At 37.5% G+C, this 110426-nt stretch overlaps 2 protein-coding genes and 1 pseudogene across 3 annotated transcripts; 2 read left to right on the forward strand and 1 right to left on the reverse strand.

Annotated features, from left to right (window-relative positions):
• Positions 1 to 9917: 9917 nt before the first annotated feature.
• LOC129260512 (DENN domain-containing protein 3-like) lies at positions 9918 to 62617 on the reverse strand. 2 transcript variants are annotated; one of them, XM_064099713.1, is made up of 25 exons: positions 61839 to 62617; positions 61013 to 61316; positions 52353 to 52477; positions 51478 to 51638; positions 48083 to 48191; positions 43629 to 43826; positions 39985 to 40125; positions 39389 to 39495; positions 38703 to 38861; positions 35350 to 35577; positions 34084 to 34235; positions 31980 to 32029; positions 26825 to 26961; positions 26247 to 26422; positions 24156 to 24254; positions 23620 to 23800; positions 22608 to 22738; positions 21651 to 21871; positions 21171 to 21315; positions 20376 to 20506; positions 18834 to 18985; positions 17528 to 17664; positions 16258 to 16376; positions 15011 to 15133; positions 9918 to 13845 (listed from the first exon to the last, which is right to left on the reverse strand). In XM_064099713.1, the coding sequence occupies exons 1-25, from the start codon at positions 62391 to 62393 to the stop codon at positions 13654 to 13656; spliced, it is 4233 nt and encodes a 1410-aa protein (XP_063955783.1). In that variant the 5' UTR covers positions 62394 to 62617; the 3' UTR covers positions 9918 to 13653. The 2 variants fall into 2 exon arrangements, with proteins under 2 accessions (XP_063955783.1, XP_054754471.2); XM_054898496.2 differs by having other exon boundaries at positions 9919 to 13845; positions 20376 to 20521.
• LOC135154706 (uncharacterized) lies at positions 28329 to 30520 on the forward strand (annotated as a pseudogene).
• An 18390-nt stretch (positions 62618 to 81007) lies between the features above and the next one.
• On the forward strand, positions 81008 to 104730 carry LOC129260536 (ATP-dependent RNA helicase DDX54-like). Its single transcript, XM_064099735.1, has 17 exons — positions 81008 to 81169; positions 87198 to 87321; positions 87614 to 87684; positions 88666 to 88854; positions 91338 to 91525; positions 93009 to 93192; positions 93690 to 93821; positions 94884 to 95094; positions 95393 to 95533; positions 96743 to 96964; positions 97411 to 97484; positions 98060 to 98236; positions 98679 to 98830; positions 99517 to 99621; positions 100095 to 100202; positions 102180 to 102283; positions 102679 to 104730. The coding sequence occupies exons 1-17, from the start codon at positions 81050 to 81052 to the stop codon at positions 103014 to 103016; spliced, it is 2640 nt and encodes an 879-aa protein (XP_063955805.1). The 5' UTR covers positions 81008 to 81049; the 3' UTR covers positions 103017 to 104730.
• The last annotated feature ends 5696 nt before the right edge of the window (positions 104731 to 110426 follow it).

A 110426-nucleotide genomic window follows, 5' to 3' on the forward strand; every position in this document is an offset into this window, starting at 1 on the left:
TAAAATGGGGGGGGGAAAAGTTAAAGAAATTCCTAAATGTTATTCTTAAAAACACATTGAGGTATCTCACAAGGCCTAAATAAATAATGATAACGCGAAGCGCGATATATTTGACATAATATTTGGAAAATAACATTATATTTCACCATAATCCCTTTCCTTTTCTCTCTTTTTTTTCTTAATCGTGATTTTTTTTTTTTTTTTTTTTTTGGGGGGGGGGCAAAACACCCATGTCCTAACAGTCATTTCCTATCTTTACTTTATAAACAACATTAATGTGCAATAATCTCATAAGCCCTATGCGAGATTAAAAAATAATTAAATTTCATGTATTTTGACCTGAAAATTGAACACACTGGGCAATGTTTGTAAACCTGAACAAGATGCGTATGTAACTAGATAATTACTACGAGCGCGAAGCGCGAGCAGAAATTTTTAATGTGCGTTCTGGCCTGGTCGAAAAGGGACCTGTTAAGGAAGTTTTGAATTAGCCATTAAGACGATTCATATTTCAACGATTAAATAATGCGAGCGCGAAGCGCGAGCTGAACATTTTTGATTTTCCAACCTAAAAAATTAGATTTCAAACCCCCAACGGGACACTCGATTCATGTTTTGTCACTCATGAAAAATGATGGGTAGTTTTTTGTATCTTCCTACATTAATAATGCGAGCGCAAAGCGCGAGCTGGAAAATTTTTGATATTCTGATCTGAAACTGAATAATTTTAGCACGTTTTTAATAAGATCAAGATGCGTATCTCAATAAACATGCGTGCACGTGTTTTAGAGTTAGACAGAATCTGGGCATTCTGAATACATTTAATTTTTCATCATGAAAATCAATAATGCGAGCGCGGATCGCGAGCTGGAAATAATATATGAAATTCCGATATGAAATGGGTTAATTTAAGCAATATTTAAAGCACTGTGTATATAGGGGAATTGTGAAGTGGATGTGGAAAGCACTTAATAAATGATGCGGGCGAAGCGCGAGCTGATATTTTATTATTATTTTAAACTAGGATCGAGACATTTTAGGCCTAAGGACATTTTGTCATTATATAAAAATGATGCCTATCTTCTATTCCTCTTCCTAAAACTTGTCGATATATTTTTCTGAAAAAGGGACAATTTAGTTATGAATTCATAAAAAATTATATTTCATATTTATTAATCTAATAAGCCTAATGAGTGCGTGAAATTTGTTGACAGTGCATGAGGCCTGAAAAACTGGATATTTTATATTTTTTGTACTCATGAACAGCATTCATGGGTTGATACATTTATAGCAAATAATGCGAGCGCAAATCGCGATCCGAAATTTTTTAATGGGGGGAATTCAGTAGTTTGTTATAGAATATATAGGTACAGTGGCGTACCGTGGGTCACGGCATGGGGGGGGGGCACCACCACAAATTTGGTGTCACTTAGGGAGCGCGCTCAGTTGCCAGGTATGCTGACCTAATAGAGAAATTTTAAGGACATGCAATGCCATTATACGGATAAGTATCTCACTGATTAAATAATACGAGCGCGAAGCGCGAGCTGAAAATTGTTGATATTCAGACCTAAAAGGGACATTATAAGCACATTTTTGTAATCGTGATACGTACCTGTCTCGCTAAACAAACAATGCGAGCGCGAAGCGCAAGCTGAAATTTTTGTATATATTGACCCCAAACAGGGACATTTTAAGGACTATATTTTAGGTATCCATTATTAGAGTATAAATATATCAGCATAGTCATCTAAGGATAGTGGCATCCTTTGCTGATTTTGTTAGAATTACATCTAAACATATGAAGCACTTTTTGTAGTCATTGTAATCATGATTATCATACGCATCTCACTAATCAAATACTGCGAGCGCGAAGCGCGAGCTGAAAATTTATGAAATTCAGACCTGAAGAGGGGCATTCTAAGGCTTGTTTGTAAAAATTCACTAAGTCCTTACGTATTTCACTAACCAAATGATGCGAGCGCGAAGCGCGAGCTAAAAAATTTTGATATTCAGATCAGAAAAATTGACATTTTAAGGACTGATTTTAGGAATTCATGAAGAGCAGAAATCTCACCAATCAACTAATGCGAACGTTAGCACGGACAGGAAATGTTTTATATTAAGACTTTAAAATTGGGAAATTACTTTAAATGGGAATGAAACCTTTGAAATAAATAGGCTTGTGTCGAAACAGAAAAATCAAAGAATAAGAACAAAGAAAGTTTGAGAAAAATCGGATAAATAATAAGAAAGTTATGAGCATTTGAATATTGCAATCACTAGTGCTATGGAGATCCTCCAATTGGCAATGCGACAAGGATGTGTGATGTCACATGTGAACAACTTTCCTTTTGATGGACTATAGAATACCCTCAAAATGTCTCTTTCTGCTTTTTCTTGTGGTGATACAAACTTTTAACCATGATGTATTCTTTAAAAATCTGTATTACATGTCCTCCTATAGAAAGAACACATGATCTACTGATGTGATAAAAGCGGCAATTTAAGTGAAACATATACTAAAGAAATGGGGAGAGTTCACAAGTGACATCACACATCTTTGTCGCATTGCTAATTTGAGGATCTCCATAGCATTAGTGATCACAATATTCAAATGCTCATAACTTTCTCATTATTTGTCTGATTTTTCTCAAACTTTCGTTAATCTGTTTCTTTGATTTTTCTGTTTTCACACAAGCTTTCTTGTTCCAAAGTTTTCATTCTCCTTTAAGTAGTCATGAAAAAGAAGCAAATGTCACTACATAAAACAATAATAACTCGAATTGCGAGGAAATATATTTGGTGTATATTGATTTGAAAACGGGAGGTTTTAGTACAACAGGATTATACATCTCGTTAAACAGTCTATGCGAGCTACCAGGAACAATGAAGACATAGGCCCTGAGCAAACTGTTTCATAAAGTCATGAAAAAAAAATGCTTCTTATGTAACATAATTATGAGAAAATATAACATTATAATAAACAATATATATATATTTTTTTTTGGGGGGGCACGTGCCCACCATGCCCCCTGGTAGTTACGCCACTGTATAGGTATACAGAACTCACCAATCAAAATGCGAGCGCACATCACTAGCTTATAGGCCTTCCTTTTTGACAATCGAGACACCTGAAAAGGAATATTTTGAGAATCTTATACGAAATACACAAAGATAATAGGTAGGCCTACAACATTTTAAAGTTTCGCTTAATTTCACAAACCAGTTATATTCACATCCTTGTCGGTATGCAAATTAGGAGACTGATGACATCACTCACTCACTACTTCATTTTGTATTTTAGTATATGAAATATGAAATATTCCATTTTTCTCCGTTGTCGTGTGAAACAACGATTAACTCCTCCCTGAACATGAGCAATTAGCATTGTTTAATACTAAATGGTTCAATTAAGTTGGTCCATATTGTAAAATCTGTAAAAAATGAAATATTGTATAATTCTAACAATAAAAAACAAAGGAATTAGTGAGTGAGGGACATCATCGACTGTCTCATTTGCATGTCACTGAGTTGTGCATATCACTGTTTTTTGAAAAATAAGCCAAATTTTTTTTTTTAGAAATGTCATAATTTTTTATTTTACATCTGGTTTTGATGAAACTTTCAGCATAATGCTTGTTTGATTTTTCTCTATTTATTCAAATCAACATTTGTTGGGGTGGATGGACTTGTCCTTTAAGAAATGAATGCGAACGCGAAGCGCTAGCTGAAAACTTTTAATGATGAAATGAAAAGGACATTTTCAGTTGTTGGATTAAAATATAAAATATTTTCAGCTTGTGCTTCTCGTTCGCATAAAAAAAACTGTGAGGTCGGGATGCGTATATAACTAAACAGTGATGCGAGCGCGAAGCGCGAGCTAAATTTTTTTATATACTGACTTAAGAAGGACTCTTTTAAGGTATAATTCCTATTAATTCCTATTCATTTTAACATTTTAAGGACTTATGTACGTGTGATCGATGGAGAGGATACACACTTCACTAATCAAATATTGCGAGCGCGTAGCGCCAGCTGAATTTGATATTAACCCCTTTTCTGACCCTGAACAGGATACCTATATCGCCAAACAAACTTCAAACTCGAGCACATTGATTTTTGTCTATTATCGTAAAAACGGGATATTTTAAATCAGCCGCATTAATGTAACCTTTTTGGGCAGGAAATAAATTTCACTATAAACAGGCAATACGAGCAATGTTGCGCCCCCGGTCGAACATAAATTTGCATGGAGCCCCCTAAATTCAAGGTCAATTTGGCGCCCTCGGTTGAACATGAATTTGGCGCCATGTGAAATATCACTTTGCCCTCCACCTTCTGAAACATGTATATGTCGCCTTATGGTCAAACATCAAATTAGCGCTCCCCTAGTTCGAACATCAATTTGGCGCCCCGCTAGTTTGAACATCAATTCGGCGCTCCCCTAGTTCGAACATCAATATGGCGTCCCTCCCAGTTCAAACATCAATTTAGCGCCCCCATCTAGTTCGAAAATTAATTCGCCCCCTCCCCCTTGTTCAAACATCAATTCGGCGCCCCATAGTTCGAACGTCATTTTGGCGCAGCCTAGTTCTAACATCAATTTGGCGCCCCCCTCGTTCGAACATCAATTTGGCGCCCCAAGTTCGAATATCAATTCGGCGCCCCCTAGTTCAAACACCAATGTGGTGCCCCTAGTTCAAACATCAATTCGGCGCCCCCCCCCTAGTTCGAGTATCAATTCGGCGCCCCTACATGTAGGTCGATCATCAATTCGCCCCCCCCCCCCCGTTCGAACATCAATTCGACCCCCAGTTCTAACATCGTTTTGGCATCCCTTCGAACTCAATTTGGCTTCCCTAGTTCGAATATCATTTCGCCCCCCTAGCTCGAGTATCAATTTGGCGCCCCCTAGTTCGAACATCGATTCGGCGCCCCCCTAGTTTGAGTATCAGTTTGGCGCCCCCTAGCTCGAACATCGATTCGCCCCCCCCCCCTAGTTCGAGTATCAATTTGGGGCCCCCAGTTCGAACATCATTTTAACATCCCTTCGAACATCATTTTGGCGCCCTCCTAGATCGAATATCAATTCGGCGCCCCTACATGTAGGTCCAACATCAATTTGGCGCCCCTAGTTCGAATATCATTTCGGCCCCCCTAGCTCAAGTATCAATTTAGCGCCCCCTAGTTCCAACATCAATTTGGCGCCTCTACGTCGAACATCAATTCGGCCCCCAGTTCGAACATCATTTTGACATTCATTCGAACATCATTTCGGCGCCCTTTTGGTTCGAACATCATTTTCTTTCCTCCTCTTCCTCTTTTTTTCTTCTCGTCCTTCCCCTCTTCCTCTCCCCTCTTCTTCTTTTCTTTCCCCCCGTTCTGTCTCTTTTTTCTTCTCTTCTTTCTTCCCACTTCCTCTTTCTCCTTTTCCTTTTCCCCTCTTCCTCTCTCTTTTCCCCCTCTTCTTTCCCCTCTTCCTCTTTTTTCTCCCCCTCCCCCTCCCTTTTCTTCTCTTCTTTCTTCCCTCTTCCTCTTTCTCCTTTTCCTTTTGCCCTCTTCCTCTCTCTTCCCCCCTCTTCTTTCCCCTCTTCCTCTTTTTTCTCCCCCTCCCCCTCCCTTTCCTTCTCTTCCTTCCCCCTCTTCCTCTTTTTTCTCTTTCTTTCCCCTCTTCTCCTTTTTTTTCTTTTATTTCCCCCTCTTTCTTTTTCTTCTTTTCTTTCCCCTCTCTTTTTTTCTCTTCTTTCCTCTCTTTCCTTTTCTTTTCCCCTCTTCCTCTTTTTTCTTCCCCCTCTCCCTCCCCCTCCCTTTTCTTCTCTTCCTCTTTTTTTCTCCTTTTCTTTCCTCTTTTTCCTCTCTCTCTTTTTCTTCTCTTCCTTTCCCCCTTCCCCTCTCTCTCTTTTTTTCTCCTTTTCCTTTCCCTCTCTTTTTCCTTCTCTTTCTTTCCCCTTTTCCTCTCCCTTTTCCTTTCCCCTCTTCCCTTTTTCTTCTTTTCTTTCCCCCTTTCCTCTCTCTTTTTTCTCCTCTTCCTCCTTCCCCCTCTTCCTCTCTCTTTTCCCCTCTTCTTTTCCCCTTTCTCTCTCTTGTCTTCTTTCCTCCTTCTTCCTCTCTCTTTTTTTCTCCTATTCCTTTCCCCCTCTCCCTCTCTCCTTTCCTCTTTTCTTTCCCCCTTTTCCTCTCTCTTTTTTCTTCCCTTCTTCCCCCTCTTCCTTTCTTCTTTTCTTTCCCCTCTTCCCCTCTTTTTTCTCTTTCTTTCCCTCTTTTCTTTTTTTTTAGCCGAAGGGGGGGAGGGGGCCAAGGCCCCCTCGGCCCCCCCCCCCATGGATCCGCGCCTGGGCCTATGTAGCGAAGTGTCTGGCGTATCTAACGTCTTTTGGAAATAGATCACCCAGAGTGGAACAAGATTTATGATCAGCATAGGGAATGTCAATGGTAATTGTACACAGTCTTGACAGTTGGCTGAAGACTTTCTCGCTGGAACACTGAGTTGCATGGGCTTACACGTACTCACCCAATACGTCTTTAATCAATCCAGGCATTCCCATTGATGCTTTTTATAAAGTAGTCTGGACTCTGGGGTGAGCAATTATAATCATTCCCCATGGAAGCTTACATCCATTTGACTTTAACTGATTTCTCTCATTTCATCTTTAAACCCTTCTGAATACAATCTCATTAAAATTCTCTGAGCTACTCTACTACTCTCATATATACAAAATTCCCATTAAAATTACTTCTTTTATTCTACTCCCGAACCATCTTTACAAATTAATTTCCCAAACTGAACATCATCCACAGCTAGAGGCTACATTTTCAATCACATACAAAACAAACAGTATTAAGTACCCTACAAAGATCTGAAGTTCATTAACTTGGTTACCAGCGAAACCGAATTCTTTTCTTGAATGCTAGCATTAACTCTCCCATCCAATCTTAACTAAGCCAGTCAACTTAACCCTATATACACTATAAAAATATTGTGTAAAATTGCTCCATGGTGGTAATTATGTGTCCAACCAACATTGGGCATTTTTATTTATTCAGTGTGATGACTGAAAATTGTGCCCATTCTAAATAACCATACTGGCTTCCCGCATTGAGTAAAATACTGCCCCACATTGATTGGGCACATATTATTTGTGATGCCCGGGCACCAAGTCCCTGGGAAGCGGGGGGGGGGGGGGGGGGGGGGGCGGTCGGGGAGTGCTGAAGCACCCCAAAAATATAGTTGGGGATTCTGCGTGTACTATTTTTCATAGGCAGCAACCCCAGGTATTCTGAAAGATATGTAAAATTGGGGAAAAAGGTAACCAAAAAGACCTTCATTTTTGTAGTGAAACCCCCTTATTTTTGCTTTTCAACTTTACATCAGCACCCCCAGTCAAAAATCGTTCCCAGGGCCCTGCCGCCTGCCGGGCACACGGTTACGAAACTACGCAACAATATGTAAGTACATGTCAGACCAAAAATAAAAACGTGATATGTACAAAGTCAATACAAAATCTCTTTCATCTAAAATTCACAAATGAGTGAACATTCTCACTTGATTGTCAATAATCATTTAATATTATAATATTTATGACTGAAATAATGTCACCGATGATATTTGTCGAAAAAAAATAAAAGATTGAAAAAACAAAGAACTAAATAAGAAAAATCATTTAATTAGCGCAATTTTTGGCTTGTAGTTGTTAGGAAGGCCACAAAAGAATATTTTTACTAAAAAATAGCTTTCTAGGAGTGAATTACAGCAATAAGTATGATGAATAAATAATTCATATAAAAAGAAATATATGATAACAGAATGGGTTACTAATTGTTCGAAAAATTGACTTTAGGCAAACAGCTTTTCATGAAACGACCCGGCCTGGCTGGTTTTGACAGTGGATGTGGTTTGCTCTTCATGAGCTATTTTTGGTCTTGGTGTACATATTCTCCTGATTGAATTTACTTGAAGAAAAGTAATGTACTGAATTTAATTTCTTGACATTTTCAGCCCATTCCATGTTTACGAAGTGGTTTATACGGTATTTTAAAAAAGATGAATTAAACTATAAAGACACTGAAAAGTAATTTTTTAATGTAAATCACCAAATTTACCTGTTTTTTTTTGGGGGGGAGGATTAATTTGAGTTTCCATTTAAAAGTTGTGTATGGTTGGTGGAAAGGAAAGTAGGTGCAATTGACTGTCCATGTACTTATGACCGATGTAATGAGAGACAAATATCTAGGGGTCTAATTTCGATACATTTCACTTACTAAGAATTGTAATGGCACCCTAAATTGATGTTTTGTCAATAGTTTATTTTAAATTTGGAATGTGAATGAGTACATATATATGTATTATTCAAATTAATTCAATTCAATTGAAAAATGATTCATTAAAACATGGCTGAATAAAAACATGTGTAGAATTTACAATAACAGAATGATAATTTAAAGTACAAACATGAAATGATATAGATGTAAATTGACATTTAGTTTATTCATACTTGTACAAATGTAAATGAATTATAAATCAAGAATGATATATTATGTATGTATTTTGTAATTTATTTTGTACATAATTACACGGTAACCAATTATCAGCTGTAGAAGGTTGCAATGTAATGCAAAGTAAAATAAATATGAAAGGAGAAGATTTGCTTATGTTCTTTTCATTTGTGTATTGAACAGGAGTAAATAAATAACCTAAAAATTGTTTGAAGGTTTGCATGGTGGTGTAAACAGTCATGGAAATGGTTTACGGTACACCATCTGTAAAGTCCTGGCAAGGACAAAGAGAAGTGGATAGAGGTAGAAGTGAATTAGAGAGGAAAGAAAGTGAAGATTGGAAAGTAGAGATCTTTCAGAAGGTAAACCAGAAAAAATAATAATATAGGATATGTATAGCGCAAGCATCCACCTTGCTAGGTGCTAAATGCGCTTCTATATTACCCCGGCTAAGCTAGCCTACCGATTCCAGTGCGCACAGCTTTTTGAGGAATTACTTCCTGCCGGTGCCCATTTACATCACCTGGGTTAAGTGCAGCACAATGTTGGTAAATTTCTTGCTGAATGAAGGAAAACATGGCTTGGAATCGAACCCACGTCCTTCAGATTGAAAGACGAGTCTAGACCACGACGCCCCCACAAAAGGTTGATGATACGTAGGAGGCAAGATGAGAGGCTTTCAGAGTAGAAGGCTGGCTTGGATTGGAGAGGTGAGGGAGGCTTACCTTGGAGAGATGAGAAGACTAGATTGATTTGGCGAGTGGAGCTGAAGAAGATGAGAACACTTAAGTTTCGGGCAGGTTGACTGTCTTCAGGAAATTGAGGTTACAGTGAGTTTTTATTCAGCCAAAGCCAAAGGGCCAACACAAGTGGGCGCGCTTTCACTTTGCACATCCATATAGTTTAGTATACAACATCAAAGAATCATCAATTTTAACAACACACTGGTGCTAGCCAAGCATGCAGGGCTGTAGCTAATGGGGGTGTCGGGGTGTAACACCTCCCCCCCCCCCCACTCCACAGGTATCACCTATAAATCTGTGCTCCTGTTATGAAAATGAAGAAAAGGGACGAGGGGAAAAATGAATGAAGGGGGAAACGGGAAAGAAAATTGGAAAGAAGAAAAAGAAGGAAAAAGAGAAGAAATGGGCAAAGAGGAAAAAGCAAAATAAAACAAAAATGAAGGCAAGGACTAACAAAAAAAAAAAGAGAAGTAGACATGCCAGGCTTTTGAATGGATGCATGGTCATTGCATGAAGGGCATAATAATATTGTATTAATTTCACAAAAAACTGTAGTACAAATGAAAACCTCCAATCAGTTATGTCAGAAGATTCAGTGATTATAAATCATCCAATCATTGTAAAATCTCAAATGAACCCAATGAAACATACAGTATAATGACAAGATGAATGCAATTTTGAGCTTATAATGCATTGTTTAATTTATTGCAAAATATGTGAATGATTTTCTTTTCATTGTTTTATCTTCAATAGATAAATAAATGAAAATAATAATATATTCAATACATCATAATAAACATTGAGGTAAATCAATGTACAAATAAATATTTAAAAAGACTTTAATTATAAAAAAAACAAAATTTGTTCTTCATACAATTTATTTTGGAAAATAAGTTGCTTACATTACACATTTATATTCAATCAACGAAATACATAGACATAGACATGTGAACTGTTATCAACTACCACCTATTGTGAGAGACGACTGAAAGGTTAACTTTTCAACATTAAAGCCTGACTTTAGCTTTAAAAGGGTCAACAATGTGATAGTTTCATCCAACATGCCAGTTTTAAAGAAGTGTAGCAGCTGTTTAATCTTTCAAATGATTCTCTGTTTGGGGTACCCCAAGTCGAAGCTGAAGACGGTCTTTAAACATTAAACAAGGGAGAGAATCACTTTGGGGAAACAGGTGGGAGAAAGGGGGGATATAATATTAAAAAAAAAACATATTGCACATTTCACCTTCTTTTTCTTTGGTCTAAACATGGAATCAATGCTTTGATCCATGGTTAAAAAAAAAGTATATATATATGATCAGTTGGTCATCGGAAAGAACTGGATAGATTGGAATGGATAAGTACAGTACATTAACAAAATACTTGCGATGTATGGATTCTGACATTGTACAATGTTCACAGTTAGCTTTCACTGCAATAAAGACTTTCCACATTCCTGTATATACTAGATTCTTGCATCATGCTGAGACATTCAGTAAACCATATACTGTAAATCGACAAAAAAAACTTAATATAGAATTTTCAGTTTTTTTCACTGTAGTCTTCAATTCTAACATAATACTACATAAATACTTGCTTGAATAGGACTTGACACTTACTTGACCTAATCTCCCTAGCATATTGTGGATAAATTTGATGAGATTTGGATGAGATTTGAACCCACAATCCTCTGTTTTAAAGTCTGGAGACTAATCCAATGGGCCACAATGGGGAAGAGGGGAGAGGGAGGAGGGCTTTCAAAGAACAAAAAAGCGCCTTCAATGGATTATGCAATGTTGGTGTGTTGCTACATCAGTGCGGAAATTACCTTTTATTAGGTATACTTGAAGCACCCAATTAGAAATTACCATTAAAAAACAGCACCCACACTGAATTGTACTATATTTATAATGCTAAAACTTCAATGTCACTGTATAAAGCCCCACCTAGTTATACCACTCTACTGTCATTACACGCTCAGACACCCATATAAACATGAAACAATTTATTGGCCCTTATTTCGTAAAGCTAAATTTTGTTATATAATAACACTCCTATCATTACCACTCGAGACAAAAATCCATTGTAGAGCAGCTACTTGTATACAGATTTCTTTTACTGTTGTTTTACTGTTAATATATTCTTCTTGTGTCCGCACACTCTACAAACTGAACCAGTCTAAAACACACAATTATTTCAGTATATTACATATGCTCGCCAAAGTCCTCAGCCCAAGTTTCCTCGGGCATAGGGCTCTATGATTGAAATTGCAGTCTTGTCTTAACCCATTTGTGAAGAAAATGTCTATTTCTCTTGAATAAACTGTAAATACTGTTCTCCTCCTCTGACTTATCTTCAATCTATCCCCAGTTTTCTGTTATAAATAAACAGGACAAATTTGATGGAATTCGGGAAGAACACTGAATTCAAAGAATTTTCAGGCCAAAAAATTTGAACAGCGAAAAATACAGTGAGAGTCGTGAAAATCAAACGCAAAATCCAATTAAACAAAATTGTGCATCGGTGGGTTTGTCAATCAAACCTGTTTTGCAGAGTGCAAAGAATTTTCTGCATACTACAGTGCAAGTATGTCACTCTGCAGAGAACACACAATTTCAAACTGAAAAACACATAATTTGCAATTAAAAAAATATATATATAGTCTGCATGTCCAAAAACAAAAATAAAAGCACTGACTTGAATATCACAAGCCTCTGAATTGGGCAATGTCATTGGTGCAGCACTTGCTTCAAAATTAGATAAACATATTCTTCTATTCTGAAAGTCAACACTGAAATATATATACATGTAAATTATAAGCAATATTGTTTAGTATTCTGGCACATTTTAAAGAAAGACAAATTCTTGTGGAAGCAAATAAAATGGAAGAACAGGATTGCAGAGTAAGTTTGGTTTATATTATGTAAATTTACATGAATTCTTGTCTTCTCTTCCTAAAATGGTGAATGATGTACGTATTTTACACACGACTTGACGAAAGCCGAATAAGGTACTCATTTGATGCTCATTAAACAACTTGAGGTTACTTAATCGCCTACTTAAAACTCAAAGCATTTTCAGACCACAAAATGCAAAACATGTGTTAGCATCTTCTAAGTCAAATTTCACGTACACCAACTTTTAAAGAAAATAGACGAGTACATACCTTTACATCAAACATAAACAATCACAAAATTTGTGCTGAAATGCCTATATACATCATAAGTACATGAGTATAATACAGCTGAATTTATAAACTAATAAAGACAAATTCAAACAAACAAAAATTCATATATTTCTCTTTATTTCAAGAGGATGTTCATGACTATTGCACATTTACATATAAAGCAAGAATATATTATTGTCAATGAATTATTAAACATAATTTTTTTTCTTTCAAGGCGGGTTAGATACAAGAATATGTAAAGCCATCTTTCATTCAAATATTGCTAATAAATCACAAAAGCATCAAATTTAAGTATTTTGACCATCAAATCTACCGGTTTTAGATTATAAACAGTACTATGAATACATTGCATCAGGATTATCTATGAGGTTAGCCTGACATCAACAATATTAAAGCCATTTCATAGTTAGCCCTAGAGCAACTTTTGCAGATGACCTTTCCCTTTTTTTCAAATGGAAAGGTATTCAATAATTGTTAATTCTTAAAAGAAGATATTACGTACTTTCCCGGTATGCCAATCGGCAATATTCAACTTTAATAAAGGAACCACTGTACAGGCCAGGTGGGAGTTTAATAGAGCGGTTCATAAGTTACGAGCAACTTTACGAACGACTGGTGATCCTTTCCTGTGGAAATGATATACACCAGATTTTCATTGGTAGTCACGTAATTCCAAAGAAAGGATCACCAGTTGTTTGTAAAGTCTCTCTGAACTTACGAACAGGTTTATGAAACACATACACGGTGACACAACTTGGGGGTTGTTAATTTACAATTGGGAAAGGTTCTATTACATCATCCACTTTAAACTAATTTGATATCATTTGACCCTTTGCGTAGTACCAATCAAGACGTAACACTTTGTTATTCTTAAAATGGAAGAAGCATATTTTGAAATAACAAACATGTATGAATAATCATAATCATTATCAACATACCTCCTCCGTTAAGATATACACTAACAAGATTTCAACACTAAAATTTCCTAAATAACTACGCATTCTCTGGGCCTTTAACGTTCCTATTGGTCATCAACATCAATATATATCCATTTGACATCATAACCAGGAACAGAAGAGTTTAGAATTCAGAAGTTGGGATAGATCTAAGCTTACTGTCGCAACTAAATTACGGGTTAATTTTCATGATTAGGATTCTCTTCAATCCATGGATAAAAACGTAGTAAAAATAGACCAAAGGATACAAGTAGTTCCGCCTATTAAACAAAGATCAGTTTGCCACAAAGTTTGCCCTCCAGAGGGCGACTTTTCCATCCTTGCTCCCCGATCCGGTGATGACATAGCGCATTTCCGCCTGGCACATGGACCTAATGGCGTCTTCGTGGGCCTCCAGCTCCTTCTCGTACTCACAGGTGTTGGCATCAAAAAGGTGGATCTTGCCTTGTTTGCTACCAGCCCATATCTAAGCCAATACAAGAAATTTAAAAATAAAGGATGATGAATGACCAAGAGACCATTTCACAAAGAGTTGAGTCATTTAATTTTACTGACTGACATGCACTTCACCAATCAAACATGGGTAATTGCAATGGCTTGTAGCAGTTGTTTATGAAAATCACTTCAATCTCTTCAAGAAATGCTGTCCATGTGGACTGACCAAAAAGAAAAAGGGAGAATTCCTGTATTCAATTAATGGCTAGTATTCAAAACTTCATAATTTAATGGACATAGAAAAAAAAAGAGTTCTCCTATCAAAGAAACTATAAAATTGACTATACAATATGAATGTATAGTCAATTTAGTTTCATTTTTCATTTTTAAGAATGAAGTCCATGAAACATTGCAAGTAAATCAAGAAAGAAATTAGGATTTTTTGTGTATGCCCAATGAGGATTTCAGTCGGCTTTTCATGCATTTTGGGCATTTTGGGGTGGGTTTCCAGGATTTAAATTACACTCGGATGAGCTCCATGTCATTTTGGTCAAGAGATGGACTTGGTATGTTCTCATATTCAGATACTCAATTTCCTTTATAATGAAAATTTGGGTTTGTCACATAGATCTTTGCCAGATACTCATTTTCGTTTTGGAGCTGTGTGGTCATAAATGGTATGTGATTGTGCACATTGATGTAGTTTAGAAAATATGTCATTGGAGTGACATCATCATTATTTTTTTTAGGTGTCACCTGTGCCTGGGAGGCAAAGAGCAAACTGAATCACTGTGATTAGGGGGTCTCTCTTATTGTTAAAACTGTTTTGGGTCTGCAGGTGGACCATGTACACCCTAATTTCCCCCCTGGACTCTCCTCTTCATTAACATCCTATCCGAGGGATGAAGTATTTACTAAGGTAACAAATCCTTCATCTATGAAACAGAAGGTGCACATTAACACAATGCGCAAGCTTCAATTATCCACCCAGGGTAGACTCACACTCTCGATCTTTAAAATTGACAGGCTGCCGCTTTACTGACTAAGCCCACTTGCCAGACCATTGCTCTGCCATCTCTAATAATGGATCGATACTTGTCTGGTCTGTTTTTAAATTTCCGAACAAGTTACAAGATTATTTGTGTCCTAATAGGCACATGAGGAAAGGAAAAATAATAACAGGAAGGCATACTGACCCTGGTTCCCACGGCAACAAGCTTGCTGATACCCCTACAGGAGACAGTGAGAAGCTTCTCCTGTTTGAAAGAATCCACATTCCAGCATGCCACCTCTCCTCTCCTACCACAACCAGTCCAGATCTGCAACGGGAAGATAAAAAGGTAATCATAATTCATTTCAGTCAGCATTTCCCCATTATGAAGGGTAACTGACTCCTGCACCATAAGGACACTCCCTCCTTCCACTTCTTTCAGTCTCAAGCATCCTATTCAATCAGCCCAACCTTACTGCTTTCCTTCTTCACCATATCGTTCCATGTAATCTTTGGTCTTCCCTTTCCTCTTCTGCCATCAACTTTCAGGCCCCATGCTCTTATCACAGGTTCATCATCTTCCCTCTTCAACACACGGCCCATCCATCTTAAACCACTTCTCTTTTAATGCTTCCACAACAGTTTCTTTCAAGCCCAACCTTTCATGAGCTCACAAATGTTCATTGTAACACCATACATCAAAGTAATTTACTGAATTGAATTTTATTTGTTCTACTTTTACAACAAATAACAAATATGTATACCAAAAAAAATTCATAAACACAGTGTTTCAAGATGAAATGAAGTATTTCATGATTACAGTACAGAATAAATAGCAGACAAAGATCATGCACATTTTCATCATCCATCGGCACAGTGGTCCTCATTATAATTATAGCACCATCACCATCAGATTTTTTTTTTAATTGTTTTCCTTCTCATAAAGAGTTTTGATTCTGACTTTTACAAATTAACCTGCCATATCAGATTTTCTTTAAAAAAAAAATATATATATTAACCTGCCATATCAGATTTTATTCAGCAAGGACGTATAAATTACTCCAAATTCAAAATGATACCTTATAATTATGGTACACAGTATCAGAAAGTTACATTTATTCATGAAGGTATTATCCCCTACTCATCATAAATATCACATGTTTAGAATTGCTACAACATGATCATATAATAATCCTCAATATCATCCAGAACATCAGTAATACCCTACTTTCCTAAAACTTCTTGTTATTATCCACTTTTATCAAATTCTTTCTCCTCCTCTCATCATCACCACCACCATCATCAGCAACATTATCATCATAATCATAACCGTTGTTGTCGTCGTCATCATCATCATCAATCAGAAGCCCTCTTGCAATCTCTTTCCTTCCTATCAATTTGTCCATCATCCTCTCCTCAACTCTCGGTTTTCTCTCATCTACATTAACCTACCCTATTTCCAAGGAGAAGGAATGATTCAATCAGGGAAGGCACCCCATCTTTGTCAAGGTGTTGAAGGCTGTTTAGCTCACTACCATCAAGGCCCAGAACTCTGATATCAGTTTTTGTACCTGCAGAAGATGATAATATACAAATATCATCATCAAACTTGAGCATTACTAAAATTTCATGGACAAGGTACCTTTGGAACAGTTCTAACATGACTGATGGGGTGTTGCAAGAAACTTGCGATCAATTGCAAGTCTATTTTTGGTCCCTAAATCAATCATATGTCTTGCGGTTAATTGCAAATTAGTGATTGATTGCTAATCTTCTCCTTGAAACAAGAAGTTTAATCTGATTTGCTATGACTAACTTTGATCTATCAGTTGTAAAATTGCAACCGAATATTTGCAATTGATCGCAAATATTTTCTTGCAACACCCCCTTAAGGCATACATGAAGCCATGTAGTCTGCAGGCACAGACCCTTGATTTTCGCAATTCTTGTAGTGCATAATGCAGAGTCTGAAGTAGTGAGACTAGATTCATTATGTACTGTGGACGGCTCTACAGATACATGTAGATAGTTTGGAGTATAGTCTGGATATGGTTTTGGTTATAGTATCAAACTTGAGTCTGTGATTGCAGACCAACAGCCATGGGCTTTAAGAATGTTGCAAAGGTAAAAAAAGTCTTTGTATTCATGCTAATGCCTCAGCAAAATGATGTGTATTATATGTTTTACATGACAGTGATGTGGATCCTTGTTATTTGATAGACAATCCTCATCTCAAGATCATGTCAGGTCAATAGAACTAGCCATTAGTACCAGTCATTAGCAAAATGACTGGTCACACGGTAGATTTCAGCCAATCATCTGATTAGAATCCATATCACCATTTCATTATACATCATGTAATGTTCAAGATTGAGCAAGGTATTGTGTTTATGGAGAGAACGATATCCAATGGCATAATTCAATAATGGTTAAGACCATGTTAAGAGTGGTTATTGAATTTTGATTCCTTTATCCTTACATAACCTTTTACTCCAGAGTGAGAGCTATTAATTGAAAATCACCGAGACCAATATCAATGACCAAAATTAACTTTCTCGGTACATGCAAGCTGTTATGAAAAATTGAAACCCCCCCCCAAAAAAAAAATCTATTATTAATCACAAAAAAAAATGGGTATAATTTCTGAAAAAAAAACTATCACAAACTAGGATGCAGTCTATGATTTCTTTAACCATGGTATTAACAATGCAATAGTACTCACAGCACCATAGCTTGTCATTGTAGAATTTCATAGAAACCAAGGTCTTGGTATTCTTCAGCTGTATCTGATGTTTCTGTGACAAGCTCTGCGTATCCCAACCAAAGATTTGCCCATTCAAGCTACAGGTGAAAGCAGTCCTAAAAACAGAAAATGCAAAACATGTATCAATAAATGTTTATTCATTATAATATAAGCAGAATGGAAATTAGGAGTATTACAGTAATTGGCAAATGGTCAACAGTTCACTTGTATAAGCATGTTCACGGTTGTAAACTGCGCACGAGCAGAAAAAGGTCATTTGAGATAAACCATGAAGGTGGCTTTCAAATACACTGACATAGGCATTTGTGATTTGATGATTATTCATGTATTCCTTTCAAAATATTCATTTTATCACATCCAAGCTGAAGAGTAATAGAGCCTTCATAATCACTGGTATTTGACAGTAGCCTAAACAATAGTCAAATGTGCCAAAGGCAGACAATAAAACAGATTTCCAAACTTTATCCCTGATGTACTATTCTAGTCACCTGGTCTATACAATGCCTTTTGTTCTTAGAATTTGAATACACTACCGGTAAAGCTTACGCAACATCTGCATTTGAAAATGATAGTGCTTATCCTAATGAAAAATCACAAAGGTCATTTGAGAAAAGTTGATCATGAGCTAACCGTGAACTGGCTTATTGTAGCATTCTTTATATGAATCGACCTATGTCAACATGGATAAAACCTGAATATGCCCTGTAATCCTCAGGTTGGTAAGTATCTTTAGGATATAGAAAACACATACAGTGAAGTGGAAGTATAATGCCTTATGAGTACAAGGTTCTGCTGTCAATTACTCACAGTCAAGTGGTAAATAGAGTTGGTAATCAAAGTTTAATCCTAATCCACATTTCACTGATGTAATGACACAAGGTCTAATCCTGCTCTTCCCAGTTAATTATTTTTTCAGTTATATAAAAGTGGCATCATTCCATTGAAATGTGGGCTGAATAATACAGAACTTTGACCCCCCCCAAAAAAAAGAGAGAAAAAGAATGGACTAAATATGCACTTGGTGCGGCAGATTTAATAGCTGCTGGACATGACCCCTTTGGCATGGGGCAAGAGTACCTCAGTCCCTTAATAATTAAAACTAATTGAACATGGAATGTTTCCTCATTTCAGCTGGATCCTAACTTTCTATCAAGAAAATTGTTAAAATACAAACAAATCATGTTCATTACCTTAACCTGCATTTGAAAGTACATTTTTTGTATCTCGCATTTTTGAAAATGAATGTTTGAAAGACATTACTTACTTGCCATCTTCTGAGACCGTCATGTCCGAGACGATGTCGTTGTGTTCTACAAGCTGTTTGTTTGATAGGCAGGTAGGTATGTCAATGATGTAGATGGTCGTGTCAAAAGAACCTGCCCAAACTTGCTCTCCTCTCACGCATAAAAGGCAGCACTGCAACAAATTGAAAGATTAAGATATTTAATATTTATTACGAATCATGATTCGTTGGCGATGATCAATAATACAATAACAAACTTTGATTAAAAATAATAATATATAGCATATATGAGGCACCGATTATCTTGTTGACTATTCAGTGGCACACTTAATATTACCCTAGCTCTGGCTCCAGCTGCTTCAAGGCACTTGGAACATTCAAGGAATTATTCCTGCTGGGTACCCATTCACCCCAACTGGGTTGAGTGCAGCACAATGTGGATCAATTTCTTGCTGAAGGAAATTACACCATAGCTGGGATTTAAACCCATGACCCTCTATTTCAAAAGCAAGAATAAGAACCATCTGACCACAATGTTCCACATGTAATGTTTCCATGGTGGAAAATGAATCAATGTAGCGGATTCATGGTGGGCTGCATCATGATTCCTTCTTAGGGGTATGCTTGGTTCGGACTCAGCAAGTATGTTCTTGCCATCTTCAGGAGAATGCTATATTACTATTTTTCCCCCGATACACACAATGTGATAAAATGTTTTCTGTAATTGCTCCCATCCTCTGAAACAAACTCCCAATCCAAATTAAAAATGCTTTCTCTGTTGAAAAATTTCAATTGTTAGTTAAACCCGGGGGGGGGGGGGGGGGGGGGGGGGTACTCGACCAAAAAAGTAGTACATGTAGGTATGTGCCGCTGGCGAGACAAAAAACGGGGGCCTTGGAGCGGGCTTATTGTAAAAAGGAGGGTCCTCGGAACGGGCTTCGGAACTACAAATGTTTGTGAAAACGGGGGTCCTTGGAACGGGTCGCCTGCATGTGAGTGCGAATGCATCCCTATGGAACGTGCAGAGGCGATGGTCGGACAGCGCTCTGCGGCCGCTTTTCACCAAGATTGCGGCTCATTGTAGCAGATCAATGCGACCGGAACGGCGTAACGGAAAATATGCGAAGCTTTGGAGCGGATTTCTTTCTTCTTTTTTCTCGATAAGAAGAAAATGCTATGCTTTGGAGCGGCTTTCTTTGTTCTTTTTCTCAATAAGACAAAAATGCTATGCCTTGGAACGGAGATTTGAGTGTAAAAATGGGGGTCCCCTCCGCGGCACATACCCACTATGCATTATATACTGAGTGCCCCCCCGGGTAGTTAAATCATTACTTGCCTCTTTTTATCATCAACATGGTTTTTGTTGCTGTTAATAGATTCATTGTTAATGAACCCACCCGCTATTTTAAAACATCCGGAAAAAGCGTCCTACAACTGTTATTATTTTTCACAATTTATAAAATGATGATAATACTATAATCAAAATTATGTACATTCAGCACATGAATTTTTGTTGTTGAAAGGCTCCCCCCCCCCCTCAATAAAAAAAAAATCCTTATTTACCACTCTATCCTTTGCATCAGCGAACTCCGCCTCCAGCACAAAGTTACTCCCGTCAAAGACCTTGACCTTACCTGACCCCATAGCGCACCAGAGCTTGGGCGTGGCCTCCTCCAGCTCACTCATACTACGGTCTGAAAATACAGAGGCTGAACCATATTCACAGGTGTAGTGACGATTAAATTCTGATATGTGTATTGTTAGTGGGGGCAGCGTGCACATGGGAAAAATCACCATCACATGCTGGGTCCCTCAATGTTAGTAATTGAATAGTGTATTTTAACTTCAACTCTTTAATAGAAGACTGGGGAAGGGGCTTCAACAGTTTTCCTGACAAATCTGTAATATGAAAGACTTTTTTCTTTCAAGTCTCATCCAAATTTCATCAAAATTTTGAGCCTAAATTTGCGACCCCCAGTAATGCAATTCCCAAATTAAGCATGACAGGCCTAAATTTGCTTAAAAATGTGATTTCATGTACAAAACTTCCAAATTGTGTTTTTAGCCAAAATTCTTAAGTGTATGATTATTTTCAATTTCACTGATTAAACTCAAATAATGTCATCTTGTTTATGACCAGAATAGCGTTGCTGACAATTTTCCTCCAAAAGAAAAACAAAGTTCAAAACGAAGGGAATACATAAAAATACATTAACAATGAAAATTTTGTTAAAGTACAAAACAAAACAATCTTTTGAACATTTTTTTTCAGATCCGGTACTTTATTTTTATATTGATAGAGATATATATAAAGATATTATCAAAAAGTCATGCAGACTTAAGGATCATTGGACTTACTGCCCGGTGTATATATCATAGCCTCTACTGTAGTCCTTTGTGCTTCGTTACTTGATGGGTTGAACTTATGAACCAACGCTGAGCTAGTCTCTGGTGGTACACGACCCATTCCTTCGTCTTTTAGCCGTGAGAAGTGGCATAAATGCTGAAATAAGAGAAAACAGAGAAATTTAGTAATTGAATACTGCAAATTTTGCTTCCACAGAAAAACTGTAGGGTGAAATTTTCAGATAGGTTTCATTTTTGCTAATTTTTTGTGCCCATCATGGACTTATACAATACATAATATGGTAGATCAAAGTCTGGGTGATAACCTGAATATAGATTTAAGATTGCATGGACAGGTAAACCTTTAATAGCAAAACTTTATCACACTGATATCCTCAAAGTTAATAAGCAGACAGAGCAAACAGTGCATCTTCATTAATTGATATTCCTGTGTATAAAAAAATTAAATCCTTAGTTTTGTTTGATACTAACCCAAACAGCGCTATCAAGGTGCTTCGCATGTGTTGCGTCCTCATTCTCAGCACTGCGTATAACGGAGTCTATCAACTTGACGTTCCTTGCCGCTTGTTGGACCACCTGAGGGTCTTTCTGTGCATCGGATATGACACGTCCAGCCCACAGCTCGGTGATGAGTGTGAACCAGCTATTGCGCTCTGCCTTCAAATTGGCAACATACGGATTTGTATTGGGCTCTGTAGAGAGATGAAGATGATGATAATAATGATAAATAGGTTCATTTCAATTATATTCAATACATATAGGTGCTAAAGCATTCAAGGTATAAATCGTACCAGGTACCCATTCTCCACACCTGGGCCGAATGCTGATAGTGTGGATAAATTTGAAGTTTTGTATAAAAGATTTGTTTACAAAAACTTGTCAAATCAATCATTCATACATTGTACACATTTTAATGGGAAATATAACATGAGAAAATAGTCCGGTGCAAATAAATGGCTCTAGTAAATTTATTTACTTGCCGACCCAAATTCGCAGAGGTGGTATTTCATTCCTCTTCTGAAACATTAGGTTATGCGGATTTCATGTATTAATGTATTAATAATGCTTGATTTAGCATTTATATTTATGGAGAGTTCAATAATACGATGCATGCCTTTGTCACAGGGCACTAAATCTACGCTCATTACGAACGTTTACATCACTGTTGAGCCTAGCACTAATAACGACTTACATAAATAGCAGACACATTATTCAATCATTAGTCAAAAGTTCTAAATTTGGTTTTGTCCCTGTCGAAAAAGGGGGTGGCCGGATTCACGTCACATTCACAGCAATAGGCCTTACCCCCCTCCCTCTACTTTGCCTGATTCAGGGCATCCTACATCCTCAACCCAACCCTCCTACTCTCCTCCTCCACTCGCTTCTTCCAAAGGCAGATATTATTTTGATGCAATCATAGATACTCACTAGTGCTGTATATTCGTAGGGCTTGGCAGCTGAGCAGAATGTTGAAGTATTCAAACTTCTCTAGCTTCTCGATATCTCTCGTTCTCACAATCTCTCGGTAGATGTTGCTCCCTTCACCCATGTAGAAGAGCCTAGAGAGTAAAAGAAGATTGAAAAAAAGAAATCTGTAGAAATAAATCCTGTCAGTAAATGTTAAAGCCCCAATTAAAATTTGGTAAATGGTCAATAATTATATACTATTAACTGGCTTTGAGGGAGACAACATATATATTTCCCGAAGTAGTCTCATATTGCCCGAGTCGTGATGAGGGTAATATGAGCCTACTGAGATCTCCCAAAATTAAAGCCAGTCAATACTATTATTATTACCTATAGGCCTGCAGCTGTGTAATTCAAGCTTTTATTTGTAGCAATTTGTGTCTGTGTAACTGCCTGTTGGTACTTCTAAATTCAGGATATTCGTGAACTTGAAGTAATCCTGGCTAAGTAATTGTGACATAAAGTGTAAACAGCGCAGCCGCGCATCAAGCATGGTGTCAGATACACTTCATGCATACAAAAGTCTTGCGCTTGGGTTTGATGAAATGGGAATACGGATATTATAAACCGACAATTTACTACATAGGCACAATAAAAAAATGATGTATGAATATTATGGTCCCTAGTCATTCAGCTAAACCCCTGGCTGGACCATTGTGTTGAGTTAATCAGTCAGACAGACAAAATTCGTGTTTATATCTTGTCTCCAAACTGCCTCATTCTGGTAAAAGTGTGAATAATACCGAGTACTACCTGTAACATACCAATCTTACACAAGTGTAGTTATTGCACCCTCTCTTGACGATGTTTTCATTTTCTTTGAAAAGGGACGGTTATCTTGCAAATTTAGTGACTGGATATCAGGAAGCTACAGATAAAGGTTATTATCCTGATATTTTCAGGCAAGGGTCTATTGAAAATGTGTGCTATAGCACATACAGCTGGCCAGTCTCTAATGGGTTGAGTATCCTACCTCTTCTCAGTGAGGACCAGTCTTCCCATTCCATGATCTGTTCTGATCAAGGAAGACATCTTTAGAACACTCTCCGTACTGTCCAAGTATTCCTTGTATATACTCAGAGGTATGGACTTGATTTCTTCTAATCCTTCCTTCCATGCCTCGTAGAAATACATGAAAGTCTCCGCATCAAGGTCTGCAGATCATGTAAGAATTGATACTATGCATGTCAATGAACCAATGCACATCACAAAAGAAAGCAAACAGCTGATTTCACAAGGGGAATATAAATCATTTGGCCTAAAAATATGCTAAACAAGTAATCAACATTAGAGGAAAAGGCTGGTGGGACATTTTCTAAGGGCAGAGTGATCACAATTCCCAACTGTCTTGTTTTTTCATGGAATTTTGTCATTCTTTCCCCAATATTTTGTTCTATTCATCATGCTATTATCATAAATCATTTTTTCATCAGAGTACACTTTACCTTCAGATTTCACTCTAATTTTTATCTCTTATAAAGCAAATAATGCATTTGGAGAGATACTCACAGCTAGATCCTGCTGATAAAGCATTGAAAAGCCTGTCGATGACATCAACGTCAATGGCTATTTCTAGGTACTGCATCCAGTGAATAAATTCCCTCAAACCTAGTTCAAGGAAGAAAAAACAGAAAATCATTGAAGGAAACAAAATTTGTATTACAAATATTAATGCACTTACTAGACTCAAGCATAATTTGGTAAGGAACAAACTATGAGGGCCCATGACGTGACTGTATGAATACCTACATGTAGTTAGTGCAATAGAATTCAGGGTAAATTGGCCTGTTTCCATACAGTAATATACACCATGATAATTTACAATACAGTCCGACCTCTCTTATCCGGACACGTTGGGACCAGCACCAATCCAGATAATGAATTTATCCGGATCTGGGAGACCCAATATTAATTACACGCAGCTGCACCTCCCCAATGGTAGCAAAACGTAATATATTGTAGTGGGCATACACAGACGGGATTCACTGCAGTGTAGGTGCAAATTATAGGCGTTTTTTTACAGAAATGAAATCGATTGGTTGCCAAAACTCTTGGATAATTTACCTGCTGAAATGATTGAGGAATACATGGAGCATACATCAAAAGAATGAGAATGACTCGATGAATTTAAGTTCGAAAATTGGATCATCACAGCAGGCATCACAGCATTCAAAGTCAGCCATTGTTAGACTGTAGGCTCAAACATGATAGATGGATCATGGCGCTGTCCGTATCGAGGCCGTGCATGAGCTAGTGAGACATGTGTTGTTTTTTTCCCACAAAAAAAAGAATGTGTTAACATGGTTGCGCTGTGCCCTGATTTACTGGAAAATTATTCTATCTAAGTTCTTTTGGTGATTTGGGTAAGATAGTTTCATAAAAAATAATGTGGCTGTAGGGAGACTATATTGGAAAATGTATGTAATCAAAGTGAGTGTGCGTAGGAATTTTGATTTCAGATTGAAATCTTGTTTACCCTCGTAATAGATAGAAAAAAAAATTGGCAAGTGTGCGTCCGGATAATAGAGAGATCCGGATAAGGGGAGGCCGGATAAGAGACGTCGGACTGTAATTTCAAAAGGGCATTTAAGGCATTCATCATCATCGTCATCACCACCATTACCAACATCCTTATCACCATCATCATTATTATAATTATATAATTATTATGACTGTATTCCCCTAGTTCCCCTTTATCAGGGAGATCATCTGGCTGAATACTAGGCATCGCAATGATCTGTCAAGCAGACTGATCATTATCATCATCATCATCATCACCATCACCATCACCATCACCATCATCATCACCATCACCATCATCATCATCACCATCATCATCATCATCATCATCACCATCACCATCACCATCATCACCATCATCATCATCATCATCACCATCACCATCATCATCATCATCACCATCACCATCACCATCATCATCATCATCACCATCATCACCATCATCATCATCATCATCATCATCATCATCATCACCATCACCATCACCATCATCATCATCATCACCATCATCATCATCATCATCACCATCATCATCATCATCATCATCATCATCATCATCATCATCATCATTATCATCATCATCACCATCACCATCATCATCACCATCACCATCATCACCATCATCATCATCATCATCATCATCATCATCATCACCATCACCATCACCATCATCATCATCATCACCATCATCATCATCATCATCATCATCATCATTATCATCATCATCACCATCACCATCATCATCACCATCACCATCATCATCATCACCATCACCATCATCATCATCACCATCATCATCATCATCATCATCATCATCATCACCATCATCACCATCATCATCATCATCACCACCATCACCATCACCATCATCACCATCATCATCATCATCATCATCACCATCACCATCACCATCATCATCATCATCACCATCATCATCATCATCACCATCATCATCATCATCATCATCATCATCATCATCATCATCATCATCACCATCACCATCATCATCATCATCATCATCATCACCATCATCATCATCATCATCATAATCATCATCACTTTTATTATGATTATATTCACCTAGTTCCCCTTTATCAGGGAGATCAACTGGCTGTATACTGGGCATAGCAGTGATCTGTGGAGCAGACCGGCGCTCACTAATCTTACGCAGGATCTCTCCTCTCTTATAGAATTCTCTCCGGTGGAGAAGTTCCTTGTCTTCCGCACTCAAGTTGTTCATCAGCTCTGTGATTAAACTGCACAGAAACAATTGAAAACATGTTAATATTCATTTGTCACTCTCCACCCAGGGGTAAATTTGATACACTGCATTAAAAGACAATTCAGTTTGCTTGGTAACAAGGCAAGCATTCATATCATTGCTATATGCTTAATAAGAATATGATACAATACATTCAATTTCATTCAATTTAAATATAGAGTAAAAAATAGAGTAAGGGTAAGAGTTGGGACCAATTTTCAAAAGCCTCCCAATCGACTTGAGAATGTTGGCATCTCTGAAAGACCCAAAAATCTAATCATATCATCATCTCTCCATTATTCATATTGTGAGAAAAAGATCTGTCAAACAGGTCTGTAATTATCTCAAGAACAAAAATGACAACGGGATGGCAAAACAAGAATTAAACTGAACTTACTCAGTAGGAAGAATAGAAAGGTCAGCTGTGTGTAGATTATGGAAATCATCCAATGCATCCAGTGGGCTGTTACATGCAATATGGAACATTCCTCGGAGATACAAGTATGACGCCTTTAGGGCTGGCTGTCTACAACTCTGAAATGAAAAAAAAGATAGCAAACAATTTGTTTACCCATAGCTAAAGGTACCATGTGTGTGAGTAATTCATACCCCAAGGAAAATTCTTAAACCTTAATTACTTCCGTTCCTATAAAAAAAATGATAAGTACATGTACTGTCCGAGAGGTAATATTGACAAGTTTGTCTTTGCCAAACGATCTGTCCCTGAATGGAATGAACTCCCTCATCGAGTAGTTAATGCAGTTTCCCTTGACAGCTTTCCAAATCTACTGCGAAACCACTTTTTAGGATATACCCTTCACTCTCTCCTCATAACATGCATACAAATTTAATTTCATCTTCTCGAGGATGCAGAGCCCTTTGAAGATTACTACAGAATTCTTACTAATGTCTTCACAAATGTATTATTGTATACCCATTTGTATGTTTCTCTGCAAATGGTTTTCACTTCCACTGCATTATGTACAAAACAACCAATTTCTCTCTGTTGCCCCCCACCCCTAAAAAAAAACCAACAAACAGCCAACCAACCAACCAAGCAAACAAACAACACCATGCACTTAAAAAACACAAAAAATTGTAAGGGATGATTCTCCAAGAAGGAATTATTTAAAATGGCTATTTCATTTAGACCTAATTTGTAGTGTGGATGGTCTGTCATATTTAACAGCAGTTTCAATCAATCTTGCCACTTGTTTGGATATGCCATTATAAATCTCAGTCTGAAATCTCTTAGTATACAGACACTTGCACGTCCCATATATATTTACTAATACATTGTACCTAGCTCTGAAAAGCATAAAATAGATTTTTGTCAAAAATTGTGCAAAAAAATTATTACCATCATATTTTACTTTAAACATTTTAAGAAACTGATTGGCCTACAGTGATTTTAGACCGCGGGCAGAGGTGATTTTTCTTTCGTTTCGTGCCTCAAAACTCTGTATCTACCTATAATTTTGTCAATATGTGTAAATAATTATTTTAAAATCATGAGTCGAACTAACAAAACTTGCACATTTTCTGAAAAAGTCATACCAAAACTGCCGAGATTTTCTCATTTCATCTGTGAAATTGACCAATCACAATACTGTACCCATAGCATGATTTGTGGACCTATAGCTTGTAACCAATCACGTTCTTTGTTTCATACGCACGAACCACCAGGGCCCGGCGCGCCGCTAGCTAGCGATAGCTACGTGTACAGCCGGACCGCTGGGCCGGTCGCAGGCTAAAATCATGGCGACCTCGTCTGACTCTGATCCCAGTGCTTCGGAGGATTTCGAGTCCACGAAATCAATTTTTTGTTCAATTCATGTACCTGTACATGTAACAGACACTAGGGGTAAATTGATATCATTTAGGGAGAAAAGTCATCAAAAATGCAGAGTGTGCGGCCAAGTGGGTCAGTGTGGAAGGGACTGAAGAGAGCAAAAGTTTCTAAACCAGTCAACTCGAGATCTACACAGAAGTGAAGGCGTGGGACAAGTCCGGACGCGGAACGGCGATGATGAAGCTGCAGACGACTTTGCATTGCCATTGTGAAATGGCAGGTGAGTTTCATGAATCCTGATGATACAACTGATTCTTTTTTTATCAATAGGAATGTGCATATTGCCCGAGTACTGCAATAGTGACAAAATCAAAATGCCAGTAACAGACTGAGCCCTTGATATGAGCCTGATGATTGATACTGGCCTAGCGCCAGCGGGCCTGAACTGAAATTAAGTTAATCTAACGTTAGATCTACTATTTGTACTAAAAACTAATCTCGCCATGGTAAAAACAAAGTAATTTCTGTTTCTGATTGTCATGGGGACGTCTTATCAACATTTTGGGAGCAAAAACGCGGGCTGTGTTTTCCATGCCAGTGCAGTCGTTAGTGGACAGATGATTCTAGTAGTAAAGAAAAATAAACCACCTCTGGAATCGAAAGGCTACTTTGCTTTTATTAAATTTCAGGCAGGAAGAATCCATGTCTTTTGGGGAATATTCACTTGTACATGTATGCTCTACTGGTCTGGCACCAAATATACCAGTCAGTGAAAACAACAGAAAACACTTTGGAAGCCGTGCCTCAGCATACAGTGAGTTCATGCGAAATACATGTATTGTGAGACACTGTAGCACATATTCTATGACTTGTATACTAACTACTGTTGTATTTTTGCATGAATTTCAAATATATTCATACATGATGTACATTTTCTTTCACCAGGAAGCACCAGACTGCTCGAGGATATCTTGCAGATTGCTTCTGCAACATAATGGCCATCAGCAGGGCATTGACAAGATTTCAGAAGAAGAAAGGCAATCAAACAAAATAAGCCCCCTATTACCATATTGAACAAGGCCGGCCAAGTTTCCACTCAAACCTCAAAGTAGACAAAATTAAGGGTCGCCTTTGCACCAGCTCAGGAGGTATAGTCTTGGGATGACCAGAGGCCTGCATATTTTCAATGTAAACGCAAACTTGACAAAATGTTCTACCAAATGTACCTTGGCATGCCCCTCTAATTTATTTGCTTACATGTAGAGTGCCACTCAAAGTTACATTTATGTTTCAATATTGAAATGATATCAACTTGACCGGCCACTGACCAACAATTTACACAACAAATTTGTTTAAAATAATGGGCCCGAGACTGGCCCATCACTGTAACATGGGTGTAATATAAACAGTACACATTACATGTGAATATATTAATTTGTGGTCATGCAGATGAAAACAGTACCAGGTGTAGAATTTCTGTCATCTACAGATGCATTTTCCATCTGTCTCAGAGGAGAGTGACCCATAATATATATCTGCAAATTTGTAATTGGAGTTACCGGTACCATGAATGTGTATAAAAATTACTAGTACATTACATGTACCTCCCTTGATATATCCTGTACAAATTTGCCATGCAGACTGAGTTTTCCTTGTATAAATAGAATAATGGTTACAAGAAATTACTTCTGGGAAAAAAAAATTCTCTATCCTTTATTTTTACTATTTTAGAATCTTCTTCTTCTCATCTTTACTTTTCCTTTTTTATTATCCCTCAGATGTTGAGAAGGACCAGTCATTGGCACAGCAACCCCAGGAAGAGTCGACTAGCCATGATACCCCTGCCCTTTCACCCATGAGACTCCTACGGCCAGGCTCTAGCAAGCATGTGCATCGACCTACTAGCCAAGACAGGAGACACATATTACCTGTAGAATGCATTATATGTCATGGAAATAAATATGTAAGAGAAAAGTCTACTGCTAAACGAAAAGTAGAAAAATTATTTCTTTCTGAAAGAGCAGACGGGGGTGGTTGTTGCATGCTGCATTGTTAAAGCAAGACGAGAAGATGCTCTTACACATAAGGGGTAAAGATCTTGTGGCTATAGAGGTAAGATATCATAAGTCATGTTACTACTGCTATACGAAAGTTGTGCGTGTAGCCCATAAGCCTGAATCTCAGCCAGCAGCTGTTTAAGACAAGTCCTACAGAAGCTTCTGCAAGAAGGTCATCGAGGGCAGGATTATGAGGAATTGGGAGATCCTCAGTCTGACCAAAATGAACCAACTATTCATTTAAGTCTGGGAAGTTGAAGGATTGGATGCCTCGTCATTCATAACATAAAGATTGAAAGCAAGACTGAAATCATCGCACCCTGCTGTTTGCTTTGTTAGCCCATCCAGAATGGTTGAAAGTGACATTGTTTTCACTGAGAATCTGTCTGTGGAGGAAGTCATAGAGGATGTTGTCAAAGATGTCACAAGTGAAGAGAGTGACAGCAGTGAACTTGAGGGCCATCATCAACATCAAGAGTCATCCCAAGCTCATCACCTGCAAGATATCTTTCATGCTGCCCAGGTTTTGAAAGAGAGCATCGTCAAGGCATCTAACCCAATTGAGAGGCCTCCCACTGCTGACGACTCTACTTTAGTCAAAGCAGACAAAATTGTGGCTGCAGAACTTTACTTTACCACCCCCTTCTCCAAACATCAAGAAGTATTTTGGAAGCAAGAGGATCGGGCCAGCGACTTGTGGAGAAAGTGTACATCTTCAGGAAAACCGTTATCAAGCAGTCCAAACCCTGCCCAGGAAGCTTGATCTCGCTCTCGTGTGATGAAATTGGGGGATACATCAGAAAAAAATTTCCCTGGCTGGACAGGCTGCAACACTTCACTTCAGACCCAAGTTCCAGAAGTAAGCAAAGTCACGTATCTTCCCATCATTGACGCAAGTCCGACTGAATTTGATACAGTTTATATGATTCTTGAGATCTTTGCAATATGCAGATAACCTGAAGCAGGAATTATGCAAAAGCCCAGCAAATTAGGTGAAATAATGAGAGATTCTCTAGTCATTCGCCTTGGTGCATTTCACACCTCCATGGCCATGTTATCCTGCATTGGCAAACGCTTCAGGGATGCAGGACTTGAGACTTTGGTTGTAGAATCAGGAATTGTTGCCTTATGATATTTGAATGGAGCCATGAACGGTCACCATCACAACAGAAGCTTCCATGTTCACAAATGTGTAGCAGTTACAATGGAGCGTCTGAGGTGGCAGAGTTTTCTTGACTCACTGTCAGATGTCGACAGACTGCAGGCTCATGAGGTAGTGAATAAACTGAGTTCAGCTTTTCCTGAAGAGGCATATATGAAACTTACAACATTGTGTGAGTTTGACAAAATTTTTTCATTGTATGATGATTTTGTGACTCATCAGGGGGAGAAGTATCCTACTTTCCGTGTATGGTCATGAACTGTTCACAAATCGAAATAAGCGAAATATGATAAAAAAGATAAAGTGAAAATTAGGCCAGTTGGGCATCAGACTAAATAGGGAGTTGGTATTACACTAAGTGTAGTATAAACCACACATTTAGACCATATTGATAGTAGACCAAATGGGTTAAGCCCACATGGTATTAGACTATCTGACAAGTAGACCAACTGCTGGTATAGACAGGCCTACCAAGTGAATATGAACCATGTGAACAAGCATGCATTCTTTCCATCTCATGTATATACTGTACACTACTTACCTCAATAGAATGGTCAAGCTGTTCAATGCACTTGGTGAAGAAATGTTGGGCTACATTAGGATAGAGATTAAAAAATACAACAGCATAAGATCTCAATCAATCAATACAGGAAAATTACCAACTTGATATTCAAAAGAATGTGGATCATCCCACAAACTACCATATCATTTCAAGCTTTAGTTCCTCTTGATATAATTGGTTGTTATAAAATTGATCAATTACAAAAACAAATCACCTTAACTTACAAGACTTTTTGGAACCTACAATTACTTTTTCTTTGGGGGGAAGACAATTGCCATTGATGCCATCTTATGTTGTACACTACATTATATAAATGGATTTTATTGTAAATTTTATTTTTTTGGTTTTTAATATCTGCCATGATTTAAGTTTTTACCTGATTAAACCATTTTGAATTGAATGGAATTGTATTTAAATTTTTAAAAAATGAGGAAAGGAGAAATAAGGAGAAAATTGTACTTTTTAAAATTTCATAATAATTCTTGATTTTCTTAACCTAAAAGAAAAGCTCTCAACGCTGTGAGCCATCTCTATCTACAATTACCATAAATACTGTTCTTCTTTTCAATACCCAAAAACTTTTGATCAAAGGCAAGACAAAGTGATCACTGCAAGAAATCTTATTTGCGATTGATTACAAATATCATTAACATAATTGGAATTTGCTGATGAAAATGAATATGAGGGCTCAGAAGGTAGAAGGGCAAATGATTTACCATGGTCATCCCTGTGTAAGTTTAAAGACAATGTTTAGCATCACAAAAGGTCTTATTCTAGAAAATCCTGAATTTCAATAAGTGTTGTATTTTCATATAGTTCTTATGGATAAATAAAATCACCCAGGGAGATAACAACAAACAAATTTGTGAAGACACTTTCAAGATATTTGTGATTGAAATATTATCATTTGATTCTTCTCCATATTTTAGTATATGGAATGAAATTGGCACGGTGTTTCCAAACACTTTATATATCACTTTTCTGAAGCACTTGATAATGATTTTCGGGAGCAATATTTTCAGGACTTCATTTTTACAACACATCACAGAAACTCACATTGCTTTGAAACCAAATATATGTGAACCAATACCTTCAAATATAATTCAGTAGAGTTGAAAAATGCAAAGGCATGTGAAACATATCAAATGTACGCGAGAGATAAAGTCAAGGAGATGAAACTGCAATATGGAATGGAAACTATAAATTCAACATAGAGATAATGTAAAAGACTGCTTGCACACACTGTCTAATAATGAAAGTTATACCATATCTCTAATGAATTATGTCACAGAGGATATTCGAAGAAAGAAAGGATGTCAAATAGTGTCTACTTTCAGAAAAGTCTGCAGAAATAAAAGATGCGCTCTCTTCTATACAGATGCGCATTAACCACGTGAATATATACCGCGCTAACATGAATAGCTGCATGTATGTGAGCGAAGGCACTTCAAGAGTGCCATGTTTTTTATGGACTATTTCGGTCAAGAAAAGAAGCCTTGAGTATATTGCGAAGGGAAATACATTGCCACTCTTTCGATTTCAGATAACAGACCTGATTTTTGAGATGGAAATTCAATCATTTTGATGTCTTCTCCCCTTTCTTTATCTGTCAAAGAAATATCAGTAAACACACATGCACTACAACAACACTATAAAAATAACAATTTTTATGGAAATAGACTTAAACCTGTAATCGACTTTTCTATTATTTTGCCCATAATCAGGGCTTACCGTACAGTGTACAGATCAATGGCCACCTTTATAAAAATGCCTTCTGCAAAGAAAAAAAATCTTCATAAGCCATGCATGTCAAATGAAATTATGAATAAAGCTCTAACAGATATTATTGCTAGAAACAAATATTATTAATGTAATCGGACATACTTTTTCATTATTTCATTGAGCACATCACAATGAGGTTATCATGTGTTTGAATACAAATACTGGAGTAAGAGATCATTTTCATTTTCAAATTTTAATTTCATAATTCCTTTTTTTATAGGCAAATGAACAATACAAAGCAAAACAATGAAGAGATGAATAAAACAAAAACAGACTTGCCAGATTCAACATTTATGATTACCTGAAGTGTATGGGATGTGGAAGAGGGGAAGCATAAACTGTGCAGTCTGATCGGATGAACTTTGACCTGTCTCGCTTACACTCCTTGCACCAGACACTCTGCGTCGTCTTAAGTCGGGAACAGACTGTCCAGTACTCTGCTGTTTACGGATTCTGCAAGAAAAAAAATGTTGTTATTTTATAGTTACACAAAACTGCTGGAAAAGAGTCACAACTTCTATGAAACCAGGCTGATATTTCTCAGTGGTGGCATTGGGGTTTAATATTTGAATGTACATGAAATCTTTAAAAAATACTTGAGGGGGGAGAGAACAAATAAAGAAAAGATCCTTTCTGATTAATTCAGTGAAGAAAGCTTAATCAATCAAAATCTACTGGTAGATTATCAATTTGCAAGTGTTAAAGGATACCTTTTGCTATCAAATAGCTTCAAATACTATGATATAACTGACACAAATCACAGAATTGATTTCGACTTGTTTGTGAGCAAAGTACTTTATAGGAAAAATAAAAAATAGTCACTATTTTGTTTGATCGTTAATTCATTGATCTTATTTTATTCGTTTATTTATGCAGGTTCATCATGTCATCAAATGAATACAAAACAGATATGTAAAAGTACAAATAAGTACATACACTGATACAGAACATACAAAGGTGTTACAAGATACTAGTATTAAAGCTTAATGCTTTTTGATTAGTTCAATGTCAAATAAAACTGTTGCAATTCCCATTTGGTGTATTCAGGTTGGGTTCAAATAAAAAGTGTTACTACATGACTATATAAACACAGAGCCTTTTGCATATCCTCCCTCCCCCCCTCCCCCATTACTATACATACAAACCTTGTTTCCACCAGACTGGAAAAAATTCAGACTCAGTGCACATATCCTCATTTTCTCCTGGTGAGTACTCATGTACCGGAGGATCCATACAAGTGTTATGAATGTTCATTTACTTATACATGTACATCAAAAGAATTTTCCGCTTACATGTACATCAAACAAATTTCCGCTCAGCCCACTCTTCAATGTAAACAGAAATATATACTCTAGAAAACACTGTCACCATTTCAGGCATGTAGAAATCGACTATGCACATTTTGGGCATGTTTGGAACCCGAAAGCAAGGTTTATATGAATAGGCTATTAAAGCAGAAAATAGTTTTGATGAAGACAAACATAGTCCTTGGCCTCATGGACCCTTGGCCTCATGGGAAGACTCCCTCTTCTTTTCCCACTCTCCCAAACACTATACATGTACATACCGGCCTTGGTCCACCACGCTGGACACATTCAGACTCGGTGGACGGATCTTCTTCTCCATCTGGGCGTAGTAATCCTTCTTCTGGTCAAGCCTGTCTTCTCTGAACGGTTTGAATATATGGGAGTGCACCATCTCATTGTAGAAATCCCTCTCCTCCTCCGCTCTGGATGAAACAAACTCCTCCAGCTTGAACCATCGTTGGTCCATGCTCATGAACTCAGGAAGCTCCCTGGATATCAAATCCAAAATTAAAATAATTAACATCTTCAATATTGTACTTATCTCATTATGAATATGCATGCACATGCATTCTGTTTTTAATCAATATTGGTATCATACTTTATTTTATTGACATTACATGATCCCTGTAAATTTTATGGGTCAATGAATGAACAAAATTATACTGATTCTGTTGATTTGTAAATACTGAAAAGATTATTTCATGGAAAGATAAAACCATGAATGCCTTTTTTCAAATGTACCCATAGATATAAAATGAACATTAAAAAGAAAGTAAATAAGTATTAGAATTGCAAAATTTACAATCTCATCATAAATCATACATCGTACAATAAAATATTATTTCAGGTAAACAATGAAACCAAAAATTATTTGAAGTGGTTTATAGTAACTGCAGTTTCACGAACATACATACATGTAGTACTTTAAATTCAGCCACCGAACATTGGACTATTTGACTGAAAAAAAAATTGTAACTACCTTGTGAAACTGCCATTGTTTACTCTCTAGTTATATATAGATTGCATTTGCCTATGTGAAGGGTTCACTGCAGAGTCTATTTGATGCATAAATACATGTACATGTATCTTTAAATTTAAACAAATCTTTAAACATTTTTAATATTTACATTGTTTATCATTTTTTTCACTAGTTTTGACATAGCAGATCTTCAAAAAGAAAGAAAAAATTGTAAAGTAATATTTCAATGAATTTGAATTGAAATGACTTTTATTTATAGAAGTAATAAGGTTGTGAATTTGAATAATGGCGGAAGCTGTCTACAAATATTTATGGAAGGCTTTTTACGTAATACTCCTGAGAACTGGTTTTATCCAAGAATTTCCATAGTAACACTAACAGTCGGATACCAGTGCTTTTCATTCAATCGAAATCAGGGAACGTTTACTTATCAAGCAACAAATGTATGGATGGTAGAATATGAGCTTTTAGACTTTGTTTATGAACTTTTTAATACGTGCATGATTTATCTTACTGAAAGGGGAGTAAAACAAAAATAAATAGCTTGTGTGAAAACAGAAAAATTAAAGAAACATATCAATAAAAGTTAGAGAAAAATCTAAGATATAACAAAAAACTTAATGCATATTTGAATGTTGAGATCACTAATGATATGGACATCCTCCAGTTGGCAAGCGACCATATGTACACTCGTTACAATGTCACATTCGTACAACTCCCCCAATGATTGCTATATATCTCAATTACTTAAATTGGGTACTTTTATCAAGTCTATTCATAGATAGATTGGGGATTTTTTAAGGGATAAACATGTAAAAGAGTTTTCATAAAATATGCCACGGACAAAGGGTTTGTACTATAATAATGAACAAAATGAAGATGTTTTAGGATAATTTTTCTGAGTACAAATGGGAGAGTTATACTTCTGAGACATCACAAATCTTGGTCACACTGCCAATGGGAGGATCTCCATAGCATTAGTGGTTTTGACATTCAAATGCTCATAACTTTTCTATTGTTTGTCCAACTGCCCTCAAAATTTTGTAGATCTATCTTATATGTTTATTTTTCTGTTTTCATAAAAGCTAACTTGTTCCAAGGGTTTTATTTTTTTAATTTCATCTCCTGAAGGGCGTTTCATCAACAAATGTCATTTGATAAATTATCAAATCTGAAAATATCCCTTGATTTTGATTAGCCGAGAAGCACAGGAGTCTAACTGTTACTATTATTATTTGTATGGAGTCACCTGTGCCTGGGAGGCGAAAAGCGAACTGAATCACTATGACCCAGAAGTCTCTCCTCGCGATATAACTCATTGGGGGGAGTGCAGGTGGACCACTACACCGGGGTTTCCCCCTACTCTTATATGGATGGTGCAGAGGGTTCTTAACGTGCAAAGGTGGTGACTCTCCTCTACACGGGGCCTCCATTTAACGTCCTATCCAAGGGACAGAGTGTTTACTATGATAACTATTAGATAAAACATCCAACAAGTCCTCCATGAAACACTCTCCAAGTGGCTGAAATGTTCCATGGCATTTTCTCTGGTGACATGTGCTCCACTATAAATTCCACACACTAATTAAATGATTACTTTCAACCCTGGATTTAACACTACACCCTACCCTAAACCAAACAATACACCCTAACCCATACCTAACCCTAAACCTAACATAAAACCCTATAGCAACCCTAATCCTAACCCTACATCTCATACGAAATAATGGCAAGAGCAATTGTCGCAATAGCAAATGTCGTGTCACCTATTATCATGCATAAACATGATTACCTTATTTGACATCATAAAAAGAAGATATCTCCACGAATTGAAATTAGATCATGCACTTTACACTCATAACACTCCAGTTTATATATTCATAAACAAAGCCTTAAAGGTCATATTCTATAATCCACATGACTTTCCTAGAAATCTCAGATGTACACAGCTATAATGAGGTATTTTGTTTCATTCCAAAGCTCAATCTATATCTAACTGTATGTTCAGATTATATGACTTTTGAATATTTGTTCTGAAAAATGATTTTACTGTGTTTGATTTCTTCAAGGCCAAACTTCATCAAGTTTATTCTGCTAGACATCTATGCGAATGACAGACACCTCCTTAACATGATATGTTTTGTTGTTTTCAATCTCAAAAGTTGATCGGAATATATTGTTTTGTTTTATTATCAGTAAGGAATGTAAAAAGGGAGAAGCCTAGATAGGCCAATGGCTTTTTGTTACTCCCTCACATCCCATTCATTACTCCATGTTTTTTCTTGTTATTCTCTGTCTAAATTGTTGTTTTTACTATAACTCACTATGTATTGTACCCTGTTTTTTAAGAAATGTGAAATAAATTTGAATTTTTAATACTGGTTTCTTCTGTGACCTGCCACACTAAAACCAACAATAAATACCAGCGAGGATTCTCTGCACATAGCCTAAAGAGTAATTCGGTCTTCAAAAAGTGAAAAATTAGAAAATCTGGTATTTGAAGGAGTAATTTTTCTTATTTATAATGTTAAAATTGAAGATGGAAAGTTACACTAAAGACAAGATACAAGGATTTTTTTAACTCTATTTTTCAGACTGCAGTGGCAGGACAGCGTTGGATATTTCTTTTATTACCTGAATATGTGGACAAACATCTCTAGAAAGCTATCAAGTATCTCCTGCTGAAACTGTCTGTCCATCTTCTGTCTTCTTGCATTCTCCATCTCCAAAGTAGCAGGGACAGAACGACCCAGAGTGGCAAGCTCATAGTACTTCACTCGTGCATGGTAAAACCTTTAGAAAAGAGAGATATATATGTAATGAGAGAATATGAAGCAAAGTGGCAGGGAGAAAAAGAAGTTTAATGAAGAAAGAAAGTAAAAATCAAGATGACGATTTTATGGGAAAAGGCTTTGAGCTTTCAACCAGTTGCCTATCAACTACTCTTCTGATTGCATTAACATCCATTTCAGAGAGCCCAATTATTATGGTAATCCCACTATTATTCAAGGAAACTGTTTCATATTAGGTTACTCGCTAGTTACACATGACATTACATAAATGACCTACCTGGCTTACAAGAACATGCTCAAATTTTTGCATAAAGTTGTGCGTAACTTTTCAAACAATCACAACTTCCCCGGTCAGACAGAAGAGAGGTGATTGTAAAATTTGCATTTTGGAGAAAGAGCACAATCCTGTGGCACCTTTGACTGTCACACATGGTGTGCTGAATTGGACATGATCATAAACACATATATTTTAAGGATCAATTCTTGAACAACCTTTCCAACGAGAAAACTAGAGATGCTATGACTTACTGCTTCTTGAAGCCTTCTGTGGGTCCTTTAGGAAGACTAGGAACAGACAATGTAGGGCACTCATGGAGAGTTCCTTTCTCTATGTCAGCTATGACAAGTCCTTCAATCTAATAGCAAGAGAAGAAGTAAGAAAGAGAGAGAAAAAAAAAAGAAAAGAGGATAGAAGCTTATTAAAGCTAGTATACAGTGAAACAAAAAAATTCCAAGATAGTAAATGGAGCACTACATTTTCATTTCATGAATAAACATGATATTGAGAACACTCGTTGTGCATGATTAAACAAATCTTGTGATTGTTGGGGAGAACTAGATTCACAACATGAATTCGTTTCAACCGACCTGTACAGCAAAATTATGTGGTGGAATGGAATATTTGTCTCAGTTCTATTCCCCTTATGTGTGAGCCAGTGACAGATCGAGGACAGAGGGGGTGACAATAGCAAATTTGGAAATAGATGGGGGCACAGATGACAATTTTCTTAAAAATAAGCTATAGTGACATATAATGGGCTTTTCTTAAAATATTGAGGGGAGGTGCGCGATTTGCACATCCATCTGGATCTGCCACTATGTGAGTAACTGTCTGTCTATCATACCTGCTGTATCCTGCTTCGATGTATTGCATTGCAGCCCATGATGAAGCACCCTGGGGCCTCCAGGAGATCAAGAAGCTGTGTACTGACCACTGGAACATACACAAACGGCCATTTGAAGGGCAGAATGTAGGAGAAGAAACACTAAAGGGGAAAACAAAGTGAGAGGAATAAAATGGTTTTATTTAAGATTACCATTGAAAAAATAAGATCAAGAAGCTGTGTCATAACTACAGGAAGATAAACAAGACAAATGGCCACTTGAAAGAAAGGATGTACATGTAGGAGAAGAAACACTACATAGACAGAAAAACATATACAAGGTTACTTTGAATATATTTGAAAGCACAGTAATATTTTCATAACAAAAAAGGGCTTGTTAAACAAACAAAATATCTGTCATCAGCATACAGTATTTCATAGCTGCACTTAAAAAAGAAATGACCCACAGAATTTTGTCAGATCCCCCCTTCATCCCCCAAAATCAAATGACTATCTCCAATTGTGCATCCTATGAATGACTGGGAAATACCCAACGGGTGGTATCTTGGCTTAACTCAAGACTAAAAGCCTACACTATGTGGAATGCTAAGACAATTCACCTTACTTCTCCCATCTTCATGACAAAGATAATAATAATAATAATAATATATGTGATTTGTAATGCACCTAATCCACTCGGCAGAATGCCCAAGGCGCAATGAAAGAAAGAAAGAAAGAACGAAAGAGAAAAAGTACAAATATAATAGTAATAGATTCAGGAACTATGAAGAGTAGGAAGCATTGAATAGACGAGTCTTAACCCTAAAAAGACTGGGGGGGCTGATTCAGCCCCCCCCCCTCCACATTTTTCGCGATAAATCTGTAACGCAAAAAGCTGGCGCCGTGCCATTCCATGAATTTTTTTTTTCAAGTCTTGCGCAACTTTTGAGACCAAATTTGCGACGCCCGCGTGCGTGGTTCCGAAATTACGCAACATTTTGTAAGTGCATGTCGACCCGAAATTGCTCAAAAACGTGAATTTGTGTACAAATCCAATGCAAATTGTGTTTTTAGCCAAAATTCATAAATGTATCATTATTTTCAATTTTACTAATCAAACTCAATTAATTTCATCTTGTTTATGGTCAGAATAAAGTAGCGGACGATTTCCATGGAAAAAACAATGAAAAACAAAAAGTAGAAAAAACATAGAAATACATAAGAAATTTTAAAAACAATAAAATACATAAGAAAAGAATTGTGATATTGAATTTTTTAAAAAGTACATTTGATCAGAATCCTACAAAGAGTCTGAATAAAAAATTAGCAGTTTAGAGGCCTTATTTAGTTAATTAGAGCAAATCTTTGATTTTATGCATAAATTAGCATAATTAATGAATTATGAGATTTTTCGGAAAATTTGATCCTACAGTCTTGGAGATTATGCCATGGGTAACGCACGTGCCAATTTTTGTCACAATCCCGCGGTCGACGGCCGAGATCATAGGGGGGGGGCTGAATCAGCCCCCCCCCCCTCCCAGTCTTCTTAGGCATCAAAATAGCCCAGTCTATTTAGGGTTAAGGTAACATGTAAATGTGTCAATGGAAGTGCATTCACGGATTGCCTGGGGAAGATCATTCCAGAGAACAGGGCCAGCGTGAGCCAAAGCCTGAACCCCCCATGACTTAACGGATTTAGGAATAACTAGGGAACCAGAGTTAGATGAACGTAGGGACCTGACAGGAGTGTATTTGTTGATTAGATTAATATTGTACTGTGGAGCAGAGCCGTTAATTGCATGGAATAAAAGGAGAAGGATAATATACAAAATAATTCATTAAAATCAGTCTTATACTTTGAGGGATTCTCCGGGCTGAAGATTCTTCTATCTCAATAAATAGAGTAAAATGCTGAAAATTTCATCAAAATCGGACAACAACAACAAGTTATTGAATTTTAAAGATTTGCATTATTCCGGGGAAACAGTTTCATGAATATTCATAAGGTGGGCTGATGATGTCATTTCCCCACTTGTTCTTTTGTATTTTATTATATGAAATTAGGTTTATTAAAAAAATTTCTACCAAGAACTAAAGCAATTTGATTGACAACTGATAAGTGCATTAATTAGTTATTTCATGCTGCAACTTATTTCATCATAATGGAGACACATCATTCACACGTTTATGAAAAAAATGAAACAATTATGATTTCATGTGATAACATAAGAAAAAGGAAAGTGAGGATGTGACATCATCAACCCACCTAATGAATATTCATGACGATGTGCATATAACTGTTTTTTATAAAATATTGATAAACTTTAAAATTCAATAACTTTGTTATTTGTTGTCCGATTTTAATGAAATCTTCAGCCTTTTGCTCTATGAATTTCACTCTATTTATTTAGATACAAATATATTCAGCCCGAAATTATCCCTTAAATAAATTCAACCTATTCTGCCTATTTCAATAATACAATTATATTTCAGATGACTTAAATAATTTGTACTTGGTGAATGGGATGGCATCTAACACTCCATAACATTGTTGACAAAATTTATCTCTGGTTAAGTAAATTACTCCTACATGTATTACATGTACATGGTTGCTATCCACTAAATTCAGTAATTAAGGGGTTCAGAGTCTGACCCATCAACACACTACAAGACTACATGTATGACACCATTTTTTAACAAATCCAATTTCACATTATCATGAAGGATCCTAGAAGGTTCAAAGGAGTGAAATTCAGCATTAATGCTATGAGTACTATAATAAGCATTAAAGTTGCAGCTGATAGTGACATTATTTGGAATTGAATTTTCTTTCATTCTTACAAGAAGGCTCAAAATTGGCTGGAATTCTGATTTCAATACTCATACCCTATCAGAAATTTGATCCTATAAGATTTCATAGGGAAGAGTATTTATATCAAATGCTATTGAAATTTCTTTGAAAATTGGATTGCAATGGATCATGTAGTGTGATCCGGGTTATAAGGGGAAGTTCACCCTGACAGACAGATTATGGTTAAAAAAGCATAAAAAACTATTTTAAACATATTTCAGGTTTGAGGATTAAGATTAAGATTAAGAAAGTGATTAGAATTCAACATTTTTGATTGGCGACACCATATGTGAGTAGCTGCCCCATATGTTATGTCAAATAAAATGCCTAAAGGTAAATTTTATAATGGTTCATGATGACTAATCTCTTTTTCTTTCAGGAGCAGGTGGGTGTTTCATAAAGCTGTTCGTAAAGTTATGCACGACTGGAACATGTTCTTAGGTCCTAATCAATTACATAATTAGGGATATCACACAGCACAAGAAAGGATCACCAGTCGTGTGTAAAGTCATTCGTATCTTACAAACAGCTTTATGAAACACCCACCAGGTGTGAAATGATTAGTCTGTAGATATACTGAAGGTACAATAAAAACTTTTTTTTTTTTTTTTACTGCACAATATATGGGGATGCTGCTCGCATATGATGACACAAATCAAAAACTTAAAATTCTAATAACTTTCTCGATCTTTGATGGATTTTCCTCAAACCTTCACCAATATTTTTAAATATTTTTTTCTGGTATTTTTACAACAAACTTTTCGTCAGGGTATACTTCCACTTTAAACACACTAAAAACAAACAATACACAAACCTCTATGATTGGGACCAAGAGAGAGTAATCATGAGAGAGGAAGATGATCCTCTGTTGGGTCAGGATGGCTGAGATGATCTTAAGGATATCATCCAGGGTGAAGATGAGGAACGGGAGATGGAGAGAGATGTTGACTACCGGCTTCTCAGGGTCATCTGGAGGAGGGATGCTGATGGTGAACTCATTCAACATGAGGGTCTGAAAAGGAAATATTTAAAAATGGTATAAACGTTGTACAGTAAACCTGTAAAGAAAGACCACCCAAGATAGACAGGAGATGTGGTCTTTATGGACGAGTTTTTATAATACCTGTTTTAATCAGGGCCCTGTCTTACAAAGATACTAGATCCAATCAGCAACAACTATGGAAAGCCAGCAATGTCAATATCTAAAATACATGTTTGTTAAAAATCTTTCCTAAATATGATGTATATTTATACATTCACTGTTTTCTTAAAATTTCAGTATGCTTCTCTTTGATTTCAAAGGACATTAAGCAAATTTCCTTAAAAAAATGATGACATGGATGGATTTCCATATACACATACTTGAGTTTGATCCAATCAATCTCAACTGCATGGAAATCCATCCATACCATCATTTTTTTGACAGGAAATTTGCACAATCTCCTTAGTAAACAGAGAGAACCACACTGAATCTTTAAGAGAATGATGAATGTATGATATACATCATATCTAGAAAATATTTTGAACAAATTTGCATTTTAGATGTTGACGTTGCTGGCCTTCCATAGTTGTGTTTGATTGGATCAATCGCAACTCTTTGTAAGACGGGGCCATCTACAATCGGTGAACTACTCCCTCATTTCGAATGGCATGCATACAGTGTAGTTCGAATTGCAAACACAACAGCAATTTTTCAAAAAGGAGATGATAGAGTGAACCTCTACAAAAACATCACTCAAAGAAAACAAGAAAAGTGGTCTTCATGAACAGGGGGACACTATGGACAAGTTCCTAAAATACAGTGAAACCTGTCTAAGGTGACAATCCCAAGGGAAAAACAAAATGTGGCCTTTGTAGGGAGGTGACTGCTATAGACAGGTTCTATAGTCTATAACCATGAATCTTAATGTACAATACTGTGTACATATATCAGCGTAGGAAATCCATACATAACGACTGGCAATTTCACCCTCGCAAAGACTATTTAACTCAAATTGAATCTTGGACTCAATCTCACTTTGAAATTAACGGCATCAAAATATGGGCCCTATCTTGTACAATCTTTTATCAATTCTAAATTGAAATTATAGTAATGTTAGGCTAGAGAAATAATGTCACTTTAATTTGGAATCACAAATTAATGCTTCATATGAAACAGGGCATTTATTTAAAGCCATAGAGTAGGCTACTAATCCCTTACTTAAGTTTACATATTAAAAGCTCAACTGATTACAGATCTTGTGGTTTATAATCACACCTACATATAAACATACATAAAATCTGACAAAACTAAACAAGTTGGTATGATCACATATAAATTCCTATGAATATACATGGAGCATTTTAATTGATCAAATACATACAAACGAACTAAAACCAGATTAATGAATTCTGAATTAAGATATTAAAGATGGACTTCACATATGTATTGATGAATGTTTCCAGTTGGGATACTAACAAGCTATAATATTCTTTCAATTAATACTATAAAATAGGGACTAAATTATCTGGTTTATATTCATATGGTGCATATAACACACTTTGTACGTCTCTATGGGCTCACAGATTTATTACTACCCCAGTCATCGGATTCGATCAGTCATTCCCGCACATGACATACACATCTTCCACTCCTTGGGGAATATTGCAGCCAGTCACAATCGAGACACAAATTTGTAAACTATCAGGTACCCATTTAGCACCTGGGTGGAGAGAGGACTAGGCATTTGAACACACGACCTTCTGATTACGAAGCGTGAGTCAGAACCTTTTACACCACTGCCCTCCCCACCTCTGCATAAAAGTCTCCTCCTCTTTTTTTCTCAATACAGTATATGCTACAGAGACTGCATCTCAATTTACACTATAAAAAAACAGAGTACCATCATTTATTACATTGTATGTGGTTGTGGATATCAATAAAACATTCCTGAATAAACTATCAATGAGAAAAGTTGATTTTTTTATCTTTATTATATTTGAAAAAATCTTAGAGACTGTATGCAAAGTCTAATTCCTGAGAACATAATTTCTGCACACTGAAATCAATACATTATGCATTAGATCTTGCATACATGAAAAAGCCTGTTGTTCAAGTCCAAAGTGTACCAGACCTTGATAAAAGCATCTGTTCACAGCCAAGCATGATAAAAACCTCATTAAAACTAACATAACTTGTGATACAAACGGGCATGTTCTCTCTCTATATAGGATAGTATGATAAAACAATATTTCTGGACAAAAATAAAAAACCCAACATACATGTATGCAGATATAACACCAAGCCACAACCAAGCTACATCCATGGCACATACAATGTATTGTATATCATTAAATATTACATAAGAATCTGCAGAACTTAAATATTTAGGTTTAAATGTTTAGCGAGAATGTACATGTAGTCACAGCAAAAATGCCAAAATGAAATATCAACTGCCTTTTAAATCCAATACCGTTTTGAACTTCCTTGATACTAACGGAGTAGGCACTGTCCTTTTAATATTATGATTCATTACTCAGGAATTAATTCTATGAATTAATTTCTACTTAAAGAAAATCCACATCCCTTCAATTACTTAAAACTAAATGTAAAATTATTTCCACTGAAGCTGTAGTTCAGGTTCTGGTTTTGTGTGTGTGTTTTTTTTCTGATGGGGGGGGGGGGGTTCCTGTAGTTTAGTTTTATACTCATCTGTTTAATACTATTTTCATTGAATGTTTGTATCCATTATTTGTAAATTCTTTGTAAATTGTCACTTTTTTTGAGGGACAGCCCCTTTCTAAATCAGTTTTACACATGAAAGGGCTACCCTGCTTCAATAAAACTTACATTTAAATTCATACATAAATACACACACAACGTTAGGGACAGATCTCATCCTGAGGAAAGGGCACAAGGGGCCTTGCCCCCCACCCAAAATGACCTGTTCAAGGGAGGGAAACTGGTTCTATGGTGCTGAACTTTGACCTTGGCACCAAATTTTTGCACCTCCCCTCCCCCCACTTGTCATCCTAGATATAGATTCTATTGTGACCATATATGTAATATAAATTTTTCTGTATTTGTTTTTTTTTTCTGCTAAGTAAGCTTTTGTCAAAACATGGCTTTGCAACTGAGAAAAAAACCCACATTGATAAAGGAAAAAGAATCATACAATTTGAAAATAATAAAAGCAATACAAATCCTTCATAACAGGAAATAGAAGAGAAAGAGAAAGAATTTACAAAACTTGGATTGTTATTTTGTATACATGTATTTGGTAACTCGTGAAGCCCAGGGAATTTGGCATGGTTCCATCTTAACAAGCATGTCAATGTAATTTATACAATTACAAAGGCTCTTAATTCATTAATAAGCAAAGAGAAGTGTTTGTTTTGAGAGACTGAAATGTGTTTCTGGAGTGTATTTCTGATGTACTGTAAGAAAAACCAATCATGTACTCAAGTTAAAACAAGAAGCCTGTGGAAAGTGAAACTGTAATGCTGTCCTTTTGTCATGTGTTATATGATGAAGGTGCTGCATCTTATTACTGCAGAAAGGGTTGGAGTACTTGTCATCTATCAATTTTCTCTCTGTGCGTTTCAGTATTTCAAAGAGCATTATCCAGGTGGCACATTGATGAAAAATCTCCACACCCCAAATTTGACAATCAAGCTCATGGTGGGATTGGTGGGATTGGTGATCCAAGGTATAGTCAAATGAATAGTCAAAAACAAAGACCAGTTTACACTGACTTAACACAGGAGGTATTCATATTGGCCACATCTTTTCTGATTCTCACCAAACTTCAGTTGTGGCTGTTTTTCATCATGCTATGCCGAGATATGGTGCAAAAAACAATTTAACCTGCAAGAGGGAAATGACTCAAAAATTAAATATCTCTCACACAAATTTCAAGCTAGTGGCTAGCTAGTAACTATCAAGCACCTAGTTAGTAACTGGTGACTAGACAGCTTTCAAATAAGTTTGTAATAGGCATGCATAAAAACAATTCAGGGGGATCTTTTAGCAAGCATGTAGTGTTTGCTAGCTTTCAATCGCGTATTAAGTTAGCCACCAGCTATATGTAGTTACTAGCTTGCAGCATGTTGAAATATCTGCAGGTGATAGTTCATTTATTTTTTCTAATCAATAGAGAAGAGAATCTTACATAACAAAATCATAAATATACCTAAAACCTGCACGAGGGAGATAAATTTAACATTATTCATTTATTTGATTATTTCTTATAAATCGTTCAGTAATAGAATAATTTGAAGATCACTCACAATATACAGGTTTCCAGCTGGCGGAGTGGGTATGATAAGCAGCTGCAAGGTGAACTCTTTGAGTAATTCATTCATCTTCTGAGGCTTGGCATACAGGTCTGGAGCAAGACTGCAATAACAAGGGTAAATTGCCACTTAGTCTATATCCGCTTTGTCTACTTTCCATTTGGTCTCATCCCGCATGGTCTAATTCTATTTTGTCTATCAACTATTTGGTCTAATGGCCATTTGGTAAATTCCCACCTGGTCTACATCCGCTTCATCTACTTTCCATTTGGTCTCATCCCACATGGTTTAATTCTATGTCTAATAACTATTTGGTCTAATGGCCATTTGGTAAATTCCCACCTGGTCTACATCCGCTTCATCTACTTTCCATTTGGTCTCATCCCACATGGCCTAATTCTATGTCTAATAACTATTTGGTCTAATGGCCATTTGGTAAATTCCCACCTGGTCTACATCCGCTTCGCCTTCTTTCCATTTGGTCTCATCCCACATGGCCTAATTCTATGTCTAATAACTATTTGGTCTAATGGCCATTTGGTAAATTCCCACCTGGTCTACATCCGCTTCATCTACTTTCCATTTGGTCTCATCCCACATGGCCTAATTCTATGTCTAATAACTATTTGGTCTAATGGCCATTTGGTAAATTCCCACCTGGTCTACATCCGCTTCGCCTTCTTTCCATTTGGTCTCATCTCACATGGCCTAATTCTATGTCTAATAACTATTTGGTCTAATGGCCATTTGGTAAATTCCCACCTGGTCTACATCCGCTTCGCCTTCTTTCCATTTGGTCTCATCTCACATGGCCTAATTCTATGTATAATAACTATTTGGTCTAATGGCCATTTGGTAAATTCCCACCTGGTCTACATCCGATTCGCCTTCTTTCCATTTGGTCTCATCCCACATGGCCTAATTCTATGTCTAATAACTATTTGGTCTAATGGCCATTTGGTAAATTCCCACCTGGTCTACATCCGCTTCGCCTTCTTTCCATTTGGTCTCATCTCACATGGCCTAATTCTATGTCTAATAACTATTTGGTCTAATGGCCATTTGGTAAATTCCCACCTGGTCTACATCCGCTTCGCCTTCTTTCCATTTGGTCTCATCTCACATGGCCTAATTCTATGTCTAATAACTATTTGGTCTAATGGCCATTTGGTAAATTCCCACCTGGTCTACATCCGCTTCGCCTTCTTTCCATTTGGTCTCATCTCACATGGCCTAATTCTATGTCTAATAACTATTTGGTCTAATGGCCATTTGGTAAATTCCCACCTGGTCTACATCCGCTTCGCCTTCTTTCCATTTGGTCTCATCTCACATGGCCTAATTCTATGTCTAATAACTATTTGGTCTAATGGCCATTTGGTAAATTCCCACCTGGTCTACATCCGCTTCGCCTTCTTTCCATTTGGTCTCATCCCACATGGCCTAATTCTATGTCTAATAACTATTTGGTCTAATGGCCATTTGGTAAATTCCCACCTGGTCTACATCCGCTTCGCCTTCTTTCCATTTGGTCTCATCCCACATGGCCTAATTCTATGTCTAATAACTATTTGGTCTAATGGCCATTTGGTAAATTCCCACCTGGTCTACATCCGCTTCGCCTTCTTTCCATTTGGTCTCATCTCACATGGCCTAATTCTATGTCTAATAACTATTTGGTCTAATGGCCATTTGGTAAATTCCCACCTGGTCTACATCCGCTTCGCCTTCTTTCCATTTGGTCTCATCCCACATGGCCTAATTCTATGTCTAATAACTATTTGGTCTAATGGCCATTTGGTAAATTCCCACCTGGTCTACATCCGCTTCGCCTTCTTTCCATTTGGTCTCATCTCACATGGCCTAATTCTATGTATAATAACTATTTGGTCTAATGGCCATTTGGTAAATTCCCAACTGGTCTACATCCGCTTCGCCTTCTTTCCATTTGGTCTCATCCCACATGGTTTACATTATGTAATTCAAACTTTGTCAAGAAACTACAAAATATACACGTAATTGTTGAATATATCTGAAATTAATTAGTTGATAAAATAAAATAGAATCACTCCAAACTTTGACCATTCCTGAAAAGGATGAAATTGTCTTTGACCTTTAGATATACATAGTATGAAACACAATTTTTCTCAGGAAACCAAAATAAACATTTTGTGATATCATGATCTTAATGTAAACAGGAACTAGAGATTGTGTGAAATTCAAGATGATAAGCAAATGTAAATATAAGGTCAAAGGTCTAAATGGCACTGGTTACCAGTACATCAAAGATATTCAACTTGTGTCAATAATTACAAATTAGTTAAAGTACATTTACAATCCACCAAATACTTTAACTAAAAATAAAATAAATTGTATTTTATGATTCAGGTGAAAACTGGTTCAGTAATGAGTGAAATTAATTAACCTGCAAAATGGAAGAAAAACTGAAATATGAAATAAACATGTATGGAATTCTGTCGGAAGCTGAGTCTGTCACTCTGTCGCTTCAAATAAAGCAATAATCCCATATATGCGCTTTATCTATGTTGGGGATTTCAGTGTACTTGGATTTCAAATGAATTTCATTATGTTTTCCTTGTTTAAAGTTAATCATGTTAGAATTTATTGATTTGATATGTGCCCTGTAATAGAAAAGATACAATAAATTGTTTAATTAAGCAAATATATGGCAAAGAGCGCACAAAAAATTACATTCAATCATGAATATTGAGCGTACGCTGTATCTCTTGATGTCACATTACTGGATCTACATTTACAATGATATTGTGACAAACCAAATTGATTATAAAAGATTTTAAGATCAAGTCTACCCTAAAATAAATTTGAATTGATTAATGAAAAATTTGAAAAAAACATGACATCTAAAGTTTGATCATGATCAGATGTAAAACAAATTGTGATATGATATACACATCCTTAAGGACATGCAAATGAAGGAGTCTACATGTAGGCCTATAATGTCACATAATCACTATATTCTTTATAATGTAATATATGAAATTTAAAAAAAATCAATTTTCCTATGGTTTTTTATGTTTTTTATGGTTTTTTAAGTTTTCTATGTGTAAAGTCATCATTATTCATTTTATGTGAATCAATGAAAACCTCACCTCAAGCTATACAAATTAAATATTTGATATTACCTATAAAGATAAAATACAAAGCAAATAATGTGTGATGCCGTAGGCTCTCTCCTTGGTATACAGGCTAGGATGTGCAAATAAAAGTTTAATGAAAACAGTGGACTGCACAATCGTTGCATCTTTCTTATATAACATCCAAAATACAATTTCAGTGTTATGCCTGTTTGATTTTTATTTCAATCATATTAAATCAACATTTAACTGGGGTTGATTTAATGACCTTACCTCGACAAACATTCCCTCATGACTGTAAAATAAGGATTCGGTGAGATGAGAACAATGCATGCTGGGACGTAACACATGACCTGCTCATGGCCTTCTTTCTGATTGTTCTGCACGGTGGTTGACGTCTTCGGTTCCAAACTGTAAAAATCCTCATCGGGATACTGAAAAGAAATAAGGATTTCTATCAGAATATTCTTCAAATAGCATTCTAAAAACATATTTCTCAGTTGATTATTGGTATTTACAAATAGCATCATTCAAGAAAATAAAAATCTTTGTAGTTGCAGTTTCTGTCCATATTTTTCAAACAAATATTACATCTACCGGTATGATTACCAAATGATAAGGATAATTGCTGAATTTTTTAAATAAATAATAATAGTTACATTTGTATAGCGCTTATTACACTTTGTTTTTATTGAATGCTTTACATTGCAATTATTATTACCCCGGTCATCGGATCCTGACATGCCCGCACACAATGTATGCACTTTCTCCACTCCCTGGGGAGCATTCCAACAAGAGTTCCAAGACTCAATTGCTAGGCATACTACCTACGTAGGCTTTCGCATCCTACCGGGTACCCATTTAACACCTAGGTGGAGAGTGGCAAAGTGTGGATTAACCTCTTGCAAAAGGACGCTAGGCCGTGGTGGGATTCGAACACACGACCCTCTGATTGCAAGGAGAGACCACGACGCTTTAAAGCGCTTTTTCCAGAGGATACAAAACATAATTACTATTACCCCAACTGTACTGTACATGTAGCGAAAGCTGCCACCTCTTCGGCAGCATTTTCCATTTTTTTTAATACCCTTACACAGAAAATCACTGCCCCTAGATTGGAGATTGTTTTGTTTTCATATGGAACTTACCTTGTGCACAATAAATTGTCTATAGAAAGTGAGACATGTTGCATACGATCTGGTTCCACTGAGACTGGTCAGAACTAGATAATGGAATGATTCCTCTCGCTGACTTTTGCTGACCCTTGCATCACCTAAACCAATGAAACATACAAACATCAGATAGAAATTTATCTGTTAAAGAGGCAATCAATGACCTCATTAAACAAACACTTATCATCATCCTCTTTCAGAAACTAAGAATCATAATAACAGAGAGAAAGTTATCTTCTGGAAGCAAAAATGCAATCAACAACCTCATCAAACCAACATTTATCGGTTCTGAAGAAAGATAAAAATATTAGACAAAAAGTTATCTTCTGTAAGTAAAAATGCAATTAACAACCTCATTAAACCAACACTTATCAAACATCCTTCTTCAGAAACTAAACAAACATAAACAATAGAGAGAACGTTATCTTCTGTAAGTAAAAATGCAATCAACAACCTCATCAAACCAACATTTATCATACATCCATTTTTTAAACCAAGAAACATATGAACAATGCACTGAGAGTTATCTGGTAGATGTAAAAATGCAATCAACAACATCATTAAACCACCAAATAGAAATTACACATACATGTATTTGCATAGTCTGAAAATGATTGGACTTTAACAAGTGATTATTTGACTCATTATCAGAGAAAAAATTGAACATGGCTGTCATAATAGATCATTAGTATTGGTCTTTCTAATCTGAAATGTTGAAATGTATCATTTTTAAAATCTAACAAGAAAATCAAAACAGCTGGTACAAGTGGAACACCTAGCTGGCAGTCTGCACATACTCTCCTTCTCCTCCTCTTTCTTCTTCTTTTTCTTTTTCTTCTTCTTCTTCTCCTCATCCTCCTTCTTTTTCTTCTTCTTCTTCTTCTTCTTCTCCTCCTCCTCCTCCTCCTTTTCCTCCTCCTCCTCCTCCTCCTCCTACTTCTATTTCATTTTCTTCTTCATTGTCTTCTTTTCCTTCTCCTTTGCCTTTGTCTTCTTTTTCATTGTCTTCTACTTCTTTTCCTTCTTTGTCATCTTACTTCTAGCTCCTTCTTCTTCTCATCATCAATCTCATCAGTATCTTCTAATAAAAGTTATAGAAGAATCAAAATTAGGGAGGATCCTGGGGGAACAGGTTTACTCCATAAATAATAGGGCAGGTGATGTGTCAGGGAATTAGGAAAATTGGAGGAGACAAAAAAATTTCCCACAAACATTTGATGTAAAGAGATTATTTTAACAAGATGATTATCATTAAAATTGATATCATAATTATTACAATTATTATTTATACAATTAGTTTAATGTCAACATATTTCATTTTAATTATCATTATCATAATTATCATCATCATCATCATTAGCAGTAGTATTACCACTATATCATTGTTTTGTTTTCTTCGACAGTCAGTGCCAAAAAGGTTTAGTATAATTACAGAAAGAACTGAAGCAGAAACATTAAACTATTCAACTTCCTCCCCATAAAATCCCAAAGAAAAACAGGTTTTACTTTCCAAACAGCTAATTAAAAAAAAACTCTTGAAACAGGAAGTATTTGATAATTATCTTTTACAGGAAATATTTGAGAACTGTCTTGAAAAAAAAAACAATTCTCCTGGGGAGGAAGAAAAAGGTGAAATGAGTGGCATCCTGAGGGGACAACAACCGGGGACACCACGGCATACATGTACAGTGAAGTATTTAATATTCCATATCCACTTCGTATGACAAAATGCATGGTAGGAAATCAGTGAAGGAAATAATCTTGATTTTTTTAGGGACTATCATTTTTTCTCATCACATCGGAACGATTGCTACAATTTTTTTTTTTTTTCTTTCATCTCAAGGGCTGATTTTTTTGCTCAATGAGCAACTATGCTATACAGTGCATATAAAACAACAAGTGGAATGCCTCTGGCCGTCTCACCTGCATCACGCGATTCAATATAGCAGCAGTGCTGATTTTGAAAACTACTATAACTCGCACAAGATGTTCAGTGATACTTGGTTACTCTTATTTCCATGTTTTATGAACTAGACCAATACACTTATAGAGATATGATGGCAATTCAACAAATACCCCCATTATGGCCAAAGTTCATTGACCTTACATGACCTTTGACCTTGATCATGTGACCTGAAACTCGCACAGGATGTTCAGTGATACTTGATTAGTCTTATGTCCAAGTTTCAAGAGTCAGATCCATCAACTTTCAAAGTTATGATGGTAAATCAACAGATACCCCCATTATGGCCAAAGTTCATTGACCTTTGACCTTGGTCATGTGACCTAAAATGTGCACAGGATGTTCAGTGATACTTGATTACTCTTATGTCCAAGTTTTATGAACTAGACCAACACACTTTCAAAGTTATGGCTGTAATTCAACAAATACCCCAATTTGGCCAAAGTTCATTGACCCTAAATGACCTTTGACCTTGATCATGTGACCTGAAACTTGCACAGGATGTTCAGTAATACTTGATTACTATTATGTCCAAGTTTCATGAATAAGATTCATAAACTTTCAAAGTTATGATGGTAATTCAACAGATACCCCCAATTCGGCCAAAGTTCATTGACCCTAAATGACCTTTGGCTTTGGTCATGTGACGTGAAACTCATGCAGGATGTTCAGTGATACTTGATTAACCTTATGTATAAGTTTCATGAACTAGGTCCATATATTTTCTAAGTTATGATGACATTTCAAAAACTTAACCTTAGGTTAAGATTTTGATGTTGATTCCCCCAACATGGTCTAAGTTCATTGACCCTAAATGACCTTTGACCTTGGTCATGTGACATGAAACTCAGGCAGGATGTTCAGTAATACTTGATTAACCTTATGGCCAAGTTTCATGAACTAGGTCCATATACTTTCTAAGTTATGCTGTCATTTCAAAAACTTAACCTCAGGTTAAGATTTGGTGTTGACGCCGCCGCCGCCGCCGCCGTCGCCGCCGTCGGAAAAGCGGCGCCTATAGTCTCACTCTGCTATGCAGGTGAGACAAAAACAGGACAGATTTGAAAAGTCTATAATTTTTTTGTTTCAAATTATGATGTCTATATTTTGGTGTTCATAGGTGCTCTGAGGTCTTATCTTTCAAATGCCATTAAAAAAAAATAGTTTCGTTCATGCTTGAGCAAACACGGCATGTTTTGTCTGGGGTTAAAAAGGAGGCTTGCGCCAAAATGGCATGAAATTATAAATATGATGATCGGACTTCTTGCTAATCAGCAGACTTCCTCTTAATCTTTTCATTATCTTTGCCAGAATTTTCAAATTATGCAGTCAAAATTCATTTAAAATCTATTTATTTGCTTGAATTGTTCTGGTGTTGTTTCTTTTTAATATGTTATCTTTTAGCTTTGAATATTCCTTCTTCAAGCAAAAACAATTTTTGGGAGAGCGTGTATTTTTTTTCAAATCCTTTCATTGTGTGCTACAAAGGTTATGGTGCCTTTTGAACTGTGCCATGCAGATAGGCGGGGGCTCGGGGATGCTCCCCCCCCCCCCCTCAATTAAAAAAAATCATGACCAAGAAAAAAAGTGGAAAGGAAATCAAAGGAAAGATAAAAAGTAAAATATATTTTTTTATGATTATGTCAAAATCTATCACAAAATCTGGTATTGTAATAAAAAAGTGGGAATATTTGCGTGCTCGCCTCGCTCACAACTTTTTAATACATTTTACCCGATCTGCCATATATATACATGTAGCTCCTTCAAAATTGACTCAGTAAACAATTGCCATTGAAAGATATGAATCCCTTCCTGTTTGTCCTGTCAAGCATATGATTAAACTTGGTCAAGGAATCAATAACCCCTTGAAAAATTGATTCATGTCTTTTAAAGGTACCATAACATAATTTGTTTCACAAAATAAAAGGATTTGAATAATTTCAAGTTTTCCCAATTAATAATGCAAATCTTCTTGCTTGGGTTGACAAAAAGTCTTCATTTCTTACTTATGAAGGATAATGAAAGGTAAAAGAAGTTTTAATGAAAAAACAAAATAATTCAAGTAAATAAATAAATTTGTTAATAAAATTTGACAGCATAATTTGAAAATTATGGCACAGATAATGAAAAGGTTAAGAGGAAGTCTGCTGATTAGCGAGAAGTCTGATCATCATATTACTCATATTCTGCCATTCTGGCGCAAGCCTCTTTTTGAACCCCCGAAAAAAAACGTCCTGTGTTCGCTCAAGCATGAACAAAATTTATTTTTTAAATTGCATTTCAAAGATAAGATTTCAGAGCATATATTAACATCAAAATATAGATATCATAATTTGAAACAAATTTTTTTATAGACTTCAAAACTGTCCCGTTTTTTTTATACGCACTGTAGTATGAAGGAATATCCCATAATTCTGCTGAATGCTTAAAGGAGAATGAAACTCTAGAGGAGCAAGTTAGCTTTTGTGAAAGCAGAAAAATCAAAGAATAAGATCAACAAAAGTTTGAGTAAAATATGACTAGCAATAGAAGAGTTATGAGCATTTGAATGTCGAGATCACTAATGCTATGGAGATCCTCCCATTGGCGATGTGACCAAGATCTATGATGTCACAGATGAACAACTCTCCCCTTTTGGACACTGAAAATATACCCCAAAACATCTCTTTTTGCTCATTCTAATCATATGACAAAAGATTCATCAATGATATAATGTTGTGAAACCTCTGTACTTGTCCTCTCATAAAGAGAACACCTCACCTTGTGATAGACTCTATAAAAGTGAGAATATAAGTGAAATAAGTACTGAAGTAATGAGGAAGTTGTACATGTGTGACATCACAGATCTTGGTCGCATTGCCAATGGGAGGATCTACATGGCATTAGTGATCTCAATATTCAAATGCTCATAACTTTCTTATTATTCATTCAATCTTCCTCAAACTTTCAACAATATGTTTCTTTGATTTTTCTCTTTGATATGGATTCAGCTGGTTTCAAGGGTTTCATTCTCCTTTAATGATTTTCTAAATTTCTTATATATACTGTTGTGGCAGATCTTGTTGCAACTTAAAGTTGAATTAAGAAGACGATTCCAAATATTGAGATATTTACATTAATAGCAACCTTACAACCCCCCAAACACTAAGAGGTGATTCGACCCCCCATTTTCTTTTTTCAAAATAGTGAATTTGAACGATTTATCCCTACCCATTTTCCCTGAGTTCGCTCCTGCAATGCCTACCGAGACGGGTGTTCTTTGAGTGTGACGTCACCGGGGGGTATTCGGTCTCGGTGTAGTAAACAAGGCAGTGCCGCTTTGTGTACTATGCACGTACGCCTTCATATGGAATAACTGCAGTTGAAGTTGTATCTGCGAGCCATAGAACTTGCAAAGAGGAAATGATTAAAATATTTGTGGCCGTACTATTATTCCAAATATGTAAATTCCCTCAGAATGATACCATAGACCCTAAAGGAATAATTTCAAGGTGAATAATATGAAATTTGATCGAGATCTTCTCACCAGTCGATAACGTAGCAGACGTGTTATTATGACATATTTATCCGCGTGTGACGCGGCTCTTGCAAAAAAACACAGTTGGTTGCGGAATTGCTTTGTGCCGACCGGCCCCCCGCTCCGGCGCAGCTAGCTGTCGAGCTACCGTACCGCATACCTTTCTTGTTTTCTTCAACCATAGATATGTATACTAATTACTATAATATCCCTCTGTCTTCAACTCACTTGCGAATTGCGTTTGTATGTGTGACGGTGACCCCTAGCGTAATTAAATATAGAAAACAACTCAGAAGGCCGAGAAAGAATAATACGTTTGGTTCAAGATTGTTCTGTGGAATGAGCTATGAGTGGAAATGATCCAGAGGATATAAAAGTGGAGTCAAAGACAAAAGAAAAGAAGAAAAAACGCCAGGGGATCGCTGCACGGCCATGAACTAAGTCGACGTACCAGACCATAACAGTTAACAGTACACTCAATGCCTGGGTGTTGTGTCTACTAGTATTATGCGTTCAGCGCGCGCTGAGCTAGCCGCCGGAATTACTTTCCAGCTATTCACTTGATTGAACATCGTGATAAAATAAATGAGAAATAGTGAAAATATCATTCAATAACTCACTGTTTGCTATCTTACATCATGATTGAAGAGTTCATGATGGTTATTCATACTGTTTTTTATACAGGGAAAGTAAAGATTTGTACATATCAGTCCTATTTGTTTGATTTGAGTTGCTTTGAAAAAAAATTGTAAAATATCTTTCTCTCTCTGCATAGCATTTCTGTATGACATTCAGGCACCTCTTATACTAAATTCCCCCCGGTGACGTCACACTCCGAGTGGCTTTTCTGTACACTCGTCTCTCGGGCTCTGACAGGTGGCTAATTTCATAGACTTTCAAAGCAAAATATCGAGAAGGCAGAGGATTTTTGTGACATGCTATCTGTTTGAACAACTTATATATACTATATATTGTGTGTAGAATCTATATTTATGGAAACTCACCCCCTTCTTAATTCAACTTTAAGAAAAGATGGCCACCCCAAAGCATTCCAATTTTGCAAAATTTAGAGGTGATTTGGGCTTCTTGGGGGGCAGCTTGGCTATTTTAGGGGCAGAATCACCATTCACCCTATTTCCTATACACTGGAAGTATATTTTCGAAACTGTCAACCAATAATGAAAATTGAATGTGGCGCAAACTTCGCAAAGACACAAACACTTGTAAAGATCTTTTTACACATCAAAATACAGGATGAGAGAAGTTTAGTACAATCTTATACAGTACTTCAGTACATGCATTACTTTGGATCGAATTCAATTCTTAAAACAGCAGGTACACCATGGATGTGTCGAGAGACTTGTACTCTCTGTAGCCTACAAGATAACCCCAAATATGAGTAATTGGAGATGATTAGAATTTGGAGACGATATACACCACTGATCTGAAGATAATCAGGTATTAATGGATAATCCTTTCATCTGTGAAGGTCAACCATACATGTATGCATGGTTGCCCCACTAATGAAAATCTCATGATTCAATCATGGATGTCTGTAGTGATGAGTTTTTCCCATGGGCTTCTTGTGTTGCTATGCCTTTATTCCATCTTATTAATAACCCCCCCCCCAAAAAAAAAAAAATGAAGACTTGAAAAGATGTTTGGACATCTTGCCTTTTTGTTCTTACCACTTTTGACAACATTTAACACATCACAACACGCAAACATAGAATCTTAACCTACTTGTGGTAAATAATAAATGTTGTGATAAAGCAAAGAGCTCACACAATTCAAAATAGAGTTTAGAAAATATATCAACCAACAAGGCCCCCTGAAAAAATGAAAATAAAGGAGAAATGAAAAATTAAGGTGATACTATTTGGTACCACATTATGACGTATTTAAGACTTCACAAGCAATTTAGCAACTATGACAGAGGAATATTAGAGAGATAAATAATTACTTTACAAAATCTGAGCAACCACAGAACAAGATGAGATCAAAGATTTTTGAAGACTATGGCAGCAATGGGAATAGCAAGAATTAGGAAGGAATATGACAGAGAAAAAGACGGAAGGGGAGGAGGTTCAGTGTTTCAGAGGGAGAGAGAGGGGGGATTGGCAGCAGCCAATATCAATAAAATGTTGAAAATATTTCAAATAGGAGGCCTGTAGTAGTATCACAGACTGAACAAAGTAATGAGCAAGAAAATACTTGGAAACTACTTCAAATATATGGGTTCTTTGCATTGACAACTTTTGGGGGAACCCTCTTGATTCTTCCTATCAGATGGATCAAACTGTGAAAACAGAATAATCAAAGAAACAAAGTAATGAAAATTCAAGGAAAATTGAACATATCATAAGATAATAAAGAGCATTTGATTGTTGAGATCACTGATGATGTGGGCATAGGAATTCCTCCCATTGGCAATGTAACCAATGTGATGTCAGTCACACTTGTACAACTCCCCAATTACCTTTCTAAATTTTCACTTTAATTGTGACTTTAATCAAGTCTATCCATGGCCCATCTAAAAATGTAGGTGTTTTGTTTTCTTTTGTTTTTATCAGACGGCATGTTCCACAAAGACTTTGTATTATCCCTCAGAATAAGCAACAAAAAAGAGAGAGATTGGGGGGGGGGGGTATATTATAAGTGTACAAAGGGGACAGTTGTACTTGTGTGACATCACGAATCTAGGTCTCATTGCAAATGAGAGCATTTAGATTTCAACATTCAAATGTTCATAACTCCTTATTTTTGGTCCGATTGTTTTCATACTTTATTTGATTTTGCTGTTTTCACAGTACAAGCTAAAGGTTCCAAAGGTTCCATTCTCCTTCAGAGGTTCAGCAGGATCTTGATCACTTTATTTTATAAACTCCCCAATGAAATGCATTTCACTAAAAAGATGACATTTGCAAGTACTGTAACAAAGAATCTACACTATACAGTATACATACAAATATGCTAAATAATAAATATATGCTAATAATTTCCATATACTTTATGGCAAACTGCCAAGGACAAGGCTGTGCCTCAAGCTTGTCATCTCTACATAGTTCATCTTAAGATGCTGAATTAAGATTGTTCATAAAATATTCTTAACGGGAGATGGGTGGAGACGGGCAAACAATAATAGATGATTCTTACCAGGGAAGCACAGTGGAGGAAGTGAATTGATCATCTCCTGATTGTAAGAGAGAGGAAGCGCACGGGGCTTGATGGACAGCCTCCTCGCCATGCGTCTCTGACGTACGTAGGGGAATCCTCCCGGGCTGAAGTCCCTTCCAGGGGGCGTGACCACAGGGGTCCGGGGGTACTCGCTGTACCCATCATTAAGGAGAGATTTATTCTGGGGGAAGACGGCCATCTGACGCGTCAGCACGGCCAGAACTTGTGGCTCAAAGATGCTGGAAAATATTGGCATTCCGTCTCCACCGCCTCGGAAATTGAACTATCAAGAAATAAAAGACAAGGACATTTATCAAAACCACACTTGGTACCGTATTGTAATATTTTGTTGAAAGATTTCTGTTTCAGTATTAAAAATGCATTAGATTTTCAATAAACTTTTCCGAGTCCTTCTTGAAATAAACACCCCAAACAGGTGTTTATAAAAAAAATGTTGTTATCACTGGTTTGAGTCATTAAAAGTTTCTATAGGCCTACAATTTCCCTTTCCAATAAAAACAATATTACTATTTGACCCAAAGTATAATTCAAAATTGAAATGTAGAAATCAACTGTCATATAATGAGTCCACCTCATTTTATTAACTAGTAAAAAAGAAGCTAATTTAATAATAATATTCAATGAAGGAGGCAAACTCTTCTTTAATCATTTTAATTAACATTAATATTAATAACATGTCTGTATTTTTTAGCTTTGCAAAACAAATTCAGAAGATAAGAATAAAGTTTTGCTTCTTTAATTTTTATTAAAGCTTAATTTTAAGCTTAATAAATTAAATTAATACCTGAGAAGCAGACATCGACTTCTTGGCAACTTTCAATCCAGTGTCATCATCCATCCCCACAACAACACACATCTCGATGAGAGCATTTGGTAGTTTGGGAGTAGCCACTGGGTTTGCTGGACTCAGTAGAGAGGCAGGAATCACCGGAAGCTGTAGGCTAGACATGCCGCTGTTCGGGGCTAAACTCACGCTGCTTGTCAACTTCGGTCGGGTACCACTTGAAGTGGTGGATGACGACGTGAAATCCTTTGCACTCTGTCTCCATTTATTCAGCAAACGGAGAGTAGGAACGATGGCCCCGAGTTTATCCCCAGCTTCGTTGTTGTGTATGTCGTCTGCACTGTGACTTTTCTCGTTGTGTTGCTGTGCGAGACTGATGTTGAGATGCAATTTCGGCTTCAATCGTGATGGAACAGCTGACGCGGAGGCCGAGCTGGGCGGAGGCGCTCCTCCGCGCTGATGTAAAACCCTCGTAGTCCCCCGACTCTCAGGGGCCTTCTCTCGCTCGCTGCCCCCGCTGCCGTAGTGTGAGCTACTCTCATCATACCCCGACATCCCGTGATCAAGTTTATTGTATTTTTATTGTTTAGCAAACACTAAAAATATGTAATTGCATAAAACAACCTATTGTATGCATTAAAAGGTTCAATAAATCCCGCTTAGGTCATGCTCAATAAACCATTTGAATGAGCAAAGTTCGATCATACAGTCCAAAAACACATAACCAGCCGACGGTCTCGTCATGTGTTGATTTATTTACTGAAGTGTGAAAGAACATTATTGTACCAGTATACGGTACCGGTATGCATGCTCATGGCATGACTCGAAGCTTCGCTGGACTTCGCACCATAATGAAATACGATAGGTGTTAACAAATTTTGTGCACTTTCTGGCTGGTTGGAAAGGTCTCGTCTTGGAGGCAATTGGGGGAGCAAACCGGAGCAAAATGATTATTAAGGGCCCCTTCTAAAACCCTCATTTTAAATAATAACTAGCCTGGACTAATACCATAGCCAAACTCCGAAGAAGTATACATTCTCCCCTTCATTCAAATGATGAGAGAATTTTTTTTCTTCTCCCTCTTATCTTAATAATTCTTTTACATCCCTTCATCCGACGAACATTTCTGTTCATGCAGATAACTTAATTGGATGAAAGAAAACACCTTTTGGACCTGACTGGGTTCAAAAAGGGAAGTTCTCCCTCGGACGAAAAGTTTGTTGTAAATAGCAGAATTTAAAAAAAAATATATAAATTTATATATATAGGGGACTCGGCCGGGTTTGAGGAAAATCCATCGAAGATTTTGTTAAGGTTAGTTTTTTATTATCATTTTAGACATCATACGCGAGCAGCTCCCATATATCATATATATCGTGTAATATAAAATGTCATTTTCTTAAAAAATGAAAATCATTTTTATTGTATTAATTAAGAACGACTGGTGGCCCTTTCGTGTGGTAAATGATATTGACCATTAATGTTCATTGGTGATTATATTTAGAGCGTAATAAGGTTCATCAGTCGTTCTTAAACTCCCTCTTAACTTAAGAACAGTTTTAGGAAACACCCACCTGAAACTGCACGCCATTAGAGAAGTTCACATCTAATTAAGACAGAAATATTTCATAAGAAAGGGAAACGCATACATAATGTGTTACGGACAATTTAATCTGAATCCTCCCTTTACTTTTATTTCATATGATTATGGCCTAAACGTGTTTTATAGAGTGAAAGTAGATTGTATACTTGCTTGCTTTGCTCACTTGTCCAGAAACTGATACCCAGTTGACCCTGTTGGGCACTAATTATTTCCCAATATGGTAAGCGCCACATTATATTTTGGCAAAAGCCTTTATAGCCCCCTTAAAAATGATGCCGGCCCCCTGCATTTCTACCCATTTATTGATTGTTATGAAAGTCTCCCACTTGTTGTGCAGTAAAAGTCGCGAGCGCCTTTTTCGAGAAAGAATTTATATTTTTAAGGCAAGTTTTCAGTAGCATATAAAAACTTTTTCTTGCAAACTTAAGTTCTGCAAGTAAGAAAATTATCAGATTTTCTAAAACTGAATTGTAAAGTGCAAATTGAATTTCAATTTTACCAGACATTCCAGCATATTAATTTGTATTTCACCATACACATCAATCGTTAGTTAGGCTACCATACACCGCCAATCAATCAGCATCCCCATTTTTATCCTCCTCCTCATCATCATCACAATCAACTTTTTTCCCTTCTATTTTTTAAGTTTTCGATTTTTCTTTGTCGTTCATTCTGCTCTTTCAATATGATTGCCTATTAATAGTATCAGGACAACTCCCCCCGAGGACAATCGCATACATTCGTAATTCCGAAGCTTCGTTATTCCGAAGGTTCGGATATTCCGAAGGTTCGTTATTCCGAAGGTTCGTATTTCCGAAGGTTCGTAATTCCGCAGGTTCGTTAGTCCAAAAACGAAATGAGGTTCGTAATTCCGAAGGTTCGTTAGTCCGAAAAAGAAGTGAGGTTCGTAATTCCGAAGGTTCGTTAATCCGAAAACGAAATGAGGTTCGTAATTCCGAAGGTTCGTAAGTCCGAAAACGAAATGATTAACGAACCTTATTTCGTTTTCGGACTAACGAACCTTCGGAACAACGAACCTTATTTCGTTTTCGGATTAACGAACCTTCGGAACAACGTACCTTATTTCGTTTTCGGATTAACGAGCCTTCGGAACATCGAACCTTATTTCGTTTTCGCATTAACGAACCTTCGGAATAACGCCACAAATGTTCGGATTAACGAACCCTTTTACGTTTTCGGATTAACGAACATCGAGGTATAGGCAATTTACGTGTTTCGGAATTACGAACCTTCGGAATAAAGAACCTTCGGAATTACGAACCTTCGGAATTACGAAGTGTAACCGAGGACAATTACCATCGGGAACAATTACCCCCCCCCCCGAGGACACTAACCCCCTATAGACAAAGGGAGTGCACAGAGGCATACGACGGCCGTACGTTTGACGTAAGAAGTACTCCAGGCATTCTCGAGTATTTCGGAATCAAACGAACGTCGTAAGAAAGCTGTAAAAATTGAGCTCCATCTGCAAACTTTACAAAATCCAGAATTCGATCATAATTTTTATGTCACCGTAGCATAAGATCATTCGTTTTGGCAATCTTCGCAGTGGCGTAGCTACGGGGGCCAGGGTGGCACATGCCCCCCCCCCCTGAAAAAAATTGGCGGTGCATAAAAGAAAGAAAGAAAAAAGTAGGGGAAAGAAAAAAGAAAAAAGAAGAGGAAAATAAGAGGAAGAGGAGTGAACAAATTAAGGTGAGGGCAAGACTTTTTTTTTTAAAGTCACTATATAAAATTTTCGCTCACGCTTCGCGCTTGCATTGCCTGTTTGATGAGATTCATATCTTGCTCAATATAGGCTAATATGGAGCTTAAAATATCAAGTTTTGAAGTCAACATACAAAATATATTTCAGCTCGGATATCGAGCTTTCATTATTTTTTCATTTACAAAGTGATTTTTTCAAGTGCTGTGTAAAAAGTCCGTTTTATGGTCTAAATATTAATATTTTCAGCTCACGCTGCGCTGTCGCATTATTTGATTTGCCAAGTTCCTATTGTTTAGTACTGGTATATGTATAGGCCTACTCTTTTTATAAATTCTCACAAACCGTCCTTAAAATGCACCTTAAACGAATTGTATATAACACTATCATGATTACCAATTTGTATGGACAAACATACTGTATTTGATTGTGTCATATATTGTTTACAATTTAGTAATTTTGGTACTTAATTTCCAATTGCTTTCACCCTAAAATAAAACACACAAGAGAACCTTGTAATTTTACCAATAAGGGCCTAAAAGGTAACATTACAAGGTGTTCTTGTGTGTATTATCTTTGCATAAAGTTTTTTTTTAGCTTACTGTATTAAATAATAAATAATTAATCACATCTTAATCTGGAATGCGCACCTATTGTTTCATAATTCTTAGCTTCTTGTTAGTTGAATTGTTTTAAAATAACAGGTTTATATAGGACCTACTTGTCAGTGTTAGTATTGATGGTTGCGTTGTCGACTTTCAATATTTCTACCTATGAAGGTGTCTTTTTAACGTTTTATTTGCCTGATTATTTCCCTGAAATTAAACCCAAAATAAAAAAATATATAACAAATAAGTTGGAATCAGAGATATTCAGCATTTGTGATTAATATGTCTAATCGTGTCCTTTCATAAATGTTCAATAATGTTCTATGAAAACTAGTCTGAGTGTGGGCAGGCCCACAAAGTACACAAATGTACGAGCAGGCCTTTAATTAGCACACCTGGCAGTCCCTCTATTGGTAATGATGGTTACCCCTGTAACATAATCGAAGAGTCCAGATACTGCAGGAGCTTGACCACACTTTGTGAGAAGGGCATTCTACTGTTACTTTTACCAAGAAATAACAAGTGTCTGTCTTTTCTCTTCATTTAAAGGTAAGCTTGGTTCATCTTTCAAGTTATTATAATCATTGAATTGTTGAGTGTGATTGGATGTTGAATATTAACTAATGCCAGTTAAAAGTTATTGATTATGTGTGTGACTATATGATGTAGAAGGAGTTCTAAGAAGTACTAATTGTTGAAGAGTGATGTTGATTGACTGTGATTTCTATGCAACAGTGCCATTGAGTTAATGTGTATGATCAAGTGTGGATACATTGTGTTGAAACAACAGAGTTCAATACATACACTGAGTGTACGCCATGTGTAGTAGATCTTCCCCCTCTTCCACTCTCTCTCTCTCTCTCCCTCTCTCTGTGTTCACTCTGTGTGTAGAGGTTGACCCTCTCCCTTGGTAGGGAACACACACACTCTCTCTCTCTCTCTCTCCCTCTCTCTCTGTTCACTCTGTGTGTAGAGGTTGACCCTCTCTCTTGGCAGGGAACACTCTCTCTCTCTCTCTCTCTCTCTCTCTCCATCTCTTCCCCTCTCTCTCTTGCTCCCTTCCCCAGTATTCTCGTTCATGCTGTGTTGTAAGCTATTACACTCTCCATTGGGCTAGGACAAGGGAATTAGTGTTAGGAGGCATGTTTGCTTAAGAGCTCAGATTAGAAGTTGGAAACACTGAAGAGTTTGCATTTGCCTGGCATAAGGGATTGTCTTAGCATAGTTAATTGGTAGTTTTCAATAGAATAAACCTGTACATAAGTATCCCATAATTGTATTTCTATTTAAAGATTGATGTTTAGGATATCGATTGGCTTAATACAACATGTTTCCCTGTATATTGTAGAAGTGGAAGTTATCAGATTTCTTAGAGACAATCAATATTCTATAGTCTATATTTCTTGTCTTGTATATTATAGTCCATGATTATTTATCTCTGTTTCTATGTCATAATCTTGGGTATGTCTAAGCATAATAATAGTGCTTTAATAGGTGAATCATGCAGATAGCAGTAATGATTGATAAGTTCGTTTTCCTAAAACGATAGTTTCATAGTTTCACCTGAGCATATGTATGTGCTGTGTGCTTGAAGGATACAATATAGGTCTCTGTTTACGTTATATTTCTATAAAGCTGAGAGGATAATAGTTCAGCATTTTGATAATATTGTCTAGGTATGCAATGAAGTTCATAATACCTTTAGAGTTAGAGGGTATTACGAATCACAGTTTGGTTAGGAATATATATGATATTATCTGTATGTTACTAGGTTAGTGTTTATTCGATTCGATAATGAAACTATTAATGATTATGTAGATGTAAATAGGAACTCGTTAATACATTGTGTTATCAATGTTAAGTTTATTATGTAATACTGAATAACCTCGGGGTTACAGTATCTTGATATATATGTTGAATCGCAACATATATATATTATTATTTTGTATACACTCATGTGTTTGATTATTTGTTTAAATAAAAGGCATTCTACTGTTACTTTTACCAAGAAATAACAAGTGTCTGTCTTTTCTCTTCATTTAAAGGGTCGAGGCGGGCTACATTTTGGAGGCACTGCCCGGATGATGATGCTGAGATGGTGTACGAGTTCTCCCTAGCGACTCCACCCAACTCCAACATCTCCGAACAGCCCTAGACGAGGCCCTACCCAATTCCAGAGACAGCTTGACAAGAAGGCCGATTCCGGAGCTATCTATGATGGCAGGATTTGAGGAGCTGATCGACGATGTGCTGCAGAGATTGTCAGCGAGCACGGAGGAGCAGCTACTAAAGGCGGCAGCGGAGCTCAAGCTACCTGAGGAAGACGTGGGGAAAGCCAAGTCGAAAGGGCGAGCAGGACTGAAGCGTGTCATCAGACGCTTCCTAGATGGGGATGAGCTGGAGGATTCAGAGGACGGAGGCAAATCAGTGTTGCAGGGTTTGGCCAAGATCCTGGGAAAGGGGGACAGAGATGGAGATGATAATGTGGTTGAGGTAAAGGCCAGGACCACTAAGCTTCCAAGGGAACCACCCACCCAGCCAAAGTCAGACCAGCCAGCTGAAGAGGCAGACGACACGTCACAGAGATCCCCCATCCTCAAGATGACCAACCAGCTGCCACATACTCCAGTCACGTGGAGAAAGGAGTTTAGGATACAGGGGCAGATTGGCGAGCCTAGCCAGAAGGACAAACTCTCTTTCGTTTCCCTCGCAAGACAGATTAACAGTGGCTTGAAAAAAGGATTTCCAGCTGAGGAGATCACCGAAGCAGTGGTGCGTGCTGTGAATCCAGGGCTCTCGCTCCGGAGCTATTTGGAGGGTCGAGGTGATTTGGACTTGCCACTGTTACGACGCCTCCTGCGATCCCATTTTAGAGAGAGGGACGCTACTGCACTCTTCCAGGAGTTATCCTCGGCTGTGCAGGTTCCAAAGGAATCGCCACATGACTTCGTGCTCCGCACCCTAGACTTGAAACAAAAGGTACTGTTCGCCTCAGAGGAAAAGGGGGCAGCAATCTGCTATGGGAGTACGCAGGTCCACAAGATGGCGTGGAGAGCAATCTCCACCGGTCTCCAGGATGCTGTTATCCAGCATGAGCTCAGGTCTACTCTACAACAAGATGTATCGGATGAGGAGCTTCTGGAGGTGTTGACCACTGCAGTTGCACATGAGAGTGAGCGTCAACAAAAGCTGAAACCTCGCCAAGCCCGAGTTGCTGCTGCCATCGCAGAACCGGCAAAGCCTGAGACCACCTCTAAGCAAACGAGTAAGACAGAGGCACTGAACTTGAAAGAGCTGACGAACAGCATCCAACAGATTGTGAAGGCCGAGCTCAATGCTCTGATGGCTCAACCGAGAGGACCAAGATCTGGCAGGAGAGAGAGGGGCTGCGAGGCATGCCAGCAACAAGGACAAGGAGAGAGCTGCCGCCATTGTTTCCGGTGTGGAAGCTCTGAACATTATGCCAGGGGATGCAACATGAGGAGGCAGGGAAACGGGGTAGGGTTACTTGGGAGGGACAACCAGTAACCTCAGATCCATCAAAGTCCCGACCTACCCTCAACTCGACAACACCTACAATAAACCCCAAGACGAGGACGCGAATGATAAAACTTATTGGAAAACAATGCCTTGTATCTTTGGTGCTGAATGATACGCATGTTGAAGTCTTGTGGGACACAGGAGCACAAGTCTCAATAATTTCCTTAGATTGGCTGCGACAGTACATACCTAAAACCCAAGTCCTACCCATTTCAGCAATTCTAGATGGAGAGGAGACTTTGCAGGTGGCTGCAGTGAATGATACAGTCGTCTCATATGAAGGATGGGTGAAGCTGCAGTTGAGAATACCAAGGCGTGAACAGAAACCAGCCATCACCGTTCCTGTCCTCGTAACCAATCAAGCAATGAGACACCCGATCATCGGTTACAATGTTATCGAGGAACTCATCAAGGAAGACTCCAAGAATGATGCCAAGATATCCCTTAATCGTACCCTCCCTAAATCTCATTGGCAGAAAATCAATGCGCTCACTGCTATTCTGAAGGGCCAGGAAGGAGAGGACATGTGCAGTGTCCTGATGGGCAGACATCCCATTACAATCAACCCTGGACAGACTCGAATGATTGTCTGCAATGTCCGCCTCAACCTCACCGACTCAACCACTGTCCTGTTGGAAGCCGACCCCCTTCATGTCCTTCCCGACGGGTTGAGCATCGAGTCAACACCTGTCGACCTCAAGGCTGGGAGACGCATGAAGATATCCACCCCAATCACCAACGACAGGAAGTGCAGTATCACCTTACCATCGTATTCATGCTTGGGGAAACTAACTGCACTGCGCTCTGTATTACCAGCAGGGTTGCTCCAGGAGGGCAGACCACACCCAACCATGAAGGCGCATGTCGCCGAGGTGTCTGTTACATCTGCTGACAGCCTGCTAACTGAGAAATGGGCCCCACCAGTCGACTTGTCCCATCTGGATGACGGCCAGAAAGCAGGAGTGGAGGCGATGCTGAAGGAAGAAAGCGCTGCATTTGTCAAGAATGAACAAGACATGGGGTGTATCCAATCATTACAGATGCATCTTACACTGACTGACAATACACCGGTCCAGAAGACATACATGGCGGTCCCTCCACCCCTGATGAAGGAAGTGCGTGAATATCTACGAGACCTGATTAGCCGAGGCTGGATTGCAAAGTCAAAATCTGCTTACTCATCTCCAATAGTGTGCGTGCGTAAGAAGGATGGGACTTTGCGATTGTGTGTGGACTATCGCCAACTTAATCAGAGGACCATGGCCGATCGCCAGCCAATACCCCGAATCCAAGACACATTGGACACTTTAGATGGCAATCGGTGGTTTTCAACGCTGGACCAGGGTAAAGCCTACCACCAAGGTTTTATGGATGAGGCCAGCCGTCCCCTCACTGCCTTCATCACACCTTGGGGATTGTACGAGTGGGTGAGGATTCCTTTCGGCTTGAAAAATGCTCCGGCTGCTTTCCAAAGATGCATGGAATCTTGTCTAGAGGGTCTCAACAACGAAATATGTGTCACATACCTGGATGACATTCTTGTCTACAGTAAGACGTTTGAGGAACATGTTTCTCGTCTCAGAACAATCCTTCAGACAGTGCAAAAACATGGAATGAAGCTACGGCCTGCCAAATGTCATCTTTTCCAGGAAGAGGTTAACTACCTGGGACGCCTTGTTTCAGCTGAGGGCCATCGACCAAACCCGGCCGACATAACTGCAGTACTGGCTTTGAAGGAAAAGAAACCAGCCACAGTTGGAGACGTGAGGAAAATCATGGGTCTACTCGGCTATTACCGTCGGTATATACCAGATTTCTCAAAGATGGCAAAACCCATGTACAACCTGTTAACAACAGACGTCAGCTCAGGAGGAACCAAGAAGAAGCAGAAATCTAACAAACAGGCATCTAAGAAACACCACCAGGCTTCTTCCCGCACTCCTGTAACATGGACACAACTTCACCAAGAGAGAGTGGAGATGCTAATCGATCATTTGGTCCAACCACCCGTTATGGCTTTTCCAGATTTCTCACAGCCATTCGTGTTACACACAGATGCGTCACAGGAAGGTCTTGGAGCAGTCTTGTACCAGCGTAAAGATGGAAAGTTACGGGTGATCGCCTATGCATCCCGCACCCTTACACCGGCAGAGCGGAATTATAATTTGCACTCTGGCAAATTGGAATTTCTAGCCCTGAAGTGGTCAGTATGTGACAAGTTCCGCGACTACCTATTCTATGCTCCCTCTTTCCTTGTCTACACAGATAACAATCCGCTGACCTACATGATGTCTACCGCAAAGTTGAATGCAACTGGGCAAAGATGGGTATCAGAACTTGCTGAATTCAACTTCACAGTGAAATACCGCCCAGGCCGTGCCAACGCTGATGCAGATACGCTGTCAAGGATGCCTCTGAACATAGAGACATACATCGACGAATGCACAGAACAATCGCCAGCTTCCAGTATATGTGTAGCAGTGACACAAGTGCATGAAGCTCAGGAAACCCTTCCACTAGTAGCCAGCCTTACAGCGGATATTGCCATGGCTGAGGGTTTGGACGATAGCTCATCCCCAATCCAAGAAGTATCCAAGGAAGAACTCGCCAAGGCTCAGCATGATGACCGTGTGCTTGGAAAGATCATCAAACTGAAAGAACAGGACAACTCTCCAACCCCCACATGTTGGAGGTCTGCTTCTAGTGAAGAGAGAGCCCTCTTGCGAGAGTTGAAGAAACTGGAGTTAGGGCAAGATGGCATCCTCCATCGTAGAACACCAACTAGAAGACAAATCGTCCTACCTCCATGCTACCGGATGCGAGTGCTCAAGGATCTGCATGTAAACATGGGTCATCTTGGTGTAGATCGAGTACTCGACTTAGCAAGGCAAAGGTTCTACTGGCCAAACATGCAGAAAGATGTGGAACACTTCATCCATCATGAATGTAACTGTCTCATCCAGCGTAAACCTAACCGACAGATTAGAGTTCCAATGGTACCAATCGTGACATCTGAGCCCCTAGAGCTCATCTCCATAGACTTTGTACACCTGGAAACCAGTAAAGGTGGTTATGAGTATATACTTGTTGTGGTTGATCATTTTACAAGGTATGCTCAAGCATATCCCACGAGGAATAAGTCTGGCCAAACTGCAGCTGACAGAATCTTTAATGATTTTGTACTTAGATTCGGTTTTCCCCGCCGGATACTCCATGATCAAGGAGGCGAGTTTGAGAATAGGTTATTCCACCGGCTGCAGCAGCTATCAGGGGTGCAGAATTCAAGGACAACTCCCTATCACCCCCAAGGGAATGGAAAAGCTGAGCGTTTCAACAGGACACTCCTTTCGATGTTGAGGACGCTTACCGTGGAGCAAAAGTCAAACTGGAAGGAGCACCTACTTAAAGTAGTCCACGCCTACAATTCTACTCGAAACGAGGCGACTGGCTATGCCCCAGCCTTCCTGATGTTTGGTCGTACACCAAGGCTACCAATCGATTTAGCATTCGGACTGAATGAAGAACACTCCACAACTGGAGACCAAAAAACATATGCTCAGAGATGGAAAACAGCCATGAGGGAAGCCTATGACCTGGCAAAGCATACATCGCAGGCCAAGGCAGAAGTTACAAAGAAAACCAGAGACAAGGGACTACATCCACTCCCCTTAGAGCAAGGTGATAGGGTACTGGTGAGAAATATGGTACCACAGCAAGGGCCCTCAAAATTGCGGTCATACTGGGAGAAGCAAGTTCATATCGTGAAACGGCGTCTTTCTCCAGACATCCCTGTATATGAAGTCTGTCCTGAGATCGGTCAAGGTAGAGTTAGAGTGCTCCATCGCAATATGTTGTTGCCCTGTGATTACTTGGGATTGCGAGTTCAGCAGGATCAGCCAAGCGGAGACAGGCAGAGACGAATACCTCGGGCACTACCACAGGCCTCCCCAGCAGAGATGAGAGACGAAAGTGGTGACTCGGATGATGAAGAAGTAACGCTTATTCCTGTTCATCCACACATTGCATCACCACCAGCTTCGCCACCTCCACCTCAGCCCCCATCTCGACTTGAGCCAAGGTATCCATTGCAGCCAACACCAGACAGCAGGATTGCTGATGATAACCAGCAAGGCACACCTCAAGCACCCTTACCTCATCCTGCTAACATACCTCCACCTCCCCCTGCCCCAATCCCACCTGTCCCAATGCCACCTTTCCTACCACCACCACCACCTCCCACTTTCTTTTCTTCACAGGATGCTGACCTCTACGACTCAGGAGACTGTTGCCCCCCGCAGCAGGATCGTCGGAACCCACCACGCAGGAGACAGCCTCCGCCGGTTCTGACCTATACTCAGCTTGGTGAGCCTCAGCAATGGCGACGGGACCCCAATGTCAACATGGTGCAAACTGACCTCCCGAGGATGAATGGACAGCCAGGGCTGTACTACCCGCAGACACAACCACACCAGAGGATGATGCATCAAGCAGACCCCTGGTCATGGGATGCTGGCCTACCGAGAGGACAGCAGCAGGTTCGTATACCTCATGAAATGCCTTTGTTTATCTCCAGGCCTGCGTGGGACGCGGGACAATTCCAGCAATGGCAGCCATGGATGACAAGGACCCCCACCCCACAGCCGACATTTAGTCAGAACTAATTTAAACATTTGAACAATTGACCTATACGAACACTGGACCGTATGTCTAGCTCGGACACCAAAATCATGAATATGACATCTTGGAAAGAGACTGCGGCAGATATTCTAATTTAAAATAAGTTAGTTTTATGTTGTTTTTTTAAGATCACGAGTTCTTGGATGTTTAGAAAAACCTTTTGGACATTTTGCATGTTCTAGAGAGTCCTCTGGTTATCTTTTGTGCTGGATTGTACCGATAGTGAAAAGTCCTGCTAAAAGGTAATGTTAGGGTAGCATGGGTGACTTTCAGGGTAATTACGGAGAGTGCGCAGATACTGCGACGGAAAAATTATTACTTGAAACAACTGTAAAAGTTGCTTGGATAAGAAAGGAAGGCCACTTTTCTTCTTCCAAACCTCTGAAATGGAATAATTCCATGAGGAAGTGAATTTTTTTTTTCCTTTTGACTCTGCCACAGTAATGAGTTCTCTCATTCTTTTGATACCAGATGACTACTCTAGGTGTGCAAGCGTTTATTTGGATACATGCATATTTTTTGTTTAAACTGTTGTATTGAAACCGTTATCGTACATTGTATTGTAAGTTGATGATGATAAGGTACCATGAAAATGAACCGGCCAGCTTATTTTTTCGGGGGGAGAGTGTGGGCAGGCCCACAAAGTACACAAATGTACGAGCAGGCCTTTAATTAGCACACCTGGCAGTCCCTCTATTGGTAATGATGGTTACCCCTGTAACATAATCGAAGAGTCCAGATACTGCAGGAGCTTGACCACACTTTGTGAGAAGGGCATTCTACTGTTACTTTTACCAAGAAATAACAAGTGTCTGTCTTTTCTCTTCATTTAAAGGTAAGCTTGGTTCATCTTTCAAGTTATTATAATCATTGAATTGTTGAGTGTGATTGGATGTTGAATATTAACTAATGCCAGTTAAAAGTTATTGATTATGTGTGTGACTATATGATGTAGAAGGAGTTCTAAGAAGTACTAATTGTTGAAGAGTGATGTTGATTGACTGTGATTTCTATGCAACAGTGCCATTGAGTTAATGTGTATGATCAAGTGTGGATACATTGTGTTGAAACAACAGAGTTCAATACATACACTGAGTGTACGCCATGTGTAGTAGATCTTCCCCCTCTTCCACTCTCTCTCTCTCTCTCCCTCTCTCTGTGTTCACTCTGTGTGTAGAGGTTGACCCTCTCCCTTGGTAGGGAACACACACACTCTCTCTCTCTCTCTCTCCCTCTCTCTCTGTTCACTCTGTGTGTAGAGGTTGACCCTCTCTCTTGGCAGGGAACACTCTCTCTCTCTCTCTCTCTCTCTCTCTCCATCTCTTCCCCTCTCTCTCTTTCTCCCTTCCCCAGTATTCTCGTTCATGCTGTGTTGTAAGCTATTACACTCTCCATTGGGCTAGGACAAGGGAATTAGTGTTAGGAGGCATGTTTGCTTAAGAGCTCAGATTAGAAGTTGGAAACACTGAAGAGTTTGCATTTGCCTGGCATAAGGGATTGTCTTAGCATAGTTAATTGGTAGTTTTCAATAGAATAAACCTGTACATAAGTATCCCATAATTGTATTTCTATTTAAAGATTGATGTTTAGGATATCGATTGGCTTAATACAACATGTTTCCCTGTATATTGTAGAAGTGGAAGTTATCAGATTTCTTAGAGACAATCAATATTCTATAGTCTATATTTCTTGTCTTGTATATTATAGTCCATGATTATTTATCTCTGTTTCTATGTCATAATCTTGGGTATGTCTAAGCATAATAATAGTGCTTTAATAGGTGAATCATGCAGATAGCAGTAATGATTGATAAGTTCGTTTTCCTAAAACGATAGTTTCATAGTTTCACCTGAGCATATGTATGTGCTGTGTGCTTGAAGGATACAATATAGGTCTCTGTTTACGTTATATTTCTATAAAGCTGAGAGGATAATAGTTCAGCATTTTGATAATATTGTCTAGGTATGCAATGAAGTTCATAATACCTTTAGAGTTAGAGGGTATTACGAATCACAGTTTGGTTAGGAATATATATGATATTATCTGTATGTTACTAGGTTAGTGTTTATTCGATTCGATAATGAAACTATTAATGATTATGTAGATGTAAATAGGAACTCGTTAATACATTGTGTTATCAATGTTAAGTTTATTATGTAATACTGAATAACCTCGGGGTTACAGTATCTTGATATATATGTTGAATCGCAACATATATATATTATTATTTTGTATACACTCATGTGTTTGATTATTTGTTTAAATAAAAGGCATTCTACTGTTACTTTTACCAAGAAATAACAAGTGTCTGTCTTTTCTCTTCATTTAAAGGGTCGAGGCGGGCTACATGAGTATGAGGGTTCAGTTTATATATTTTCTGATGCATATATTCGTAGCCAAATGGAAGGTTTGGGGCGCCGCTCCCCCCTCCATTTTTCATGATGCAAAAGGCGCCGCTAAACAAAAAAAAAAGGAAGAAAAAAAGGCGGAAAAGGGAGAAAAAAGGGAAAAGCAAGGAATAAAAAAGAACGTGAGTGAGAGAGAGAAAATGAGAAAGGGCGATATAAAAGAGAAAGAGAAAATTATTAACATAAGATAAAGTAGAAAATATTTCGAAAACCTGTATCACCGACCAAGACTTAGAATGGGTCCCGCTTGATTCTAACATCGATGCCGGAGAGAAGGGGGGATTTTTCGGGGGTAATTATCCTGGGATATACGTCCTCAGAGGTAATTTTTTTTTTTTTTTTTTTTTTTTTTTTTTTTTGGGGGGGTAATTGTCCGGGGGTAATTGTCCTCAGGGGGTAATTGTCCGGGGGTAGTTGTCCGGAGGGTGATTGTCCTGGGGATAATTGTCCTAGAACCCCTATTAATATATAATTTGGTTTGTCATATTTTCAAGCATTTTACTTACAATCGATGACAATCCGTCTTCCGCATGTGTATATTTGATTTTTTTTTCTTCAAAATTTCTCTTTTATAGGCTTATTTGTATCATATTATATTGAAAAATAAATAAATCAAAATCAAATCAAAACCAAACCTATTTCTTACTTGTTCTTTTTGCTTTTCTGTGCCCTCTTTGCTTTGCATTTCTCGTCATTTTTTTTTCTTTCTCGCCGTTCCTTTTTTTTGCGCCCTCCTGAAATTATCGCCCGGGGCACACGCCCCACAGCCCCCCGCCTTATATAAATACGACGCTGATTGTACCTTCAGTATATCAACAGATAAATCATTTTTTATCCGCTCCTGGAAGAAAAAGTAGTCATCATGAACCATAGTTAAAGTACACGCATTTATATTAAATATTATTTGGGGCAGCTGCTCGTATGTCGTCACAAATAAAAAAAACCTTAAAATTCTAATAATTTTCTTAATCTTTGATGGATTTTCCTCAAATCTTCACCACACTTCTTTTTAAATATTTAATGTTTTTTTTACAACACACATTCCTTCAGGGTGAATTTTCCCTTTAATATTCATAGCATCGATTTTTTTTGGGAGTAATTTCCAGGGGGGCATAAATTGTCAGATTTTCCCCCCATCTTCTAACCAAGAAGTTTCCCCTCTTTACCTTATTTTTTCCTTTTCCTTTATTATTTCTCTATTTCACCATTTCATATTCTATTTATTATTTTCTTTTCCTCCGGGCCCATATTTTAGCCCCTTTAGTCTTTCACCATTTCCCTCCAAGTCCCCTCCACGAACTCCGTCAAGGGGGGGGGGGGGTACTCATTAGGCCTACCGTTTAAAATCGGTAAACCTTTTCTCTCCCCAAAAAAGATACACCAATCAAAAAGCCATTATTCCAAAATCGGTCCCTCCACCCCCCCCCCCAAAAAAACAATACATGAAAAAAATGTCAAAGAACAGAAAATTGGCAACAATTTTGCGATATCTGTCTCCTTTTCTCCCGAATCAATATTGATAGACACAGAAGGGGGGGGGGTGTACGTACATGATTGATTTTTATAAGATCAATGTTATTATTGCATATACCTTTCCATTGATTCTGTATGTTCCTTTTGGTGTTTTTATTGGTTTCTGGTCATACATGCACTTAAATTAAACAGTTGAATTTTCGCCTTGGGTTCGAATTTCGGCAATGGCATAAATTTCTTCATTAAGAAATTGATCTACTATATGCTGATGAGGTAAATGTGTACCGGCAGGAAATAAATCCTCAAAACTTTATAGCGTATACGTATGGCCGGGGTAAAGTAGGACCGCCTTCAGCACCTATAACAAGGTGGATTTATCATATCTGCAATACAAATACCCTATAAATATTTTTTTTTATGAGATTTTTTCTCAGTTTGGGGGTACGATAAAAGCACGTAATGCTGATTAAAATTTTGAAATGAATTTCCACTCTTTATTTTTTTACCAGCCATAATGAGCAATCGAACAAAAAATAAATAGAGATATACTGCAATATGATTTTTTGTTGTTGTTTTGAAGTCATTATTCAGTTCAGTTAGAAAAAGAAAGCATACATAGGCCTACTAAATCTGAAAAAAAAAATATTGCAGAAATTAATGCAATAGATTAATTACAGCAGAGAATATTGGTCAGCAAAGGGCGGAAATCTCTCCCCAAAGGTAAGGGGGCAGGGGCTGGAAAATTTGACAAGCAAAAAATAATGAAAAAAGAAAAAGAGGTTATCACCCAAAAAGTAAGGTCATTTCGACCAAAATAAATTTGACAAGCAAAAAAAAAAGAAAGAAAATTAGGTAATCACGTCCAAAATACATGTTTTATTTCTATTTTGAATGATGTATCATAAAAAACAAAAATATTAGGGGGACATTTGATATTGTGTCCCCCCTACTATTTTGAGAAGGGGACCGGAACACGTCCCCCCCCCCCCCTGGGATTTCCGCCCATGTTGGTTGATCAGTAAAAAAAACAAAAAAAAATAGAACATTTCATTGAGTTTGCAACTGAGCAATTACCTCTAGTCTGAGAAGCAGGGACAGCGATCCTGTGGGGGGGGGGCACAGTAGCCCACAGTAGGCCTGACCCATGCACACTTTTTGAAGCACTTAAAGTGCCATTTTTCACCGGGTGTGCGCCCCCCCCCCCTTAATTATTCAACTTCGATCGCTCCGCCGCCCCTGCTATATAAGAACTAAGATTATACAGAATGTAGTTGAGCATAAAAAAGTTGCAGCTATTAAACACAACGAGTGAAACGGTGAATTATTATTGGTGATTAATATTCACTCTCTCTCTCCCGGACCCCGGCCCCCACCCTGGTCGTCGCGTCCACTGAACTACTAGTATTCGAGATCGGTGGTCGCGTCCGATCGGTTGTTGTTGTTGTTGAATATGATGGCGCTCTTCAATCTCTCCAGATTATACGCGCCAGTCACTTTCGTAAGTAGGACGTCGTCGGCAAAGGAGATCCATACGACGTTAGACCATTGGTGACGATTATATGACATATTAATATAGATTAGTCACCCATCCACCTATTATATTAGTAGGTCCTACAAGATTAAACATCTTCGAGGAATAATACTTCAATACAAATAGAGAAATTAAATATCGCGCGTGCTAAATGATTGTTCGTGAAAAAGGGCACACCAGCTAACCAATCGGCTACTAGTTATATATTTATAGAATTTCTTAAAATATTCGTCAAATAACAATTCAAATGTGATATCACATACAATTACACGTCCTTCTTATTCTTTTTTTCTTTTTTTTTTAATCCTTCTTGTGTTTGAAAGAAAGAAAAGAAAAAAAAAAAAAAAAAAAAAAAAAGGACACACACCTAACTGTAAAAACGGTTAGTGGCATATATAAAACATAGTAGTTCCCGTGTATAATCGGGATTAATTAACAATTGTTTAAGATTCGGGTCATTCATCTTAAGTTTATTAAACATAATGCGTCTCTCCTTTACATATTTTGAACAAAATAAAACATAATGTTCAATAGTCTCAAATTCTTTGCACACCTCACAGAGGCCGGAAGAGTGCTGTTTAATTTGAAACATATAATAGTTTAATTTGCACTTACCTACTGTGATTTGATGAAGGAGGCATTCCTCTTTCCGAGAAAAACCTTTTCTATATGCCTGCTTAAAAACATTATCATGAATAGCATATAAAAATCTACCATTTCTAGACGCATTCCAATCTGCTTGCCAGACACTTTTATAAAATGTCATGCGTGAGCATGTGAGTTCATTTATAGTGTTTGGTAAAACGATGTCTACAAAATTTTTCGCGGCTCCTTTCTTGGCAGCTTTATCGACGATCTCATTGCCGTTAACATCACAATGTGAGGGAATCCATTCAAAATTAATACAGATATCTTTCATACTGAGTTTATGAATTTTAAATAAAATTTCATTAACAATGGTGCATTTTATGAAATATGAATCAATCACATTCAGCGCTGACAAAGAGTCGCAAAAAATTACAACTGAACATGGTTTATCAAAGGATTCTAACCACTCAAGTGCCATTAAAATGGCCAGGAGTTCCGCTCTCATGATACTTACATTGGATAACCTGAAATACTTTTTTATTTTATATTGAGGAACATAAAATGCTGCCCCCGTTCTAAAATTTTCCTGTTTGGATCCATCAGTATATATATGTAAATAACCATTCCACACAATTCCAATTCTTTCTAGAACGATAGCTTTCATCTCGGCCGTTAGCATATCCTTTTTTCTAATTATACGATGAGCACAAAACGACACAGGGGGGCGGGACAAACGCCATTCCGGGATTCTTGTTAATAAGTTGTCTTGCTTCTCTACAAGTACCTCATCACTACAGGCTCGAAGTTTGAAAGGTCTTTCCCCTTCCTTCCATTCGTGTCTGTTCGTATGTTCAATGAAAATTTCTCTACTTGGATGGCATAAAGTGCTAAACAACAAATAATATCTAAATTTATCATTAAACAGTTTTCTCCGAAGATACAACGGTAATTCCGTCAGTCCGATCGGTCTCTGTCATATCCTCTGCGCTAGAGCTGGCGCTATACATATATTCACAATTACAGTAGCAGCCGATCTCACACGTGTTGTACAGACAAGATGGCTAAGCCTAAGAAGGGACACTTAAAGTTAAAGCGTAAAAGAAGTGAAAAATCTGACGGAACGCAAAATGATGGGATAGGAAGTGATGGAAATATTAATTCTGTATCACCCAAACGGGTAAATATGTCATTATCAATTATACATTTACTGTGGTAGAGTTATATCGTGCGAAATCAAAATATGTTTCCTTGCTGTGTCCCACATACTGTGATTGATGTAGGGTTTTGTCTGACCCTTTTTTGGTTTTCTCTTACTTTATCTTAGCTTAGCTAGTCTTTACTTTACACTAACGACGTTGTAAGTTAGGACTAAGCCTGTTCAGTCAATGTAGAGATATCCATTGCTGCTCTCCTTCAGACGAAATTGCACAGATGCACTTCTTGTGTAAAAAAAGTTTGACTGTTTGCATGGTTTGATTTTCATGATTTTGATTTGATTTTGACTTTGATTTTTAATTTTTTTTTAATTCATTTTGATTTCTTGACAAGTTTTACAGTTTGATTTTGCTTCTTTTTGTTGAAAATTCAGCATGCATTCCTTGTTCAGTTTTTGATCAGATGATGATGATGTTTCCTTTTCTTACCAAGTCCAAGAACTCGCCCTGAGAGTTGAGTGACAAAAAAGTCTGTTGACTATATTGTAAAAATAATAATAAATAATGGTGAAGCCTGAAGGTTCGAAATCCAGCAAACGTACGCGTACTTCAACGATTTAGCAAGATATCATAATTTTTTTCTTCAAATTTGTGATGTCATATGCGAGCAGCTTCCCATGTATTGTGAATTGAAATGTCATTTTCTTAAAAATTGAAAATGGGTTTCATTTCGGGGGGGGGGGGGGGCAGTCAGATGTTGCTGTACTCATGCGTGACCAAAACAAGTTTTTCTCTGTGTGCAAAATAACCCCCTAATTGCCTAAACAAGTTTTTTGCGGGCTCCATTTACACATTGTGGCCCCTAATCAAGTTGCCGCCAGAACCCAGAACAGAGGCAGCGTAGCTCAGTCGGTTAGAGCGCATGTTTCGGATAAGATCGTAGATCTCAACGTGAGGGGTTCAAGTCCCGCTCATGCCGAAATGCGTCTGACAAAAAATCTGATGCTATAGCGTTGTGTGTTAGCGTGCCTCACCACTGTATTCAGTGCAGGTGTGAATGCAGTTGGAAAACACTCCGTCCATCGGAAAGGACGCAAATGTTGGTCCCGTGTATAGGAGAGTCACAGCCTATGCACGTTAAAACCAATACACTATTCGTCAAAGAGTAGGGTGTTCACCCGGTGTATTGCACCTTCCGGTCCCGGCAAAATTCAGGTCAAGTCAATCTTGACGTTCATATGCCATAATCAATATAAGATTGTGGGCATTAACGGAAAGACAAGAAGAACCCTTAAACAAGTTATGTCTACTTGCCAACAATAAGCTTAAATAGGCAAAACTAGGGGAAAAATATCCCATTCCATTCCTTATTTTTATTTGGCAATAAGTCATGATTGACTATTTTTGCCACACACTGTATGAAAAGTAGGGTAACAATTTTATTAAGTATTATAATTTGTTATTATTTGTTTTATTTTTTCTTTTATATTCATTCCTTTTTTTCTCTGAAAGAAATTAGAAAAAACAACCAACATTTAAATACATATGAAACAAAAAACTGAGGAATAAGATATCAGCAAACAATAGGGGGATTAATACTAAATAGGTTCATTATTGCGGACTGAAATAATCGCTAGAGGGTATTCATTTGTCTCGCAATCTGTTCGACAGAGCAGCACGTATTATAACTCACCCACCTGAACTCCCGAAAGAAAGAGCACACATACGTGGCGCCTTATACAGCAACGGCTACCCACGCCGTTTTATCGAGAACACTTTCAAGAAGAAACATCCGCCAAGGGATCAGAAGGTTTTCAAGACTTGCACAGTCTTGCCATACAAAGATGGTCTTTCACCACAACTCAAACGCCGATTAGAAGGTCACGGTATCCGAACGGTTTTCCGCTCGGACACCACCCTACACAAACAGCTTGTACACCCCAAAGACCCAATCCCTGATCAAAGACGTGATGGCGTAGTATACAACATTCCTTGCCAGGGATGTGACGGGTCTTACATCGGTGAAACAGCCCGACCGATAGTTGAACGCATTTCTGAACACAAGTGCGATGTTCGGTTACAGCAAACCGACACATCCACGGTGGCAGAACATGCTTGGGAGAAGCAACACCACCCAGATTGGGAGGGTGTACATTGCGTTGCCAAAGAGAGACATTGGTATACACGCAGGATTAAGGAGGCTATTAGTATACGTCTTTGTCCTAACAACTTCAACAGAGACAGCGGGATTGAAATCCCTGATTTCTGGATGCGAACCTTTCGACAGCACAATACCCCCTTACCTGGCAGTGCACGCCGACCCGATTGTTCCCGGCCCCGAGCGAGGGACCGCTCAGCTAGTCAACCCCCACCCACGGGAAACTAGCGAGCCCGCCAATTTTGTCTTATTTGCATATTGCTGACTCGTGGCGTATTTGCATATACCTCAGGCTTATTTGCATATACGAATCACCGGCCGCACCGTACATCGACGCACTGATTGGTGAAACGCCTGACCAATCACACAACGGATCAGTGCCCACCTATTGTTCCCACGTTCGTGTGTACGGTCCTGGGGATTGGTATGAATAGACTACGTTATCAGATAATTTTCGTCACTTGATAAAGAGTTGCAGCGGCACTCGAAAGCTCGTGAACTTGTAAGCTAGTGAACACTTTTTGTGAGAGTGATCACGAATTTCCTTTTTGACCATAGTAGATTGCGAGACAAATGAATACCCTCTAGCGATTAATAGGGGGATTACTCCCCAGAAACGATAAGGTTGTTGATCAAAGATCTATAAGATATATAAAAGAAAAACATTCTAACAAAAGGGGATAACGTTTTAATAATTTTTTCGGTTCTTTGAATTATCAGTGTACCAAGCACCATTTGTGATAAATTCAGCATTTTTTTTATAGATTAGTTTACAATTCCAATAATCTCAGTGGCCTAAGATATATTTTCTGGGGTTATATTGACCCATTAAGTAAAGACAGAGAGAGAGGACTTATGTGATCAAGAAGTGATAAGATAGAAAAAAAACCTAAACATGTTTGGCTCAATAGTCTTAAAAATAGCTTTGGAAAAAAATAAAATATGTTTGACCCCGCAATTGACCATTGACCAGTCTTTCAAAACCACCCCTTTTTTTTTTGAAAATCAGTGTTTTTGATACCCTAAACGAGTGCATGCGCGGCCCGCATCCAAAACTGAAAAAAACACCCCTTTAAACGCATTTTTCGGTCATGCATGTCAGGGACTCGGTTTTATAATTATAAGGGGAGCAATAAAAAGCTCTCCTAGAACTTTTAAGGAGAGCGGTAGAGGAGCACTTCAAAAAGCTCTTCTTCAACATACAAGGGGAGCTTTTTGCCCAATTAACAAAATGGATGGAGGAAATGTACTATAAAATTACAATCAACAACCAAAGGAAGTATTTATAATTGTTTTACAATGTATTGTAATTAGATTGTGTGTTGTAAAACCTGTTTTAGTTAGGTTTTGACTTTGGCTAAAAGTTAAGTCACTGACAATTTTTTTTTTTTTCGGGGGCTCCATTTTAATTTTTTTGTCAAATTTCGGGGGCTCTTTTTAAATGCTACTTTTTTGTATTTTGAGGAATACCTGTTCACTTATTAAGGAATTATTACTTTTTGTTTAATATTGTATGATTTTTAAAGTTATTTATCATGTTTAGAATCTTGGATGTGGGTGTGTGTGGATGGGTGGGTGTGTGTGGGTGTGTGCGTGTGTGTGTGACTGTGAGTTGGACTTGGATATAAATGAATTCAATATCTAATTTCCACTCCATTTATTCCAATACAATACCCTAGTCAGCCATGTACATGTAATAAAGGCCCACTTACCCTAACTTTTCCTGAAGTTCTTTGAAAACGCAGATCTCCATGAAAATTTAATTTCTCTATGGGGGAGTCTAAATTTGGTGAGAATGTATTCATTAAGAACTTAAATATACATGACAATGAAGAAATCATCAAACTTTATTGGCAGTTTTGAATAATATTCCTGAAATGTAAACTCTGTCTGAAACAGAAAATCACCATCATTGAGGCCTTTACTGAGCGAATTGTCCCCCAGAGCTCTGGCAGAGAGACAGAGCTCCAACTGGCTAGCTAGAAAAGCGCCAATGCGTGAGCCTGCCGCCGTCCTTGTAAAAAAAGATGGAGCTTTGTTTGATGATTTATTGTCTGATATAATACCTCATCCCCTAGAAAAAGAAAACAAATTATTTTTTAGTTATAATTGATAAATTAGATAACTTATTTTGGAAGTTAATAAGCCGTTTTGAAAAGCAAAGCCGAATGACAACTCACCAATGCTAGGTTACTAGACTCTGGGATTTATTTCCTGTGTAATTCGAATTATTTTATCACAGAATTGTGATATCTGTAGCGGAAACATGTGCATTCGAAATGGCACACGGTGGTAGTCATAATGGACCCCTATACATGCAACTCTTTCCCGACCGTTGCGTTGATTTTTTTTTTCCATACCTGGTACCATGTGTATGGAAATACGTGGTACAGAAAAAATAACGCAACTTCGGAATTTGAAACTGCGCTACTCGCTACTTTTAAGGCTTATTCGTGATTTTGAGTGTGGATTTTGGATGGTTTTTAAATGGTAAGCGGAGCTCGAGCATATGGCACTAGTGGGCCGTTGAGTTGTTATCACTCGGCAATAATTTCGGGGGCGACATTCAGATTTTATGTCGCCCCCGAAAGCATGATTTTGGGTGATTTTGAGGGCGACTTTAGGCATTTGCGCGCAGGTCAGCTATCGCGAGGCGCGCTATTAATCGCGCTACCAAAAATGGATTAAGGCGCGCATGTAGCGCGCGATCGCTCTCGCGCGCCTTAAAATCGAGTCCCTGGCATGTGTACAGCAATATATTTGAATGCCCCACCCCCCCCCCCCGTTTTATTGTAGATCTATTTCAGTATGTCAACAGCTAAATTATTTCACACCCGCTCCTGAAAGAATAATGAATGTTTTTACTTTTCATGAACCATTAAAAAATTGAAATTTATGCATTATGTTACATAGCCATATGTGGCAGCTGCTTGTTTATGATGTCATAAATCAAACACTTAAAAGACCCTATACTGTAGACCCTAACTTTCTTTATCTTTGATGGATTTTCCTCAAATCTTCACCAAAGTTTTTTTTAATAATTTGCTGGTATGTTTACATAAAAATGTTTGTTAGGGTAAACTTCCCCATTAATATAAATTATACAGAATGTCAGAAACTGATGACACATCAGAGTGCAGTGCCACTGCCAGTGTGACAATTGGACAAATTTCAAAATGATGCTGTTCCAACATTAATTTAAGTTTTCACCAGAAGAGATCATATCCTGTTTCATCTAAATTTTGTGATTGTTGAGCAGTCATCAGTAGCTACATGTACATGTATTTTCTTATTAAATGAAAACTTTTAATATTTAAGGGATTGTAGGCCTAATTTGTACTTTTAGTTAAAGTTCATTTATTTCATTCACCTTAAAAACATGTGTACATAGACAAGAGAATTATCAGAAACAATTTTCTTATTAAATGAAAACTTTTTATATTCAAGGGATTGTAGGCCTAATTTGTATTTTTAGTTCAAGTTCATTTATTTCATTCACCTTAAAAACATGTGTACATAGACAAGAGAATTATCAGAAACAATTGAAGGTAAAAAGACAATGAATACAACGACATAAACAGTTTTATTGGAATTGGGAATGACAAAAGGAGCTCGAAGACTTATAAACGTCGACCCCTTTGTACATAAGTCAATTTTGATTTTGAATAATTGCATTCCAAAATGGTTGTCCCATTCCATAGTTGAGATTTGAGAATTGCGGCATAAATCTAACAACATTAGTTTGATATCATCATTTAATATTCATTCCAGTTTAACTTTTTGGAGCTGCAAGAGGAATTATCTCATCAAGTATCAAGATAGTAAACACTGATCTGTTTGCCATTTCCAATTTTAAAAAGTCAAGAAAATACCTTCTTGCTTCCTTTTTACAGATGAAAGTTTCAGCAGGATTTCCTACCATTGATGGTTATTCTTCGGATGCAGACATAGACACCAGGGCATTGGTTAAACAACAGAACAGGAAAAAGAAAAAGTCTGGAGGTTTCCAATCTATGGGTAAGACTGTAACAACACATAACACTGACAGATTCAAATCAGTATTTCAGAAGCAGATTTTTCTGTTTCAATGTCAAGTCTACCCCGTACAAAAAGTTGATTTGAATAAAAAGAGAAAAAAAATCAACAGGCATAATTATTAGCCCTATGTATCAGGTATCTAAATATTTTCGAGCTCTACAGAGTGGATATAAACACTTGATAAGTTGTATTACTTAGTGACAGAATGTTAACTGTCTTTTAAAATCCTATTTAATTACTCTTTTTTATTCACTTCTCTTCATTCCAATAGGTCTTAGCCATGCGGTTTTTAAAGGTATCATGAAGAAAGGATATAAAATCCCTACACCTATACAACGAAAAGTAAGTATTTCACTGAGTCTTTACAATACTCTCATCAGCGACCCCAAAAATATCTTACTGACACTCTGAACTTATGTCTCTATTCCTAGTCTTAAATGGATCATCATAGACAGATTGTCATTTGCAAATGTATTTTCAGCTGCTAAAACTGATTCACATTTGCTGCATCAGATATCTATGGTGTGTGGCATCTCATTTATCATCAAAGAAGATTAAGACATTGGTTAACATTAAAAAAATGTGTTGTTTAGAAACATCCCGAAATTTGCTGTCTGTTTTATTTCATATCATTCATATCGAAGAAAAAAAAATACCTAAGAAGAAAAAAAAAATTATTGCAGACCCTTTCAAGAGATACACTGTAGATCTGTAACTGAACTATAATCTTTTGATTATTATACTGGAGAGTCTAATTTTAACAAATGTAGTATATGAAATAAAATTGGGATGATGTTACTAGTCACTTTATCTTTAAACATAAAAAAATTATTTTCAGATGCAATTTTGTAAGGGTTTCATTTTTACGACACATTCCAGAAACAGGTTACAAATGTGATCTTACAGATCAAATGTTGTAGAGGCAAATCAATGTTAACCATTGCTTTTAAGTGTACTGTCATTGCCTTTAATCAAGTCTTCAAATACTGCTTTCCCAAGCAATCTAAATCATGTGAACATCTTGCAATTCTTCATTCATCTGTATGTTATAAAAGTGCCATTAATAAAAGCAAGAAGGGAGTCTGATGTCCAGATGCTTTATAGAAAATTATTAATTTTTCAGCTGGGTTTTATCAACGCACATGCATCAAATAATTCTGAAAGCTTATGCATTTTGATATTGTCTCACATAAAATATCTATTGCAAAGTTCTTGATATTTCGGTCTTGTCCACACAAACAACTATGTCTGGATGTGCAACAACTGGATATACATCAAGTTTTGTAGTGCTAGTGAATGTATACTTTGACTCTTGTGTTCCAGTGCATACCGATTATCATGGAAGGACAAGATGTTGTGGGAATGGCACGAACAGGGAGTGGTAAGACAGCAGCCTTTCTCCTTCCCATGCTGGAGCGGCTCCAGAGACGATCAGCCCAGTCTGGTGCTAGAGCCCTGATCCTGTCACCCACCAGGGAGCTGGCTCTTCAAACACTGAAATTCACCAAGGAGGTAAGCATTTCATGAAAACCTGCATTTAGTGAAGATTGATTTGTCGAATTTGTGGGCCATCAATGAAGTTGCTTTCTTTTCCCTACAGATGATTTTTTTTTTATTTTATCAAGTTTTCTTTGAGATCAATGTCTGTTGCTTTACGAAATGGATTATTTTATCTCCTATTAACAAAGACATGTCCTATTGGGGAGAAAAGGAAAGACCAAATTATGATTATTTGAAATATAAAGAACTTAATACATGTAGGTCATTGAAAATCCTTTTTAATTGCTTGAATTTTACCCTAAAATCTGATAGCTATGGCTATGTCATATATATCTACCGTAAGTAACGGTGTATTAACCGCACCCGTGTATTAACCGCACCCCCCATTTTCGGATGGAAAAAAAAATCATTAAAAAAAAAAAAAAAATCAAAAAAAAAAAAATGTAATCAAACTTACTTTCTATCTCTAATATGCGTATTTAAGAAAGAGTCAAGAACCAAAAAATATCGAAGAATTACTGGTAAAAAATGATGGGAAATCAGCGCTTCGTCACTTATCTGCAAGTTGCCGATATTATTGGCCACTTCCACACTTCGAGTCACCTCACACACACACATATGGTACCGGTGTTCATTGCAAGTACCAATACCAGCATCAACATGGGGGCTCACCCATACGAGAAGATCGTTCATATCATATTTCCTGCATCACAGCCCCACTTTTGCTTTCAGAATTCTGTCTAGCATTCAATGTCTTGACATGAATTTTAGACAAGGGAATACGGGAAGGTTCAAGATACGAGAAATTTGCGATTTTGTTCAGGTGTTTTTCTTGTCTGCTTTGAACCACTACCAGTAGTTCTCAGTACGTGTGTGGCGGTATCTTACAGACAGCAAAATAGGAAAAAAAATGCTAGTACCGGTATACCGTATTTTCAATGGGAGCTCTGGGCGGGAATAAAGTGAATAATAATTAAAAATAAAAAGTCGGAAGGAGTGAAGATGGGGATTGAAGATTGATTTTGAGATGATGGATGATAGAGAGAAATGAAGGAAAGGCAAATGAAAGAAATTAATTGTCAAATAATACCAATAATTTGTCAAACAAAATAACTTCCACGGAAAGGTAAAGCGCCAGCTTACGTTGACGTTGCGATAAACATTACACATGCATGTCTTATTCGGCTAGCTGCACCGCGCTGTGCGATCGATTGGCGTCTGAACTTTGCCGCGATGACTAAAAAATGACAACAAAGACAGAGTCACACCATTAAAAAAAGTCAGTTTCATGAAGGTAGGTGCGTTTGTTACCGTGATATAACTTTGAGGGACATTTACGGCAAATACCGGTAGTCATAGTTGCTTCCCTTTTATACCCGCGGCTCATACCCCTCTAAACGGGATTGCCCCAAGCGGCTACGCTCGGCCACCCGACCCGAGTTGAAAACTGGTAGTGGTATCGGGCTGAGATTGGCTTGGCTCAGACCTGTCACCGTGTATAAACCGCACCCCCGACTTTTGATTCTGTCCCGCCGAGAAAAAGGTGCGGTTAATACACCGTTACTTACGGTACTCCTAATACCTTTCTCTCAAGAAGTTCCAAGCAATTGTAACAAAGGAATGTGTTCCTTTTCTGTTAATCATTATTGTTGTAGATGTGTGTGAACACACATGTATTGACATAAAATAAATAATTTTTTATTTCAACTATAAATTCAACATCATATTGATTTTGTTAAAATCATTATCTCCTATTAACAGAGACAGGTCCTATCACGGAGGAAAGGAAAGACCAAATTATGATTATTTTGAATATAAAGAACTTAATAGGTCATTGAAAATCCTTTTTAATTGCTTGAATTTTGCCTAAAATCTGATAGCTATGTCATATATATCTAATCCTAATACCTTTCTCTCAAGAAGTTCTAGAGCAATTGTAACAAAGGAATATGTGTTCCTTTTCTGTTAATCATTATGGTTGTAGATGTGTGTGAATGATTAAGATCGGTATACATGTATTGACATAAAATAAATCATTTTTTTATTTCAACTATAAATTCAACATCATATTGATTTTGTTAAAATCATTATCTCCTATTAACAGAGACAGGTCCTATCGCGGAGGAAAGGAAAGACCAAATTATGATTATTTTGAATATAAAGAACTTGATAGGTCATTAAAAATCCTTTTTAATTGCTTGAATTTTGCCTAAAATCTGATAGCTATGTCATATATATCTAATCCTAATACCTTTCTCTCAAGAAGTTCTAGAGCAATTGTAGCAAAGGAATATGTGTTCCTTATCTGTTAATCATTATGGTTGTAGATGTGTGTGAATGATTAAGATCAGTATATTGACATAAAAATAAATAATTTTTATTTCAACTATAAAGCCAACATCATATAGAATTTTATAAATTTTTCATCACAATACAGTGTATGTTGTTCAAAGGTTGAAATCTAATCAGGTGTGGTAATTCATTCATTCAAACAGCTATCTCGTTACATGGATCTGAGGTCAGAGGTCATCCTTGGAGGTGACCGGATGGATGACCAGTTTGCTGCCCTTCATGAGAACCCTGACATCCTGATCGCTACCCCTGGTCGTCTTCTTCACGTCCTGGTTGAGATGGACCTCAAGCTCATGCAAGTGGAGTATGTGGTCTTTGATGAGGCTGACAGGTAAAAGTTTTTTAATCTTTTGATTACTGAATTGTAAGTAAAACTTCCATGTGCTTTATAAAGGAACCATTCAGCTCCATTAGGCTAGTGTGCATGTGCTAGAAGTGAGAGAAAACAAAATATGAAGCCTTAGAGGTAAATTGAATGAAGAAAAAAGGATGGATAAAAGAGGAAACTGAGAAAGAATCAAGCTGCTTACTAGAGAAGTCCATATTAGGCCTAGTCAGTATAAATGCTGGCTGGACATGCAGTGACAATGGATGTATGTATAATTGATATTCTTGAGGTTGGCTGTAATCCATACAAGTCTATGACTTTCTGAAGAACAAAAAAGTAGTTCATGAAGTTATCAGCTTAAGTTTGAAAGTTGTGGTCTAGTTATCCTGACTCTTGCCTTTTAAATAGAAGGTCAAGTCCCAGCAATGGTTTGATTTCCTTCAGCAAGAAATTGATCCACACACTGCTGCCTGGTAGGATCAATTCTTTGAATGCACCAAGCATCTTTGGAAGCTGGGGTTAATATATAGTGCGTCCCAGAAAAAACGAAACCGAGATTTAGCGATGATTTATCATAACTTAATCCCAAATACAATAGACAAATGACCTATCAATGTAAAGCTTGGAATCTTCTCTTTCATCTGATATTACTTAGATTATTTCTCCTTCACGCATGAGTGAGCAAAAATGATTTGAAGAGGGGATACCAAAAAGTCATTTGGCGGGTTGTATCTGGCTTTCAAAATGAAAACCACATTTTTAAAAAGTTCAATATCTGCTCTTTAATTTGATACCTCAATTACAGAAAATGGTCAAGAAATAACATAGTTCTGGTTATTTGAAATAAGGCTTGAATTTCAATAATTTCATAAAATGAAGAGGTTTTACAGGCTAGCGTTCAAACTCACTCGACACTCCGTTTTGTTTACGATCAGCCATGCATTAAGTCTTTTGTTAACCATGCGATAGCTTCTGTGGGAAACCAGTGAAAACAGTTTATTTAATGAAATTATGGAAATTCAAGCCTTATTTCAAATAACCAGAACTTTGTTATTTCTTGACCATTTTCTGTGATTGAGGTATCAAATTAAAGAGCAGATATTGAACTTGTAAGACATGTGGTTTTCTTTTTGAAATTCAGATACCCCCCGCCAAATGAGTTTTTGGTATCCTTTCTTCAAATTGTTTTTGCTCACTCATGCGTGAATGAGGAATCATCTAAGTAATATCACATGAAAGAGGAGATTCTAAGCTTTACATTGGTAGGTCATTTGTCTATTGTATTTGGGATTAAGTTATGATAAATCATCGCTAAATCTCCGATTCGTTTTTTCTGGGACGCACTGTATAGTGCACCATTGAATAGGCAACTAGAGAATTGGTGCCTCATAAATACTAAATGTTTTTATTATTACATTCAATATGTTCTAGCTGTATGGTTTTCTTTTCACCTCACTGCAGTATTATTTTATCTCATTTTATCCAGGTTATTTGAAATGGGTTTTGCTGAGCAGTTGAATGAGATCTTATCCAGGTTACCAGACAATCGTCAGACCTTACTCTTCTCAGCCACCCTGCCGAAGAGTCTGGTAGAGTTTGCCAGTGCAGGTCTGAGTGAACCAGTGTTGGTCAGACTAGATGTAGAATCGAAGATTAGTGATCAGTTAAAGGTGTGTGTGTGTGTGTCTCTCTCTTTTTTTTGGAATGGGGGGGGGGGGGTAGTGCATGTCAGTATATATAGTAAGATGTTTTATGTTTTTGAAAGGAAGACATTGTTCCTCAGATGAATTAGATCCAACTTTATACTTGTAATCTCGTTGTTTTTTCTGTTTTTTCTGTTCTTTATCATATTACTCCAAATATATTGCAGAAATCTACATATAAAACTACAAAACCAAATTAATTGTATATTGCATCTTTTGTGCTGAAGTTTCATTTCCAGGCAGTCATATGATTGTTTACTAGTGGCTTGAATGATTGCATTCAGACTTAATGAATGCTTCCAATTGTCTATTGTCATCATTGGTTCCCTTATTCCTAGAACTTTCTGTGTCTCCTTTCTTTCATTTTGGCTTGAGCATTCTGCAAAGAGGATTTAGTTCAGTATGTAAATCATATGTATTACTACCATTAAGGGAAAATGATTCTCTTCTCTCTCTCTCAACAGAATATGTTTCTATACACACGGAATAATGACAAGACAGCCGTGTTGTTGCACCTTTTACGTTCTGTCATCCAGCCCAATCAGTTGACAGTTGTCTTCTTGGCTACAAGGCATCATGTTGAATATGTCAGGGAGGTAAAGTCATAAAAGCTAATCTTTAATTTGGTAAATCCCCCAAATTGTATGTCACAGTTACTATTCTAATTGATTACTAGAATTTATGAATGTGTGTGCCATCAAAATTCTAATGATATGAAGGATATAAAATAAAATTGTGTTAATTTTACAGACTTAACACCCAAATTTATTTGACTCATTGCCGAATCGAAATAAAGTATCTGCATATTTTAGCCTTGTTACATGTTTAACCCCTTCTCAAGCATTGATTGGTTGATATTTCATGGTATAATCCTTGTCTATAGCTTTCTAAATATCCAATTACTATTAAAGTTTGTTAAGCAAGGGCTATTTATTCTGAAAATAAAAACATTCCAGAGCGGTCGTTTGGAGGTGAAACAAGCTATCTTTTACATAAACCATTTAACCTTCTTAATTAAGACTTTTGAATCATCGCTGTCAGATGGTAAAATGGTCTATCTTCAAGTTAGACAAGTTTACCGCCACTTCACACGGCTGTCAGATGGTAAAACGGTCTATCTCGAGAATAGCTAAAGAATGTTGTGCATTGGGATAAGATGGTAAAATTGTCTATCTAGAAGATAGACCATTTTACCATCTTTTGATGTGTAGTATGAGTGTATACATGTGCTGTGGTTAAACAGTCTATCTACACAAAAATCTCATTTATTTCATAATTAAAACCCCAAATAAGCTAAATATTCTTCAGTTGTTAGTGTTTATTGTGCTTTTTCTTTTCCCATTGCTAAAAATGCATTATTTCTGTCTCATAAAAAGGCTCAAATCTCTAAACTTTAAATTCATTTTTCTCAGAACAGCGAGTTTCGAGACAGACTGTTTACCATCTGACTGCCAAGAGAGAGGGAGCTAGATGCCAAATTTGAATTCTGGTGGCTGAAAAAATGTCATGTACATGTATATCCTCTATTCACATCTTTGCTATACAGTTACCTGTACCGCCTCTGCATCAGGCCTGCTCTGCATTGCAATATTTTTTGACAAAGTACAATTTATGAATGCAAGTAGTTATACCTCTTTATCTGTCTTTCAATCTGATAGTTGCTAGATCAGGCAGGCATCAGCTGCACCTACATATACAGTGCCCTGGACCAGGCTGCAAGGAAGATCAATGTTGCCAAGTTCACCCACAAGAAGACTCATATCCTCCTTGTAACAGACATTGCTGCCCGAGGTATTGACATCCCTATGCTAGACGTTGTCATCAACTTCCACTTCCCAGGCAAACCAAAGCTCTTTGTACATAGAGTCGGTAAGTATAAAATGCACTTGAAGTACAAGGGGAACAATATGGACCTTTGTCCAAAGCTTTTGACATCATCTTGGAAACCGGCAAAGGGATCCTGCAGATCTTGGTCCAAACCTGTCAACATTCTTTTAAACCTGTTGACATTGTTATCTTCCATATAATGTCACATGGCCAGAACAGGAAAGACTGGTAGAGCCTACTTTCTGGTTGCTCTTGATGAATGCCTCTATCTCATCTTCAAATGTCAAAGGCAGTCCTATAGACCTTTGCCCAAACCTGTTGATATTCTTATCCTCCTTAGGTCGTGTGGCCAGAGCAGGAAGGACTGGTACAGCCTACTCTCTTGTAGCTCCTGATGAAGTCCCATACCTCATAGACCTTCATCTGTTCCTGGGCAAGGATATTGCACTCTTCAAGAAGGACGATAAGATTTCTGAAGAAGGTACTTTCAAATTTTGAAGTCAAGTATCACGCTCCTGTTAATAGGTTAAAGGTTGTTTCTGCCGAAACATTGACAATAAACAATGCATACTTATATTGATTACTCACCCCCCCCCCCCCCAAAAAAAAGAGAACTGATTAATTATTCCTTCTAATAATGAAAATATTTCTGAATATCATGCTTAAAATATCAAGAAATTTCTGTTTTAGTTGTCATTTCATTTCATTAAAATTGATTAATAGATAAGTGTGGAATTCTTGCTTCAGAGACTACTCTAAACATCCAGAAGATTGTGTTTTAGTTAAAAAAATGCATTTTAGCGGCGCAAATGTGCCCTCACCGAGTCATATTTAACCTATAAGCAGTGATGCCACTTGTTCTTTTTTGGCAGATTTTATACTGTTTAATTAAAATAATAATAATAATAATAATTAGACTTATATCTCCCCAAATCCACTCTGTAGAGTGCTCAAGGCGCTTTTTAGGAAATTATAAAAGAAATTAAGAAGATTTGAAGAGAAATGTTTTGAAGTAATGTTTGAAAGTTTCAGAGGTCAAGCACTGTTTGATGTTTTCTTAGAGGATGAGTAAACAAATGATCTTTCACCCCAGGTTTTGGAAACTTTGGGGGTAACAAGAGAATTGGAAAAGGAGGAACGTAAGGATCTTGAAAATACTGCAGGTTTCATGTAAAGTGCCTGTTTTTATATCCCCCAAATCGTAATATGCACATAATAATATAGGATTTGTATAGCGCACGTATCCACCTTGCTAGGTGCTCAAGGCACTCCTACATGTATATTACCCCGGCTAAGCTAGTCTACCGATTCTGGTGCGCACAGCTGTTTGAGGAATTACTTCCTGCCGGTACCCATTTACCTCACCTGGGTCGAGTGCAGCACAGTGTGGATACATTTCTTGCTGAAGGAAAACTCGCAATGGCTAGGATTCGAACCCACGACCCTCTGTTTGAAAGGCGAGAGTCAGAACCACTAGACCACGGCGCGCCCACATGTCTAAAATGCACATGTCTATCTTAGAAAATTGAAAATACTGTTTTTCCTTCCCAAATCTTTTAATTCATCCCCCAAAATACTACAGTTCTTTTTACTAGGTTGACATCCCATTCCCTGTATAATCATGTTCTAATCTGAGTTATATTTAAATTGGTTTTTCAATCTTTTAATGGCAATAATTTCTTTCCTTCAGATAACACCGGGAAGCTTGGTCGAGTTCCTCAGTCGGTGGTCGATGACGAGGAAAGTCTTCTGAGGAACTATCACAAGATGAGCACCGACCTGGCAGGTCTGAAGAGGCCCGCATCCAATGCCATGAAGAATTTTCTAAGGTCACGACCTTTGCCCTCTTCCGCTAGTGTAAAGAGGTCAAAAGAGATTGACCCCATAGATATAGCATATCACCCCATGTATGGTAAGGAAAGTAATAACTATAATGATAATAGTAATAACATTTGTAGGGGGCTCTATATAGATGTTTCAAAGCGCGCGGATGGGCTGATTAACTTCTTTAAAAAATACAATGAATCCATGTATGAAAAAAAAATGAGTAGCATTTACTTATAGAGGGCAGGATGAGGAGGCACAGAAGGAGGAGCAGAAAGAGAAAGGAAGGAGGAGGATCAGGAGGAGCAACGGAATTGGGAGGGAAAGGGGAGGGGAGGAGGTAGGAGGGAAAGGAAAGGAGAATATATATCTGATGGAGGACAGAGGTGTCCAAAATACTAATTAACAATCTCATCCCTATTCATTCAGTGTGAAGAGGTCATCAGCAGGAAAAAATTGATTTTGTGGAATGTTCAGTCGATATTGAATTTAAATATATCGATGAAATAATGAGGTGTGTTTTGACTTTAACAGGAATTCAAGACAGTGATCAAGAAAACACGAGAGTGCAGCTTGTTGATGAGATCAAGAGCTACAAACCACACTCTGTAAGTACTTACGTGTACATGTACATGTTATTCCCTTCGGCAGAAGGATCTATATAAATTGTAACATAACAAAATGCCAATTCGCATGATCAGCTCTTATTTGAATGAGCACTAACACTTTCACATGAAGAAATTGCTCAAAGCTTTCTCAACATAATTTCATCTTGTGCACAAGTAAGTTACTATCGCCATGCTAGTACATGTATGTGCCACCTGCATCAATTGCACATTTTGGACTGGCCTTTGTGCCGTAACATTAATTGCGCTCCATGGCTGGGATGGATGTTCAAATCCAATACTAGTTTAAGTTCTGTTAAATGTCAACTGTCTCGTGTAACACAGTGCATGCCTATGTCACCAAATACAATTAAAAATGTGCATTGATACATTCATGAATCATATCTCCCTGTGGCCTGCCTTGTTGGTAACATATAATCCACTTGAGCAATTTTAAATCTATGAATTACTATATTGCGTTATATTCAACTGCAGAACATCCACATATACATGTAGTATGAATTGATATGTTCTAATAATTTGTTGTCATTGCCTCTCGTATGAATCAATTTTAATAGACAATCTTTGAGATCAACTCCACTGCTAAGAACATGGCTCATGGCATCATGCAATCCAAGAGGAAGCTACACAACAAAGTGATCAATAGGAATATACTGAGACTGGAGGAGAGAAAGAAAGATGAGCAAGCTATGAAAAGAGTTGCCATGGAAACAGAAGATGATGAAGATGCTGAGGTATGTACATTACCATCCATATCATTATGTCTGATAATGTGTACAGTTTTGCCTAGGCATAGCTAGTGTGTATCTGGCATAGGTTAATAAGTTGTGAAATACGGAATATTTTGTAGGTGTAAATATGATAAATCCATGGTCACAATTTCTCAAAAACAGTCTCTCCTTAACTTGAGGCTAGCTATGTATCATTAGTTTGTATGTATATATATATATATATATATATATATATATATATATATATATAGGGCTACACACAGTTTTGTTTGTGCATTGGTAGGACTAGTGAGCATGTGGCAACTATGGAAACTAGTGTTAACCCTAAGTCCCAACTGATTTGGTTTAACAGTTCCACGGTTTCTTTATGCTCACAAAACACCTTAAAACACTATAAATTAAAATCTGAGTTGCCTTTACATTTTTTTTTTCTGTTTTATCTTAGAATGCATTCTCAGTTGTTATCAGCTCAGCTGGCAAGAAGAAGAATAAGAAGGATGGAGCATCTCAGAGGTCATTGCCCTTTACACAGAGTGCCGTCAGAGATGAGAATGTGTTCATTTCATACACAGCACCAGACAAACAGATAGAACAAGGGTAGGTATAATACACATCAAATTACACATGAATATATATATACGAACCAGTGAAATTGTGTCACTAGTAACAGAAGCGTATCCAGCATGAATTATGACAAAGAAATGTATGGGCCCATGAACAAGTATAATAGAGTGACTATTGTCCCCAGACAATTGGGCCTGTGAAATGTAGGATTGCATGAAACTGTAGGATCTGATGCTAGATACGCACCCGATCCGAGTAATACATATCAAATTAAACATTAATATTAAAAAGTGTATCAAATAGCGATATTGTGTCACTAGTACCACATATCAAATTATGCACAAATATAAGAATTATACTAACTCATGATATTGTGTCACGTAAGACATTCATTGACATATCCAAGCATTTCTTGGGGACTGTTCCAGCCAGTCTCTAAGTAAGGTGCTCTCAATGCTTTGCACGCTATAGTGTAAACTCATTTGTTATAATGGTAAAAACAATAACTTGTTCTTCATGATTTTCACTAAAAAGTTATATCAAAGCTCTCTTTGATACTGATACAAGAAAAAGAATGCTTAGGGAATAAAAATGAAAGTATTCAATGTAAGATGATGAAAGATGTAACAATGTGATAGCTGTACACATTTCGTCAATTTTAGTTTTCACGTAAAACAATATTTGTCTCCCTTTTCCATATTTGCGGTAAAATGATACAGGTTGAGCATCGAGAGTAACTTTGAGCAGCAAGCAGCGGGAGCAGTCTTAGATTTTACACAAGATGAATCCAAAGAAATGAGAAAACAACAACAAAGAAAGAAATGGTGAGGATGGTCATTGTATTCTAAAACTGAAACGTGGTGGTAATGTTTACCTGATTGCTAACAAAACATGAATACCTGTTATGAAACAGCGGACCAAAGGCTTGAGGTCCTCGCTGACGGACATATGTAAAGAGTATTATTAGGGCACTAGCACACCAAGTTGAAATTAAACCTAGGGCACTAGAATCCGTTACCCCCGCTCTACCGACTTGGCTATCAAGCCTCTTGGTATAGGACTTATGTTCAATTTAATTAATAGAGAAAAAATAATAATAAGGATGAGAGACTGGCATTGTAAAGATGAAAAACTTCTCTTTTTACTTCTGAAAGTAAATTTACATGCAATGTTTTATAGGTTTCTTCTCTGTTCCTATTGTCACTTTGGCTCTCGTTCTCTCCCACTCCGCCTTTCCTCTTTCATTTTACTGTAGAGATGTATGAATGTTATATAACTCTTTTCTTTTTCAACCTAGGGAGAGGAAAAAGAAGAAGTTTGTTGGAGATGGAGGGAAGGACGGCAAGCAGAAGAAGATTATGACGGAGAGTGGAAAATACATCTCGGCATCTTACAAGAAAAACATGTATCCTTTACAACTCGGGTTTGATTTAAATTCTGGTTTGAAGTTGTGGTTTAATTACTGTATGGAGAGCCAATCGTGACACAATTCTCAAACAATATGTTCAATTAGTCAGCAAGATTGGGGTTAAATTCATTCATAGCTGTCTGGGAATGATAATTCAAGTATTTTCCTTTACAATTTAAACATTGGGAATAACAAAGTAGAGATGAGAATCATACAATGAAAACAGATTTTTGGCCTCTTCGCCTTCCCAAAAATTTAGTGCCAAATTAGACCATGACCTAAGTTAGACTAGACTTCAGAATAGGGGCTCTACATGTAGCATTATTATGTAAAGTTCCCAGGTTTCTGCAATACGGAAAACAAGAAAAAAAATCCCAGAATTTGGGAAGGACACAGAATTCACAGATTTTTCGCAGAAGACACAGTGTTTCAAGTAAAAATATTTACATTATGAAAAAATTACACTTAAAAACAGCAAAATCCAATAAAACAAAAACTATGCATAAGTTGAAATCTTCCCATGAATCCTGTTGCACAAACAAAGTCAAGAAGAAGAGGCAAAAGGCTACAGATGCAGAGGAGAGGGCTCTATCTCCCATCCCACCCCATCCATTGCTGTCCTGGGCTGTTGCCAAGTCTCCAACCCCACATCCTGAAGCTGCTGCTGCTACTGTAGATGAGGTCTTAGAAGAGGTCTTAGAAGACTGCAGAGGGGCATTTGATAACACTTTCTACTGGAGCCAAGGGGATGGGCAGGGGCGAAGAAGGGAAATCAACAAACCAGCAGCAAGAGAAGAAGCAGAGGATGGGCTTCACCTTCTCACCAGAACAAGAGGATGCTTTTATTTTTTAGCAGGTGTTACTGCATTTAGTACTTCAAAACATGAAATCATAAATGAAATGCAGGGGCCAGCTATCATAAGTAACATGCTTGAAAGAATAGCAGTTGTATTTGAGATGAATATTTCTTTATTCACATTTGGAAGATCTGTCTTTACACCAAGTCTATTGTTTTGTCTTGCCATGCTACGGAACCAGCAGGTGAATTGCACAAATGGGTGATGGGGTGTGCTGCATGTTGCCTTCTTCTGAAGCTCTCTCGGGTGCCTGGACTTCCATAGTGTCAATAAGGTTTGAGGGGTCTCCTCAATTATCTTAACAGACAAAATAATCATCTCAGTGTTTCTAAGGGATACCCCCGCTCCCTCTCCCAGCTCCCATACCCCGCCTCTATTTGAAGGGTATGACAGCCACTTCCACCCCGATAGGTGTGGCTGGTATGAAAAGATAAAGGGGAAGCGTGTGGTGACAAGGCACCCTGTAGAGATTGTTGTTGATTATTGTTTTGCAACCCCAAGTTCTATATAGACCCCAGCTTTCTCTCCAGGGTGCTGGCCCACAGCCCCCCATACACGAAGAGGGATGGGTGCTGGAGGCTTGCGATAGGAATTCACCCTAAACAGGCTAGTCAGTATACGGAGGAACAGTGGGAGCGCTTAGTTGCGTTGCTCCAAAGCCCCTTAGTCGTAGGATAAAGAGAGATTGGCTTTGACTTTCCGGTCGACTCCCAGTGGTGGCCTGACCAGGAGGCGCTCTGTTTGCGACTCCTTGGTCTTGGTCAGTTGATTGCTATGTTGTTGGTTGGCAGCAACTGTCCCATATCTTTGGGGAGTCACAACTACATTTGTACCTCTCCACAGCTACACTGGAAATGACTCACACTTGTCATTTTCTGCCACATTTATTTAGTACACATATTGTTTGATATGCACAAATATGTACAGATCATTAGCATCAACAGACTAGCTTTCTTCCTATTGACGTTGGCCTGAGTTCGAACAGCTGAAGAAATTATGAATTCAGTTCAAATTGACTGTATTATATCATTGTTGCATGTTGATTATTTTATAGAATTGCCCTTCTAGGAAATGGAAATCTGTTCATTGACCCTTGACATTATTGTGATACTATCAGATACAAAGAATGGTTACAGAAGAGTAAGGCAGATTCTCGGGATCACCATCACTCTGACAGTGAGGGTGAGGATGGTGAGAGTGTCAGGTCGGGTTTCAACAAAGGTAAGGGCATTTCATCATTTTATGAATTTACAGAAGTTGAAATTTGGAGTCTGGAGATGCTAAAATCTCATTCTGAAATCCCTCTGCGGATGCAAAAAGGTGTTAGGAATAAACAATATTTTGCAATGATCGGTGGTCATAAATTTAGCTAGCAGTGATTAAAGGTGTGTACATTAAATTTTGAAACTCATTTGGGATATTACCAGTACCATTATAAGAAATTAATTTTCCTGATATCAACTTTATTTGAAGGGTTTTAAGATATAAGACTTGGGATCATATCAAAAAGTGTTTTGTCTGCAGTTTTCACCGACTGACTGATCCATTCAAAAGCAAATATTTGTGTAGGTAAATTGATTACTGTATAAAACAAATTTGTATCTTTTTACCTTTAGGAGGCATCACAGGGAACAGAATCCGCTATGGTTCCAAGCGAGGGGGCAAGCACTCAGGCACCAAGAGGAGAGGTCGTCATGAAGACACCGGCACAGAGAAAGGTCAGGGGTCAAAGGGTCATCATGGGGGTGAACTCCGGAGGAAAGAAGAGATCCTGAAGCAGAGGAAGATCAAGGGGCGCAAACAGGAGCAGAGTAGACCCAGGGCACAGCGACAAGGGGGGCGTGGTGGTGGTGGTGGTAGAGGTAGGGGGAGGGGTGGAGGTAGGGGCGGAGGTGGTAGGGGTGGATTCGGGCGTGGCGGTGGTCGGGGAGGTCGTGGCAAAGGCAGGAGGTGACGATAGACGATATTTCGTAGCTTACTTGTCTTCCTTACGGGGTGTTGCAAGAGACTTGAGTTCAATTGCATATCAAGCGGAAGTCCCAAAATCAAGCGTTGTTAAGCATTGCAACCAAGTTGATTTGCTACTGAACGTAAAAATCAAGTACAAATTCATGTTCAATCATAAGACTTATGCTTGATTTCGTAATAAATATAAGTTTCTTGCAATGCTCTGTTAGATATGCCATAGAGAGGTCACTGAAAATATTAAGTTCCTTTTAATCATCAAATTTACTTTTCTCTTGCAAAAGTCTTTATTAAGTCGTGTGTAAAGACAAGGTTTATTCATAGTGGATGGTGCCTTTGAAAGGTAACTGATTTGTCAACTAGAATGAAAATGACTACATATACTGATTTAAGATTTTAGATTTTATTTAAAAGGTTACCTTTGTTGAAAAGGATTGTTCAGAAATGTCTGAAATGTTATAGAAATAACCATAGAGTTTTGTGCAAGTATACTCTTAAAAGTTATACTCTGAAAGTTATCCATGTGTAGAACCAAGTTTATATCTCTTAATTTGGCATGCATGCAAAGTTTTGTGTGCTGCTACATTTATATGTGGGAATTTTTGGAGTTATTGTCTGTAATATTCCATAGAATGGACACTTTTTCTTTCTAAGATTCGATGAAGAGCTGCCAACCTTTGAAAACACAAATCAGTACTCAGCACATGTTGACTCTCCTAACTATTTCAGAATCTTATTTTGTTGTAAAGCAGTGTGATTTGCTTGCGATTTGCTAGCGATTTTAGTTCTTTCAAAATTATATTAAATATTGAATGGACATGTATGAATCTAAGAACAACGCAAGTCCATGACAATTCATTTCAAGAACATTAAAATTAAAAAAAAATTGATTACAGTGTTTTGACAACAATTTGATCAGCTTTTCATTCATATTTGGCACTTCCAGGTGCAAATCACTCAAGATAATCCTTATGTACAACACATATCTGGCGAAGAGAGGGATTAGGGTTGGTCTTATATCTATATACTAAATAAGTACCTAGGACTTTTGCTCCCTGCTAGAAATTGTGCTGCTAAGCTGCGCTTAAACGATTTGATTTGCAAGTTTATGTCGTTGGCTCCACCATGTGCATGAACAGAGTGTGCATCCTGCATACACTTCTCCTTTCTTAGACGATGCAATGCAACTATATTTCTGTGAAAACTCTTCCTTAAATTTCTGCTTACGATGCTATGCAGGTTTTGTCTTCGCTGTTTTAGATGACATTTTCTTCATCAATGGTCATTGCACGACTCCCTGAAATAAACCCAAAATCCAACGTCACAATCAATTCAACCCTTGTGTACTTGTTGCATATGATGTATAACATGTGTATGGATGTACAAATGTCTTTTTTGTTGTTTGCTTTTTGGAATCATACTGATTTTTGTAATAATTGGCAGCTCTGTCTATGACATTGCAGAGACAACATGATTTAAATAGTTGGATTACATTCCAAGCACAAGAATCAAATATGGATCATTATGACAGTCATACACACAAAAAGACACATCAAACAAAGAAACAAACGGACTAAAACATGATGAATATAACAATGAGGTGAATTGGAGACAATTTTCAATAGGGCATGTTTTCAGTGCGCTTTGTTTAGCAATTAACATTTCTATTTGTCTGATTTTGCAAATAAACCCTTCAAAAACTATTGAACTGACTACTGAATTCTTGTATTTCTGAATATGAATGTGTAATGTTCATTACCAAAGATAAATTGAATGACCAATTCATTTTATTTGGTTTCTTCCGATCTTTTATGAAACCAATTTTTTCCCCTTGTACCTGACAGATCATTTTAGAGCAATTATCTGAAGAAAAAAGCTTTTCTTATTAAATTCTTCAGCAATCTTCAAGTCATTTACCCTAACTAGAACAAGAACTGTTTGGGCCTTTCAGATCACACTCCCTCACATCTGACATTGAGTAGCCATCTTTCCAAGATTTTTTGCAAGTTTGTTGCCTTGTCCACGAGGTTCATATATGTATATGCAGCAACAGTGTCTCTGTCCAACCTTCCCATACTCATCTTCATCAACATTGCGTCTAACTGCAAGCTGTCTAAGTACAGCAAGGATTTTGAGTGTAACACTAGTGACAAGTCTTTCAGTGGTGTTGCTGTATAAATGAGTGAGACTCAACCTGGTGCCATCCAAAGCCAAATGCATCGATCAAGCTTTCTTGGGTCATTGCCAGGGTTGAGAGCTTGGATGGTCCCAGCATTCACCCTTCACGTGTCAAGAAGAAACTACATAGTAGTAGAAGGAAACCATCATCCATTGATTTCATTTGCAAGAAGAGACTTGGGAACACTGATCTATTAATTCTGTGCAGCCTTTGCTGGAATCATACAACTTTGTACTGCAAATTGCCAGCTTCTTGTCATCAGCTGTGAGGGGGAGCACATTCCTCAGACCAAAGCTCTCTGTACATATGACTTATAAGTTCATGGTCATATTGCGATTCTCAGTTTTCCAGAAGATCCTTTACTAAGTTCATCTCTACCTTATGTCATCTTAAGTTTAGTGGGAATGCCCTTTCTATTTGCCTGAAATGTACCAACAATTGTCTTCCATATTTTCCTTCAGTAGCTGATTTACAATCGGTAGTGAAGAGTGGAACCAATCTGTGCTCAGATTTCTGCCCTGCAGTGGCATGTATGGCTTTATGTTCTTGACCAGGTATTGTACAAGGTTATCTGTACAAATGAATAATGTTCTGTATGTTCTTCTCATGGCTTTCCAGTATAGGGTGCTGTAACAATTGTGTATGAGTACCAAGCTGCATTGACTGACCAGAATAAGATACTGTACTTCACTGGCTTGTTGCGATTGTACCGTTTTATCGACACGTTGGTCCTCATGGGGTATAGTGTTTCATCAATGGTGATTAAGTCATTTGGGATGCTGGAAGTTGCACAATTCCTGTTCAGCATGTTATGCATTTCAGGGAAAGCAGCATAGCGACCATGTTTCCATCTTTCTTGCGGAGTGTCTGAGTCATCAAATGAGAGTCTTGACAACAGAAACTTGAAACTGTTGTTTCATGACATGGTTGCTCCAAAGATATAGTGCCCTGTGCAATCAGAGACAAGGTGGTCAACTTTTAAGAGATTCTGGCCCAACAAAGGAGAGAATTTTTTTTCCTCTTATAACAGTAATGTTTCTAATCCATTCACAACCTCTTAGTGAAAAGAGGCTAAATTTCACATAAAAAAGAATTTGACATTAATAATCATGTTTCGAAACTGAACATCCTTCTGGTGGCAGATGGGTGCGAATTGCGATCCATTGCTGAGTGGATGTCTGATTACCATCTCAAATGAGCTATGGTTGGGACTGTTTGAAAGCATGCAACAGACTCTTGATTGCTCATTCTTGCAAAATGAATGATAGGCGCTGGCCGGTTGGCGATGTTTGGCTAGCTGTGGGAGGTGATAGAATGGACCAGAATCTAAGTCATTTAATGATGTCGGCTATTATACGCTCTCCAACCTTTAACTTGTTAGAAACAACATCCATTGCTGGTAACACTTTAACCTGTGAAACAGAATAGTGGTTGTGCATAAGCACCAACAAAATCAGTCTTTCCCCATGCTCACTAGCATCGAGCTGTTTAACCTGTATAGGGTACTGGCATTTATTCCGCACTTATATGACATAACTGGTAAGAATAACAATTTGTAATATGGTACATGTATATACATGTATGTTGGGGTTTAATTGTAACTTTGTCGCATTCTTATAAATCTTGAGCATACGATGAAGGTATCATCAGCTTTACCTTCAAATTTAAATTGCCATCTAGTAAAAACAAGCTCCTGATCAATGTGTTGGGGGGGGGGCAAGGTCCTTCTCATATAGCGTTACAACCTCGGTTATGTCCACAGAAATTTCACAAGTGACTTTCGGTGTGGTGACTGAAGCACTCTTGAATTCCGAAGGTACCATAGCTCTGGGGTAGAGGATTGTGCATTAGCATTTCTTCCCCTCTCATATTTCTCCATTTTTTTTCTTTAAAGAAATTTAGGGGGTTCAATCAAACCGCCCTGGCTCTGGGTTTGTTTACAGGTACAGGCTACATAAAGAGTAATTTTGTGTTGTTTAATTACTTTTACTCTACATAGGGGTGCCAAAATCCATGTCACCGACACTGTTTATAGTTTCATCGCTACCTTTAGTTCAAAACCTTGTTGTCACTGCAAGCAGGAAATTTTGAATGCACCTCCATGTACATTATGCACACACAACACACCATACTATCATTGTGGTAGCCACAAGCTCCATTACTTTTCTCCATTCAATCAAGACTCCATTTCACCAAGCAAATATAAAATTCACTAAACCACAACGCCACTTCTAACAACAGCCTCAGCCATTGTCTTATATTCTCTATCACTATTTCTCGATATATTAAAACAACTGTCTGACTTCACCTAAGCTAAGAGGACCCTGAATTGATGAAATTATCATCAATCGATCTCGATATCCCACATCATAAAGCTCTGCCTATTTTGTGTAAAAAAATGACAAGAAGATACCTATTGGATATTCTCACAACACAACAATAATGTAGTCCTTTTAAATATGTACATGTAAAAGCCTGTATTGTTTCTGGAAAATTTTAATTATCCACAAAACTTTCATTTATCTCATATATGTTTTAAATGTTCTTATTTTATATTCATTTCATAGTTAAAGAAACTGAGTTAAATGTAAGTTACACTTACCAATGAACTTCAGAAAACTGGCTTGGAAAATCTAACAGTTGCATGTAAAATCTACCCTCATGCAGGTAAGAAACTGCAGCTCAAAATCAGCAAATATAGCTGCTTCTCAATGAAAATAACTGTAGATATTCCACTTCAAGATGCTTGAAAATTGCTACTGATATTTTCTTGTCTAAAATCTGCACATGACTTGTGTGCAAACCAAAGTCTGAAAGAGGTGTGTTTAAAATCTACTGGATAATTGAGAACTATTGCAGGGTCACACACACCCTTGCCCTAAAACATTCCAAGCAGCTGGTCGAAAGCAATGGATCGCTGCCTGGGACAATAAAGGACCCATTTAAAGACGAGCACAATCATTGTAAAGATGAGAACAAACAATATAACTATGTAAATGAGCTTGTCATCGATGGCTAGATCAATCAAAGGGACTTTGCTGAATAAATTAAAGTTCCTCTCTCTTGGCAACCAGGCTAGAGTACAGAATTGATCAAAAGTTTAATTAATAGTTCGGCTAAAAAAAGGGAAATATAAAATGTAAGGCATTTTCAATGTGGCAATGGACACAGTGCGAATGCAATAATGCTTAATACTGGGTCTGAAACTTCATTATGCAAATTTCTTGTACTCTGGTGGGGGAAATTTCTCCTGATTCCATCTATGTACATGTGGTTATTTATTGGCTGTCACATGGTTATCCACACTACTTTTTGGGGACTGCAAAGTCATGTAAAATTTTAGACACATTATTGGCCCATATTTTGAGGTCCAGTCTAACTTAGGCCATGGTCGAACTCTGTGCTTATAATAGTTATAGATTATTATAAATATTTTGTCTGCAGGGTCAAAATTTTCATTGGTTCTATACAAAACCCTCACACAAGAATGTATTTTTTTTCTCTCTGTATCTTCAGCCAAGGTGATATAGAAATGTTATTTTTACTATTCATATTTGCATATTAAATATTTCAGCCATTTCTGAACCAACTTTGTTCAAACGTGACATCCGCATTTCAAACTTACGATGGTACAATCTAAATAAATATGCAGTAGTCACTTATCATTCTATCTGACCATGACCAAAACGCAAAGTATCCCACTACTGTACAATAAATCTAATATTCCTTTTGATTTATGTTACATTTAACCTACAGTGTATAAGTAGTGACATTTTGTTGACTGTAATTAAGACCAGTTGTAAAAAAGGAAACTTATACAGAAAGCAGGAGCAAATAAAGGATTATTGAAAAACAACAAGTGGATTCTTATGACATTTTTTGTTATGTGCAGTAAAGCATTTTATTCATAGCTCACAAACAATTTATTGAATTATGTAAATAGCCACTTTGGCATTGACATAACTTGATAAGCGTGAAGGATTACGGGAAAACTTAAATTATGATTGACAGTTTGTAATATTTTTTGTGGGCATCCTCTCTTCTCCACAATTCAGGTAGAGAGCTATATCATGTAGCTGTATAAAAGTAGATCATTATTATTAATATGATTTTTACTATTATATTCCATGTAAAGAAAAGTGTAGTTTCTCTCAATATAAATGCATAAAGGTGACATACATTGTAAACCCGCTATTGTCAATATTGAAAATATTGTTTACGTTAGATGAATTGATTTGAAAGTTAAACAATGGGAAATCAAGTTATCGAATAGCTTACAATATACATAATCGCCTTGTTTAAATGTAGCTTGTTCATAAGTATAAATTTCTGCATTCCATCCATGACATTACAATTGTATCAATTTTCCTAAAGGTCAAGTCCACCCCAGATAATTGTTGATTAGTATCAATAGAGAAAAATCAAACAAGCATAACGTTGAAATGTCATCACAATAGGAAGTAAAATAAGAAAGTTATGACCATTTTTTCACAAAATAGTCATGTGCATAACTCATGATATGCAAATGAGAGAGTCGATGTCCCTCACTCACTATAACTTCTTTTTTTTTTTATTGTTTGAATTATACAATATTTCAATTTTACAGATTTGACAACAAAGTGCAACTCGACTCAACCATACATGTAAACTGTTAAAATAATGGTAATTCCACATGTTCAGGGAGGAATACAATTTTGTTTCACATGACAATGAGAAAATTTAGAATTTTTCAGATTTCACATAATAAAATACAAAAGAAATAGTGAGTGGGTGACGTCATCAGTCTGCTCATTTGCATACCGACCTGGGGTCCGTTGCATAAAACTTTTTACCTGAGAAAACTCAGGTTGTTTTTACCGGAGTTTTTGCCCTGTGTTAAAGTCAATGGCAGAAATCAGACTAACCTTAGTTTTCAGTTTTTACCAGAGTTTTCTCAGGTAAAAAGTTTTATGCAACAGGCCCCTGGATGTACATATAACTATTTTGTGAAATTAAGCGAAACTTTAAAATGGCATAAGTTTCTTATTTCACATCCGATTTTGATGAAATTTTCAGTGTTATGCTCGTTACATTTTCTCCTTTCATTCAAATCAACATTTTGTTGGGGTGGATTTGTCCTTCAAAGTTTTCCTGGAATACTTAAATTGATGGAATGGTTACAGGAATAACAATTAAGAATATAAATCATGTGTAACACATATCTTCTCTAAAAGTCCATCT

The sequence above is a fragment of the Lytechinus pictus genome, chromosome 1 (assembly GCF_037042905.1).
Source record: "Lytechinus pictus isolate F3 Inbred chromosome 1, Lp3.0, whole genome shotgun sequence".
NCBI classification, from domain to species: Eukaryota; Metazoa; Echinodermata; class Echinoidea; order Temnopleuroida; family Toxopneustidae; genus Lytechinus; species Lytechinus pictus.

What these genes read in the sequence shown, in the direction of transcription:
- LOC129260512 (XM_054898496.2), bottom strand. Translation starts at nt 62,393, where the DNA reads ATGTCGGGGTATGATGAGAGTAGCTCACACTACGGCAGCGGGGGCAGC. An exon ending in CCCTGATAAAGGGGAACTAG is followed by an intron (nt 24,255 to 26,246) that starts GTGAATATAATC and finishes TCCTTGAACTAG; the next exon opens with GTTTGAGGGAATTTATTCAC. An exon ending in TTTATCAGCAGGATCTAGCT is followed by an intron (nt 23,801 to 24,155) that starts GTGAGTATCTCT and finishes CATGATCTGCAG; the next exon opens with ACCTTGATGCGGAGACTTTC.
- LOC129260536 (XM_064099735.1), top strand. Translation starts at nt 81,050, where the DNA reads ATGGCTAAGCCTAAGAAGGGACACTTAAAGTTAAAGCGTAAAAGAAGT. An exon ending in AGATTAGTGATCAGTTAAAG is followed by an intron (nt 93,193 to 93,689) that starts GTGTGTGTGTGT and finishes CTCTCTCAACAG; the next exon opens with AATATGTTTCTATACACACG. An exon ending in AAGATGATGAAGATGCTGAG is followed by an intron (nt 98,237 to 98,678) that starts GTATGTACATTA and finishes GTTTTATCTTAG; the next exon opens with AATGCATTCTCAGTTGTTAT.